General features: G+C 41.5%; 2 protein-coding genes and 1 long non-coding RNA gene across 4 annotated transcripts in view; 1 reads left to right on the forward strand and 2 right to left on the reverse strand.

Moving 5' to 3' along the window:
• Positions 1–21,855: 21,855 nt before the first annotated feature.
• GP5 (glycoprotein V platelet) lies at positions 21,856–26,285 on the reverse strand. Its single transcript, XM_025377701.1, has 2 exons — positions 26,263–26,285; positions 21,856–25,293 (listed from the first exon to the last, which is right to left on the reverse strand). The coding sequence occupies exon 2, from the start codon at positions 25,289–25,291 to the stop codon at positions 23,609–23,611; it is 1,683 nt and encodes a 560-aa protein (XP_025233486.1). The 5' UTR covers positions 25,292–25,293; positions 26,263–26,285; the 3' UTR covers positions 21,856–23,608.
• Positions 26,286–28,926: 2,641 nt separating this feature from the next.
• ATP13A3 (ATPase 13A3) lies at positions 28,927–114,387 on the reverse strand. 2 transcript variants are annotated; one of them, XM_025375643.1, is made up of 33 exons: positions 113,943–114,387; positions 113,182–113,223; positions 88,128–88,225; positions 86,688–86,861; positions 85,821–86,003; positions 85,503–85,573; positions 83,136–83,216; positions 81,987–82,056; positions 80,338–80,472; positions 79,787–79,859; positions 76,189–76,320; positions 74,513–74,692; positions 73,892–74,049; positions 72,987–73,175; positions 70,456–70,517; positions 67,032–67,182; positions 64,555–64,671; positions 63,272–63,289; positions 63,027–63,180; positions 62,811–62,931; positions 59,562–59,686; positions 57,846–58,021; positions 57,236–57,358; positions 57,073–57,152; positions 56,394–56,436; positions 56,193–56,302; positions 55,805–55,901; positions 54,974–55,046; positions 53,226–53,403; positions 51,464–51,651; positions 45,948–46,036; positions 39,978–40,058; positions 28,927–32,387 (listed from the first exon to the last, which is right to left on the reverse strand). In XM_025375643.1, exons 3-33 carry the CDS (start codon positions 88,176–88,178, stop codon positions 32,190–32,192), a joined length of 3,681 nt encoding a protein of 1,226 aa, XP_025231428.1. In that variant the 5' UTR covers positions 88,179–88,225; positions 113,182–113,223; positions 113,943–114,387; the 3' UTR covers positions 28,927–32,189. The 2 variants fall into 2 exon arrangements, with proteins under 2 accessions (XP_025231428.1, XP_025231429.1); XM_025375644.1 differs by lacking the exons at positions 113,182–113,223; positions 113,943–114,387 and adding an exon at positions 94,162–94,512.
• Positions 114,388–143,283: 28,896 nt separating this feature from the next.
• Positions 143,284–144,179, forward strand: part of LOC112619258 — a 2,514-nt gene continuing 1,618 nt past the window's right edge. Inside the window, exons 1-2 of the long non-coding RNA XR_003118200.1 lie at positions 143,284–143,922; positions 144,097–144,179. The exon at positions 144,097–144,179 is cut by the window's right edge and continues 1,618 nt beyond it. This is a non-coding gene — a long non-coding RNA (uncharacterized LOC112619258). The remainder of the gene's footprint in view (positions 143,923–144,096) is intronic.

The raw sequence follows: 144,179 nt of genomic DNA on the forward strand, positions 1-144,179 counted from the left end.
CCCCAGGGCTTCAGGGAACTCTGCTGTCTCCCGCCCTCAAGTGTGTCTCTATTGTAGTTAACAAACACAGAATCGGGCACTGGAGGCCATGAGACCCAGCCTCACCTCGGTGGGGCAGACCCCTCCGCAGCACCCTCCACAGCTGGCATTATGAGCCCTGCTCACTTCCCCTCAGGGGTGAGGACGCTGTGGCCACACCGTTACGTCCCCTGGCAGAATAAAAAACATGGAGAATGCCTCGGGCTGGTAAGGATGATGGCAGTCTCACACTCTGCTGATGGGAATATAAACTGGTCGACCAATAGCTATCAAAATTCAAAAACCCAGGCATGGTGGCTCACGCCTGTAATCCCAGTGACTGGGGAGGCTGAGGCGAGAGGATCCCTTGAAGCCAGGAGTTTGAGACCAGGCTGGACAGCAGAGTGAGACCCCATCTCTACCAAAAAAAAAAAAAAAAAAGAAACTCAAAATGTGTAAACCCTCACATACACAGACACGACGGTGCATGTGCACAAAGCGATACGTTCAAGCATGCTCCAGGCAGCACGGCTGGTAGCCACAGATCACCGTGAACAACTCAGATGTGTGGCTGCAGGACAGTGACTGCGCGCATCAGGAAAATCCATACCAAACAGCCAGTTTTAAAAGATGAGACAGATACAGCTTTAATTGCAGAAGAAATACATATCAGATGTATGAAGCATAAAAGCAAGTCACAGATTAATATATATAATACAATTGCACTTACTGGCTTAAGAAAAAAAGACGTAAATGTAAAACTCCTCAGTTATACCTTAACACATGGGAGAGTTGGGAGAACAATCTTTCTATCTGTCAATCATGATCACACAAAAAGCCAGAAGATGGTACGAAACATCAGCTTTCCCACTGAATGGCCCTCGGTGCCCTCAGAGTCAGCCTCAGATGGCCATCCAGGGCTCTCTTCTCCGCCTGGTTCCCTCCCACCTCTCTCCTGCCCGGGTGCCCCTCCACCTGCTCTCCCTTCAGGAGGCAGAAAAGGCCATGAGAGCCCCAAGGTGCCAAGGGGCAGCCAGTGGTCCCCAGCTCATTCCCAGGGTCCTGGCTGTTCTCTGAAGGAGGAATTTTAGGTTGTTCCTCAGAGCAGCGCATCTCAAAGACACACAGGGATCGCTTTTGGCACGCAGACAGCCTCTCGTAACAGGACTGTGTTGGAGCATTCGGCCACCTGAGTCTCTGTGGATATATTCAGTTTCATAGAAAGCTTTCCCTGACAGCTTAAGAGGAACAAGAAAGAACAATGCGGGTGACAGTAACTTCACCCAGCTATATGGTGTGTGTCTGTCCGTGTGTGTTTGTATCACACATACATACACACACATACGGTGTCTTTTTCTGTATCTATATATAAATGCATAGAGAAAGATCTAGAAGGACACATACAAAATTGTCACAGCAGTGGGGGCAGGGAGCAGTGATAAACAAGGGTGTTTGTAACTATGTGTTGTTTTATGTTTCATTAAAACAAACATGCATTGCTGAATTACATCCGGTAAGTAATTAGAACAGCTATTTGAAATATAAAAACAAGGTTCTTTTTTTTTTTGAGATGGACTCTTGCTTTATCTCCCAGGCTGGAGTGCAGTGGCGCAATCTAGGCTCACTGCAGCCTCTGCCTCCTGGGCTCAAGCGAGTCTCCTGCCTCATCCGAGTAGCTGGGATTACAGGCACACACCACCAGGCCTAGTTAACTTTTTTGTATTTTTAGTAGAGACGGGGTTTGGCCATGTTGCCCAGGCTGGTCTCGATAAGGCTCTATTTTTTACATCCTTTTCTTAAACTGAAACCTGCCTCCCTGGGCCCTCCACACTGGGCTCTCCTCCACCCTTTGAGCCCCACGGTGCCTGCCCTTGCCCATGTGAGGCCCGTCCATTCCAAAGCCTTCTCCTCTCCTGCACCCTTGGAACTGCCCCACACAGGCCCTCCCCACAACCTTCCTGATGGGTCCCCAGGGAGCCCCGCATTCACTCAATAACAGCATCCAGTAAGCGGCAGGCCCTGAGCCAGCTGCTGGTGTACAGAAGTGAACCCACTCTGAGGGGCTCAAACACATGAACCATCAGCCTCCAGCGTAAGGCCCGTGTGGGATTGGTGCTGTCATTCGATGAGCTTTGGCAAGTGTGTAATGACATGTATCCACCATCATATATCATACGGAGGATGTACACCACACAGAACTTTTTAATGGTAAAGAATGAAGCATGTTTATAGACTGAGTGACATGTCTAGTGGAGTCAACGTCTAGTGGAGAAGGAGGAAAAGAAAAGGTGAGAAGAGAGGAGGGGAGGGGTGGGGGAGGGGTGGTGAGGGAGGGAAGGGAAGGGGAGGGGAGGGGTGGTGAGGGGAGAGGAGGGGAGGGAAGGGGAGAGGAGAGGTGGGGGGAAGAGACTGGAGAGGAGAGGAGGGGAGGGGGAGCAGAAGGGTAGGAGAGGGGAGGGGAGGGGAAGAGAGAGGAGGGGAGAGGAGGGGAGGGGGGAAGAGACAGGAGAGGAAACAAGGGGAGGGGGAGGGGAGGGAAAGGGAGAGGAGAGGAAGAGATGGGAGGGGAGGGGGAGGAGAGAGGAGTGAGGGGAGGGGAGGCTATTTCTTCTTGAAACAGGCCCCTAATGCCTGCCTAGCGCTCAGCAGGAGCAAAAGGGCTTTTCCTGTCACAGAAGGAGCTCAGGTTCCCTGATGGTTTCCAAATCCCAGCCCTGTCCATCCCTGACCTGCCACTCTGAGCCTCCCTGTCCCCATGTGTGAGCTCTCAGAAAACAACCTGCCGCACTTGACTGATGAAAGGATTAGAAGGAGAATCGTGTGTGAAATGCCCAGCTCAGGGCTTGATCACGGCGGATGCCCTGTAAGTGGGAATGCCACTCCCACTCCCATCTTTCCCTGTTTACAGGGTTATTGCCGCTTTGTAAGCAGGAAAAAAGCAGTCTTTGAGGAAATGACTTATTCCTACTTATCCCAAAGGGGTAACATTTGGTTTCTATAAAGTACTACACACCATCCTCATACAGGAAGAATGAAGCCAGAAACACTAAAAATATATAGAATAATAATCATGGGACAAAGAAGCAAACAGTCACCTTCTTAAAATCCCCAGTGACAACTCCCAGACTCACGTCCTGCCATACCCGGTAATTAGTGGTGTTTCTCCAAAGGCAAGTTTCGTAAGACGGCACTTGGCCCCCAGCATCCCTTCCTCAAGACGATGATGTGTTCGGAGTCATGAGTATCCCGAGGAGGCTGTTTGGTCACAGTGTCGAGCCTGGGAGCAGGGGTGGGGGAGAGAGGAGTTCACACATGAAGAAGCAACCCTCTGACCAACAGCCGCTTTTAAAACTGGGCCAAGGATCTGAACAGACATTTCTCCAGAGAAGATATACAAATGGCCGCTGAGCACACGCAAAGATGCTCAACATCACAGTCATTTGGGCTGCTGCACAAAAAACAGACAATAACATGTGTGGCCAAGGATGTGGAACACTGGGACCCTTGTGCGCTGTGGGCGGGGGTGTAAAATGGTACAGCCACTGTGAAAAACAGCGTGGCAGCTCATTGAAAAGTTAACCATAGATGACCACGCGATCCCATCATTCCACTTCTGGGCATGTACGCCAAAGAACTGAAAGGAGGGACTCGAACAGATATGTGTACATCTGTGTTCACAGCAGTACTATCCACAATAGCTAAAAGGTAGAAGCAGCCCCGTGTCCACCGGCAGAGGCATACGGATAAGCACAATGCGGTTCAGCCATACAACAGAATATTATTCAACTTCAACAAAGAAGGAAAGGCCAGGCGTGGTGGCTCACGCCTGCAATCCCAGCACTTTGGGAGGCCAAAGTGGGTGGATCACCTGAGGTCAGGAGATCGAGACCAGCCTGGTCAAGATGGTGAAACCCCGTCTCTACTAAAAATACAAAAATATGAGCCAAGTGTGGTGGCAGGAGCCTGTAATCCCAGCTACTCGGGAGGCTGAGGCACGAGAATCGCTTGAACCCGGGAGGCAGAGGTTGCAGTGAGCCGAGATCGCACCACTGCACTCCAGCCTGGTGACAGAGTGAGACCCTGTCTTAAAAAAAATAAAAATAAAAAGGAAGAACATTCTTCCTTAGACATTGTGCTAAGTTAAATAAGAGAGCCACAAAAGGACAACACTTTATGATTCCTTTGATAAGAAGTACATAAAATAGTGAGACAGAAACTAGAATGGTGGTTTCCAGGAGCTGGGAGAGGAGTCGGGGATGGGGAGTTAGTGTTTAATTAGGGACAGAGTTTCAGTTTGGAAAGATAAAAAAGTTTTGAAGACAGATAGTGATGGTTGCACAAAATTTGACTTACTAATGCCATGGAACTGTGCACTGAAAATGATTAAAATAGTAAGTTTGGCCAGGCACAGTGGCTCATACCTGTAATCCCAGCACTTTGGGAGGCTGAGGCAGGTGGATTACCTGAGGTCAGGAGTTTGAGATCAGCCTTGCAACATGGTGAAACCCCATCTCTACTAAAAATACAAAAATTAGGCAGGACTGGTGGCACGTGCCTATAATCCCAGCTACTCAGGAGGCTGAGGCAGGAGAATTGCTTGAGCCCGGGAGGCGGAGGTTGCAGTGAGTGGAGATCATGCCACTGCACTCCAGCCTGGCCGATAGAGCAAGACTCTGTCTAAAAAGAAAAGAAAAAAAAAAAAAAAGATAATTTGATGTGTATTTTACCACAATAAAAATTTGGAAAAATTGATTCATTTTATGTTTTGTAGATTTTACCACACACACACAAATCAAGCATCAAATGAAATCATGCTGGAGAAAGTTGAGGACCACCATTTTGCTGGTGAAATGTTCTATGACATTAAAAATTAGTCCTTTCTGAAAACATTGTATATTTTTTAAAAAGACTACAGAAACCCAATCTAAGCAAGCTGGTCCCTGGTTCAGTGTGGACAGAACAGGTCACGTAGCCCACCTCGCTGCTCTGGGATGAACTCAGCTCTCCTCACCCTGCAGGCATGTGCTGGTGCTGAGGTGACAGGAATATGAGCCATCTTTCCTTCCTTCCTCTATAATTTTGTCTTTTTTTCACATTTTTCTGCAGCTGACAAGTTTTATAATGGAAAAAACATTCCTTGGATTCTCTCTATTTTATTTTATTTTGTTTTATTTTATTTTATTTTTGACACAGAGTTTTGCGCTTGTTGCCCAGGCTGGAGTGCAGTGGCGCAATCTCAGTTCACGGCAACCTCCATCTCCCAGGTGCAAGCAATTCTCCTGCCTCAGCCTCCCAGATAGCTGATATTACAGGCACCCACCACCATGCCCGGCTAATTTTTGTTATTTTTTTTGTTTTTTTGTTTTGTTTTGTTTTGTTTTGTTTTGTTTTGTTTGAGACGGAGTCTTGCTGTGTCGCCCAGGCTGGAGTGCAGTGGCGCGATCTCGGCTCACTGCAAGCTCCGCCTCCCGGGTTTACGCCATTCTCCTGCCTCAGTCTCCCGAGTAGCTGGGACTACAGGCGCCCGCCACCTCGCCCGGCTAGTTTTTTGTATTTTTAGTAGAGACGGGGTTTCACCGTGTTAGCCAGGATGGTCTCGATCTCCTGACCTTGTGATCCGCCCGCCTCGGCCTCCCAAAGTGCTGGGATTACAGGCTTGAGCCACCGCGCCCGGCCAATTTTTGTTATTTTTAGTAGAGACAGCGTTTCACCGTGTTGGCCAGGCTGGTCTCGAACTCCTGACCTCAAATGATCTGCCTACCTCGGCCTCCCAAAGTGCTGGGATTACAGGTGTGAGCCACCGCACCCAGCCAAATTCTATGTTAAAGACCTTATCCTCCATGCCAGCCCCTGCAGTGTCTCCCAAGAGGAGCCTCCACTGCCTGGAATTAGCCCCCTAGTGATGTGCTCTTTTCAGCCATGGGGTCAGCCATTTTTGCTGGTAGGACCCCAGGGACGGGCTAGACTCACAGTCTAGAGGGAGCAAAGTCCCAGCAGATCTTGCTGGCCATTGGCTGGACTCCAGGTGGGCACTCCACTCGAGGTCTGCAGAGATAACAGGAACCAGCTTCAGCCTCCTCCCCCAGAGCCCAGTCATGGGGTACTAAGACACACAAGGAGCATAAAGCACCCCAAAGTAAAGCCTGTCCTCAAAAAATTAAACATAGAGTTAAGCAACGTGTCCTGAAGCGCCAGAGGAGGGAAAGATTTGCCCGCCAGGATTGACTAAACAGAGGGGCAGGGCGTAGGTGCAGAGCTTTGGAGGGTGAATGGGATTCTGAAAGGGCCGAAGGGGTGGGTGGGCCGTCCAGCTGCAGAGCAGGGCTCAGCAAAGGCCTGGAGGCAGGAAGGGAGGCTGTGGCGGGAGACTGAGCTTTCGCAGGGAGCTGCTCACCAGGCCCTCGCATGCTGGGTGAGCCACGTGGACCTTCTTTCAACGGCTGACTGGGAGTCAGCAAGGGGAGTGAGTGCGAGGGTTCGTTTATTTTATCAAGAGACCAGGGCCAGGGGCTGCGGCTCACCCCTGTAATCCCAGCATTTTGGGAGGCCACTGTGGGTGGATCACCTGAGGTCAAGAGTTCGAGACCAGCCTGGTCAACATGCTGAAACATCTTCTCTTCTAAAAATACAAAAATCAGCCGGGTGTGGTGGCACACACCAATAGTCCCAGCTATTTGGGAGGCTGAGGCAGGAGAATCTCTTGAACCTGGGAGTCGGAGGTTGCACTGAGCCAGGATCACACCACTGCACTCCAACCTGGGCGAAAGAGCAAGACCCCATCTCAAAAAAGAAAAAAGAGACCAGCCCGCCTGGCCTCACAGATCTGAGAAGCCGCCAGTGCTTCTCACTCAAAGCTGTGATTTGAATGCTCTGCGTGACTGAAGATTACACAGAAACACAGGGGTGCGCGGGCTCAGTCCAGCCTCGAGGGCAACCTGAGCCCAACCCATAAGCTTGCCACCTGTCTTTCTAAGGTTGTTTTTCAAAGAACCCCCTCATTCCTCCCTTTCAGAGAGGTTCAGAGAGCTTGAAAGCAGGCAGCTAACAGGTGGGGGTGGCAGGGGGACAGAGCTGGGTGCGGGAAGCAGAAGGGAAAAGTTCTCTTTGGCCTAAAGCAATTTATTCAAGTCACATTTAATTGTACATTTTAATAAGAGACTTCCAAATTTTATGCCACAATAAAGCAGAGTAGCCTTTGAAATGATAAAACTAACAACCTCACAGTCCTCATGGCTGGAGCAGCTGCCAGCGCGTCACCACGTGTAATTAAAGGTCGGGAGCTGTAAGAGCAATTGTGTTTTCCTTGATTATTACATGAAGGAACAGCTCTGTTTTGAATGCCCTGCGTGACTGAAGGTTACACAGAAACACAGGGGCACGTGGACTCAATCCAGGGAGCCCCATTCCTCCACCTCATTGAGTAACTTGCTTTCCTCGTCACCTCCCCCATCCCAGATTCCTCTCAGGGAGCAATCCAAGAAGGAACAGAGAAGTGCCAATAGCCCGATGAACAGGTTCAAGAAAGACATGGAAGGCTAGAGACCCAGAACATGGACCTTAGCAAGTCCCGTCCATACAGTGGGGACATCACGTGAGAAAGTCACTTCTGCCTTTGGGAATCGGCGTCCCATCCATACACCAGGGACATCACGTGAGATAACCACTTACAACAGCTATCAGTCTATGAAAAAAATACATCTTTTTACCCCATCTCATCTGGTAAAGAAGGACAAGAAGGAAGGAGGGAGGGAGGAAAGAAGGAAAAGAAGGAAGGAGAGAAGAGAGGACGTGAGGAAAGGAGATGGCCAGGCAACACTTGTTCCCAGTTCATGCTTGCATCCTCCTTGGCTCATTTCCGACCCTCTTGTTGCACTGCCCACCACACGTATGTCAATATAGCACTGATGTGCCCAGCCCCGACAGCCGCCCAACCAATGCTAACGAGCCTAGGTTCCGCTGTCGGAGCCGCCACCTGAGTCCTTGGAATGACAGACCTTGTTCTCCCCAGCACAAGCCATTTCCTTCCTGGCAAATTAAGGGAAAGACGAGCTTGCTCCTCACAGCAGAGGACTCTGAAGACAGGAGCATTATGGCTGTACTTCTTAAAACCGAGCAAATGGAATGAACAAGTGGCTGGCAGTGTGGATGCAGACCTGATGACAGGTGATAAGGAGGTGCGAGCTGGTGTCCAGGCTGATGTGGACGATCCCCCAGGCTTACCCTGCTCTGACCAGCCCATCTCATCTCTCGGAGACCTTTCCTCCTGTCTGGAACGGAGCTGTGGTCCTCAGGACTGGGGACTGTCCGAATCAGCTTCCTGGTCATGTCAGAGTACAATGGATTCACCCATCCACTCGTTCACCTATTTGTGAATTTATTCTTACCCCTCCCGACTGCAGAAAGGATTTAAGACAATTTAAAACATAATAATAACAAGATAGAATAAATTAAAAGTAGGAAGCGGCCGGGCGCAGTGGCTCATGTCTGTAATCCCAACACTTTGGGAGGCTGACCCGGGTGGATCACTTGAGGTCAGGAGTTTGAGACCAGCCTGACCAACATGGTGAAACCCCATCTCTACTGAAAATACCAATTAGCTTGATAACAGTGGCACACGCCTGTAGTTCCAGCTACTCCAGAGGCTGAGGCAGGAGAATCGCTTGAACCCGGGAGGTGGAAGTTGCAGTGAGCCAAGATCGCGCCACTGCACTCCAGATCCGCCACTGCGCTCCAGCCCGGGCGACACAATGAGACTCTGTCTCAAAAATAGATAAATAAATAAATAAAATATAAAAGTAGGAAGCAAAGAAGGAAGAAAGGCAATAGTGAGAGACTAAAAGGGAGTCAGGGAAGAGGCTAAAAGCGAACAGCTCAAAATTCATTTTGTGATCCTGCAGCCAGCAGCACACGTGATTTATGCACTTGTCTATATGGATGCTAGGCAATAAAAATATTCACTTACTATTTTTTTAAAGGGATAGAGTTGGCTAGCATGCAGTTTTGTCCGACTCTTCTCCCTGCCTGGAATGCAGAGGTGGGAGGAGCTGCAGCCGTGGGGACAAATGCCACAGGCCACAGATGGTAGACGCCGTGGAGGCGCTACACCGCCCTGGACGGTCTGCCTCTACACTCGCTCGTGGGTAGGTACATGAGCACAGCCATCCCCAACTAGGCTAGGCCAGCGTCTACGGCGAGTCTGTTCCTCGCAGCCAATCAGGATGCTGATCCAGAAGGCAACTGAAGCAATGGCCAGCGGGAAACTGCCCAGACTAGCAGAGATTCAGAAGGAGGGTGGGGCAGAGGTTTCGGGCTCTCCGTGTTTAAAGGCTGGGAGAAGAGGTCGAGCCTGCAGGAGAAACCGAGGTGAGACAGCCAGAGATGGAGGCATGGGGAGGGGAACTCACCAAAGTGGGCCACACCTTGGCCTCTAAGCTTTCCAGCAGGCAGTGGGGAAAAGGAGATACCAAACATTTACATGGCCAGGTGCAGGGGCAAGGGGCGGGAGAGGGGTGGGGTAACCCTGGGATGGGGCCAGAGGAGCATTTCTCCTCAGGGTCCTTGCACAGTGGACGCTTTGTCACTTGGTCCAAATGTCCCCAGCGACAGGTAACCTAACAACCGAGCCGTGAGCTCCACGGGGTCGCCTCAGATTTTATCCACCATGTGACCCCAGCCCCCACATCCAGCTTGGTTGAGGACGTATTTTAGGCCATCAGGAGGAGTGGATGAGCTGCGTGTCTCTTTCCAGGATCTCTCCCTGAATAGTATTCGTCTCACCTGAGCTTTTAAACATCAGGTGGCCGTTTGAGTCCGACCCTGCCCTTTTAGCCAAGCGTTGAGGGGCAGGGCTTTCCCTCTCCAGAACACACAGACTCAGCACACTGCAGCTGACCTCCTCTCACGAAATCACGCCACCTAAAAAGAGAGTCTTTAAATGCCCGACAAAGGAAACACTTGGTTCATCTGAGCAAAAGCAGGAATTCCTCAGGAAGAAAGGAAGAGACAGAGACAGACGGGTTCCAGCTGGGTATTTAAGTGACTTCTTACAACGCAATCTATAAACTGAGTCCAGAGTGCCGGGCTGTGTTGGTGAGGAGGACACCCTCGGGACGCTGTGTGGCCTGGTTTCCTGTGATGAGCCCCACTTCTCCTGCAGGCCCCTCCTCGTTAAGGGAGGTCCGGGGAGCAATCGAGGCAGGGGCATCTGTTGCTTCATTGGCCCTCACACCCAGTCTCTGAGCTGCCCGGGGGGCTCTGGTCTCCCTGCGGCCACAGCCTCAGGACAACCCAAGAGCTGAGTGGTCCAGGGGCCCCAGGGAAGCAGAGAAGGTTCTTGAGTTCACGGAGTGGTAGTAAAAGGGACACATGGATGTCAACGGCCTGGAAATGAACCTTTTTTCTTTGCAGTTGAGGGAACTGACTTTGGAGAGAACTTGGCCGGGGTCAGGCTGTGAGAAGCAACTGGGGGGTCCTCATTCATCCTGTCTCCCCAGCTTTGTGGGTGCCACGTTCTTGCCCGCACTGGGAAGGCACATTCTCTGGCACCTCCTCACAGAATCTCACTTTTCCTAGCACAACAATGGGAGGTCCCTGGGTTATTGCAACCCCACTCTTGCCCTTGTGGATGGCCAGGATTAGGTGCTCTCGGAACAATCAGAGTGAGAAAGTGCTTTGTGACTTGTAAAGCTCTGCGTGACGAAGGTCCACTGGGCACCCATAAGGCACTGCGAGGCAGACTATCCCAGGACTTGGTCTCTCCCTGTAGCATTTAGGGTTACACATGAGGTCAGCAGGTGCTATTGTACCTGAGGTCAGAGCTCCTCCAACGGAGCCATGAGAACAACCAGCCAAGGTGCGTTTCTGCAAAATGTGGTGAGGGCAGTGGGGACGCTCATGGAGACAGGGATGCTGGGGCGGACCCTTGCACCCTCTTCCACCCGCTCCGGGAAAGGGCCCTTTCCACAGCTGTTTGAGTGTTAGGAGGGAGATTAGCAGGGCCAACCGTTCAGATGCAGCCTGGGGGAGGGCAAAGGGACAGGTGACAAACGAGGTATGTCTTTGAAAGGATGGAGGCGGACTGGACAGGGAAGGAAAGTGAGGAGTAGGGAGAGACGCAACTCTGGGTATCGGAGTGTCAGAGTCGGAAGGGTCCTCTGGTCCAGACCCTCATTTTAGATGGGGACACTAAGGCCCAAGAGGGGAAAGGACTCCCTCAAAGTCACACGGCTGGTCAGTAGCAGAGGGATGATCTGAACCCCGCTTTCAAACATGACAGGATTTTCATCTTGAAATGCTTCCCACTTTTCCATCTTCCCTAATCCTGTATCTGAAGCCTGAATATGGCCAGTGTGACCTGTGAGGTCCCTCCTTCTCCACTGTGGAGGACCAGGTGACCCGGCACAGCATTATCAACCTCTCAGAGGAGAGTCACCTCGCAGGGCCCTCCAATGGGCCACCTCTCAGGGAAGGAACGGGCGCCGGAGCTGTCAAGTTGCAATAAAGGAAGGGCAGGAAGGAGGGAGAGGCCAGAAGGCCTGGAGGGGATGCCCTGGGAAGGGGGAGGTGTGGGTGTCCAGAGGAAGAGGAAGGAAGGGGTGGACCAGACACACACTTGGGACCCGTCAGGTGGGCAGGGACCAGCCCTCCTGTAAGGACTATTAGTGAAACTATAACCGAGCTTTTCCAAAGACAGCTGGGAAAATAAAACCCGAAGAAGCACCTGTGGGCCAGGGAGAGGCCCCTCCCCTGGAGGAACAAGCCTGCTGCCAGGGTGACTGGCATTACACGTTTGTTTGAGGACTCGGACTGACCCCAGGGCGTTCAGCACCCACCCAACTCAATGCCTGCAGATGGTTCTTCCTCCCAGGGCAGCTCAGCTCCACAAGGCCACGGCCAGTGTGACCAATGCCTGGGCAGCAGGTTACACCCACACCCACCCAGCGCAATCCAGGGCAGGGGTGACCGACCGCAGACCGTGTGAGGTAGAAGGAGCATTTTCCAGCCTCATGCCTGTCTCCATCAAAAGCTGGAACTCCTTCTGGCTGTGGTTGCTCGGTCTCGGCCTGAGCTCCTCCCCAGGTGGTGGCCACTCCGACCCTGGAGGGTGCTGACCAAGGTCGTCCTCGGACACAGACAAAATCTAACCCCCTGTATTTCCTACCAATTTGTCCTCATTTTGTCCTTTGAAACCACATAGGACAAAGTCTCCTCCCTCGTCCTTGTGTCACCCCTTTAACTGGTTCAACACTGTAACCAGCAACCCTGAATCCTCTCTTTTTCAGACTGGACACCCCTGGGTATTTTATCCAGTTTCCATGTGGCTGGGTTCTAGTTCTTCGCCCCAGCACCTCTCTTTCTGCCCTCTACCCTAGTTATTTTCTACTAAACTCTCTCCGCTTGCTTAATGGTGGCTCCCAGCATTGAACAGAACATTTGAGTTGAAGGCAGTATTTTATTTTATTATCGTTATTTTTTTTTTGAGATGGAGTCTTACTATGTTGCTCAGGCTGGAGTGTAGTGGCGTGATCTCGGCTCACTGCAACCCCCGCCTCCTGCATTCAAGCGATTCTCCTGCCTCATCCTCCTGAGTAGCTGGGACCACAGGCGTGCGCACCACACCCGGCTAATTTTTGTATTTTTAGTAGAGACAGGGTTTCACCATGTTGGCCAGGCTGGTCTCAAACTCCTGACCTCAGGTGATCCACCCACCTCGGCCTCCCAAAGTGCTGGGATTACAGGCGTGAGCCACTGCACCTGGTCAAGACAGTGTTTTAAATCTTCCCAGCTCTAGGGACCTAAGGAGGTGGCTTCTCTCCATGCCCCTTCTCCTTCCTGTTAGCCCATGTCTTGTAGCCTGTGTCTTGACTCCCTGGCCCAAGCTTCAAGGACCCAGACAGGAAAGCCACGCTTGCTCAGAGACAAAAAATTATGAACACCTGTGGCTCATAATAATTAAATATGTGAGACAAATCCTGATTTTCGAAAACCTTTATAATAAGAAAGATGAATACTGAGCTCTCTGAAGAGTAGTGGGGTCCAAAGGGGGATGCTCCGCAGTACCACAGCAGGTGTTGAAGGGGCCGTGGGCCGGGTTGTTGTCTAGGTGCCGGCTCCTGCGTGACATGTTGGCCCCGTTGGGAGAGCGTTCACCCCGAGCACCTCCTCCATGCCCAGTTCTGTGCCAGCACCACGGGAGAAAGACTAATTAATACACAGCTCTTACCCCAGGGAACCCAGTTAGGAAATCAGCGCATAGAGAATTACAGTGGAATGTGCTAGAGGCGGTGATGGAGACACCAAAATCTCGAAGGTTCATTTCCTATTGTGGCCGAAATGAGGGATCACAAACCCGAAACAGACGTCACCGGGCTAACGTCCAGGTGTCAGCAGGGCTGCGTTCCTGCCGGCGCCTCTCAGGGTGAACACTTTCCTTGCCTTTTCCAGCTTCTGGAATCTGCACACTCCTTAGCTTACAGGCCTCTTTGTCTTTCCTCACAGCCAGCAGCGTCCCATCTTCAAATCCGACTCTACCCTCCCGCCTCCTTCTGTCCCTTATCTAGGATCAGCTTCTGTCTCAAGATCCTTAACCTAATCACTCCTAACAAAGCCTCTTTTGCCATCTGAGGTAACATATTCACAGGTTCTCTGAGATTCGAAAGGGGACATTTTGGGGGCCATTATTCTGCTCACCCAGGGAACAGCTAACTCTGCCTGTGGGAATGACCACATTTGAAAGGATCCTTTAAAGGCTTTGCAGGAGGTTTCTGCAGAAACAAAAAGGAAAAGGAGATTTATAAAGAAGAATACACTTGCCCAGAGCATCAAGACAAGAAAACAGGTCTTGCGTTTTTGGTTTTGTTTTTTGTTTGGTTTTTTTTTTCATTGTTTGCTTTTCTTTGTTTACTTTTCCACAAAGAGCCAGCATCTCCCTGATTGCCTCTACTGCTGAGAGGCTCACGACTTTTCTTGAAACCCATCTTCTCTTTTCAGTCCTGTTGACAGCTCTGAACTGAGGATCTTCCTTAAATGGAGCCCTGATGTTTTCATAATCAGTGGAAATGTTGGTAAACCTCACAGTGCCCAGGAGTGACTTTAGCTGGACACAGTAAAGCACCGTGCAGTGGGAGGATCTTGGTGTGCAGGGGGTCTGCTGTATCCAAGAGGTTCTCAGAGGCTCATCCTTGGATAGACTGTGTTCTTAAAGGCACCTGGGCAGGTGGCCAGGCCAATGACTTAGCAGAGCAATACCATTCTCAAAGCTGGGTGGTCTGTGGAATTTCACTGACGCCATCTCCTCTACTCCTTCGCTACAAATCAACTAAAAATAATTTGAACTGCGAATGAATTTGAACATGAGCTTGAAGCGACAAAAACCTTAGAAATACTGACAGTTTCCATTTCTCTTTTGATGTCACTGGGAACATAAACTGCTAGGGGCTTAGAGCTGAGGAGAAGGCCCAACCCTCTGCCTTCTTGCTGAGAGCAAGCTGGGGTGCTGGCCCACCTCAGATGGGCCCTGCAGTGGAGGTCAGGTAGAGAGGGTAGGAGCCCTGGGCTGTGGGGCCTGTGAGGCAAGCTTGCCTGGGGCAGACCCCTGCCTTCCTGGTGGACCAGTGCCAGGAAAGCTTCCCTGCTCGGACGCACCTCCAGTTCATAATGAACTTTTACATGTATTGCCTTCTTTGGCCCTCAGAACACCCTGGTGTGAATGGGGAAACTGAGTCAGTGGCAGAGCTGAGACCAATTCTGCAGTTCCCAGCATACAAGGATGCCTCCTGTGGGCTATGGATGGTCCCTGTTGGGTCCGGGCTGGGCCTGCAGTGACTGAGAGTCATGGCTTGCACCTGCATTTCTATCTCCTTTCTCTCACTTCCTTCTGTCCCATCTATGTCTCTCTCCACCCATTTTTCTCCCATATTCCTCTCTATTCTCACTGCTTTTCTCCGTCTCGTCATCCAAGACCTCCAAAAATAATGCTTAACTCTCAGGGAGCCCTCACTAGGCTTAAAGGACTAGAACCCCTGTGAGGTCGTGATGGTCTATGACCATGAACATGAGTGTCCTCCTGGCACTCGCATCCCCCTGACCAGCAGGACCTGGGTTGGGCAGCTGATCCAGTCCATGCCAGGAGAAACAGTGGGCAGTGAGGGCAGGGGTGAGGAGCTCTAGGCCAGAAGGCAGAAGACGAGCTCATGTGACAGCTCTGCCAGTCATAACCTCAGATGTGTCACTGCCCCTTCATGGACCTCAGTGTTGTCATCTGTAATAATAATGCCAACTCCCCCGGGGGTTGGAAGGGTTAAGAAAACTGACTTCGTGATGCCAGGTATGTATTAGATGTTTAACAAAGGTTCATGGCTGGGTGTGGTGGCTCATACCTGTAATCCTGGCACTTTGGGAGGCCCAGGTGGGCAGATTTCTTGAGCTCAGAAGTTTGAGACCAGCCTGAGCAACATGGGGAGACCCCATTTCTACAAAAAATAAAACTATAGCTGCATGTAGTGGTACACGCCTGTATTCCTAGCTACTCCGGAGCCTCAGGTGGGAAAGTGCTTGAGCCTAGGAGGTTGAGTCTGTAGTGAGATGTGATCACGCCACTGCACTCCAGCCTGGGTAGTAGAGCCTTGTCTCGAAAAATAAAAACAGCTGGCTCTAGTGGCTCACACCTATAATCCCAGCACTTTGAGAGGCCGAGCCGGGCAGATCACTTGAGGCCAGGAGTTCGAGACCAGCCTGGCCAACATAGCAAAATCCCATCTCTACTAAAAATACAAAAATTAGCCGGGCGTGGTGGCATATACCTGTAGTCCCAGCTACTGGCGAGGTTGAGGTATAAGAACCACCTGAAGCCAAGAGGCGGAGGTTGCAGTGAGCCAAGATGGCGTCACTGCACTCCAGCCTGGGCAACAGAGTGGGACCCTGTCTAAAATAAAATAAAATAAAATAATAATAAAAGTAAAAATAGGCTGGGTGTGGTGGTTCACACCCACTTTGGGAGGCCGAGGTGGGCAGATCACAAGGTCAAGAGATTGAGACTATCTTGGCCATCATGGCGAAACCCCGTCTCCACTAAAAACACAAAAATTAGCCAGGTGTGGTGGTGGGCGCCTATAGTCCCAGCTACTCCGGAGGCTGAGGCAGGAGAATCACTTGAACCCGGGAGGTGGAGGTTGCAGTGAGGGGAGATCGCGCCACTGCACTTCAGTCTGGTGACAGAGTGAGACTCCATCTCAAAAAAATAAAAAAATAAGCTAATAAAAACAAAGGTTTCATTGAGTATGGCAGCAGCTGAAACAGAGCCTCCCCGACCCCAGAGATTGGACTTGGAAAGATCTATGCTGGGGTCATCAAAGTCAGGGAGCACTTGGAAGCGCTGACAGAGCGGTGGAAGGTGGGCAGGTGTCACGGCAAATGCTGCTCATTGTTTTCTTCCTCTAGGCCTCTCAGCCTCCAGTACTCTGGACCCACCCACTGAACTCAATGAATGTTTGTCTCTTTACGATGTTGATGGAATCATCCTGTAACATTCCAGCTGTCTAATGAGGGTGTGCACAGCTACTGGGCAGTGAGTCCTGGCATCTCCCTGCCTTTGGCACGCCCTGTAGTGATGGTGATTGTTTAAAAGCTGGGAAGGCCAGATTGACTTCTCCCAAAACAGACTCGGTCACTTCCGATGTCACCAGAGATTCAAAGCCCAACTTTTGCGATGTTCTCAGAAAGTGAAATCAATTACAGCATGCGGTGGGGGAAAGGGAGGAGACAGAGTGGTGAGGAACCAAGGGCAATGAGGACCCAACTCTGCCCAGGAGAAGTCAAGGAAACTTCTAGAGCTGGAACTCGGAGAACAGAAATAGTTGGACTTTCAGTTAAAAACAAACAAACTGATGAAACCCAGTTAGCTCTTCTCCCTCCAAAGACCTCACTTAGATGGCAGTAAAAGAAATTGAAATGGTATTAGCCTACAATGTCACAGGGAAAGGGAGAGGATCCGCAATGGACTGGAGAGTTCAGCAAGTTTACGGAACAGAGCAGTTAAGGTGTGATAGATGAGGAAGAGAAAGCCACAGCCAGTGGGAACAGAGAGATCTCGTCTGCTCAACGGAACCCCAGAGAGGCGTGAAGATGGATTATACCGGGTACGATGTAGAAGAGGCGTGATCTGTGGGAATAAAAGCCAGGGAGTTACTTAAAAGCTATTACAGTATAAGGAACAGTTGTGTCTGCTCCCATCCTTAGAGAAACAAACAAACAAAAAGTTAATGAAAGAAATTGCAAGATCCTACAGAAATAACCCTCCACAAACATTCCGGCTTGTAGAGGTTCCCAGTGTAACACTCAGCTTGCTCCCCCATACCCTAAAATGAAGTTGATAACCCCTGCCAGTGTGCACAATGATCCCAAAGTCAGTTGTTTTTATTGCCTTACTTTAAAAATATGAACCAACAACCAAGGGTTTAAGAGAAGCAAGCAAGCAAACAACAACAACAAAATGAAATACCAGAGAAAAAAGATATAGTTTAGAAAGTAAAGGGGAACTTTGAAAACTCAAAAATCTTAAACTCTAGTATTCTAAAACAAAAACAAAAACTGCCTCCATAAGACAAGAATAACAGTCTATTTTAAAAAATTAACAGTGATTGCAGAAATTAAAAATACAATTGCAGAAATTAACATTTTTATGTAAGTGTTGGAAGGAGTTGAAGAGTCTCTCGAGAGGTAGTAAAAGAAGGTAGAAAAAAGAGACTATAAAGATGAAGAAAAGAAAAAGCAAAAAAAGATGAAAGGAGAGGACAAAGGAATTATCCAAAAAAAGTATAATAGAATCTCACAGAACTTAAAAGACATGAGTCTCCAGAGGACCCTGCAAATACCCCTTTGTGTGAATGAAATAAAGAGCAATGTATGGCAAACATCAGATCAAAATCAGAACAGAGGACATAGAGAAGATCCTAAGGATGTCTGCCAAGAAAAAGAGCGGTCCCCTGTTAACAATGGCAACAAATCCCCACCAGCACCTTTGGTGCAAGACGATCATCTGAATTTAGAATTCTTTTACCAGCTAAACTAGCCATCAAGCACGAGAGAATAAAGAATATAGAAATTTGCTGGCAAGGACTCAGGAAAGGGGATATCCTTTGGATCCCTTTTCCTAAGAAGTTGGAAAATGAGGGAGTAGATGAGAAAGAAGACATGGAATTTGGGAAATTGTGGAAGCAACCAAGGAAAGCTGAAGATCAGTTCTAGGAAACAGCCGGGTAGGCGGCCGGAGTAATTTCTAGAAATGCTAGAAAAATGAAGGAAGTGCTAGAAAGGAAACGTAATGACAGTGGACTATTTGGCACTATAGTAAATAATATTTACAAAGAAAACATATGAAGTCTTTTTTATTTATTTTCAAGTTTTTCAACAATCACCAAAATTTTAGCTATAAGAGAATACAAAAGTGGTCAGTCTTGACTAAAGCTGGGAGGTGGAAGAGATAGACAAGCATGGGACAATAGGAACATAGGTGTCAGCGCATAGAGCAAGGCACTCATGGACACTGTCTGCAGTTGCTGCAACAAGAAAAAGGTGAACTTTAAAGTTACAAATGTAATCACTGGAAGAACTACATACAGTGCCAGAACTTTTAAGTTAAATCACACGAAACTTGTTTTTTGTTGTTTTTTGAGACAGTCTCGCTCTGTCGCCCAGGCTGGAGTGCAGTGGTGTGATCTCGGCTCACTGCAACCTCCACGTCCTGGGTTCAAGCAATTCTCCTGCCTCAGCCTCCTGAGTAGCTGGGACTACAGGTGTGTACCACCACGCCCAGCTCATTTTTTGTATTTTTAGTAGAGACAGGGTTTCACCATGCTGGCCTGGATGGTCTCGAACTTCTGAGTGATCCGCCTGTCTCGGCTTTTCAAGAAACTTGTTTTTTAGCTCAAAAATGGTTGAACATCAAAAATTTAATACAGTTCAATCTAACATATGAGTAGAAATGTATAATATCAGTAAATTAAACTATAAAACATTTTAAATCAAATCTTATTTTATTTTTTAATTTACTGAGAGATGGAGTCTCACTCTGCCACCCAGGTTGGAGTACAGTGGCATGATTACGGCTCACTGCAGCCTCAACATCCCGGGCTCAAACAATCCTCCTGCCTCAGCCTCCCAAGTGGCTGGGACTACAGGAGCACACCACTGTGCCCAGCTAATTTTGTATTTTTTGTAGAGCTGGGGATATCGCTATGTTGAGCAGGCTGGTGTCAAACTCCTGGGCTCAAGCAATCCACCCACCTTGGCCTCCCAAAGTTCTGGGATGACAAGCGTGAGCGACTATGCCTGGCCTGGACTGGCATTTTAGACATCCTCAGGGAATGGGAAGCTTCAGCAAAGCTCAGGTTATATTCTTACCAAAAGCATTAACTTATTTCTGTGTTTTATATAGCAGGTCCCTTCACTATTTAGAGAGTAGTAAATCTAGCTTCTGTGTACAACTTTTCTAAAGATTTCATCTTTTTACCGCACATTTGGGAGAAATTTCATGGATATATGTTGTCCGTTTTCTTATGCCTTCTAGCTCAAGCAACATAGAGATCAATGTTAATTTTTTCTCTTTTAGATCTTATGTTAAAAAAAAAAAACACAAAACCCACAATTCTTTGAAGAACGAAAGGGGGAAGCCAGCTGCCATGTCATGAGGACACTCAAGCATCCCTAAAGGGGTCCATATGGCAAGGACCCAAGGCTGCCTGCCGTGAGCCAGCAGGGAACTGCCAACAGTGTGAGCAGGATATATCGGAAGCAAATCCTCCAGCCACAGTCACAATGATTATAGCCCCAGCCAACATTTTGATGGCAACCTCATGACAGACCCTGAGCCACAGCCACTCAACTACTGCCAAATTCTTGACCCTCAGAAGCTGTGACATAATATATGTTATTGTTTTAAACCACCAAGATCTGGGGTATTGGTTATGCCAACAATAAATACCGAATACACGCATACAGTAAAACCAGGCCACGATGGTTTTCCAGGGGATTCTACAACATGTTCAAGGAAAAGATGATCCCAGTTTTTATGGACCATTCCAGAGAGAATGTCCCCACCCACTTTATGAGGCTGTATAACCTAATACCAAAACCAGTCAAGGATATTATTTTCAATGTATAAGCAAATCTCACTAATGAGCAGATAGTAAAAGTTCTAAACAAAACAGCAAGCTGAATTCAGCAATATATTTTAAAGACACACAGCGCGGCTTGGTTTACTTCGGGAATGCAAGAATGAATTTACTTTTCAAAAATCTATAAATTTATTCACCATTTTAACACAGTGAAGGAGAAAAACGATATGAGCACCTCAATAGTTAAGAAACAAATGGATAAAATCTAACTTTACTGATAATTTTAAAATATACTTAGCAAACTCAGACCAGAAATGTCACATTTATTGATAAAACATTAGATACCTACCCTTTGCAACCAAGATGATTCTAAGGATGCTCACTGTCCTGCTCAACATTATAGTGGAGGTTTTAGCCAGTGCAGGAAGATATTTTAAAATAGAAAAATAAATCAATAATGGGTATAAGGTTTTAATAGGAAGAAGCAAATTATCAGAATTATTGCTAGACATAAGATAATTATGTAAAATTAAATTACATTCCTATATATTGGTAATAAAAATGAGAAAATACAATTTTTTTGGTTTTTTTCTTTAGAAAATATAACTTCTTAAAAAGATACCATCTACAATAGCAATGACAAATCAAAACAGAGGAAGGATACCTAGGAATAAATCTAACAAAATCAGTGCAAGGTTTCTTTTATACATATGTGTGTGTGTGTGTGTATATATATATACACACCCACACTTTAAGTTCTAGGGTACACGTGCACAATGTGCAGGTTTGTTACATATGTACACATGTGCCATGTTGGTTTGCTACACCTATCAACTGGTCATTTACATTAGGTATTTCTCCTGATGCTATCCCTCCCCCATCCCCCACCCCCTGACAGGCTGCAATGTGTGATGTCCCCTGCCCTGTGTCTGAGTGTTCTCATTGTTCAGCTCCCGCCTGTGAGTGAGAACATGCAGTGTTTGGTTTTCTGTCCTCGTCATGAATGTTTTATAAAAAACATTCTAAAACATCACTGAAAGATTTAAAATGACGTAAATGAATGGGAAGACGGAACATGCTTGCTGGCAGGAACACTAGGTATTATAAAAAATACAAATTCTTCCCCCAAATTGTTTTACATTTACTGCAATTTTTTTTTTTTTTTTGAGATGGAGTCTTGCTCTGTCTCCCAGGCTAGAGTGCAGTGGCACGATCTCGGCTCACTGCAACCTCCGCCCCCCGGGTTCAAGTGATTCCCCCTTCTCAGTGTCCCGAGTAGCTGGAATTACAGGCACCTGCCACTGCACCCGGCTAATTTTTTTATTTTTAGTAGAGACGGGGTTTCACCATCTTGGCCAGGCTGGTCTCGAACTCCTGACCTCGTGATCCACTCGCCTCGGCCTCCCAAAGGGCTGGGATTACAGGGGTGAGACACCACACCCAGCTAATTTACTGCAATTTCTATTAAAATTCTCGATGGAGTTGACATGCTGACCCTGAAATACTCATAGAATTGCAAAGAGCCAAGAATAGAAGAACAATCAGGTGGAGAGATGACCCTATACCAAAAATGATTGAAGCTCCAATAATGAAGATGGTGAGTATGCTATGGGACTAGACAGACAGACCAATGGAGAACCCAGAAACCAACTCCCACATCTGCAGAACCCAAAAACAAATGTCAGGATCCAGCTTTCCTGCTCCACATCCACCGGGTGGTGTTGGAGGAGCCCCTGCTCTGGCCTGTGAACACAGAGCCTGGCCACACGGGGCCGAGGTCATCCGCAGGGGAGGACAGATCGATTTGAGTGTAACCTCCAGTATGAGAAAGTTTGGACTTCTTTCTACACAGAGGAAAAAACCGACTCAAAGCTCTTCTTTACAAATCATGATGCCAATAATAATTGCTCATCCTTTCGTAATAATAGCTAGCATTCATTAACATGTATTGTCTGCAGGCCACTGGGCCCAGTCATTACACGGTTTATTGCCTTTAATTCTCACAAAAACTCTACGAAGCAGGTGCTGTGTTATCCCTTTTTAAGGTTGAGGAAACCAAGGCTTAGAGAATGTAAGCAGGTGTCTTACCCAAAGTCCCATGCAGTTAGTAAGTGGTAGAGCTGGGATTTGAACCCATAGCTGTCACCTTGCCAGCCGCTGTTTTAACCACTGCCTCTCACAAGCACAGACATCCAATTAAAGCAACAAAGGTTTTACAGCTTTCAGTTGGAGGAACAAATGAGACTGTGACAGCAGCTGAACTAGAATCAAGCTTATCATTACGTGTATGAATACCAGTCACATGTAAGCTGCTCCATAAAAGCTTGTAAAATGAGGTGGCAGAGTTCCAGGAAATGAAAATCAATCCAGTTTCAAAATGACATGTTGCATGGATGTAAAGCAAGTGGAAACTCACAGGAGGCTCAGGAAACACGCTGGACATACACTGGGCACCTGGAGGGAAGGCTCTGTGTTTTCTTCCTCTCTCAGCCTCACAGAAGTCGCCTATCCTGACAATGCTCATGCACGAATGCAGTCCATTGCTCTCCCAAGTAGCCCATAGGTCAGAGAGACATCAAGTGAGAAAAATGGGGCAAGGGAAAAAATGGCAAGAGCTCCACTTGTCAAATAAAAGTCGATAAAGAGGGCCAGGTGTGGTGGCTCACACCTGTAATCCCAGCACTTTGGGAGGCCAAGGCAGGCAGATCACTTGTGGCCAGGAGTTCAGACCAGGTCAGCCAGGCCAATATGACGAAGCCCCGTCTCTACTTAAAACAATACAAAAATTAGCCGGGTGTGGTGGCACACACCTGTAATCCCAGCTACTCAGAAAGCTGAGGCATGAGAATCACCTGAACCTGGGAGGCGGAGGCTGCAGTGAGCCGAGACGGACCACTGCACTCCAGCCTGGGCGACAGAGCTAGACTCTGCCTCAAAAAAAAAAAAAAAAAAGTAGAGCAACAGCCTATCCTTTCCCTCCAGGAAAAGCCATCGTTACTTGGATGGCATGTGTTCCTTTATCCACGCATGGATTTCACAAACATTTACCGGCTTACTCTGCGCAGGAGACAGGCCCCGGCCTGAAGTTGTCCCCTTACTCAGTAGACACCGAAGAGGCCCCTCTCTCCACCAGACGCCAAGCCAGGCACAGCCGGGCAAGGATGGGCCCAACACAATCCGTACACCCGAGTGGGAGGGAGCTGGGGAGGGCAGACAACCACAGGTTACAAATGTAAAGCTTAGTTTCAAGGAGGGCGGGGTAGGGGAGGGGCGGACAGAGAGGAGGGGTTGCGGACCGTGAGAACGCAGAGCACCGAGCGGAGAAGGGGAGGAGGAGGGAAAGGAAGGCGTGGCAGTGGGAGAGAAGAGGAAGAAGAAAGAGTGGGGAGGGGAAGGAGAGCAAGCCAGCAGCAGCCCGTCTGGATTCCCCTCCGAGCCACATCTGGTCACGTTCTAAATAATTAGATTTTCCCATTGACTTAACCAAGAGCTCTCTCTCTGATTAATTTTCGAAAGAGCTGGCCAATTTTAATCATAGCAAACACGATGATCACGGTGATCAAGGCCTGAACAGCTAAAAGCAGAAAATAAAACCCCCAGAACGGGCCATGATCTTGATATTCGCCCGTGGCCACGGGCTGGGCCCACACCCAGGGTTCTGAGCTGTTGGGAGCCAAGGCTGGATGGACCGGGGCTTCCGAGGAGCTGTCCGCAGCGGGGTGGGGAGGCGGGCCCCGGGGGTCCGGGCACTCCGCGTCACCCCCCGGCAGGGCCCAGAGCGGCAGGCCCGCGAGCTTCCCAGGGCCTGCGCACCGCGGGGGCTCTTCCAGGCCCGCGAGGCCCGGGTGCTGCCGCAGCCACCCCAGGAAGGGCCCCAGGCCACAGTCGCAGCGCCAGGGGTTGTGCCCCAACAGGACCTCCTTCAGCCGGGGCAGAGCCCCAAACGCGTCGCCAGGCAGGGTCTCCAGCTGGTTGTGGTCGAGCTGGACGCTCTCCAGGCTGCTGAGATTGCGGAAGAGCGCGCGGGGCAGGGCGCGCAGCCTGTTGCGGCGCAGGGACACCTGGCGCAGCCTGCCGAGGCCCCGCAGCAAGCCGTCGGGGAGGGCGGTCAGGCCGTTGGAGTGCAGGGAGAGCACTCGGAGCTCGCCCAGGCCCTGGAAGGCGCCCTGCGGGAGCGCGCTCAGCCGCGGGCTCAGAGTCACCCCTAAGGACCGCAGGCGGCTCAGGTTTCGGAAGGCGGCAGCGGGCAGGGTGCGCAGCTGGGTGCGGTTCAGCCACAGCTCCTGCAGGCCCCCCATCTCCCCGAAGAGCACCCCCGGGAGCTCTGCCAGCGGGTTCTCGAACAGAGTCAACAGAGTCAAACTGTGCGAATGAAGAAAGAGCGCAGAGGGGAGAAACGCGAGGTGGTTTCTCGAAAGAGTCAAAGAACTCAGGTTTGGGAGCCGGTCGAAGGCCCCGGGTGTGATGGAACGGATGTGATTGCGGTGGAGCTGCAGTTCCGTCAGGGCGCCCAGGCTGTTCAACAGCCCCGAATCCAGAGACACAAGCCGGTTCGAGTGGAGCAGAAGCCTCTGGAGCTTAGCCTGTGCTCCAAGCAATCCCTTGGGCAGGTGGGTCAGGTTGTTTCCCGATAAATCCAACAACTTCAGGTTCCCCAGATTCGTGAAGAGACCGGCAGGAAGGAAATCGAGCTGATTCTGGTTCAGAGCGAGCTCCTGCAGGTTAACCAGTTTCTGAAACATGTTTTGGTCAATGCCCCTCAGCGCATTGTGGTCCAAAAACAGCTGCTCCAGGAGCCCCGTCTTATCCAGCAGCGCACCTGGAAGATGAGTGATTCTGTTGCGCGACAGCCTGAGGGTTTTCAGTTTTACCAGGTCATTGAAGGCGCCGGGGGCAACGGCGGAAATGTGGCTGTCGGAGAGCATGAGGCGCTGCAGGACGGTCATGCCACTGAAGCTGTGGTTCTGCAAGACGCCGCGGCCCATTCCGAAGAGCAGGATGTGCGTGAGGTTGGTGGGCAGACCCAGCGCGGCGATGCGCGCCACGTCGCCCCCCGAGCACTGCGCGGCGTCCCGGAAGACACACTTGCAGCCCGGCGGACAGGGGAAGGGCTGGGCGCGCAGAAGCCCGAGCACCGCGCACAGCAGAGTCCTCCTCAGCATGTCTGAAAAAGCAACAGTGGGAATGTGGTCAACACACGGGAGCGTTCGCGCCTGTTCTGAACCCCGGGATCCTGCACTTTGTGCAGAGGCACAATCCTTTCACCAGAATTCTCACTCCCTCTTTTCTTAGGACTACAGATTTCCCTACCTACGTAGGTGAAAAGACATTCATTCTACACACTGTGTGGTCTCATTCTTTCGCTTTATTGATTTTCTACTCTGTTTAAAGCATTGAGATTAAAGGGTTTTCAAGCTACCGAATAGCCAATACTTTAAAATCCTTACATAGAGAATTAATTAAAATAGTCATTCCCACATGCAAGCTCACAGACATCACAAAGCAGTGTCCATTGTGAAAACGGCTCTGCTCTTGACTTTGTAACTTACCCTGCATTGGCTAAAACCAACAGTCAAGAAGGGAACAGCAAAGTCTGCAGCCACCACCATCTGATTCTTTTGCTCACAATCTTGCTATTTCCACAGTACCAAGTTACTCTATTAAAACAAAGGACACCCCCAAAACAGCGAACACCTTCAGTCAACAGCCAACAAAAGCCTATAATAATGCCTATCACTTTACACCATGCATTGTTCTCAGCGCTTTATTTATACTATATGCATTTAATCCTTACAATAACCTTAGGAGGTAAGTAAATTATCCCTGATTCAAGGATGAAGGCACAAGGCACAGAAAGCTTCAATAGTATAACTAGGGTCATATAGAATTCGGGCGCAGTATTTCTGACTTAGCCATAAGTATAAACAGCTGCTATATCTAAGATGCTTAAAGGTAATACTCATGGCACTGAATTTTCTGTGAAATGCACACCATACTACTAATCTGCCAAAACAATGTTTCCCAAGTGAACTTTTCCATAAATTGCTTCTTGTGCAATTTTACTTCTCATGCACACACAGACTAATGGAACCCTCTAATTTCCTATACTAATGTTTAAAATATTTGGCCTTACCTGAAATGGTTCTGCACTCCAAAGCAACTGAAAGACTTAGCGCTTTGCATGTGATTCGACACTTTCCAAAGGAAGGGGGTGGTATCCTTGCATCCTGAGGATAAAGACTTTACCAGAATAGGTCAGGAAAGGACCCTATCTCAGAGCCCATGTTCTGGTTTTTAATGACAAATATCTTCAAACTGAGAGACCATATATACTACTGTCAAAGCCTACTGTCAAAGCCAAGAGCAGCGGGGAGAGTTTTTCAATAAATGGCACACTATAACTGTGATGCCAGGGAAGTGTAGTGATACAGCTGGATCACTGCAGTAGCCACACCCCTAGATGGGCCACACTTCCCTTGGGTCTTCCTTTTCATGCCACATGGCCCTAATTTTCCACCCAGGTTTTTTTTTTTTTTTTTTTTAATATGTGTTGTTTTTCTTTCCTCACTTAACAATAAAGCTAAGAACATTCTCAAATGCTCCATTTTTTTTTTTCCCTTTTGGGACTAAGGCTGAGAACATCTTTGAACATGTTCAATAGGTGGCAGGGTGCTCACCTGTTCCTTTTTTCGCGGGGAAGGGGGCTCTGTCGCCCAGGCTGGGGTGCAGTGTTGCGATCTCGGCTCACTGCAACCTCTGGCTCCCGGGTTCAAGCAATTCTCCTGCCTCAGCCTCCCAAGTAGCTGGGATTACAGGCAGACACCTCCACGCCCGGCTAATTTTTTGTATTTTAGTACAGACGGGGTTTCACCATGTTGCCCAGGCTGCTCTTAAAACTCCTGAGCTCAGGTGATCCGGCCGCCTCGGCCTCCCAAAGTGCTGGGATTACAGGTGTGAACCACCCCGCCCAGCTGCTCACATGTTCAGTTTAACTTGGGAACGTCAGACTGCTCTCCAAAGTGGTTGTATTGGTCTACAATGCCACCTACCATTTATGAGAATTCCTGTGCTTCCTCTCTGCCCACACTTGGTCCTTCCTAATTTTTGCCATTTCTAAGAAAGATATCGCAGCATGGTTTAACTTTTCCTTTCCCTGTTTAATGATGAACTTGAGCACCTTTGCACATAATTAAGGCCCACTTGCGCTTCATTTGAGAAGGCTGGGTTTCCTTTTGCCCATTTGTCTATAGGCAAAACGTGTCTATGTGTCTTTTGAGCTCTCTGATAACGCTGTCTGCATTAAGACTTCTATCCTTCAAGACACCATAAAAAAGGGGAAAAGATAAACCATGAACTAAAGATATTTGTAACACCTATAACTGAGAAAGGCTTAATATCAGAATACATAAGGAATGTCTGCATCGTGGGATCCAATCACCCTCTGACGTAGCCAAATACAGTCAGAGCCCAGTACATGCTGGGTTGACGGAAATTACCTTCAAAGTCATGCAGTCCTGGACCGCAGGAAAGAGCCACTGCCTCTGCCAAGTATTGCAGGTGGTCTTTCAGGTCTGATCAAGGAATGCAACTCCAGAACCCAGAGCTGCTACACTGGTGACCTGGTAAGTCTGTCATGCATAGGCACATCAAGTGAAAGCTCCCCCCCACCGCCCTTGCCCATGAAAATGCCAGGGAGCCAACATGACAGACTGGGAAGGCGAGCTGTGAAACAGAGTAAGATGCCACAGGCTCAAATTCTTGTGGCCCTTCTTTAGCCTATTTCCCCAGGAAAACCTCCAGTCAGAATGGCCTCTACGTTTTGTTCCTTAGGAAGACACTCTGACTGTCCAAGAAGGGAAAAGTACGTATGGAAGTTGCAGAGAGTGAGGGGAACAGTCTTAGTCCATCCACTGAGCAAGCTGATGAGATAATGAGAAGTATTTGGAGCAATGAAGTTGACAGCTCCAGTGCTTCTGGTCTCAAGATTCTGTGTCCATATCAGGTCAGAAGTCTGCTGTCAAACAGTGACCTGGCTTAAGGGGCTTGGCTATTCAAAAGCAGGTCTGCCTGGGTGAGATAAGCGCTTTCCTCTGAGGGAGACTCAGTGGGCAGGGCACAACAGGGAGCAACCGCACCCCAGCTTGGACCACAGACAGTCTCACTCAAGCCCCTAGGACTCCCTGTCCCTTCCTGCAATATACATTCAAAATAGAGCCATTGGCAGCAATATGGGGGAAGGAGAGACATGCAGAACTATGCCCACACCAACAGGCTGTGGGGACAAGATCACACATGCTGCACAAACCATAGCGACTGCTAAGAGCTTGAGGTAACAGCAGGCAGGCCCTCACCCCCCGAATTCATCACACCACAGCCAGCCACATTTCCCTAGCAGAGGCGCCATGTCTCCCGAAGCGGAGCTCCATGGAAACAACTCCCAGCCACAAACAAAGGTCCTGTCTTCTCTGGGATTTCTACAACCATTTTCTCCCTCCATGGAATTAGCTTCTGGTTTGATCCTCCCAACTATTAATAGATTTTAAGTCCCTACTCTTCTACTTCACCATTTCCCTCAGACCTCCTCGCGTTTAACATTTGGCTCCACACTACATCTGACTGAGCGGTTTCCCCAGGATGGTCACACACACGGTAGGATATGTGGAATGTTATTTCCTTTAAAAAAAAAAAAAAAAAAAGGAAATGGGGAAGTACTAATAGGCATGAAAATAAATCCGCAAAGGGCAGTATTCATGTGACTAAAAAGCAAACAAATGTATAAAGACACAGAAAAAAAGTGTTATTTCATCATTAAAATTTTTATTTTGAATAGCTTCAATCAAAAAAGGTTTCATCAGATTATTTACAGTGCTGAATGTACAATTGTGAATGTACAATTATGAATGTATTTTGCCTTTTTGACAAGAGGGTACCATTCTTGAGCAGCGATACAATTTTAAAAATATAAAGATGCAGTATCATTTCTGATATAAAGTTACTTAAAAAAATCCAAGGTCTTAGGGAATTCACAAATCATAACCAGAAGTAGCTATTTTATTAATTTAATGTACACATAATTACCAAATTTTAATACATTAAAAATGTGTAAATGCCCACAGACTGTACAAAAATTAACACCCCATTTTGTTGAAAGTTCCCAACCACCTCCCACCATAAATATACAAAAATCTATTTTTAGATATGTCAAAATTGCATGCATGAGTATTTTCTAAAGCTTGAATTTTGCTTTTCACTGGATAATGTTATCTATAGCTGTTTTTGTAACAGACTACATAAACATTGATATATTATTTACCATGCCTTTGAAACTGTGCAGGACTTTCACAAACATGGGGAACAAAATAAATAGAGTAAAAACTGCAACAGTTTTGTTTAGATGCAAGTGCAATTTGGAAAGCTTTCGAATTTAAGGATTACAAAACTACTATAAAAAGTATTTATTTTGTTGTTGGCTTAGCCACTTTTATTCAAGCATTATTTGCAGCATTGCTTTACAGCAGTTGGTGCTAGAAGATACAAAACATATAGTTACCACTATTTAAACTTGAGGGAGAAAAAAAACTTTAAACAACCCTGAGGGAGACACACATTAAAAATCTTGTTATTTATTTAAAAAGTTAAAAAGTTACATATCATTATTTAACAATTACTTTCCCAGACATTTCTGTCCTTTAAGTATGTGCATAAATAAAATTTAAATCAGCAATATTTATTCATCTTAATACATCAAAATAATATATGTACAGATTTTAAAATTTAGGTCTGTATAAACTCAAATAATTTAATGTGAAATTCAGAATCAAAATTACTATGTAATGGTGACCTACAAGAGAAGACTCAGTCTATCCATGGCACTGAGTAGAACCCACCCCTGGCTTCACAGGCGTTCTTCAAATAACATTCTCAACGTGAATAACCCACCTTGTCTATATTCAAATCTAACTTCCTACAAATGCTTTTCCACCTACCTAAACACCTCATTCCTTTGAAAACAATATGGACAGATGAAATATAAAACCCTTATTAACTCTAAATGTTAAAAAAGTGGGGCGGGGGGTGTCAAAAATAGCTCTTTATGATCATGCTCTTAAAGATGTTAAATACAATCTGATAATTGAATTTTTAAGCTGCTACTTAGCAATTACTTTCATTATATGCTTCAGTACTTAAACCAAAGAATAAAATGCACAATTGTGGAAATCACTGAAGAATAACATGAGCATATTTGAAATTAATATGGAAATTATAAAATGATCCAGAGAATAAGTAACTATAGAAAATAGTGCTAATTCACAGCTCAAGAGGTCTAAGATGCATAGCTTCATAGAATCATTCATGGAACAACTGTCATCATCTAATGTGTATTAATAGCATATTATACATTTGATGGAAAACTTCGATTATATTTTTGCAGGAATCATCAGTGGCAATAGCAGTAACAGTGATCCTGAGTGTAACTTCTATTTTTCTATAGTTACCAAACATCATCCAGGTCTTTGCAGCATAAAGAGTGAGAACCATTTGGTCCTAAAATTCTAGGTAAAATTTGGTAAATTTGTAAATATATGTTGGGAAAAGAATGATCGCTAGAAGTAGAAAGCACGAGCAAGCATGTTACTGGCAATGGAAGAACAGAGAACAATGTCACACTGTTTTAATAGTTTAGTGTCCATTTTACAGCACTATCAGTTTTCTGTGTTACGATAACTGTGGGCATTGCCAAACTGCTGGATCCTACCTACAAAAGGCATTTTTTTAAAGTTACCTTAATTTTGGCATGAATTTAAATGTTAATCAGGCCAAACAGAAGGGTGAAAAATGCTTCTCCACATTTCTTTTGGCTCAATGAATATCAATTTTTTAACTTTATTTCCTCAATTTTTTTGTCTCCCAGAAATTTCCGCATCAAATATGCTTATTTGTAACAATCCAATTCAAAACAGACATGCTCTGACCTCTGGCGCCACCAAATGGCATAAAACAAACTCATCAAATTCGTATTGCTTTGAAAAAATGGCAGCCATTCAAATCCAGTATTTTTTAAGCCTCATTATTGAAAAGACAGAGACACACATCAAACCTCAAAAAAATCTTATGAGGTAAAATTCTAACTTAAAAAAACTATTATCCTATGTCTTTAGGTAATTGAAAACACAGAAGAAAATTTAAAAAACCATTTAAAATAACACAAAGCCTGACAGAAACACATTTGAAGAAACAGTAAAAGATGAATCTTCATCTACTGCCAAAAGAAATGAATCTTATTTCCTAGTGAAAAAGGTTCTACAACATTTAACAGAAGCAAATTAGACTACTGACACCACACATAGCACAGGAGCCATTTAATAGCTTTGAGAGGCGTCTCAAGAAGGCAGTGAAGCACCTTGCTGATTAGAAAAATAAAACCCAGGCAGTTTGTACAGAAAATATAAAACCAGAAATGGAAATTACCTGAGTTGTTCTATAAGAAACACCATAAAAACTCATTCCTAACTCTAAACCATCTTAGGGAATTGGCATATGTTTATATAGAATTCTTTGGAAGAAATATTGGAATCAAATGAAAATAGGCTTTCAATATATTTTCACTGGAGGCTAATTAACACTCACTTTCCTTTAATCAATCACAAATTTAGAGCCTGTATATAAATACAGACTTTTCTAATAAGGGGGTTGTGAGCATAAATGTGAAGAGGTAAACTGGTCTCAAAAACTATTGTTGAAAAACCTACCAAACTTCTCCTGTACCCAATATAAAGAATATCACTGAGAGTAACAACCAAGAAAATTCTGGAAATGTATGTAATATTTTGGTTACTGAATGAAGATACAGGACTTTATGGATTGACTGTTAATTGAACTATTAGGACGATATCTTTTTCTGTTTTCATGTTTAAGAAAGAGCAAAGCTCTCAAATAAGCTACTATATCAGAAGGGACATAAACTGAAATAGTGCCATTCTGACACACAGGATCAGAAACTCCTAATATCATGTATTCCTGAATACTGTTACCAGCGATACCACTGAGACTGATTCACTGCTATGTTATGGTGATGATTTGACATGATCCATTCTCCTTAACTAAACCTTTAGCTTCTGTGGTTGTCTGAGGTTTTGGTGGCCATTCTGGATCAACCAAGAGCTCCTGCGCCAGATACATGTACTTTGCCTTTGGTATCTTCTTTCCACAGCTTAGGGCCCAGGGTAAGCAGCATTTTCCCCACCGATCCACTGACTCCTGAGGAAATAAGAGAAAAAAAAAAAAACCACCCCAGTTGATTAAAGGCTTGTTGTTTTAAACAGGTTTGTTAGAGCACACATTAGCAGAGGAAAATAAGAGGAGATGACTTCTGAGCACAACAAATGGGGGAAAAAATTCATGTTAAAAAAAAGGCAGCTTTGGCCGAGTGTGGTGGCTCATGCCCGAAATCCCAGCATTTTGGGAGGCTGAGGTGGGAGGATTGCTTGGGCCCAGGAGCTCAAGACCAACCTGGGCAACACAACGAAATGCGTGTTCTTTTGTTTTATTTTTTAAAGGTAGCTTTCAATTATTTAGGAACTGATTATTCTTTAGATTTTTTTCGGGGGTTATCAATATGATTTACTTCATTTAGTTTTATATACCTATACTCTTGTATACTAATACATTTTAAATACCTTGCAGATATGGATTCTTTAACAGAATATCTAGTGTATTAAGAAGAACTTTAAGCCATTCAGAAAGAGAAAACATTTTTAATTTTTAATTTGAAAATCTTCACATTCTGTCCCAAACCATCTTTCCATACTATTGCTCCTGGCAACTTAGCCACATGATCGTTTTTGGAAGAAAGCTGTGTACAAGTAGCCTCGTTACTGTTAATGTCATCTCTCAAAACATGAAGTAAATATCCTTTGGTCAAAATTAGGGCTTCAATCATGTTTAATGTCAATTACGTCTTTTAAAACCTCATCCTTACTAATATAAAAAGAATACTGTTTTATAACGATGGTTTCTGTTGGTGCTCCACGACTGGGAAGGGTTTGTATAAAACAAGTACTATTGCTTCGTATTATTTCATTGCAAAAAGCTCTGCTGTCACTGAAATCCTTCTGATCAATCCTGATGTTTTTAGTGAATGTGGCCTTAGATAAACGATCCTTGGAGAACAAGAAAGCAGAGTCCCTGGTTAATGCACAGAAACGTAAACTCAACAGAGGGCTGAAAAGGGCCCTCAGAATTTGTCTCAACTGAAATTTGAAATAAGTATCAATGACTATACCGGGACTCAATGAAGTAGTTGTATTTATCTCTAAAGAACAGCCAGTTCTTAATTATTTTGGCTGCTGCTTCTCCAAAATGAAATTTAAATTCCAGGTCATTTTGTTTTGCCAATCAACATATAACCCAGGCTACAACTAGCTCTAACTGAAGTAATCTCACAAAGTAGAGTATAACATAACTGAGATGCATATTCCAATGTTATCTAAAATGCCTCATGATTTAAAAAGGCAAGTTAGCTAGAGATGTATTTTGAAACATGTTTCTAAATTAGCCAATGGAGAAGAGCAAAAATACTTTAAAATTAAAGCTCTTAAAGTTTTTACATAGGTCACTTGATAGCTCTTCCTCATCCAAATGAAACCACCATCAGGAACCTACACTCTTCCCCTCTTCTCCCCGACCCGCTGAGAGCATGGTAAACAGTAACTCACCGCTCTCAATGTTAAAGGTCTGCTAGCTTAAGTTTGTCAACAAAACACAATAAGCGACACTGCTACCAAGAATTTAAAGGCAAAAACGGTGGACAAAAGCAAGCTACATCTGGGGTGGGGGCGGGGGAAGTCTAAAGACTACTCGCCTAGCAGCCTTTTCACTGTCATAACTAAAGAGAGTTATATTAGTATCACCTTTAAAAAAAGTCCACAGGAAAATATTCAGCATTAAGGTACAGAAGCCACTGTTGATAGGATTCTTCAGGTGATCCAAAATAACAGATAATGCCTCTCCGGTACAGGCACACAACAAACATAATATTTCATCTGAGACGATAATTTACTACTTAGATCTTACTTTTTCCCAAGGTGTCATTTGTCAATCTAATTGTGGAAAAAATCATTGTTCCTAAATCAATTCGAAAGCTGTCACTTTTTTTTTTTTTTTTTTTCAGATGGAGTCTTGCTCTGTCACCAGGTTGGAGTGCAGTGGTGCGATCTCAGCTCACGGCAACCACCGCCTCCCGAGTTCAAGTGATTCTCCTGCCTCAGCCTTCCAAGTAGCTGGGATTACAGGCACGCGCCACGGCGTCCAGCTAATTTTTTGTATTTTAGTAGAGACGGGGTTTCACCATGTTGGCCAAGATGGTCTCGATCTCCTGACCTTGTGATCTGCCTGCCTCAGCCTCCCAAAGTGCTGGGATTACAAGTATGGGCCACCGTGCTCAGCCGAAAGCTGTCACTTTTAAGTAGCACTGTTAGATTATCAGAGAAAATAAGCTCATGTTGACTGTTGACTTTTTTTAAAAAAGCAGAAACATAATAGGACTTGTCCGTCCAAAGAATCTGCCAGGTTGAAGGGCAATGTGTAGCAAGCTGAGTTAAGGAAAGCCAAACACACATATTTCAATTCATTGCTCCCTACTTGTGGAAAGTAAGTCAACCAATAAAATTAAAATTAATTTAATTGCAAATAGAACAACCGAATAGGATTCTTTTTATGCATTGAAAAAAAATCCTCACAACCCTATTACAAACAATGTACACTTGTCACAATTTTTAAAAAGTCATGAGGAACACTAAGGATCCCCCTACTGTACCATAATTGAAAACATTTTGTTCCTGTACCCTTACCTTCCCCAAGTATCATACACAGAAAGTACACTATATGCAAGCATAGGTTTGTTAGTTTACAAACACAAACATACCACACACATTCTCAAACACAATATAATTCAGTAGAAGAGAAAATAAAAGGTGCTACAGGCATGCTGGAATGAGAAATCAGCCAGCGGGGAGATGATGATGGTGCAGGGAGAAAGGCAAGCACTGTGTAACACAAAGGCCATGAAACAGGGCATCGGGCACAGAGTGAGCACGTGGGTCTCTCCAAAACACCTACAGCACAAGTCCCTAAAGCAGGACACAGTAGCTGTAGCAACTGGATCTTTCGGTTTGTTTCTGAAAGGAATGCTTAAGTGACGAAATTTATCCCCTCAGAGAAGGAAAGAGGCTATCATGCATAGTTTAGCAGAGAAACTAAAAAGAACTTCCAAAAATGTCAAGTTTACGCTTAGCAATGTCTTTCAGTAAATGTTTTCATGGGTAGTATATAAAACAGAATGCCAAGCCTGAAGGAAAAAATGTTACAACGGTGCTGTGGTTTTCATAAGTCTTCTTCCATACCAATTCTGAATATAAAACAAAACAGAAAATCAGAATAAACATTCTAGCTATGTAGCTCAAATAATATTCTAAGTGGCATAAAGACTACCACTACACCATAAAAACTACTTTTTTGGATTTTTCACCAAATAAGAAAACATGAATTGGGCACAAATCCCCAGGCACGATCAGATCACAGGTAGTAGGATCTAGTTCCACTACTAAGTACCCTCAGTTTACAGACACAAGGTGGGCACAAATGCTCCTAAAGAGAAGATGTGACACAGATCTCCTCAAACAGGGTAAAGCTTTATAGAAAACCACAGATGACGGGGGTCTCCACTGAAGATTTCCATCCAGTAGGGCAAGGGTGGAGTTCAAAGCATTTCTGATGAATAATCTTGCTTGAAAATCACCGGTATAAATTTTTTTTTTTTTTTTTTTGGTCAGAGAATAAGTATGAACACCTGGGGCTGCCAACTGTGACAACCAAAAGTGTCTCCAGACACTGGCAAATGTCCCCTGGGGGAAATCATCTCTGCCTGAGAACCTCGGCCTTACAGTAATATGATGAACTAATGACTGGCTCTCGAAGGGCCACAAACATCAACAGTGAAGCAACACTACACACAGAAGCAGCAGAGAGTGAAAGCATGCCACTTTGTGCTGGGAGGTTATAAGAACTCTCTTTCCTAAAGTCAGTAAGTTTTTTAAAAATGCACCTTAATCATGACCATAGAAACGGAAGACTTCAATTCTCGTCTATTTGATGATTTTCAGAATCAGCTGACACATAGGGTATGCTGGGGCCCACCTGCTCTGGACCACTCTCTACCTTCACTCTCCCATGAACACTTTAGAGGTAGAAACACAAACTCCTAAAAATTAGAAGGGCGGGCCGAGTGTGGTGGCTCACGCCTGTAATCCCAGCACTTTGGGAGGCCGAGGCAGGCAGATGGCTTGAGCCCAGGAGTTTGAGACCAGCCTGGGCAACATGGCAAAACCTCCTCTCTGGGGAAAAAAAAAAAAAAAAAATTGCTGGGCCTGGGATGGCATGCACCTGTAGCTCCATCTACCCAGCAACATGGTGAAACCCTATCTCTACAAAACAAACCAACAAAAATTGCCGGGCACAGTGGCTTGCACCTGTAATGCCAGCTACTCGGGAGGCTGAGATGGGAGGATAATCTGAGCCTGAGGAGCTTGAGGCTACAGTGAGCCATGATCACGCCACTGCACTGCAGCCTGGGTGACAGAGTGAGACCCAGGTCTCACAAAAAGAGAAGGGCAGATATTTATTAATAATTTTTTTAAAAAACAGAGACAAATAAAAGAATTTTCTGTCATTTAATTTTGGTTGAAAAGCAAGGAGAGACTCCCAATCCAAATATTTTTAAGGGGTCTTATGATACATACTTTCAACTAAACCAGGGTATTACTCCCCTCCAAAACATGCAATTTCTTGTTCAGATCAATAGTCAGAGATCTCTTTGGAGAATATAAAAATCTAAATGTTTTCCTAGGCCTAGGAATACAATACAAATATTTCACATGAGAATTGATGATATAAGCCAAAAATAACCTTCTGAAGTAATGCAGTGAGGTAACTATACATACAGGGGTGGGAGGGTTGGGTTGTTGGGGTGTGTGTGTGTGTGTGTGTGTGTGTGTGTGTGTATACACAGACAAGATTTTGCTAAAGGACTTGAGCCCCTTGTACAACCCTAGTCATACCCACTACAAGGGACAACTGGTATTACACTGCTTTCAGGGGAAAAAAAAAAAATTGAGGCTGACTCTAGATGCTGCTGCATTCCATCATTATCCACCATAAAGCATTATAAAATGGAATCAGTGCTCTGCAGGCCCTCTTTGAAAGCAATCCTGTGGCATTACACCAGGACATCAGGCCTGCTGGATTACCAAAATAAAGCTCAGGAAGTTACCACTTAGGTAAAAGTTGGCTAAAACGAAGTGCGTAACCCAACTCAAAAATGCCAAGGAGTCCTCTTCAACACCACCAGCTTCCTGTGGCTCAAGGCTGAGTAAAAGACTCAGAGCTCTTATCTGTAAAGCATATCACCCATCTCTAAAGAAAAATGGGTAAGGCAATGAAGGGGTGAGATTTTATCAAATTCTCTATGACCAAAAAGCTACCTCAAAGAGTTCTGACTCACAGCATGGGTTTAAAAAATAAGTCCAATCTGTATCTGTATCAAGAGCTCTACTTTAACATCCTAACACTAGGAAATGCGTTTTATTCTTCTGTGTCTCTTCTCTCTTTACCACAGAACTTGCGATACCTTTCAAATGATAGGCTATTTAACAGACCCAAAAAGTCAAATGTCCTAAAACATGGTTTGTATGAAAAAAGGCAAATCATCTTCTGAATGAAATGGTATATAATGCTGGAGAAAGCCAAAAAGGCACTCCAAATTAAGGGACAGTAACTGACAAGAAATCAGGAATAATTCTTCAAAATTCTGGCCTTTGGACTCTGATCCAAGAATAAACAATTTTCACTGCAAATTTTGTTTATATAAATCTCATTTAGCTTCTAAGGGGATTCATGAAAAACAAAAACAAAATTTATAGTAGACTGAAATGGAAAAATTAGCTCACCTCTGAGGACAAGACTTTTACACAAATAGAAGATCAGGATTGGAATGGAAAGGAGACTTACGAAATTTCTGATCTTGAAAAGCCTCTAACAAATGTTTGCCATGAATTTTCTAGGACTTGTTATAAGAAATGAAATGCCAAGCACAGGGAAAAAGGCTGAAGTAACACATAATAGAACAAGAACACGCCAGAGAATAACATGTAACAGAACAAGAACATGCTAGAAAATACAGCGTACGCAAGCAAAGAGCCTAGACAGACAGGAAGAACTGAGAATTGAAGTGCTGAGTTCCAACCTGTGGTGGCTGTGTGGTGCTGAACCGATACTCTCCTTGTTTGTCTCGATTGAATACAACTTTCCAAAGGACCATGTCAAGGAAGAAGTTCTGAGAGACAGTCCAGCGAGTTAAGAATTAACAATGACTAAGTCATTTTTTATTAATGTGCACCTTTTTAAAGAATCACACAATGCTGCATAATTGATGAAAAACATATTTTGATTTTCATATATGGAATTTCAGTTAACACTGCCAAAGGATCAAGAATGACAGGACTTTTGTAACAAATATAAATCATCATAACATTCTTGATAAAATGAGACTTCTAAATTTTCCATGAAATATGGCTTCTGTATAAAAAGGTCTTTCCCATATTAAAATGATGCTTATATAATTTGAAGTCTTTCTTCACAATGCTTATGTTCACTGAATATCTAGTATTAATTCTATATCCATATCTATAGATACATAATTTCATCAGCATTCCAACACAAACCATTCTTTAGATAGTAAGAATAAGTAACATTTCTGTGAAAAGATGAACTTATACTGTAGAAAAAGAAACATTTTAAGAATATATCTTACATGTGCTTCCTAGCACCCATAAAATAGAAAAAAAAAAATCACATTGCACTGCGCAACTTCCAAAGGTCAGTACCATAATATCCATGCTGCCCATCATATCTCAAATTTAAATACCAACTCATCTTTTAGGGGGTAATGAAATTAAGCGTAATTTCTAAGTCCAGAACTATGATCACTAAAATATATGGATATATATTTCTCAAAAAAATTACCTTTATTTTAATCCAAAAGCCTGTGCTACGAAACTCTTAACTTAAAAATCACAACTGTATCTCCCTCTTCCATTTCTTATAGTTACTGTAACAGTCAATTACCATAGTAGTTCTGAGAGCAGACAAAAGCCACCAATGAGAACTTGCTACCTCCTTTTAGAGACTAACCTAAAGGCAATTCTAACAGGAGGGTAACTACACAATATACAATGAATCAAACGGTACTTAAGACCTCTAGAGGCCACTCAAAAGCAAATATCAAGGAGGATGTTCCAGTAATCAATGCTGAAATTAGGTAAGTCCATAACGATAATTATTTTATACTTCATTAAACTCTCTTGCTATTAATATTCACTGTGTTTCCTGGAGCATGGCCCCCCGCCCCATTCTTTCCTTCCTTAAATGGGAGATTTTACTGTACATCACAAAACACAGGTGGCACATGCCAACTCTGATTTCACAATCACTGATTCATAAGTTCATGGGCCACCGAGGCCCCGAACTTCTCTCCTTTCTACTCATCATTACTTTTTATTGCCACATTGCTTATTTTCTCCTATCTGTGTGAGTGCAACTAAGTCACATCCCTTAATATGATCACTGTGAATTCATGGAGAAGTTTCACAAGAGAACGCTCAATGGATTTGCCTAAGATGAAACTGAGACTCTGTGGCTTTCCATTACATTACCTGTCCTCTTCTCCCATTTACCATCAAATCACCCAAGAATTCCAAAGCAACATGGTAGCCATTTGACTATGGAAGTGCTTACCTCCACTGTGATAGATACAAAGGCATTGACAAGAACAATGATGAGCATAGTTACACGCCACTGATATGGTACACACACTATCTGTAATGCAAAAACATTTTAAAGTTAAAATTGCTGTATGTCGTCAATATTATAGCACTATATCATAATTTCTAAATTTATTGAATTCCTACGATGTACCAAACACCTTCATATATCTTAATATATCTACTTAATCCTCAACACTGTCCCAGGGTATATATAATATTCACTGTCAGATGATAAAACTTAAAGTGTAAGTAACTCAAGGTTAAAGCAAATATTAAGTGACTGAGGTTAGAGTCAGTCAAATCCTGTTCACTGAGATTCAAAAGCCCATGCTCTACTAGATCATGAATGTCTAACAGTTTCTATTTTTAAAATAAAAGTCCATCTTTAAACAATGAGGTACCAGCCGGGCACAGTGGCTCACACCTGTGATCCCAACATCTTGGGAGGCAGAGGCGGGCAGATCACTTGAGGCTAGGAGTTTCAGACCAGCCTGGGTAACATGGCAAAACCTCGTCTCTACTAAAAATACAAAAATTAGCCAGGTGAGGTGGTTGTGTGCCTATAATCCCAGCTACTGAGAAGGCTGAGGCATGAGAATCACTTGAGCCTGGGAAGCGGAGGCTGCAGTGAGCCGAGATCCTGCCACTGTACTCCAGCGTGGGTGACAGAAGACTCTGCCTTAAAAAAAAAAAAAGAGGTACCAATCTAATAATGAAGTACTGGTCAAAACTTAATTATACAGACAAATTATAAAAGAACTATACAGATGAAGTTAAGAAAAAACAATCTAACTGTTCACTTTAAAATCTGATTAATTTCTAAGGCCTAAAAAAATGGGATAGTAGTAAAGACAGAAAGAGGTTTAGAATAAGAAAACTGAAAGAATCTAACAAATGGCTGGCTATGGAAGGAGGAAGAAAAGGCACGGATAAAGAGACACACACACATGTACACACGCATGCACACTTCTGACTTGGATAAATAGTGGTACTAAGAAACAGAGAAGAAATAGGGTTGAAGGAGAACATGATGAGCTTAGTTCTTAAAATGCTGAAATTGAGGGATCTGTTGGATGGAACACCCAAGTAATAGTCAATATATCAGTGTACATGCAGGTCTCCAGCTTAGTGAGTTAGGCGCAGGGTATAAAGGTTGGGAGCCTTTGGCATATAGATGGTAATTACAGGTGAAGCCATGACTCTAGGGGACATCACCAGAATGTACTGAGTGACCAGAGGAATAAGAACAGAAATGTAAGGAACTCTAACATTTAAGGAATGGGCAGAAGGAGTGGAACCACAGTAGAAAATGAGACTGAAGAGTCATAGAGGTAAGAAAAGGCCAAAAGACAGCAAAACATCACAACATTTCGGAAGAGAGTATCTTAAGAATGATGACATGGCTAACTCAACAAATACTGCTGGGGAGTCAAGTAAGACTGGAAAAAAATAAATTAAGGAGAAAAGTCTACTGGACATAACCAGTAAGAGGCAAATGGCCTTGCTAAGGGCAGTTTCAGTAGATTGGCAGGGGAAGATGCCGGACTAGCTGACAAATGTGTGGGAGGTAAGCTGAATGTGGTACTATTTCAAGAAAAAGTTGGTTGTAAAACCGAAGACATGTGCAGCAGAAGAGAAATAGAATGCATTTTGTTTTCTTCTTTTACTGTAAGTGCTTATCTAACCCCCTCAATGAAATATGCAGGGAAACAGACATACATTGATGGTAAGACTACAACCTGGAACACCTTCAAAGTTCAATAATGCAACATTTATGACAATTAAATTTATAAATACCCTCAGACCAAGCAATTCCACTTTTTGATATTTAGCCTATAAATATATACTTGTCTGTAACTGAAGTATGCAAGGATTTACAATACCACATTGTTTCTAATAGCAAAACACTGGAACCAACCTAAATATCCAGCAAAACAGGACTAAACAAATTACAAAAAAGTCCATGCAATGGAATACTCACTTCACAAACTTTGTAAGCTTAAGTTATATAACTTTAAGATCAAACCTGTCCATAACACACAAGAAAGGAAAATCAAATCTGATCTCATTTATGCAGAGGCAAAAATCCAAAACAAAATCACAGCAACCTAAATCCAAATTTCAAAGAGTGTGCATCATGACCAAACTGAATTTATTCTAGAATTGCAAAGTTAGTTCAATATTTGAATACTGATCAGCTATAATTCATCACATTCTTCAGGGAGAAAAACTGTGTGACCATTTCAATAGCTGCAGAAGAAGCATTAGATTGGCTGGGCATGGTGGCTCACACCGGCAATCCCAGCACTTTGGGAGGCCAAGGCGGGTGGATCACAAAGTCAGGAGTTCGATGCCAGTCTGGCCAGATGGTTAAATCCCGTCTCTACTAAGAATACAAAAAATTAGCCAGGCATGGTGGTGCATGCCTGTAATCCCAGCTACTTGGGAGGCTGAGGCAGGAGAATTGCTTGAACCTGGGAGGCGGAGGTTGCAGTGAGCCGAGATCATGCCACTGCACTCCAGTCTGGGCGACACAGCAAGACTCCATCTCAAAAAAAAAAAAAAACAGCATTAGATAAAAATTTAAAACCATTTATGTTAACAACACTGTACAACCAAGGAAGCTTCCTTAACCTGATAAAGACTATGTACTAGAAATACACAGCAAACAGTATATCTAACAGTGAACTATTAGGAACATTTCCTTTAGAGACAAGACTAAGACAAGGATATCACTATCACTGTAACCAATACATTAACACATGAAAAATACAAAGCATCTAAGGACTGTGAAATGTCAGAAACAAACAGCTTGTAATTACTTATATATGATGCCTCTCTAAACAGAAAATCCTAGACAATCTAAAATGTGTCTGAATAAAGTCTGACAAGGCTTCTGGGTACAAGATGAATATCTAAAACAATTGTATTGAATTCAACAACATAAAAAATTAGAAAATGTCACTTTAATTATAATTTATCAAGGGATCAAAAACTATATTACTCCAGGAATCTAACAAAAAATGTGCAAAAACCATTAAGGAGAAAACTATCTGACTTACTGAAAGACATTAGGTCAAGAAGACAGAAACAGAAAGAGATATTGTTTGTGGGAAGGAAAACTAATCAATTCACCCTCAAAATTTATTGATCAACTCAGTGTAATTCTAATAGTTCCAAGAGGGCTTTTCCTGGTATTTGACAAACTAAACTGAAAAGTTAAGAAGAAAAGCTTGGCTGGGCACAGTGGCTCACCAAGGCGGGGAGATCACCTGAGGACAGGAGTTCGAGACAAGCCTGGCCAACATGGTAAAACCCCATCTCTACTAAAAATAGAAAAAATCAGAGCCAGGCATGGTGGCAGGTGCCAGTTACTCGGGAGGCTGAGGCAGGAGAATCACTTGAATCCGAGAAACGAAGGTTGCAGTGGGCTGCACTCCAGCCTGGGCACCAGAGCCAGATTCTGTCACACACACACACACACAAAATAAAAATAAAAAAGGAAGAAGAAGAAGAAAACCTCAAGCACAGCCAAAAAGGTCATGATGAACAACAATGTATGTGGGGGTAGGAGTCCTACCCAACCATATATCAAGATTTCTTATAAAGTCATGGTCAACATGGACAATATAGTACTGGCACAAATAAAGAGAACTAAAGAACAAAATATGGAGTCCCTAAAACACTATTAGTTATATATATGCAAAACTGTGGCCAGACACCATGGCTCATGCCTATAATCTTAACACTTTCAGAGGCCGAGGCAGGAGGATCACTTAAGCCCAGGAGTTGGGGGCCAGACTGGGCAACACCGTGAAACCCCATTACAATTTTTATTACAAAAAATTTTAAAATCTGCTGGGTGTGGTGGCACACACCTGTGGTCCTAGCTACCCAGGAGGCTGCGGTGGGAGGACCACTTGAGCCCAGGAGGTTGAGGCCACAGTGAGCTGAGATCATATCACTGCACTCTAGCCTGGGTGAGGGAAGGAAGGCAGGAAGGCAGGAAGGCAGGAAGGCGGGAGGGAGGGAGGGAGGGAGGGAGGGAGGGAGGGAAGGAAGGAAGGAGATAAAGGACAAAGGTATCACTGAATATCAGTGGGAAAAGACAAACTTCAATAAGCAATTGCTGAAACAAATGGGTATGTGTGAGAGAAAAAAAGAAAAAGAAATATGATCCCTATTCAAAAGCTATACATAAAATTAATTCCAGATGGATTAAAGACCAAATGTGAGAGTATCTTTATAACTCTGAGATGGACAAGTCTGCCAAACTGAGACACAAGGAACAAATAAAGAAATTAATAAATTTGCCTTGTCAGATTATAAATTTGTTTTTTAAAAACAGATATTATAAACAAAGTAAAAAGACAAGCCACAAACTGGGAGAAGATATTTATCACTATACAGTCAAACATAATACATTAAGAACTCTGAAAACTAAGTTTAAAAAAAGGCAACATCCTAGTAGAAAATATTGGCCAAAGACATGAATAGGCAGTTCAGAGAGAAAATAAAAATGGCCATTAAACATATGAAAAAATGCTCAACTCCATTAGTAAAGTTAATTGGCAAAGTAAAACCATCATGATATAACATTTTACACCCACTAGACAAGACAAAGTGTTGGCAATGATATGAAACAACAGGATGTCAAACCCTGATGGATGACTGACACAATCACTTTGGAAAACAACTTGCCACATGGTAGCTGAAGAGCAGTACATGCTCATCATGATACCAGATTCACCAGAGGAAACTTCTGTCCCAAGTGGTTTGCCAGGGGTACTAGTGGAAGGAGTATACTACCACTGGAAGTGTTTGCAATTACCAGCACATGGCAATATTTAAAAAGCAGATGGACTTCTACTGGGCTTAATTACTTTTTCAAATTCTCTACAGCATCGCACCACTGTCTCACTGCTTGCACCTGGGATAAACCACTCCTACTCCACTCTGGTACACTATTACTTACCCCCATACACTGAAAGACATGTAAAAATATGTTCATAGCAGCAGTATGTTCAGTAAATATTTACCAACAGAGGATGAAGAAATGAATTTAACATATTCCTGCAACTGTATACTATAAAGCAGTGAAAATAAAATACACGTATCAACAAACAATGTTGATGGGAGAATGCAAGTCACAGAAAAAAGGGAACAAGTTAACATTTTCATAAAGTTCAAGAGCACACAAAACTATCTTTTATGGCTGCAAACATACACGGTAAGTATATAATGCAAACAGGGAATGAGAGGGAAAATCATCAAAACAGGTACATGAGAGTGCCTTATTGATTGGCAATGATACCTTTTTTTGTTTTCTTTTGTCACTGACTTGTGCTCAGGTAATATTCATTTCTTTAGGCTGGATGATACACTCAGGGTGTTATTTCTTTATCATTTTTTAATTATAGTTAACAACTTAAATATGTGCACATATTCTTTTGTATGAAAAACAAGTATTTCATTACTCAGAAAGTTTTTAATGAAAAGAATGAAGAACTAAATGGCCAAAAAACAAAAGGGAGCATGTGCAGACTACTCAAGAAGCAAACTGGTAGAGAAGAGAGGAGTAACAGGTACCAGGATCAACGCTTTTTTGTTTTTAAAGACCAAGGGCTATTTAATTTGTTTGCAGACAAATGAAAATGGAACCAGCAGCAGAGATTAAACAGGTATAGCTAATAAAAGCTGCTATTTTAATTAGGTTCTTTATTCTTTGTAGAGTATCTTTGAGTTAATATAACAGCATCTTTTTTTGAGACTCCATCTCAAAAAAAAAAAAAAAAAAAAAGGTGGGACTCATATTGTGTAAAAAGCAATTCTACTAGATATATACTTATAATAGAATATATAAAAAGAAGAGATCCTGGAAAAAAAGAAATGTATACAGGTTAGTCTTTTTCCCCAAACAAATGATGTGCTTAAGTCTTACCTGAAGAACCTGGTCAACAGAGGCAACTGGATACAACATGATGAATAATATAAAAACATATAAAAAAATCACAGAAAAAACAAAAAAATCTGGAAAAGAAAGTAAAAGTAAAACAAGTAAATTAGGAAATTCCTTTATATGAAAAGGTATCCAATAACAACTGGCATACTATCATTTCTAAATCTGGTTTTGAATACTTTCACTTCAGTTGATGAAATAAAGTATGTGCTCTGTTATTTCCTAGAGCACGAGACATTGTTCAGGGCACCCAAAAGATTCATATACACGATGTGATGTTATATTTAAACTCCATTAGCTTTAACCGTAAAAGTACTTCAGAAAATAATCAGCACTTAAAAAAATAAGACTCAGACCTTCATGGACATTTGCATGTTGCCCAAATGGATAGCTACTTTGTAAGATAGTAAAGTCAATATATAATGTACAAATAAGAGACTAAAGTATGTGTGGCAAAATGAGATTATCATTTAAAACATGTATTCAATGACAATTACTATTGATTGTAAAAACGCTGAATAACACTTATTTTCAGTATTAGGTATGTCTTAATCCTAAACAGAGGCATTCTAACCTAAATGTGAATATATTTCTAGTTAAGTGAATCCCATTTTTTCACTGATTTACACTGTGAAAATGTTTTCACAGAAAAAGCCAAAAGCCAAGAGACTGAGTTGATCTACTGTTTTTCAAAGTGGGCTGACCTTATGGCTTGCTATGGGAGCTGGGAACAGCAAATCCACCCAGTAGTACTTTGTCTCACTTTTCTAACTCAAAAACCAAACTGCTTGCTCATGGCCATTTTCTTAAGTGTGTACATACACACATATACATGCATGTATATAAGCATATACTTATATAATAATAAGCCATAAAAGTGGCTCCAAAATGTCCTAATTATATTGATAGCCCAAACTTTTTCCCGTTTTCCTTTGATCTGGACATTTATTTACAAGTTCCTATTTGAACTCCATTTCAGACTTAAACTTTCCTAAGACCACATACAAAAACTTTACCACGAAGCCTCCAGACTGGGTAAAGAAGTCACTCTCCTTCTACTGACTGGAAATGAAGGGTCTCAGTGCTACGTTTAAACGTGGAAGTTATTTGTAAATATAAACTTCGTCAATATCAATTCAAAACTACAGGTAAATATTTATCATTCTACGGAAACTATACTATATATTAATCATTTTTATGTTTATATATACCAGTGTGTAGGGGTATATATACATAGTTTTAGTAGCTTAAGCTGAAACTTACACGAACACTTATACCAAAAGTGGAGACACTTTTTTTACTATGAGCCACTGACCAAAAGGATTAAAAAAAACACAGGGCCGGGCATGGTGCTCACGCCTATAATCCCAGCACTTTGGGAGGCCGAGGCGGGCGGATCATGAGGTCAGAATATTGAGACCATCCTGGCTAACACGGTGAAACCCTGTCTCTACTAAAAATATAAAAAATTAGCTGGGCATGGTGGCGGGTGCCTGTAGTCCCAGCTACTTGGTAAGCTGAGGCAGGAGAATGGCATGAACACGGGAGGTGGAGCTGGCAGTGAGCCGAGATCACACCACTGTACTCTATCTAGCCTGGGTGACAGGGCGAGACTCCATCTCAAAAAAAAAAAAAAAAGGTGGAACTCATATTGTGTAAAAAGCAATTCCACTACACTGTAAATAGGAAATGTGACATCCTGTTTCACAAATGCAGCAACTAAAGTATCAAATAAGTTCTATGGTCACTTAAGTAGTTATGGTCAGATAAGGAAAAAGTGTTTAGAAAGTGGTGGTTGGAAGTATATACAAACAGAAAAGAAAAAAGACAAAATCAGAAAAAGTACAAAAAGCAATGGTCAGAATATAAACGGCAGAGAGAAACACAGAGACTAAAAAAGAATTTCAATGAAGTAATACCCATATTGCATGTTTTTCAAATCCGATTGCAGTTTTCAAACCACAGCAGATTTACACCTGGTTCTTGACATGTGCGTTGTTGGCAAAACAATAAAATAAAATAACTTACTCAAGCACAGAAGCGTCTTTACATCTACCTAAACAATGTTTGTTTCTCAAATTTTCATGTCTCTCCCACAGCCACCTCTTGGATCCCACCTCTAAAAATCTGCCAAGATTTCCATGTGAAAGAGAAAATAAGTAACTGAATCTATCTTTGTTTAGCCTGGAGGAAAAAAAAAAAAAAGGCACTATTCAAAAAAGACACCATGTGACAAGGGAGAAGGATGGCTGGTAGACATATAATCATACCAAATTTTAAAATCAATAAGGATTTCAACCAAGAATAGAAGAATTAGGTATTCACTTTAGAGAGGTATGAATTTCTTGTAGACTATGCTCTCAGCTCCTAGATTCTCCTAGCATTATAAGCAATGGCTTAGTAATTATACTAAAGTGTAAAATAAACATTCTTCACCAGAAGACAGATATCAAAACAAATTGTGTGTCACTGGTGACTGCAGGCCAGGGATTTAGATTGTTTTAGATTGACTCTTCCACAAAGCTATGTGAATCTGAACAAGTCATTTACAGTCAAATTATTTTATCTATAAAACGGGGATATAAGGATTCTGTAGGAAATAGTAGATTTTTAAGTATTCAAAGTATATAGCAACATTAAATTGAAGTTATTATGAAATATTTTTCAGCTTGTGGCAACATATGATGTGCTGTTCATGATCCCAGATCCCACCGAGGGACTATGGTATCAAAATAAGGTACCAGAAAGGATTTCCTTCATATTCTCCTTAGTGACTCTGAAATAAGGTAGACACACATACAATATTCATCCCTAATATATATCTCTTTGTTCCTTCCCCAAACAATAACTAGAACTAACCTACAGCCACAAATCTTAAGCCTTTTTATTCCTATCCCTCTCCCTTATCCAGTTATGTCTTTAAAAGGTCACCTTATTCTGTAGGGCCTCTAGGTATCTGAACTGCTTCAACCAATTTAGGCATGCTAGATGAATAGGAAAAAGATACACAAGCCCTGAATAGGAAAGATACTGGCAATTCAGTAGTAATGCCTTCATAGACAGACAAAGGGATTAGGTAGCACAAGCAATAAACTGTAGGGCTGATCCAACAAGAAACTGCTTTAAAAATTGAAGCCAAATCCAAGAAATCATGTCTAAAGGAGAGTGTTAAGAATTAAGTGCATATCACGACCCTTGAAATGAAAGCAGCGGAATGAGAAAACGTTAACTGTGAAGCTCAAGTTGAAAATAGGGAACCAAATAGACTGAAGTTAAGTTTAATTTAGATTGAAAGTGAACCAGTACAAGCAAGGAAAAAACTCAAAAGAGAGTTCCTTAAACGCCTAAGGATGAGATTAATTCTTAAAAATATAATTTCAAAATACATTTACTACATTACACACCATTTATAGAGAGCAACAACTGGCAGGTCCTAGCAAAGGACTCTGCATGGACTCCCGTGACAAACAGACAAGAGGTGAAAACTAGCAGAACGTCTGCATCTACTGTACTGCTCCTTTTGTGCTTTTCAGAAGGCATGTTTTATAACAGAAAGTGCTTCTGTTTACCCACTGAGAGAAGTACACAAGCTGGTAATAGGAAAGGCAATCAAGTTTTATGCTTGTATTTCTGCTAAATATAATAATACATTTCTAAATCATCCAGTGGCCAACAACAGTGTTATTTATTCTAGTAAATTGGAAATTAAACAAGAATACAAGATTTCTTAACCCTTTTTAAAAAAGTTTTCCAAACATATAGAAGATGCATTTTTAGAAACAGGCAACTAATATTCTGCCTTTCTCTTTTTTAATTGTAACAGTGTGGATAGGGTAGATCTCTAAAATTAACTTTCTTGATAGAGCTGTCTTGCTTGCAAACCAGTCTGAATACCAGTTTTCTTCAAATAAAAAAAAAAAGCAATGTTTTTTCATAGATGTTTTTAGCTACCCTTAAATGTGTTCAATATTTCCTTGAAATTTAAAAATGTTGAACTAAAAATAAAACGTATACCAATGTTAATGATTAAATTCACCTTGTAATAAGTTATCTGTAGTAAAAAATCCTTTTAGAAATACCATGGCAAATCTTCTATGGAAGGTTTTTCATCCCGTAGCATGGTTCTAATACGGTTCTTAGTAACATAGTTATTAGTATGGTTATACAGCAATATATAACTAATAAATAATAACAGTTATTTTTTAAATAGTTATTTTTTACAGTTCTTAGTAACAGTCATTAGTATAGTTATATAGCAATATATAACTAATAAATAAGTAATAATATAGTAATTTTTAAAATAAGAAACATAAGTTCCAAAAAGGGGGCAAATAAAGGAAAAATTACCAGTAAGATCAGATTTTAATCTTACCCGTCCAAAATATAAAGTAATAAAACTTGCCCTACAAACCAACAGGGTAGAAGTGACAAATAAGATAACGTATGAGAAAATGCCTTATAAAGGCTAATATGAGAGAGAGAGACGCTAACAGTTGTGACTCCTATGACATACCGATACCTGTGACCTGGCATCTTGCCAACTAGAACACTGCCACCTCGTCATAACTACAGCAAAAGAATAATTGCTATTCGCTCCAAGATACTGCAGAAGTCTAAAAGTTGTTCCATATATTAGTGTATTCTTAATTTTTTAATTGGCAATTTTTTTTTTTTTTTTTTTTTTTTTTGAGACGGAGTCTTGCTCTGCCGCCCAGGCTGGAGTGCAGTGGCCGGATCTCAGCTCACTGCAAGCTCCGCCTCCCGGGTTCACGCCATTCTCCTGCCTCAGCCTCCCGAGTAGCTGGGACTACAGGCGCCCGCCACCGCGCCCGGCTAGTTTTTTGTATTTTTTAGTAGAGACGGGGTTTCACCGTGTTAGCCAGGATGGAGATTGGCAATTTATATGTAGTAACTGATTTTTTCCATAAACTCTAATTTTGATCAATCAAAATGGTATATTCTACTGCCATAGACAAGTCCACAAGGGCACAGGCCCCCATTCAGCCTGTGCTGAATGGCCCTTTCTTCAATAGCATGCAAAGATACTAGAAATGAAGAATCCCAGAGGTGAACACAGGCCATACCAGTGTCGGAAATGAAGAAGATGGCCGATGCTGTGCAGACCGCCCCGGAGGGAAGTGTAATACCTACTGTTCCAACTGAGGAACCTCTGTCTCTGCTTCCTGCAATGGGTTGAGGAACCTCTGTCTCTGCTTCCAATCCTAACTCCCTCCGCAATGGGTTGCAGAAATAAAAGCTGCAGCCAGAGGCAGTAGGATGTGAAAAACAACAGTGTTTAACACTGGTGACTTTAACTTTAAATTTAGGGTGGCAACTACCAATGAAAGTAAAACAAAACAGTAAACATCTAAATCACTAAGTTCATTCCATCTGTGAAGATCTGGTTTACTGTGGAAAAGACAGTTATAATTATTCTCTTCTACATTAGTTTTAAAGGGGCAAGGCAGGGTGGAAATCACAATAAATGCCAAACTTACAATTTTTGTAGCAAGGTTGCCTGAAGGGTTTTCCTTTTGAAAAGGCAATTGCCACTATGAGGTACTGAAAACTGGAAATAAAAAACACTGTGGTATTTTCATAATTTTGTATATTATGTTCATCAAGTTCGGTTTCATTGTCTAAGTGTGAAGAATTCCAAAGCAGGCTTCCGGTTGCATTACAAGCACTAGAACACATGCAAAAAATGCTTGCATTAGTAAACAGAATACTCATTTCCCAAAAGAAACCAATCTTACCTTAATTGCCCTGAATCACTATCGTAACAAACAGAAATACGATGATATTTATAGCAAAAGGTCCAACAATATCAAAATAAGATATATAAAACAGGTACAATGAGTATGAAGGGTTTTCTCTTCAGTCAGACATCTCAATCACTTAAAAAATTAGAATCAAGTAAGAAATATTTAATAAGCCCCCTCAGTTTTTTAATTTTGGCAGGAATTTTAGCAGAGTAAAAGCAGACAGAAAATGGGCTTGACCCAAGCTCTATCACTTTTCAGGGCGAACTGAGGAAATAGTATTTACTCTCTCTGAGCCTACCTCCTCACTGGTCAATGTTGGTACCTACATCACAAGTTGACATGGGGACTAGCAGGATGACTTGTGCAAATGCCTAGCAAGCCCCCAGTGCTTGATGGCCCTCAGTATTCTCCAGCTGTGGCTCTCTCTCATTTCTACTTTCAGGTAGGCAGGACCATGAGGCACACAAACAACCAATTATGAGAAGTCCCCAACGATCATTACTGAAGCATTAACTACAAACGCAAGTAAGTGCTCACAAAATGTGATTAACATTAACAGATGATGCTGCAAGTGAACTACGGAAAGATTCTCAAGAAAATTCCACCTCTTTTCTTTTTTTCATGTGCAGTGTTTTTAGGCACACATAAAAAATGTAACGTTAAATCTCTTAAAATCTTCTAAAATGTTTAAAGATAATACCCTTCAATCAAGCAAACTAGAAATAAATGTTTACACCTGAAAATTTAATTCTACAAAATTAACACGTTTAATTAAAATGATGTTATAATTTGTGATCTACAGAGCACTCTACACTCTACAAATAGCAAATGCACCTAATTTATTTTTCCCCATAAGTTTCAAAATGCCATTTCCTAAACTGGGGGAAGAGAGATTAGAAGTACAAAACACTCTGGGTTTAGAAGAGGCCCCAGAGATTAATTCCAACTTTCTTATTTTACAGATAAGTAAGGCTCAACAGCAAATTAAGAAACTGATCTAAGATCCCCATCTTGATAGTGATTATTAGGTTTTTGCCTGAACACCTTCCCAAAGACAGGAGTGACCGTGATATACAGGCAAATACAGGCCACATTATGCAAGTGTTTAAAGCAGTCGGCATGCAAACTTTGTCTCAAAAAACCATCTCTTGGCTCACTGCAACCTCTGCCTCCCAGGTTCAAGTGATTCTCCTGCTTCAAGTCTCCCAAGTTGCTGGGATTACAGACAGGCACCACCATGCCCGGCTAATTTTTGTATTTTTAGTAGAGACGGGGTTTCGTCATGTTAACCACGCTGGTCTCGAACTCCTGGTCTCAACTGATCGAACTCCTGGTCTCAAGTGATCTACCTGCCTTGGCCTCCCCAAAGTACTGGGACTACAGGTGTGAGCCACCGCACCTGGCACAAACTTTTATATAAACTTCTAAACTCATTTTTATACCACACATGTTGCACATATTTTATATAGATTTTTACACAGATTGACCAACTTACTCTGATTTTGGATGCCACACTTCATACCAAGGTTGCTGCTTGACCCAAAAAAACCCCAAAGATTGAAATCCAATGCAGATGATAATCTGAGACAAAACGGAGAAGAGAAGGGCCCCAGATATAAGACCCGAAGGTGGTCTTTGTGCCACAAGTTCCTTCCAGGCAGGATTTAAACTCACTATATTGAAAAGAAAAAGAGGAAAGGTTTGTATCTACATTCATCTGTCACTACATAAGGCATAACTAGATTCATTTAGGAATTTTAAAAATTTGTTTTTGCCTAGCAATTCTTTAATATAAAAAATCTCCAAAAACCAAGTCACATATCGTACACATGTACATAATCTGTAAAAGTAAACAGTGTAGGCTTTTTGAAAAATGCCTCAGGAATAATTTTTACATTTCTATTGAAATTCAACAGTAATATTAACAAATAAAAGTAAAACTAGGCCAGGCATGGTGGCTCATGCTTGTAATCCCAGCAATTTGGGAGGCCATAGTGGGAGGATCACTTGAGCCCAGGAGTTTGAGACTAGCATGGGCAACATAGTGAAACCCCATTTCTATAAAATAAATAAATAAATAAATAATTTTAAATTAAAAAAATAGTAAAACTAAATATAAACACAATAACTACAAAGTTGATCATCTCATATATTTAAGAGATCATTATTTTCTGAATCTTTAATTGCAAAACTAGTTAAAATAATACATACTTCTTCCTCTTACGATATTAACAATGTTTGAAGCAATAAAAACATAGGAAAAACAGTTTTTAACAAGGCTTTCATTACTTATTAAGGTGGTATACAACACAAGTTTTCCACTATAAAGTTCCTATTTTTCAGCTGGGCACAGTGGCTCACGCCTGTAATCCCAGCCATTTGGTAGGCCGAGGTGGGCGGATCACTTGAGGTCAGGAGTTAGAGACTGGCCTGGCCAACATGGTGAAACCCCGATTCTACTAAAAATATAAAAATTAGCCGGGCATGGTGGTGCGCACCTGTAATCCCAGCTACTCAGGAGGCTGAGGCAGGAGAATCGCTGGGACTCGGGAGGCGGAGGTTGCAGTGAGCCGAGATCGTGCCACTGCACTCCAGCCTGGGTGACAGAGCCAGACTCTGTCTCAAAAAAAAAAAAAAAGAAATTTCTATTTTTCCCTTTGTAACTAGCACCTTGTGAAAAGATACGCTGAGACTGTGAAAATCCTGCTCCCTATCAAACTTTCACTAGTTTTATCACCTACTAAAGATAAGTGGTTCTCAATCAGAGGATTTTGCACCCCAAGGGAATATCTGGCAATGTCTGAAGATATATTTTGTTCTAATCTAGGAGACTACGGGAAAATAGGCATAAAGGACATTGTTGAGACAAATGACAAAACCTGAATATGGGTTTTGGACCAGATAATATTATATCAATGTTAAATTTCCTGATCTTCACAACTGTATTTAGTTATATAAAATAATGGTTTTGCTTTTAGAAAATATACACTAAAATTGTCAGAGGCAAAAGAGCATACTGACTCAAAACTTATTTTCAAGTATTTCAGGGAAAAAAAACAATAGAGACAGAACAATAAAAAAATGGGGCAAGATATAAACAACTGGTAATAAAATAATATATTTACAAGGAATCTGGAGAGGTGTGAGCTATGTTACAATTGTTGATGTAAATTTACAAAAATTTAATAAGTCACATCAGAATTTCATACACTTTAAAAATCAATAGCAAAGCAAAATACTCACTTGTAAATACCACTACCAAAATGATTGCCAGATCAATGAAGAGAAACTGGAAGTCTCCTAGGTTACTTAAGATCTATAGAAGTAATTTTAAAAACATTATTAGGTTTTTGGAATTATTTTTATAGTGTCCCCAGGTTTTATTAATAGTTTGGATTTTCCCAATAATGACAACTTAAAAATGACACTTGGACTTGCTTAAAAATTGAAATATATGTGTCTCTGAAATTAACTATAATATATATTTACAAATATTTGATTTAGTATATTAGTATAAAAGGCATCTCCTTAAAATTCGTTCAATAGGCCGGGCACCGTGACTCACACCTGTAATACCAGCATTTTGGGAGGCCAAGGCCGGCACATCACGAGGTCAAGAGACGAGACCATCCTGGCCAACATGGTTTTTTGGTGAAAAGAAAACACTAACATTTACTCAAAATATTCAACGTTGTAAATTGGTATCCTCATCTAATACCATCCCTTCTGATATTTTCTACAAATGGTAAAATGGGATAGTGTCACCATGAGTCTTTAGGATGTCAGAACACTTTGATTATAAAATCTGACAGGGTACCTGTGGCCATTGCTGTTTATACTTTTTCTCCAAAAGCAAACCATTCCCCAAATTCAACAAACCACTGTTGAAACATCTTTTCTCATTTTAACTTTTTCAATCTGCTACTCAAACTACAGTAAATTGAAGGTAAATTTATAGGTACTACTCCACATAAACAATTACTAATGGATGCACTCAAAATCAAACATATATACTCAACATTTAATTTACTGTGCACATTAAGTGTTACCTCTGCACACAAGGTTAATACTCACAGAATACAGGAGAGTCACACTGAAGTACTGGATAATGCTATACAATGCCATAAATTTAAACACACAGAAGGAAGTTATTAAAGCAGCACGGCCTTCCCTGTGAAAAGAAATCAAACACTGGCATATGAAGCATTTTAAACTCCTTTTCCAAACCACAACTTTATCTTGACACATGAACATCAACATTCAATGGCTACAACAAAGTGCTTATATCCACCAAAAGAACTAAACTAAATGAGGAGTAGAAATCAATCTGTTACTAATAAGTTATAGCTCAAATGTGCTAATCTGCTAATATTAAACAAATTCACATTACTTTTTGTAATTTTCTCTTCTGTATTATTAGAGCAAGAGAAAAAGGGATGAGAAAAATTTTAATTTGTACTACCTGATAAGGTTTGGCACACAGGAAATACTAGGAGTTTTAGAGGTAAAGGGAGATGCCACTGAAGCTTCGAGCTCTGATAAGGAAATGCCTCCGTGTGCCCTCTTCAAAGCCTAATAATTTTAAGACAACTGGTTAAGTTTTGTGAATATGATTTAGGCTACAGTAAGAACTACAAAAGTAAATCACAAAAACTATACTTACGCCACAATCATTTGCGCCATCACCACACATCCCAACAAAATAACTAAGAAACAAAACAATGTTAAGATTTTAATTAATTTCTTAAACTACAAAACATTTACCTTATTAAGATTTTTTTATTACAGTATTATAAAGAGCTAACACACCAGGATTCCCCCAGTGGAACTACTGAATCTTTTTACTATAATGGACACAGGTGTGCTGCTTTGCAAACAGCACCAGACCGCAAGTGAAATGAGCTGGGTTATTGTCCTATTTCTGTCACATTATTGGCAAATCATTTTGGTGTCTCAATTTCCTCATCTTTAGAGCAAAGTGCTTGTGCCTACAGTCTTTAGTATGGCTACTTTTAAAGTTATCAGTAAAAATTTGTCCCTTAATAACCTGAAACATAACTGTTTACTAAAATGATTAGCCACTTCTATCAAGATAGAACACCCGAAAGAATGAAGTCATAGGTAGCACCTGGAGAAAAAACTGTGGATATTGTACTTTAGCTAAATAAAAAGCATATGAGACTTTTTAAAGAGGCACTTAAAGTTCTCGTCTACCTTACAGATCACAATTATATAAATATGAAATATTAGTATAAGAAACATATATAAAAATTATTTTTCTGATGCTGAAATGAAACCATAGTTCATAAAAAACCAAAAACAAAAAAGACACCAATACTTACTCAACATTTTGCAATGCTTCTATCAACTGTGTCTTCTGATCAGGTGCCATACGAGCAAACACGGTGCCATGCAACATCAACTAGAAAAAAATCAAATAAATTTCTTAAAAATATTGTTCACGATGTAGTCATGTGAACACATACATACACCCAAATTACTTACCTTAGGAACAAGGTCTTGAAAATGCTCCAGTATCACTGAAAATGATTTTCCATTCATTGCAAAATGATAACGAGTCATTTGAAGATCCTCTAAGCTATCATGGACCAATTTAACTGGAATAGCCTGTGTATGAGACATTGGGAACAATATTTAGGCAGCCAAACCAAGTAAAACAATTCTATTTTAAACATATTTGTTCTAAAACTGAATTCTTTCATTTGATATGTTCCACAACACACTGAAAGCCTGACATTTATTCAAAGTAAAAAGAAACTCAATTAAATATCAGTTTCAATTTGAAACGATGCATGAACTGAGTATGATGGACCACCTGCATCATTTACCACTAGTTATTTGAAGAATATGATAAACATCTGGAATTCTTACACTTTAAAACTATGCTTCTCATCTCAGCTAAATATCAAAATTTGAACATTGAGATTCCTGGGTCTGCCCCAGTCCTAATGAAATATAATCTCTGAAAAAATAGCCCAGACTTCTGTTTTCATTTAGTTTTTGCTTTACTGTGTTTTAACGCACCACTTTTTTTTTTTCCCAGACTAAATTTAAACCAACAAACTTTAAAAGGGACAATCAAGTTTGACCTTACCTCTGAGGCAATTGCTGATGGATGACTGCACTGTGTGAGGGAGTCTGCATAATGCCAATTTATTTTGGCAACTTTCCCATCCTTTGGAGGTAATGCTTCAGCAATAATCACTTTATCCTGAGGTAGAATCATTCCACAGTCTCTGGCCACAGAGACAGCAGTCAACATATTGTCACCTAATTTTCAAAGTATTTTAAATGCATTAAAATTAAAATGGAAACGTGAACGTATCAAACAAGTACTTGCTGAGAATCTACTACAGTCTCCACGACTGGGCTGGCGGAATAACGATAACGTATGGTTCTTCCCCTTAGAGTTTAAAAATCACAAAATTGGACCGTACTTATCAAAAGAAGCCTCAAATAATGCAAGCTAAAGACAACATCTCATCCACAATTTTTAAAGCCAAATACAATTCTCAGTCTTTTCCAGTCATGCACTATTTGTATCTACACAATACCTGGCACAGTGCTACACACAGAGCAGGTGGCTCAATAAGTATTTACCGAAATAACTTTGTAGTGACTAGTGGTCTGTGCAAGAACACCAGCACTATGCCATAGGAAAGGATGAATTACAAAAGCAAGATTATACAAAACAAAAAGTTAACAAAGGTAATAAGAACAGATGTAAATGAGAAACAAGAGAGACAACTTCTCAGTCATGAGAAGAACAGAAGAGCAGCAAGGACAGGATCTTAAAGGAGAAGCAGGCAAAGGTTTGTGGATCCCACTGCTACCAAGAGCAAGATATTTCTTTCCTCAATTTCCACACATTATTTCCAAGAATATTTTCCTATGACTTTTGGTATACAAAGCCATATTCTGGCATGGGAAAAAAAAAATTAAAACAAATAAATAAAAGAGGAGGACGAGGAATGGGTGAAAAGTGCCTTGACAGAGAAGACACAAGAACTAAGAATTGCTGGGATGTTAACAGACTTAGTTATCTTGAGTTATACGGTAAAATTATGTTATTAGATAGATCTCAAGAGTCTAAAACACAAAAATGTATAGACTTTCTCCATACTAGTCTTACTGAACACGTAAGTGCCATTAAGTATCTTAAATCTGATTATCTGCTAAGGAAAAAAACAAAAACCAGCTACCACAATTTTACACAGCTAAGGAGTAACAGTTATCTAATATTATTAACAGTAGAGTAACATCAGGAGAATCCCTTAGATGTACTAGAAAAAAAACAAAAAACAAAAAGTAGGCTACTTCACTAGAATTCAAGCTAGGGTAATAAACAATATCTCACATATAAAAATTTCATGCTATCAAATATCTATTAATCATTTTCTATGTACTTGACAGTTCTAAAAATTGCAAAGGACCCCAACATGAGTAAAACATAATCCTAACCCTCAAGAATCTTATATTCTAGTAGAGAAAACAAATCTACAAATAACACAAGGTATAATAAGTGCTGTAAGAAATACATGAATAAACAGAGAAAACATAAAGAAGTTTAAATTTTTACAATGTACTTTTACTATTCTACTATATTTTCTATAAATAGGATTTGGTAGACCTCAAAAAGAATACGACGAAGTTATCTCGCACTTGGGAAAATATTCAGAGCTAAAAGAGAACTTAGGTTGAAACCACTAAAGAATATATAATATTATTTTATAACTGATTATTCCTCAATATTATATAACTTCAACTCTGTCACACTCCATTTTGTTCTGTGTTCTTGATAAAGTCTAACCTGTGACCATGACGGTGCGAATGTTGGCTTTATGCAAATCTTCAAGTACTGCAGGGGTTTCTTGCTTTAATTTGTTCTGCATTATAATTAATCCCATAAAATCCATGTTGTTCTCAATTGCATCTCTGCAGAAAAAGAAGTTTTAACACATAATGGTTTAGTCAAGTGAGTAAGCAACTTATGTACACAAACTTAAAATATCTAAGCAATTAAAAATGTCTGTAAGTTATAACACAGTTTAAAATATCTATAAATTAAAACATTTTATATGCTGAATAAACCATGTGTTCAGGAGTTCAATATCTCAATATAACAATCATTTGGAAATGTACGTCACTGTACACTAAACAATTCTAGTACTAAGGAATACTCATCTTGTATATTATCCAAAAATGTATAAGCATAAATATATTCTTTACTGCCCTCTACAACATATCCTAATTTAAATGTTCAGTGAAAAAGAAAAAACTGTGCCACAAGCACATTCAATAGTTTTCGTGGATTCATTATCAAGTCTGAGATCAACTCTATAAAACAATTACTGATCCTGAAAATGTGACACAAGAACCATTAGCAATCCAACAATGAGATCTACTTGGGACTCAGAGATAGGTCTTTTAAAATATTACTAATATAGTTATCAAGATGCTATTCTTTAAATAACTGAGTATCAAGAATGCACCAGGCACTATGCTAGTCACTGGGAGGTTAAAGACAAAAAGGGATGATCTCTACTCACAAGAAACTTGGGTGGGGAAACAGAAATGCAACCAAAGAGATGCACACAAAAATAGTATGTGCTTTAGCACTATAAATAATAGTGACGTTCTTAAGAAATCTCAGGTCAGGCATGGTAGCTCATGCCTGTAATCCCAGTACTTTGGGAGGCTGAAATAGGAGCACTGCCTGAACCCAGGAGTTTGAGGACAGCCTGGGCAGCATAGTGAGACCCCATCTCTACAAAAAAATGAAAAAACAATTAGCTGGGCATGGTGGCCTGTGCCTGCAGTCCCACTACAAGGAAGGGCTTGAGGAGCGAGGGTCATTTAAGGCCCAGGTGGTCAAGTCTGCAGTGAGACGGGTTTGTTCCACTGCACTCTAGCCTGAGCAACAGAGAGAGAGCCTATCTCAAAAGAAACAAACAAAGAAGGAAAACAAACAAAAAACACCTCAACTGACCTAAATTATATCATAGAAATTTTTTTCTCAATGGGGAAGGAGGAGGGTCTGAGGTCAAAGACTAGAATTTCAGACTTGGAATAACCAAACAATTTTTCTAACAAAATTCCAATAAAAGTTGCTTGAAGTATGTATCTATGAAATCTAAAATCTTTGAAACACCTAATTTCTAACAATGGATGGTAAAGACATTAGAGAATAGTTGAGAAAATTAATATAAATGAAACTGCTGGTGGTAACAGCCGGAAAAAGCCTTGAAACCTGAAACTGTATTTCAAAATGGAAAGCTGTATCAATGTGAAGACACTGTGTCAAAAGCACTAAGCCGTTTTCCTTCAGGCACTAGTTTCTGGCTTCAGCTCGTCTCCTAACTCTCTCATATCGTATGAATGATACAGGTCATGGAAATCTGACACTCTAGTTAGTGAACAGTCCAATATTCAAGATATAAAGGCTTAAGCTATAAGGGAAATGCTAAAACCCATTCCTACAAGGTAAAATGGAAACACAGAGGTCTCAGTGGAAGGGTAAAGAAGAAAGGGAGCAGAGAAAGAGAGGAAAGTTAACAAGGAGGGACAGAGTATCCTCAGCACAAGAAACAGTCTATCCGATGGCATGGAAGGATGTCTCAAGATGACATGCTCAAGAACTATAGGCGGCTGGACGCAGTGGCTCACACCTGTAATCCCAGCACTTTGGGAGGCCAAGGCGGGCAGATCACGAGGTCAGGAGTTCAAGGCCAGCCTGGCCAACATAGTGAAACCCCGTCTCTACCTAAAATACAAAAATTAGCCAGGCATGGTGGTGTGCACCTGTAGTTCCAGCTACTCAGGAAGGAGAATCACTTGAACCCAGGAGGCGGAGGTTGTGGTGAACTGACATCGTGCCACTACACTCCAGCCTGGGTAACAGAGCGAGATTTCATCTCAAAAGAAAAAAAAAACTGTAAGCAATTCAATAATTAGTGTTTATGGGGGAAAATGGCAAAGGCATCCATTTTCTTATCCCCTAGCACCCCTGCTAGTGTGAAGCTATAAACTAAGAAGAGACTAACGTGTCCTTAGTAGGAATTAGGATATAATATTGTATACATTTATGGTTCCCGACATGCATATGTATCACATAATTTGGGTACAGGTGTTTCTTTTTTTTTTTAAACTCATGCTTAGACCATCTCCCCCAAATAGGCAATTTAGCAGGACAGCCAAAGTGACAGTCCTTTCTGCTTACAAAAAACTAGGTACATCATGAAGTATTCCTAAACAAAAATGTTATCCTCAAAGGTAGGTCTGTATCAGTTACAGTCAAAGTGACAATACTTGAATATGACACTGTCATTTGATGGGGGGAATGGAGAGCACTGGGGATTAGGAAAGAAGTGGAGTAGAAGGAGCTTGGTCACTATGACTCATTATATTCTGACTGAATTAGTAGTTAGATCTAACCCCCGGGCAAAAGTGAGAAGATCAATTGGAGAAAATAAACTTCTATAAAATTACATTTACTGTTCTTGGAATGTGCCTGACACACAGTGGGTACACAATAATTAACAAATTGAAAATAGTTTCAAAGAGCTTTAAGAAAAAAACATATGATGTTACAATAACATAAGGAAACATAGGTCAACAGTCAATACTGAATGATCATTTAAGGCCAGGAGTTCGAGGCCAGCCTGGCCAACATGGTAAAAACCCCATCTCTATTAAAAATATAAAAATTAGTCAGGTGTGGTGGCACATGCCTATAATCCCAGCTACTTGGGAGGATGAGGCACAAGAATTGCTTGAACCTGGGAGGCAGAGGTTGCAGTGACCTGAGACAGCGCCACTACACTGTAGCCTGGGTACAGGGTGAGACTGTCTCTCAGGAAAAAAAAAAAAAAAAAAACAGAATGAAAGGAAATCAGGCAGTGGGGAAAATGTACTTTTACTTCACTCACCTAAAACAATATTGTATTAGATATCTTTTCATACATTCAACAAATACTCAATTACATGCGAATTACTGTGCATGAACGATATAAACATAAATGATGATGACTGGGAAACTAGGAAAGTCATTCAACCTCACCTGCTAATATTCTGTACTTTATGCCATGTCAGTTTTGACTCTAATTTTCTGTGTGCAAGAGCAATCACACGGAAGCCCTGTTTAGTGAAGTCTTCCAAAACGTTTTGAAAATCTACAGGAACTTTTTAAAAGAAAGAGTAAATGTCATTGTTAGAGTTGCTAATACAAGTTTACACAAATACCAGAATTTTGCCCAGAGCATAGATATTTCCTTACCTGTTTCAGGTTTACAAAGACTGGCAATGACCTCGGGTGCTCCTTTCATATAGGCATCCATTTTCTTATCCCCTAGCACCCTTGCAACCACACTCATACGTTGCAAAGCAGAAGAAAATGGAAACTGGCGAACAATTCCTATCTCATAAATAGCCTATATAATTTCAAAAGATGCACAAGCACTTATTATTCTTAAAAAATCAAAACAAATATACTTAGGTAACAAGTAAACATTCTTCACTTACTGGAAGTTCAAACAGCTCCTAAAAACGAAACAAAACAAGAAGAAATAGTACAGATTAACTCTATTAACATACTGAAGTTAGAAAAAGTTTACTAAGCATCCACAAAACATTATTTGGAAAAGAAACAAGCAACTGTTTTTCAAAGTCAGGATTCAAGATTCCTTCTATACTACTTCCCATTTTTAAAAAGTATGTTCTTAAATATTTTCAAATGTTCTGTTATCCTGAAAATATTAACATTCGAGTACTAAAATAAACAAGTGTACATACCAAAAAACAAAAAATAAAAATTAAAAAAATAATAAACTGGCCAGGCACAGTGACTCATGCCTGTAATCCCAGCACCTCGGGAGGCCAAGGTGGGTGGATCACTTGAGGGCAGGAGTTCGAGACGAGACTTATCAACATGATGAAACCCTGTCTTTACTAAAAATACAAAAATTAGCTGGGTGCGGTGGCGCGTGCCTGTAATCCCAGCTACTCAGGAGGCTGAGGTGGGAGAATCGCTTGAACCCGGGAGGTGGAGGTTGCAGTGAGCTGAGATCTCACCACTGCACTCCAGCTGGGGTGATAGAGCGAGACTCTGTCTCAAAAAATAGTAATAAACTCTGGAAAAAACAAATATAAACAGGAAGGAAAATGAATTACCCAGAATCCTGCCAACCAGTTAAACAAATAAGATAAAGTGGTGTTTAATTATTAGAATCTTGGTAAATTTCTTGGATATGTAATAGTTATACACGTAAAAAAATTTTCAGGTAACTTAAAAAACAATAATAAACTAAGGGGAATATATTTGAAAATTCACTGAAAGTAAAGCCTTTCATACATACTTTTTATTAAATTCTAGGAATACAGATGCAATTTAAGAGGATTAACCACCAGCTGTATAAATCACAAGGCACTAAGCTGCTCAGTAAACAGGAAGGAAAAGTGATAGGACTGCAAATTAAATCTCAACATAGAGGTGTAGTTTCTGAGAAATGCAGTTAAAATATTCCTATCTCTGCATAAGAGTTAAATAAAGGACTTGTGACTTCCTCTTCTAGCAACATTTTAAAATGAGAATTAAATGTAAGTAAGCAGGCTGGGGGCGGTGGCTCACACCTGTAATCCCAGCACCTGGGGAGGTCAAGGTGTGGGGATCACTTGAGCCCAGGAGTTTGAGACCAGCTTGGGCAACATAGCAAGACCTTGTCTCTATAAAAAATAAAAATTTAAAAATTTAAAAATAAATATAAGTAACCACCAACAGTTTTATTGAGCTTTAAGTGATTTCTCACCATTTCTTGGTTTCCTGCAGGGGTAGATTCAGGAAGCAGTTGTTTGGGAGGACGAACCACTGTGGGCATAATTCGATTATGAAGTGCTGTTTCTTCTTCAGTTGCTTCTTCCAGAATCTGAAAAAAAAAAAAAAACACCAACCATTCAAGCACTGCTTCATAAAATTGAATTCATGGTTCCATTTTTAAATGGAACATTATGGCCATTTTCAATAATTAAAAAAAAATCTATGTCCAAGGAACAAATGAGCACTACTGGATCACTAACATAAGTAAAAGAAAACGTGAACAAAGATGTTGAGTTAGACAGCTAGCAACCCATGGGAGAAGGGTTGCTTCATTCAGGGTTAGAAGCAGAATAAAGAAACAGAAACTTATCTCGCTTCACTCTTACAACTTGTTGGGTTTAGAGACTAGCTCTGCAAAAGACAAAAGGTCTTGCAGTCCCCAGAATTTTCAGTCTCATCCAGTGATTCCTTTCTGCTACCAAGAAAGGATTCAAAAGTACATAGAGCTCAGATATGGTTAGCAGAACCGCTGGGTCAAAAACGGGCTAAAGTACAAAGATATGGGTTTAGAGTTTTTCAGCTTGAATACTTCTAGTTAAGCTACTACTTTGAAGAACCTTTTTTCGGTGAAAAACGTTCAAAGAAAAACCTATATTAAACACACACTATAACTAGTGGGATCAATAAATGAAAAAATGATAGGGAACTGTGAAAAATTAGTCAATTTTGGACAATTCTAAGACACTTTTTTTGTATCTTAACATCTCTAAAATTGGGATGCATCTTGTATCATATGACATCAATCACATCAAGTCACAGTTGTGACTAGCTACGTGAAACCATTTCATTGATAAGTAAGCTCTGGTAGGATCAAGCATCAAAGCAACTCAAGGCCAATGAAATATGCCATTATACAAATCTTCTTAATCAATTTCTTTGAAGATCCACCAATACTGAACACTAAATCTACTGAAAATCTATTCAGTTGGAGAAAAGTTTAGAGAAGAAAGATAAATCAGCCCATTTTTGTTACTCTCTCTACAAATGAAGTGAGGCCTCCTTTTTGGAATTAAATGTCAAGAGTGTTTACCGTGGACTTTCAGTAGTTGGCAGATGGAGCACTTATCCAGTCACCCTCTCCCTCCCTCCCTTTCAAAATGTGGGGAGGGAGGGAGGGGCGTGAGGAGGCAGGGAAGAGGGAGGCAGGATCCGGTAAATGTAAACAGAAAACAAACCTGCAGGAAGGGATTTCAAATATGGAAACAAAGGGCAAACTGAAACCTATGGATGGATACAAAGGGGAACGAAACAGTAGACCAGAAAAAACACAAGATACCAGGTGAGGCAGGAACATTTATCAGCCAGAATAGCTGAGCTAAAGAAAGCCAAACAAAAAACTAGGGAGTCCTCCTCCAGAGACATAAACTGAATGTCTGACAGGAGCAAAGGCTTCTCACAGGAGGGTGAGGATTCCAGAGGACAAAGCTCCACATGTGCCAGCGTGGTGAGAATGGGTCAGGAAAGCCCCACATGTGCCAGCGTGGTGAGAATGGGTCAGGAAAGCATCAGAAAGGCTAACTCTGAAACTATTCCTTTGAAACTTTAAGAACCCCTGTCGATAAGACCCCACTAGACACACAGCAAGCACCATCCCCCACCCCCCAACAAGCCTTCCCGATCAGAGAGACACTTCTCAGAAACACTAACATACATATGGGCAAGGGTAAAAGTATAAGTAGCTCACTGCAGCTATGCAGAATTACCAAGTCAGATCTTCATTTTTATAGTAAAAAAGTGCCATCCAGATGTACAACAAAAACCAAAAGCATGAAGGAGAGACACCAAGCATGGGGTGGGGGCCAGAGGAGACCGTAACCCCAGAGAAAATAAATAAATAATTAAGAAGCCAGAACGGAACTCTAAAAATGAACTGTCTTTGTATTTATAAAAGAAGAACTGAATGCTGTAAAATGGTAACAACCAGAGAACATAAGCAGGCACTCAGAAATTAAAAGCACCAATGGCAAAAATAGAAGGAAGTTATAAACAAACACACACATGTGCATGTGTGTGGACACAGTAAACAAAAGACAGGTAAAAAAGAACAATGAAGACAGGACTTTATACTCCTTCGCCTGTGGCCAAGAAATTGTGTCAGTTAAGATCATCTTACTGGCTCTGCTCCACCGCCCCAAGTTGCTGGCCCCTGGTTTATCTCAAACACAAAGCAGGGGCCTCAGCTGGTCAACCTCTATTAAAGGAGTACTAAATGGGTTAACGAAAAGTTACTTTTGCACGATTTTAAAAATATTTCTCTAGTGATATAGCTTTAGAAATTACATAGTTCCTTTTAGGGTACAAGATGGACTGTCATTAAAACAAAAAGCAGAAATAATCCTTCCATGAGGTAATTTAATTTTTAATTATTATTTTCCTAAAGTTATTTGTATTTTAAAATATTTGACTTACCCATCCAATGGCCTCAAACATTTTCAAATCAAGTGGATCACCAGAAAGCACTCCTTCAATTTTTGTAAGTGAATGACAAGTAGCCAAACAAGCAACAAACTGGGATTTTACCAACATCTCATTGCACACATTTTCTTCTGGTGAAAGAAATCTAAGCAGAAGATACACTGAATTAGTTTCATAAATCCTAAGATTCAAGATAATATTCTAATAGGGCTTTTCTAGTTTTGTAATTTAAAATATATATATATTTTAAATCCCAAACTGAGCTTCTAAGAAAGAGAAACTGCCAAGTGCCAGAAATAGTGGGAAAAGAAAACCAGAGGGGTAACGAACTTGAGCTGATGCTATGGCTGCTGAGGGGATGAAGGCAGGAGGCCATCTCAGTAAACTAAGAACTTGGGATTTAATACCCACAAAAGGACAGGAAACCAAGTTTGGCCCCATGCAAAGTGGGAAGCTGGTACTGAAAGGATCCCTCCGACTCAGGAAAGTCTACTCTTGAAGAGCTACATACTCTTGGGAAAAGGGCTGACGAGAAAAAATTCACCCACAGACCTAAAGGCATTAATTATGAATAAGCTTGTCTATTTCCTCACCCAAAGTCCAAGAAAATAGCTAGTATCTGCATAATATTTACTATGAACCAGACATTATTCTAAGAACTTTAAATGTATTGACCCATTATCCTCACACTATACAAAGGTGTTTTATTACCCCCATTATAGATGAGAAAACTGAAGCAGGGTGTTTAAGTGACTTGTCCCAGGTTACACAGCCCATAAGTAGCACAGCAAGGATTGAAACACAGGAGGTCAGTTAAAGCCTGTATGACACCGTTGATTACCACTGGGGCTCTTAGCCAAGCAAAGTCAGAACTTCTCCAGAGGGGAGCTCAAAGAAAAATTCTGTTAAGAATGAGTCCATAATTTAAAGATGTGCTAGCAAGCAATTCACCACGAGTGTCAACAGATATAACAAAGACAGAATTAGAATCCTAATAAATTTGGCCAGGCGCAGTGGCTGATGCCTGTCATCCCAGCGTTTTGGGAGGCCGAGGCAGGAGGATCATTTGAGGTCAGGAGTTCAAAACCAGTCTGGGAAATATATCGAGACACCCATCCCTATTTTTAAAATAAAAAAATAAAGAATCCCATAAGTTTAAGATAACAGAATGGCAAATCTGAAACAATGCAAAAAGGGCATTTTAAAATTAGACTTAGAAAAAGAATAAGACACTGTAAATGCGAGAGTGGGGGTGGGAGCAGACTTGGAAAGAACCAAGTAAACTGTCTCGTCCAACACACGGTTAGGATTCCCAGAAGGAGAGAAAACAAAACACAAGGAAAAGGTCATAATGCCAGTAAAAAAGGCCTGAAAATTTTCCAGAATTTATGAAAAACATGAATGTGTGAAATCAAGAAGCTTCATGAATCCTGTACACACAAATAAAAAGATCATGGTGAATCTGCAGAAATTAAGGGTGAAGAAATATTCTTCAAGCAACCAGAGAGAAAAAAGATTACTAAAGAGACTAAGATTTATCAGTACCAATTAACAAAAGGTATCAAGAGAAATGAAATCACACGTTCAAAGTACTGAGAGAACACAAGTGTCAAACCTAGAAATCTGTACAGTTACACGATCACCCAAGAGTGACAGTAGGCTGCTCTGCCTATGGAGGAGCCATTCTTTATTCCTTCACTTTCTTAATAAACTCGCTTTCACTAAAAAAAAAAAAAAAAAGAAAAAAAAAAGTGACAGTGAAACAAAGCAAATGAATGTAGTTACAGAAGATGGCAATTTATACAAGATGCAATGGTTAAGATATTTGTATACCTAGGTAAATCTAAGCATGCAGAATGTGTAAGACCAAAATCATAATCAGAAAATATTATGCAACAAATACATATAGGAAGGGAGGAGAATAACCAAAAGTATTTTACAGTCCATAGGTTTGTTTTGGGGGACAAGGGGTTGGTTAAAAGGCAGTATTGACACCCATGAACTTTAAGTATAAATATTGATAATGTAAGAACAAGCAGTGTAAGATTAGGATGCATAAACTGAGAAAAGGAGAGAAAAAATGAGAATATGAAAATGTGTATGTAAATTGGGGGAGCAATGGTAGAAATAATTTCAAATATATCTGAATAAATGTGCACATCATGGCACAGGAAGACTGAAAAGTAAACAGGTGACAAAACACATACTAGGCAAACATCAGGCAAAAGAAAGCTGGTATAGAGCTACATAATCATAAGACAAAAGAGAATTGAAGGCAACATGCACTACTAGGGATAAGAAAGGTCGCAATGTGACACACTATTTTCCAAGACATAACAACTCTTGAAATTACATTAGCCAAACAATACTGTCTCTCAAGCTATATAAACCAAAATGTAGCAGACTTTTGGGGCGGAGGAAGACATAAACAAAACTACCGGAGTAAAACTTTTGAGCTTCAAAAAGCAACAGAAACAAAAGTAAAGAGATGAGCCAGAGACTAGTGGGATAATTTTCAATACACAGTATTGAAAAAGATTACTCTCCAGAAAATAAAAAAGACCGCTAACAAATGAATAAGATAGACTTCACATGAGGATATAAACACACAATACACAGAAGAATGCTAAGTGACCCTCCCTCCAAAAATGTGAAAAGATGCTCAATTTTATAAGAAACGAGAAGAATGTAAGTAAAACCACAATGTAATACTCATATCCATCCATCTGGCAAAAATTACAAGTCTGACAATATCAAGTTTGGCAAGAATGTGGAGCAAAAAGATCTTTCTCCACTGAAAGAGAAAGTAGAAGTAAGCTGAAGCTGTGCCCATGCTATGGCCCAGCATTTCCATTTACAGGGATCAAGCATACTGAAACTCAGCCACATGCCTTCCAGTTGTGTGTTTAAGAACTTTAATTGCAGCACCATTTGTAACAGTGCAGACAAAAAAGAAGAAAAAACAGAATTGTCCCTTAGTAGGTCAGACAAGGTTTAATCATACAATGGAATAAGACAGAGCCGTTAAAATTGATAAACTAGATCTGCACATATCAACATGGATAAATCCTGAAAACAACGTTTAGAGAGGGGAAAAAAGCAGCAAAACATATGTACAGTATATCATTCATGGATACTTATTTATAGATTTATACTTAGAAAAAATATAAAATACGCAAAAATAATTTCAGAATTGCAGTAAGAATTGGGGAAGGGATAGAGTGGGACTTTGGCAATTTCTATAATATTTTAATCTTTTAAAGGAAGAGATCTGAAGCAAATATGGCAACATGTCCACAGTTTAATCCTGGTGTGGGTACACAGTTGTCTGTTACATTACTTCCTTTATGTTTGAATGTTGCATATGATACAATATTAAAAATAAACTAATAAACTATCAAGTCTAACTAATATTTACCGTGCATTTTCCACTCGTTGAATCCCCCAAAGATCTAAACCATCTTCAGTTAGAGTTCCAGTCTAAAAAACAAAAAAGTACACATGCACACAGTATGGATGATGCCTCAAAAAAACCCAAAACAGAAAAATAAAAAACCACCACACAGCATTAGAAACTATGCTACACATAACATAATGGAGTTCTACAGAGTTAAAAAAAGAAACAGGTGAGATCCCTGATAGAGAACGGCTTCCAGGACATATGGCTAAAGTGGGAAAGGGGGTGCAAACAATGCTCACAAGTCTTCTATGTAAGGGGAGAGAGGGGTACATATTTCTGTGCTTATACTATCAACAAAAATCAATGGAAGGATGCATCAATTAACCTATCTTATCAATCAATAAAGGATGCCCATAAAGGAAGGAAGGATTACTGTACAGGGAGAGCCAAGAGGAACAGGTTAAAGTCTATCAGGAGGAAGCAATTGGCCAAATCCACAAGGTAAACGACCTGGTTTCTTCAACAAAATAATTGGAGATAAGGGGCAAGTAAAGGCAAATGTTACATGTTAATTGTAAGCAATGCAATCCCTATTTGGATTCTGACTGAAAAATCAATTAGTAAAAATTTGAGATTTGAGGAAATCTCAACTGGATATTAGAAAAACTAAAGAACTGCTAATTCTGTTCAACGTGATAGTGGTATTTTAAATATCTTATCCTCTAGACACATATTGAGGGAGTTACGGTTGAAATAATTTGTCTGATGTTGTCCCCTTCAAAATGAGCAGATAGATAAAATAAGATGAACAATGTGTTGATAACTGATAAAGCTGGGTAATGAGTAAATAAGGGTTTATTATACATGCATCTTTTCTCCACTTTTGTCTGTTTAAAAATTTTAGTGAAGTTTCCAAAAAAGACAAGCACAAGTGAAATTTTTTGAACAGATAAATATGAAATAATCATGGCAGTATGTGACATATTTTTTTCTAACAGAGCATGTTTCCCATTTTTTCTATAATAATGAAATGCACAAAAATCAAACTCGTATCACATCAGTTACCCAGAAAGTTTGATAGAAGATTTTTTTGGTCAAAGTTTAATTCTCAGAAAACTTTAAAGAAAATTCCAGGTCAGGAAAGGAGAAACCTTTCTTTTCTTTTTTTTTTTTTTTGAGACGGAGTCTCGCTCTGTCACCCAGGCTGGAGTGCAGTGGCGCGATCTCAGCTCACTGCAAGCTCTGCCTCCCAGGTTCACGCCATTCTCCTGCCTCAGCCTCCCAAGTAGCTGGGACTACAGGCGCCCACTACCTCGCCCGGCTAGTTTTTTGTATTTTTTAGTAGAGATGGGGTTTCACCATGTTAGCCAGGATGGTCTCAATCTCCTGACCTCGTGATCCGCCCGTCTCAGCCTCTCAAAGTGCTGGGATTACAGGCTTGAGCCACTGCGCCCAGCCGAAAGGAGAAACCTTTCTAAGAGGCAAGATATACTTCACACAGGTACATAATTTGTCATTTTCACATAAAATCAGTGACCTTCATAATTCTGAAACATATTCAATAAAATCGTACAGCAAACACTAAACATACACACTTACAAGCCAATAAAATCATAATAAATATATGTGTATGGAGCCTATTGTGTTAAATAAGAATTACTATCCAAAAAATTAAAGATCACATAATCTTTACTACTACTACTACTAATACTACTGGGCCTAATTCTGGATATAATCAAGTTAACTGCAGCTCTGAGCAAATAAGCAATATCCAAAGTATTAAAAATTGAGAAAATAAGAAATACAGCATGTCCTCAAATACTACTTTTTGTTCGTTTTTTATAACACGATGGGGGCCAGTGGTGGGGAGAGCTGAGGCCCAGCCGCGACCACTATCTACATGGAGTTTGCGTGTTCTCTCCCTGTTTACACGGGTTTCACTCCAGGTACTTCGGTTTCCTCCCACATTCAAAGCCATGCAAGTTAAGTGAACCAGCATATTTGAATGGTCCCCGTCTGAGCGAGTGGTAGTACACTCTGCGATACGATGGCATCCTGTCTAGGGCTGATTCCTGCCTTGTTCCACCAGTTGCTGAGATAGGCTCCCACTACCCATGAGCCTAAAATAAAACAACTGGGTAAATAATTACCTTACTTATTTTTATTTCTTTCTTAAATGAATGTATAGCTCATATTTATTTCAATGATTAGTATCACAAGTGTTTTAGATCCTTATTTAGAAGTTTGGTGATTTTCTGTTACCAAAATATGGCATAGGAACTGAAATCTCATTTGTATCAAGTAGCCTATGGTAAAACTGGTTTCATTTCATTGAAAGTTGCAGTTTCCAAGAACCTATCAGTAATGTTAAGTGACAACTTATGGTATAGAAATATGATGCATATACCAAGTAAGTTGAGGAAAAGGAAAATTAGAGGAACATGACAGAATGTGTGCAAATTTGTTGACAAAGAAAATAAAAAAACATTGATCTAAATATTTAAATGCTATAAAGTAACCTTTGAAAGTAACTATTAAACTGAACCAACCTTGTCAAAGCAAACAAGATTCAGCTGTCCACAAATATTTATTCTTTGGGGACTGATACAGAAAATACCGATTTTTTTCAGTCTTCTCTGAGCATACACAATACCAGCAGTCATTGCAGCGGGAAGTGCGGGGGGCACAGTGATTGTGATAATATCAAGAGACTCGATAATTATGACCCCAACTTGTACCTACAATTAACAAAAATAAATGTCAAACCCCCAATATTATTTGCTGATATAATATGGGTATTTCTTTAGTGAAAATCTGTAAGTCATTTTCAATTGTGAATTTCAATTTTATGTATGTGTGTGTATATATACATATCTATTAACCATTTATAATTTTTTCTTCAGATATTTCTGCAAAATAAAAAAGCTCAATGAATTATAGAATGACAACTACTTTCAAAAGAAACTTATCTCATTTTCACAGCGCTATATACTTCACACATAACACACTTCAAAGCCGGTCAACAAGCTTTATCAGATATTGACTCAGCATGCACACACCTTCCTGTGCCAGTCTCCGCTTCTGACAAGCGGCGCCTTCAATTAGATAATCAAAAATCATTTTAACACTGTATATTACATCTCAGAGGTAAAAAAGAGAAAATAAAGCTTTTGGTGAGTATGTGGGGTTTTTTTTTAAAGTCACAAGACCAAGTAAAAGACCATTAAACCAGAGCCATCCAAAAGAAGTGTCCTTTATAATGGAAATGTTCTATAGCTGGACTTTCTAATATCATAGCTACTAGTCTCACGACTGTGTTAGCATTAAATTAATTAAAATTAAATTAGTTTAAAATTTCAGTTCCTCATTCTCACTAGCCACATTTCAAATCCTCAATAGCCACATGTGATAAATAATTGAGGTTCAAACCGTATTAAGAGTCCCACATACCTACCTCATTTAAAATGCTATTAATAATAGTATAGATAAATCCAATGCCAGCAACTGCCACAAGACATAGTAGAAACAAGTAGGCATCTCTGTAGAGTTTAAAATCAGTTGGTTTGGGATACAATATGGAACGAACAAGCTGTCCTTTGGAAGTACTAAATCCTATCAAGAAAAGAAGAGAATTATTTATATTTTTATAAGAAAATGAGAATTCTCCCATAACAGAATCTCTTTTATTTATTTATTTATTTATTTATTTTTTTGAGACGGAGTCTCGCTCTGTCGCCCAGGCAGTGATGCAATCTCGGCAATCTCAACTCACTGCAAGCTCCGCCTCCCGGGTTCACGCCATTCTCCTGCCTCAGCCTCCCAAGTAGCTGGGACTACAGGCGCCCGCCACCTCGTCCGGCTAGTTTTTTGTATTTTTTAGTAGAGACGGGGTTTCACCAGGTTAGCCAGGATGGTCTCGATCTCCTGACCTCATGATCTGCCCATCTCGGCCTCCCAAAGTGCTGGGATTACAGGTGTGAGCCACCGCGCCCGGCCCAGAATCTCTTTTTAAACATTCAGTAGGTATCAAATATGCTGAAACATGCAAAAAGAGATTAATTAAGAGGTTTCCTACCTGTTCTAACAACTATGGCTTTGACGAGTTCTCCGGTGTAGAAACGAGTCTGAATAACAGTTGTCCCACAAAACAAAGTATGTCGTTTATGTGTTTCTGGATTATATAATTCATCTCCTATTCCTTTCACATCCACCGAAGGATTTGGCAAGTTAGTCTTTGTCACTGGAACACTTTCTCCTTTAAAAAAAAAAAAACAGTTTACAGATTATTAAACGAAAGCACAGGAATCAGTATCAAACACCAAAAAACATTGTTAAATATTTCAAATGCTACTATACTGTTTATAACAATCACTAAGAGTTGTATATGTGGATAACATGACTTAATTTTTTGTCTACCAATTTCCTCACAGAGAAATATCAAATATTATCTTCCACAATAATTCCAGAAAGTGATTTGTGGCTCAAAGGTAGTATTTGTTTATATTTAGAAACAGTTGTGTCGTTCAGTTTCAAATAATTTCAAAAAAGATTAAGTAGTTGCTACAGTCCATGCACCTGTTTTCTTATCTCTAAGAACTAATGGTAACAGTGGAAAGCACTGTACAAAAGAGATGTGAGTGTCTACCCCGACCCACCCCTACACACACATATACACACACAGACACACACACACACACACACACACACACACAGAGAACAGAAAAGACAGGCAAAAAAGAGATGTGAAAATGAGTAACATGGTGGTTCTCTCAAACAACCACAAACAGTCAAATTTTTTAAAATTAATTCTCTGTAGCATTCACATTTCTTGCTTCCAAGAAGGCATGTGTGTCAGATATGTAAAAGTTTGTGTGTGAGACATGTATGTGTTTGTGTGTTTTAAGACATGACTTAACAGTCTCAAAATGTATTACATATAAACATTTTCTAACCAGACTATGACAATTTAAAAAAAAACCTCACACGATTAAAATAAGATATTGGACAGGCACAGTGGCTCATGCCTGTAATCCCAACACTTTGGGAGGCCAAGGTGGATGGATCACTTGAGGCCAGGAGTTTGCAACCAGTCTGGCCAACATGGTAAAGCCCTGTCTCTACTAAAAATGCAAAAATTAGCCACGCATGGTGGCAAACACCTGTTAGTCCCAGCTACCTGGGAGGCTGAGGCATAAGATTTGCTTGAACCTGGTAGCAAAGGCTGCAGTGAGCCAAGATCGCACCACTGCTCTCCATCCTGGGTGACAGAAAAAGGCTCTGTCTCAAAAAAAAAAAAAAAAAAAAAAAAAAAAATCAAGCTCTATCTCAAAACCATGAATTTCCAAAGGGAAGTCATTTTAAAGTCTGTATCTCCCCAGTTCAAGAAAAATATAAAAATCTTTCTTTATTCCCACTTTTTACATTTCAAATGGGGAACCAAATACTGTAAGCCACATTCTCTGTGGGAAGAGGCCTTCTTTCCACTTCCCTAATCACAAACCATTTCCTAGGGTCCAAAGAGTAGCCAGAGTCAGGCCAAGAGATGTGACCAACACTATAGCACAGTATCTAGTATTGCAGCTGAGTATAATGCAGAATTTGGTCTACTCAGAATTTTAAATCTCTAATATCCAATATACTCATGAGTAAAGACACAAATGACATAGCTAATTTTGAAAAGGCTTAATCAGTAACTACTTAGTCATGATATATCATAAACAACTCACGTTGATATTTACTCATTTAGTTTACCTGTTAACATGCTTTCATTTACAATGCAGGTACCATTAATAAGTACAGCATCGCAAGGCATTATTGTCCCATTTAATGGAATGACCATGACATCTCCTGGCACAAGGTCAGTAGAAAAGATTTCTTCTATTTCTGAATTTAAAGAAAGAAAGAAAAATCTGAAAAAGATATTCTTTACTTTGGAAAAATACAGCAAATACTATTCAGAAGTCATCTGATCTCAATAAGAAGTTAATAATGTAATGGGGCAAAATAGAGAAATCCAATAAATGGCAAGTTTTAACAAATAAGATTATTAGGCTAACAAAAGCATGGTGTGTCAGCTAGTCTCCTGCTAGGATACCAACTGTGCACAGGTGATGCCAAGTACCCTCTGACGAAGCGAGTAAGTGTGTTTCAACATTCATGATAACTGTCCATGATAAATGCTGACTATTAGCCTAAGGAAGAGACACAATGAGTACACAAAGGAGATTTCTGTGAAACAGGTCACACTAACTCAGATTTCTATAATCCCCTGAAAACAGAAGGAAGCACTAGAAAACTTGGCATATTTTCTTTTCAACAGCGTATCTATATTCCTTTTCTCATTGCTACTATTTATAACTTTCAAGTCTCACTGCCTCCTCAATATTCCTAAATTACTTTTTTTAGATATTATTTTAAATATGGGTAAATTCATTAAATAAATTAAACACTGTATATTTTATCTAGTTCATTATTCCTTACAAATTTAAGTTAGTGAAACACTTTTTTAAAAGATCTTCCCTCTGATTGAATTGGTGTTTGAAAAAAAGAAAAATGAAAATGCAAAGATCTTCCAAAGGGTAAAAAGGTTTTCTTTAGAGTCACCTTATATATAGGTAGGTATTCTCTCTCTTTTCCTCTCATTCTCTAACACCCTCCCTCTCCCTGCCCAAGTTTAATACTGTGCTCAGAAGACAGTCACACTAGTTTATAAATGGAGATGGATGAGAAGAAATCTATTGTTTGTGATGTTAGCCTGGAAGACAAATACTCTCTTTCCTTCTTTTAAAAAAGGAAGTAATTTACTAAATTATGAGGGAAAAACTTTTAAAGAATGACATTTAGTACATAGTAGATATATCGATCTTCATTTAAAAACTAAGATCCCTTCTTTTAAAAATTCGGTTTTTCTTTAAAAAGAAAATAAACCATTCCTCAGACGGGAAGAAAAAAGTAAAAATTTGACTTTTCTTAAAGCTTTTAAATGCCACTTGGAAGTTCTACTCCTTTTAGGTGTACCAGAAAACAAGGTATCAATGAGATGTAAGACTATACAGAGTGGGTAAGGAAGATTCAAGTTGAACGGTATCTGCCCTAGCGTCCCCAGTATCTTCAGCAACAGCAGAATAAGAAGAGGAAAGGCATCAGTAAGCTACACATCTTAGACTTCAACTAAGGGAGGCAGATCTTCCCAGCTAGAGTAGCAGGTGGCCGGGAAGCACAGGGAAGGAAGCAATCTCTTGGGTGTAGTTTGAGTCAAGAAAATGGAGACTGATTTGGTGTTCTGAGTAAATCAAAGTGGCTTCTGCCTCCAAGGCCCATGATGCTGTGCTGCCTCCTTTACCTCTTCAACATTTTGCCAGACAAGTTACATGTCCAAAACATTACCCTTCTTACAAGTCTACTTCTCTTCTAGAGTTTCCTATTTAACTAAATAGCACCAACATCCATCCACCTAGCCAGACACCGCTCCATGGCCTCATATACAATGAGGTAAATCCTGTTCAACGGTCACATTTCAGTATCTTTCGAACTCATTTCTTTTAATCTCCACAATCTCTACCTTGATTCAGGCGGGGTGGGGGGGGGGGTCATGCCTTCAGTATTATTCTGGTTTAAACCAGTCTGAATGTGGACACTGACTTTTTTCCAAAGGGCACGTACTTGATCACTCCTCTGCGTAAAACCCTTCGATGGCAGCTATGCATAGTGGCTCATGCCTGTAATCCCAGCACTCTGGGAGGCCAAGGCGGGCAGATCACTTGAGGCCAGGAGTACCAGACCAGTCTGGCCAACATGGTAACACCATTTCCACTAAAAGCACAAAAATTAGCTGGGTGTGATGGTGTGCATGCCTGTAATCCCAGCACTTTGGAAGGCCGAGGCGGGTGGATCACTTGAGACCAGGAGTTCAAGACCAGCCTGGCCAACATGGTGACACCCTATTTTTACTAAAAATATAAATACTGGCTGGGCGTGGTGGCACATGCCTGTAATCCCAGCTACTCAGGAGGCTGAGGCACAAGAATTCCTTGAACCTGGGAGGCGGAGGATGCAGTGAGCCAAGACTGCCACTGCACTCCAGCCTGGGAGGGAGACTCTATCTAAAAAATAAAATAAAAATAAAAATAAAATAAAATATAAAATTAAATTAAATTAAAAAATAATAATACCATTCAATGGCTTTCCACTGTCTTTTGGACTGAGCCCAAATCCCTAACATGTCTCAGAGAGCTAGCCATCATTTATAGTTGCTATATTTGTCATACTAAATTTCTTCTTTCAGTTCTCACAATGTCCACACAATCTCTAATTTCTAGGCCTTTGGGTATTTAGAACACTCTTCTCTCCTTCTCTCAGCCTCCCCTTATCAACTTCTCACCTACCTCTTATTTGGCTAATTCAAATAATCACCACTGAAAAGCACTTAATCAAAGATGTCATCCCTGATACCTACAGTAAAAGAACTCCTCCTAATATATAAGTTGTCTAACTTCTCCTTATCATAGCATTTATCACACTTCACTGTTACTGTTACTATTGTTATCCCTACACCGAATCCCCAGAGCCCAGCACAGTGCCTGTTACATAGAAGAAAAATACAATTTTATATAAATAAATGAATTTGATACAAACTCAGGAACTGAAATATATACTTTTAGTTCTTAAAAAAATGAATGTATGTGCAAGGCAGAGTGGCTCAAGACTGTAATCTCAAGACTTTGGGAGTCTGAGGCAGGAGGATCTCTTGAGCCCATGAATTCAAGGCGAGTATGGGCAACACAGTGAGACCTCGCCTCTCTAAAAAAAAAAAAAAAATTTAGCCAGGCATGGTGGCACAAGCCTGCAGTCCCAGCTACTTGGGAAGCTGAGACAGGAGGGTAAGTTGAGCCACTGCACTCAGGCCTGGGCAACAGTGAAACCCCATCGACTTAAACAAAAAAAAAGGCCGGCTGCAGTGTGCAGTGGCTCAAACCCATAATCCCAAAACTTTGGGAGGCCCAGGTGGGTAGATCACTCAGCCCAGAAGTTTTGAGACCAGCCTGGGCAACATGGCAAAACCCTGTCTCTTAAAAAAAAAAAAAAAAAATTAGCTGGGCATGGTGGCATGCACCCGCAGTCCCAGCTACTCGGGAGACTAAAGTGGGAAGATTACTTGAGTCTGGGAGGTCAAGGCTGCAGTAAGCTGAGATTGCACCTTTGCACTGCAGCCTGAGTGACAGAGACACTGACTCAATCGATTGATCAATCAAAGAATATATATGTATTAAACTTTGGGCTTACTTCACACATTATGCCTAACAGGTATCTTTTTTGATTTATTCTTCCAACATTCACTTCAATTACTTACCTTCATTTACTCTACAAACTGAAACTCTTACAGTACTATGAGTTGCCACCATGTCATGCAACATAACATATTGCTGAAAGAGGAAAAAGAAGTTAAGAACTAGCCAATATGAACCCACTCAAGAAAAAAGCCAGAGTGCTAAGAAATAAGTTAATTCAATAAATGTATATCACTCCATCATTATAAAATGTCGAGTCAGAAATTCAAATTATTCATTGTTGTAGTTCAAGACAAAACAAGAAGCACTTTTAACAGGATAGCCCTGAAAACAGTACCTTCCAGTATTCCAGTCTGTGATCAGCAACCACAGATCCCTATGGCCTCTAGACAGTCAAGTGGTAGAGTCGTGACTCTAAAAAGCACCTGCCATCCCCAACCTCCTACCCCGCAAAACAAACAAAAAAGGGAGGGGGAGAAGGAACACATATTCATGCAACTAAAATAATGACTGCATTGAGAATTTACGTTGTGCCCAGTACTATTCTACACACTTCAGATGTTATTACAAAATACAAACAGAGTTGTGAAACCCATAATAAACTTGAACTTACCTTTCTAATGGAATACAGTGAGCTTACGATTGATACTATGGACATAACCACAATAGCTAGAGCATAGTAATAGTATTCATCAGTGCTCCACAGTATAACACTGAACAGCTGGAAAATGTAAAATGGGTTGAGAACCTAAAAAACAAGATTTTAAAGTCAAACTGAATGAGATATTAATGACTATACAGATTGTCCACCTTTTCATTTGACAATTAACCAAAAAGATACAAATACGTACAGGATAAGTTCCATAGTATTTTACAGCAAAATGTACTTCCCTAAAAAGTAGGGCACGCTGGGTGCAGTGGCTCACGCCTGTAATCCCAGCACTTTGGGCGGCCGAGGCGGGTGGATCATGAGGTCAGGAGATGGAACCATCCTGGCTAACATGGTAAAACCCTGTCTCTACTAAAAAAATACAAAAAAATTAGCCGGGCATGGAGGCGGGCACCTGTAGTCCCAGCTACTCAGGAGGCTGAGGCAGGAGAATGGCATGAACCCGGGAGGTGGAGCTTGCAGTGAGCCTAGATCGTGCCACTGCACTCCAGCCTGGGGGACAGAGTGAGACTCCATCTCAAAAAAAAAAAGTAGGGCAATGTGCTATCATACTCTTATTATTATTAAACTACTATAATTTGGCTAAATAAGGTTAATTTAAATTACTGGCATCCATTTAGATTCATACCATCCAAATACAGACTCGGCTAGAAAAGGCTAGTAAGTGTATGATTTTAGCTATTCTGCAATCTGCTTTGGCAATAAAGTACATTTATTTCCAACTCCTGTGCTCTGGGCTAATAGAATACAAAACTTTTAATGAAACTGAACAAATGTTTGCTTATTATAAACTCAAAACACAAATTTACTTATATGTCAAAAGTTCACTGGAGGCCAAAGGAAAGACAAATGTGAGTTAATGAGTTATGTAACTTTGCTTTCTCTAAGATAATAAGTATTAATTCCTGAATGAAAAAGAGATAAAGGGAGCTCTTGGCAATGAACTTCATCTACCCAAATGTCATGGTATTTTATCAATTTCATTAACCACCCCCTACCAATGTCTTAAAATTGATGCTTCTGTACTTTTCAAAGCACTTTCATATAGATATAGTTAGATATAGTCTCATTTTACCTGGAAACCAAATGAGATAATTAGAAAACACTTATCCCAAGTTAATAGCTAAAGGAGCAACAGAGAGAATGTACTAAAGATCAGAGCTAGTTACTGATAGAACCACATTACCAATCAGGCTTTCCAATTCCTAATCACTACACTATGCTATGCTCATAAGCAACATTACACGTCCACTCTCGGGAACTGATGAAAAACCATCTTCCTTCTACCACTAAAAGTGTTCACCTAACACAACTAATTCTTGAGCTTTAGCCAAACACCAGAATGAGATTGGTGAACCTAACTCTGCTAGACATTCAACAGGTAATAAAAGCAAAACTAGACAAAATTTTAAGAATATATGCCCCAGATTCTTTCTCTATCAGAGTAAATTTCTTCGTCTTTACCTTCCAAGTAAAAATACGCAAAAAGAGGTTAGGAAAAAGAAAACCAAGAATATCTTAATCACGACTCTTTCCAAATTGACAAATCCATTGATCATGACTGTTGAGTTATATACAATAAATAGTCTTACCTCTTTAATTAGAAGCTTAAAAACAGAAGGCACTTTTACAGCAATTTCATTTACTCCATAAAGCAGTTTTCTATAACAGGAAAATACATTAATACTATTACATTATATAATAGTAGCATAATTTATGAAAGGCATTGTATTAGGTAAGGCTTAAACCACAGACTGTTCTTATTCATGTCTCCAAACACTTATCTTCTATAATTCAAACTGTCTGCCTACAGAATTTAAAACAAAGAAGTCAATAGTAGATACCTATACTGGTAGCATTTAACTTCATTTTGTCTCACATCTTTATGTGTGACAAGTATCTTTCCCACTAATCTATAATACCTTGTGAGCAAAAGGTTCTCTTTTGCATCCTTGAACACACTGGATCTTAACAATTTTGAATTACAATTAACTTTTGCAAGAAACCAAATAAATTGGAGGGATCTTATTTTTTTAATACTGCACTAACAGTGTTTAGTTCAACACATTGTACATTTGACTTTAAAAGAAAATGCTTTTAAAGTTTAAATGTTTCCACTTAATTCCTTATGTTACAGTAGTATTTTCTATATGATAGAGTAATTCTTGACTTTTATGAAGTGTAAGTCTAAATGAGTGAATTTTATGTTCTACCCCTTTGAAAGAACATGCTACAGAACTGTAAGAAAATTTCTTATGGAATTTCAAAATGGCATTTATCTTTAACATATGCAATACACTGGTGTATTTTTCTGATTTAACAAGGAGTAACACTATGAAGAAGATTACTTCTCCCAATTTACAATTTTTCATTACGGTGAATTTGAACTATCAATTGTAAGGCATACCATTATTATATGATCAAGAATGACACTTCACCAACTCTGTGACACATCCCAATTTCAGAGATGTCAAAAGGTAGAAAAATGTGCACCTGGGAACTGATGAAATACGGTATAATTTCAGGGATACCAATTTCAAAATATCAGCTTTCACATTTTTATAATTCTTAAACTGACAAGACAGTCTTACCCAAATAAAATATCAATAAATTCTCAACTACTATGTCTGTAATATTTAAGTATCTGTTAATATGTACAACTATATGGTAAAGGGTTGACTATGTATACTACTGCTTTCAGGAATTTTGAGAAGATCTAACTTTAGTTGGATAAAAATTACCTGTAGGCATGCATCCCCTTTGTCAGTCCTGCACTATGCTTTTCATAAATTGACGTACAAGAAACACCTTCATCCAGTCCCCTAAATAAATCCAAAGTTTTTACTTTAAACAAAGTTTAAAATATCCAAATTTCTTAACGCCTCATTTTTCTATATGCCTGATTTTATAAAGGTGTGACTTCCTTACAAATGCTTAGAAACCCTTAACAAAAATTGAGATAACAAATGAGAATTTTTAAATCTCAAATTCTTAAGATAAACAATGACAAATCTAAGTCTCAAACCCAACTTCAAAACTATTCAATGTATTTATTGCAGGATAGATGAGATGGCTCTAAATACTCAAGTTTATATAATAATATCATTATCCTTAAGACTGTGCCAAAGGTGTAATAACTAAAATTAAACTTTAAAATTTTAAGATAAAGTATAACTTGAGAATTCTAAACCAAAGATGAAAAAATTTTACTTTTTAGCTACATAGTTTCTCCTTTTCAATTTTAGAGTCAAACTAAGAATTTCTATTCATTGTCTTCCATCTCCATAAAAGCATCAGTTCAAACCCTTCCCTAATGCATACCTGGTTTGAAGTGCAGAATTTACGAGTCACAGACAATGCCTAAAATCTGTAGTAATTACAAATGGGATTCAACTAACATATCTACTTTTTCCCAAAATATCTTAATTATGCTTTTTTTTTTTTTTTGAGATGGAGTCTTGCTTTGCCGCCAGGCTGGAGTGCAGTGGCACGATCTCAGCTCACTGCAACCTCCGCCTCCTGGGTTCAAGCGATTCTCCTGCCTCAGCCTCCTGAGTAGCTAGGACCACAGGCACATGCCACCACGCCCAGCTAATTTTTGTATTTTTAGTAGAGAAGGGGTTTCACCATGTTGGCCAGAATGGTCTCGATCTCTTGATCTCAGGTGATCCACTCGCCTCGGCCTCCCAAAGTGCTGGGATCACAGGCGTGAGCCACCACCCCATGCCTTAATTATGCTTATTTTAACTGAGATACCAACTATAAAACTCTAAAGCAAAGAGAGTCTTACATATACTTAATTTCAATCCTTTTTCACATTTTCCACATTGGAAAGCTAAGCTTCAAAATTCACTGCAATCAGTGGAATAAGTTTAAATTTTTAAGTTTCTATGGCTGGCAAAAGACACACAGTAAATATGTTTGACATTTCTTCCCACTGAATTTGATGACTTCTCCAGAAGGCAGCAAGGGCCAGTGCCAAGTAAAAAAAAAAAAAAAAAAAATTTTTTTTTTAAACAAAATGACAGCCCATTGGCAATTTTCTTTGTTTTTTTGAAACGCAGTTTTGCTCTTCTGCCCAGGCTGGAGCAGAGTGGTGCAGTATCGGCTCACTGCAACCTCCGGCCCCCCGGGTTTGAGCGATTCTCCTGCCTCAGCCTCCCAAGTATTTGGGATTATAGCCATCCGTCACCAGGCCTGGCTAATTATTTTTTGTATTTTTAGTAGGGATGGGGTTTCACCATGTTGGCCAGGCTGGTCTTGAACTTCTCACCTCAGGTGATCCACCGACCTTGGCCTCTTAAAGTGCTAGAATTACAGGCATGAGACACTGCTTCTGGCCCAATTTTCTTTAAGGTAATAGTTCTTAATCAGGAATGGTTTTTAGAACTAGGCATGTAAAAATGCCCATGCCCATTCCAGAATGTTCCAATTCTTTAGTGTATCTGAGTAAAAAATCCAGGCATGAATATTTTATTTTTTACTTCCAATAGAAACTTACAGGTATGAATATTTTAGATGTTCATAACATGATTTTCTTTTTACCGCTAAAATTAAGAATTCCTTTGGCACTCTAAAGCAACGATATTAATGAGTATTTATAATAATCATTCTAAGAGCAATAAAATAGAATCTTAATTTGTACTTATATAACTTGAATCCTCAATTAAAAATAAAGGAATTACTACAGCTTGCCCCATTCTTTATCTACATAGTAAAATTAATTTCTATTTGCCTATTACTCTACTCCTCAAGTACCACAGGTTCCAAGTGTCAGTAAACAGGTAATGATTCAGATACTCTAAGTTAAGATACAGGCTATGAGGTATACTCAAAGTCACTTTGAGGTGCAACAGGTAAGAACTCAGACTCAGTAGACTTTGGCATCATACTGATTCTAAGTTTCATGTAAACGCTGCCATGGTGCAAGCTGCGGTGGGACTTATTTTAAAATGGTAATGAGCCTTCAAACAGCAACAAGGTGCTGTTAATACGTGAATAGAAATTTAAAACCTCAGCAATTTTATAAGTACTAGAATGGACTCTTTTCTACCTAGAATGTTTTCAGGATATTCAAAGTATAATCCAAACAAAAGGAAGATACTTACTTTAAGAAATCAAAATTGTGAATGGTATCATTCCAGAAATATTTTACACTATGATGGGTGAAATAACGAATCTGTGGAACACAAATAAATGTTACACCAAAAAGCATACTATCACTTGTGACAAGTAATCTGTTACTTCTATTAAAAGCTATATATAGGATTATATATAGCATTATATATAGTAATATGTAATATTTTATATGCATTTAAATTTATCTCAAGCATTAACTGCAAACACAAAATTATAGAATATACACGATAGCATAAAATGTAACAATTCTGATTTTTACAGAAACTTTGACGTTAAGATCACAATACCTGTTGTGATTCAGCCTGTGAATATTTACTGATCCCGTGCCTATTTTCTCCAGTGGGATTCTCAGTTAAACAAACTGCATGGCCATTTGAAAGCTTATTAGACAGAGATTTTGGACTTGAAACTGGGTAAGTTTCCAAAGAAAGAACGCGAATTTTTGCACAAAACCACATTTTGAATTCATCCTTAAAGAGAAAGGGATAAGGGTAAGGAGTCAATTTTATATAAAACTGCCTGTATTTTCATTTAATTTCCATTCTTCACAAGACATTATTTCCTCATCTCTAATTGAGGAAACATCATTCCTACTCACTAAATATTAAACCATTTCATGAGAATGCTTAAATTCAAATATAAAGTGCTTTCCATTGCTCATGGTTTTTATGACATATTTTACCGACAAGTACATCAATACTTCATAAAATAACACGAATAATTCCTTAATTAGCCTATATATTTAGACTAGATTTAAAACCTCTTAAAATATGCTTCCAGTTAGGATTTTTAAAAAAGAAAAAAGGCTGAGATGTATCAGCATCACACAGCAGACAGGCAGCTGGCCTAGTGACTGAGATCTGGACTACAGTCCTAATGGACCAGTAGCCTTAACAGACAAGTATCTAATCTCTCAGGGCAATAAGAGATATGAAAGGAAGGGGGTGAATTTGATCACCTTTAAGATTCCTTTAAACTCTAATCACTATAATAATAGTTAATTCAAATACAAATCCTCTAGAAATACTAGAATTAGCATTCCTCATTTTATCCAGGCAGCGATGTTCCCTTCAGCTATTATTCTGAATCAAGTATACACAGAGACATTGTTTTACTCCTTAAATAACCAGCTACAAGTAAATACATAAACTTACAGTAGTCCTCAGCAGCACTACGTCACAGTCTTTAATTGCAGCTCTGACACAGGTCGCTTTCACCCGCCACTCAGGCATCCAATAGAGGAGGAGGAGGAGAAACCCACCAGTGCAAATCACTCCTAAAGAAACTATGGCAAGCTTCCAGCGACTCAAATTGTAACCATAAATCTCCTGCATGGACACAGCAATCACATGATTAATTATCAAACGATATGGCAGATAAATATATTCCAAAGTTCTTTGTTTCCCAGATAGGTATTATCGTCTTGTCACATAAACTATATTTTCCCAATCCATAATTTACCTTTAAATTTTGTTTCTGACCAGTTTACTGTAATATTTTAAGTAAATTTGTTGGTATTTATACTTTGTTTTTATATTTAATTTATGCCTAATACATTCTTTTCCACTGATATAGTAAATTCATATTTGGTACACTTTCCTAGAATGTTTGCAATTTCATTTTTACGTATCTTTTTAATTCTTCTTGAATTTATCTTGTTATGAGGTGGGCTTTTTTTTAAAATAAAATTTGATTTTGAGATAAATTTTAGATTTATAGAAAAGTTGCAAAAATATTATGAAGTTCCTGACATCCTTTGTGCAGTTTCCACTAATGCTAACATTTCCTGGTACATTTGTTAAAAATCAATAGATTAACACTGCTGTATTACTATTAACTAAACTCTGTTTTAGGATTTCACTAGTTTTCCACTAACATGTTATTTCTGTTGCACGATATAATTGAGAGTATCACAGTACATCTGGATGAATAGATTTTAATTTACTGTTTCCCAAATGATTTACTAATTGTCCCAATACCACTGCAAATGATCAATTTGATCCACTGACAAATTGTCTCATAGTTTCAGGTTAGCTCCCCCAACAAGCATTGCCAGATTTAACAAATGAAAATGCAGGGGCCCACTTAAATTAAAATTTCAAATAAATAATAATCCTTTTGTCTCTCCTATGCAACATTTGGACATATTTATGCTAAAAATTTCTCCCTTGATTATATGATTTTTACATTTAACAGGGCATCTTATACTTTACCTGACATCTTTCTGGCTCCCACCAACAAAAAGTAGAGAAAGCTGATTTTAGAAAATTTTTGTAAGTCAAAATGAGAAATCTTTATTTGGTATTATACTTAAATCTTTTATTTAGGATTACATTAGCCAATGTTACCTCTTAAATCACCAAATGCAAAAACATACTTCTAAGTTTTAACAGACCACACGTAAAAAAAGAATTATACTAAAAGCAACTAATAGACATACTACACAATCCCAATTCAAAAGCACAGGATGAAGAAAGAAGCCCACTGAGTTAGCTGCTGCTGCTGCTGTTCATTGTCTTTTTCTAGTCCCTAAAATAATAAATTGCAGAGAGAAAGTCTTCATACTTCACAAGTAAATTAGAACAGCTGGTTACCATTTCATCTTCTTGACCCTGATTGATGATCTTCCTTTCCTCCTTGTCCATACCTACAGTGGTTTAAAGGTCTTGTGCTTCAAAACAATGGAAGATCACTGAGGGAAAAAAGGGAACAAATGTTAGTGAATTATATCTCAGCAGACGATACAACTTCATTCCATCAATTGTCTATTATACAAGGGGTCCCTAACCCCTTGGTCACGGACCTGTTAGGAACAGGGCCACACAGTAGGAGGTGAGTGACAGGCAAGCAAGCATTACTGCCCCAGCTCTACCTGCCATCAGATCAACAGCGGCATTAGATTCTCATAGGAGCACGAACCCTACTGTGAACCACGCATGGCAAGGGATCTAGGGTGCACGCTCCTTATGAGAATCTAATGCCTCAGGATCTGAGACGGAACAGTTTCATCCCGAAACCATCCCTCCCCACCCGTAACTGTCTTCCATGAAACCAGTCCCTGGTGCCAAAAAGGTTGGGGACCGCTGTTTTATACCATTGAAGTGTTCTTTTAATATTTAATAAAATTTTGTTTAAATATGAATTCTTCCAAAGCAGTGATGTATTCATCACTTGCTCATGGGATGTATCAAACTTTAGATGACACATAAGTAGTTTCTAAAGTGCTAGCTGGTTCTAATGACATTTTCAATGGGATACCAGTGCTTCAACCTGCATTACTTAACTACCACAAAACATGGCATATTTCATTAATTCGTTCAGACTAGCAACAACTTTGATACAGAACAATTTATATTCTGAGAGGAACTACTAACAGAGTCTTCCTTTTTCATTCCACAGATTCAGAAGTAGTCTAGTTTAAGCATCTTGAGCTAAAAGTACTTCACACAACTCAAATTTATGCCCTGTAGCATAGTAAAGAGCTACAACACTAGCAGTGAAACCAACCCAAAAACTTCTCAGAGATTATTAATCATCCAATAAATAATGACTGAGCACCAATTACACAAATGGCAATCCCTGGCCAAGAGCCAATTGCTATGGCAGGTTACTCCTACTGCAGAGCACTCGGCTGACTCCAGCATTCAATTCCAAGTCCACCGGGCAACCTTCTGATTGCTTCTGACTACCTAGAAAGTTTGTCCAGGGAAAAAATTCATTGAGCCCACTGACAAATTTTTCCTTTTTTTTTTTTTTTTTGTATTTCAAATATTAAACATTCAGCTACACATTAAAGAAATTTGCAAGATGTAAAACCATGCCAGTTTTCTAACTTTTTGTTTTTTCAGAAAATATCTTCTAAAAATGTTACTTAAAATGTAATTATTTTATTTTTTTAATAAATATTTAAAATATCAGTTTTAATTCATATATGGTATCAATAGCTATAGTCCACATAAATAAAAGCACTTTAGCATCCACAAAAATTTTCAAGAAGGCAAATGGGTTTCAGCCCCCCGAGTTTGATAACCACTGCTTTAGATGAGGCTGATCTCACGATGGGAATATTACTGCCTTCGTTTCAGATCCCATACTCTACTCATCCACCCAGTGCACAGCAGGCTTGACACACGGTACGCGCTCAAAAATGCTTACTGAATAAACGACCTGATTTTTTTTTTTTTTTTTTTTGAGACGGAGTCTCGCTCTGTCGCCCAGGCTGGAGTGCGGTGGCCGGATCTCAGCTCACTGCAAGCTCCGCCTCCTGGGCTCACACCATTCTCCTGCCTCAGCCTCCCAAGTAGCTGGGACTACAGGCACCCGCCACCTCGCCCGGCTAGTTTTTTGTATTGTTTAGTAGAGACAGGGTTTCACCATGTTAGCCAGGATGGTCTTGATCTCCTGACCTCGTGATCCGCCCGTCTCAGCCTGCCAAAGTGCTGTGATTACAGGCTTGAGCCACCGCACCCGGCCAATGACCTGATTTTAAAAATGTGCACTAAGTAACAATACCTATTTATTTTAAGATGATATAAATTAACAGCCAAGTAAAAACCAAATGCAGAATTTTAAAGTAACCCCATACATAACATTGTTGAAACTTCCTGATGTTCTATCATAAAGTAACCAAAAAGAGGGGTCTAGCTGCCGAGCTTGGTGGCTCACGCCTGTAATCCCAGCACTCTGGGAGGCCAAGGCAGGCAGATCACCTGAGGTCAGGAGTTCAAGACCAGAACGGCCAACATGGTGAAAAACCACATCTTTACAAAAATACAAAAATTAGCCGGGCATAATGGTGGGTGCCTGTAATCCCAGCTACTCAGGAAGCTGAGGCGGGAGAATTGCTTGAACCCAGGAGGCAGAGGTTGTAGTGAGCTGAGATCACATCACTGTACTCCAGCCTGGGCCACAGAGAAAGACTTCATCTCAAAAAAGAGACGGGTCTGTCTATACAGTTACTTATGTCGTTTTAATAATTTCACTCCTAACTATGACATTCTTATCAAATATGTGAATACATAAACATTGGTGCAATAATAAATAACCAGCAAGATAATGAACTCGGTGCCACTGTGGAAAAGGAGAAACCTTACACACTATCGGGTCCAACTTCCTCTAAACAAGCCGTATGACCATACGAAATCTTTTGGGCATGGTAACAAGGTCTTCTCCACCTAGGGCAGTGTAATGGTCCTAGAGCATATTACCAGAGTTAGTCTACCATAATAATGTTCCATAAAATCAAACACTTTTGGGTGTCAGTTATTCTCAAGGGCTGCGCCTGTTACTAGAGACTATGATGAGAGTAAGCCCAGCCTCTTTCCCTGTAGAGAAGATCAGCCATCATCACCTGAATGTGTAAACTAATAATACCGTACAGGCCTACTATCAAAGGATAAACCAAAGACCTTTTGCTGTGACACTGTCCCGGCTAAACAATACTAGTCTGAGGTTAACCTTTAGTCTGTGATTCTTCTTAAGGCTCAAAAGTGAATCTTGCAGTCATCACTCAGCAGTCACCAGGGTCAGTTTGGGTTTGGGTTTGTTTGTTTTCTTTAAATAGAGACAAGGTCTCACTATGTTGCTCAGGCTGGTTTAGAACTCCTGGGCTCAGGCAATCCTCCCACCTCAGCCTCCCAAAATGCTGAGATTGCAGGAATGAGGCACCACATCCCATGGGGTCGTTTTTGATAACCAATTCTGATCTCCAGTTCCAATCACCACCACCTAAAATTGCTTCCTCAGGGAAGGGCTTACTTCCCATTCTCATATGGAGACTTCTGCTTCCAACCAAGTTGAAACAAAAGGGATCATCCTTGCCCTCCTGCCCTAAAGCAACAACAAATCATGTAATCGTTTTCGAGGAATTGTACATCAGGCAATGAAGAAAACTGATAACTGAGACATCAAAAAACAAACTAGGCAAGCCCTACAACCGTCCTACTTTACTGACGGAAAACACTTCACGGGTCACACAAAGAGGGAGGACAGGTCGCTCCAAGGGAGCCCAGCAGTTTCTCTGAGTCTGGGAGACGAAACCGGAAGTCTGGGCAGCACCAAAGCAATGAGGTTTGCTGATGAGATCACCAGAAGAGAGTCTGGCCCACTAGGAAGACAACTGATCTGCAAGACGGACTCCCTCAAGCCTTCAGCTGCGCACTGCTCAGCACTTGTGTGTGAAGAAACTACCGAAGGCCAGGGAGAGAACCACCCAAAATGATTCAGGGGATTAAACCACCAGGGCTCACAAAAGGCTGGGAATCATATCCATTTTTACCAACCACAGTGGAAAACCCCATTAGCCACAAGGAATCAGGAAGGGTATTCAGATTTTTGCTTTAGTTAGTGGGATAAATTTTGCCTCAAATAAAAACTGCTCTGGTACTGCCTAACAAAGCGTAAACCTAAGACCTGAAATAATACAACTGTTTTCAAGTAAATAAGGCTAAGCGCAGGCTCATATCCGTAATCCCATCTCTTTGGGAGGCTGGGGCAGGCAGATCACCTGAGGCCAAAAGTTCGAGACCAGCCTGGCCAACATGGTGAAACCTCATCTCTACTAAAAATACAACAACAACAAAAAAACAACTAGCCAGGCATGGTGGTGCACGCCTGTAGTCCCAGCTACTCGGGAGGGTGAGGCAGAAGAATTGCCTGAATCCCAGAGGAGGAGGCTGTAGTGAGCCAAGATCGCGCCACTGCACTCCAGCCTGGGCAACACAGTGACGCTCCGTCTCAAAAAAAAAAATTACAAACTTTTAAAACACCAATGGGTCAAAGTCGTCAAAGTGGAAAATACAAAGTATTCTGAACTGAATAAAAATGATATACTGAAATGTGTAAGATGCCACAAAAACAGTACTTAGAAAAAAATTTACAGCACTAAATTCCAGTCTCTGAGAGAAGAAAGGTCATGACCTCAGCTTCCACCTTAAGAAAAGCAGAGAAAGAATAGCAAATTACTCCCAGAATAACTGCTATAGGGAAATAAAATTCAGAGAAAAAAGTAAATAAAATAAAAAAACAGAAAGATAGAGGAAATGTCACTGAAACCAAAAAGGCTGGTTCTCTGAAATCCATAAAATTGTTAACTGCTACCTAGACTCATCAAAATGAAAGAAAATGGGGAGGGAGAGGTGCAAATTACCAATATCAGTAATAAGCAGATATACCACAGCAGACTATGCAAGTATTAGAAGGCTAATCAAGGAACTTAAGAAGCAACCTGACACTGATACACCAACTTTTTTGTAGGTTTAAAGTTACTTCAAAATTAAAAATTGTTAAATTAAAAAACCCATCTTTATTGACCAGGGGATGGCCATGAGTTTGATAACTGCTAAAGCTAAGTTAAAAGCTGAGTGAATGGGTACATGGGAGTCCATTATACTAGTCTTTCTACTTTTTAATGTGTAGAAATTGTTGATAATAGAAAAGCTTTTCAAAAAATAAATTAAACAGCTGGGTGCAGTGGTGTATGCCTATAGTCTCAACTACTCAGGAGGCTGAAATGAGAGAACCACTTGAGCCCAAGAGTTTGAGTCCAGCCTGGGCAGAACAGTGAGACTCCATTGCTAAAAAAATTAAAAATTTAAAAATTAATATCCACCCATCTGAAGCTTTTAGATAGAAGAAAATTTTCAGAAGACATTTATTTCTGGCAGAGAGGGCCACAAATATTGAGGACTCTGCCTCTAGGGGTCCAAAGTCCACTGACTCAGTCTACTGTGTACCAGGTATTAACCATAAACTCAATTCACCAAACTTCTGTCGGTTTTTGAATCTTACTCTTCTCCACCCTTGTCTATCAATTTCCCACAAACCTATAGACTTCCCACTCCTGTAAATCCAAATTTTTCAATGTAGAATGTACGCATAAATAGATGAATAAGCATGTTTTATAACTTTAGAAAGGAACTGCTGTTAAAATCCAACGTTTTCACTAAGCCCATGTACTTAAATTTAAAATTTTTTCTCCAAATATCTATAGAAAGAGTTCGTTCACCTTAGTTCAGCATAATTATATTTTTCACTTCATCTTCTACAGTTAGACCACAGAAAGAACTATTCCAATTAGTTTTAAATGGGCTTATTATTGATAGTTCGCTGCCTGTAGCAACCTATTTTCATACTTTTAAAAATACAATTTTTTAACCATATTACATCATTACTCTTTTTATGAGTGTAATTTCTCTAAAATGTAGTTGGTTTTTAAAGCAAATTAAGTCTTAGCAAATTTTACCAAAGTGCTAAAAATAAATAATTCAAATAAAAAGTTGCTCTAAAAACCTCCAATTAATATATTCACTTTGAGTACATTATATACTTCAAAGGAAATTACCCAAGAATTCACTTTTCACATAAACTTTTAGTCAACTCTAATGTGCCAATTCCAACAGCTCTTACATTTATAACATATGTATGTTATAAACATATTTAAATTTTAAATGTACATAAGTAAAAGCCCTGATTATTTCAATGACTCCAAGAGGATAAAAAAACCACATAAACATATTTAAAATACACTGCTTATCAAGATAAAAATATATATTAAATACAATTCTATATATCTAATTAGACATTTGAAGCACGAATACCAAACTGATAAACCCACACTGATACACTTACAGAAGTGTAACTTCTGCGGACTGCTGGAGCCATGGTTTTAATCAAGTCAAATTCTACGTCAGAGAAAAAAAACTGAAGGATTTTCTCACCAATAGCACTGTGTCGTCACTCTTCCCAATTCCTGACATTAGGCGGCTTTCAGAAGCTGGCTCTTAAGAATAAAAATAAAACTAAGCACAAAAATTTACAATTTTATGCCAAATATTTCTGTTTTGGTTCTGTTTGAACTGCTTTCAGAATGATGAAGATATTAAAATTTAGAATTCTGTAATTCACCAATTTTTAGTAAGTTTTCAGAAGATGTGCCCTTCTGCCATCTGTCACGGGTCGAGCTCCTATTATTTGAATGAATCCTAGCTAGTTAGCTCACCGAAGTTCCCATTCCACAGTGCATGCCTGAGTCTTGATGTTATCTGAATAGCAAGGAGCTTATAGGCTATTGTGCTTAACCAAACCCTTCCTTGAATTTATAATAAACTTGATTTGCTGTGCGAGTCTTAAAAAAAAAAAAAAAAAAAAAAAAAAAAAAAAAAGCAGTATGGGACAAAGTGAAGCTACTGGAAAAAAATCTCACTAAATTAAATACGTTAATTTTTGAAAGTTTACTTATTTTTTCACATTATGTAATTACTACAAACAATTAAAGTATAATATTTATCCTATACTATGCCAAAAGTTAGTCAGATTTCTTTCCTTAAAACAAGATGAGTTGTTTTCAGACACAGAAATCTCCAAATCTCAAAGACATCTTTGCTTCAAACCTGAGTTTCTCATGAGCTGTAACAATATTATAATAGTGAGGGTGGACAGTGTTGAATTTTTTTAAGGATAGTCTATGTATGTGCTTACAATTCCAAAGTAGGTAATTTCACAAAGTGATTTAAAGAATGACCTGTAATCAAGTAAAAGTTCAAGCAAAGCAATTCTGAGTAACACATTTTTAACTTAATTTTTTCCTTCAGTCAGTATTTGCCATCTTCAGCAGTACTGAAGTAAAAAACTAAAATTAAAAACGCATTATTCACCCAGGCGGGCGGAATGCCTGAGGTCAGGAGTTTGAGACCAGCGTGGCCAACGTGGTGAAACCCCATCTCTACTAAAAATACAAAAATAAGCCAGGCAAGGTAGCTCAGGAGGCTGAGGCAGGAGAACTGTCTGAACCTGGAAGGTGGAGGTTGCAGTGAGCCAAGACTGCACCACTACACTCCAGCCAGCATGACAGGGCAAGACTCCATCACACACACACACACCAAAAAAATGCATTATTCAAAATTCACAGCTGGGTGCAGTGGCTCACGCCTATAATCCCAGCACTTTGAGAGGCCAAGGCAGGAGGATCACATGAGGCCAGAAGTTCGAGACCAGTCTGGTCAACATAGTGAAACCCATGTCTACTAAAAATAAAAAAATCAGCCAGGTGTGGTGGTGCACATCTGTAATCCTAGTTCTTAGGGAGGCCGAGGCAAAAGAACTGCTTGAACCTGGGAGGCGGAGGGTTGCAATGAGCAGAGATCACACCACTGCACTCCAGCCTGGGGAACAGAGTGAGACTCTGTCTCAAAAAAAAAAAAAAAATCACAAAAATAAGTATAAAAGAAATTCAAGTAACTGACTTTCTCAATGGTGTTTAAGTTTATAACATATATAATTCTGGAGTTTTAAAAATTAAAACTTCACTGAGACTTCTGTGACACCTTGTACTGCTGAATGAGAGAAGGAATTATCCTGCTTTGTTTTGTAGTCCTAGATCTTTTTTCTGAGAATTAAACATACCTACCAATGTTAAATAAAGATTTGATAAACCCATCTTTAAAGACCACACAAGCCAAGAGTGCTTTAATGATCTTGAAATATAAACAGCACAGCTAGCATTCTAAATATTATTTTATTTTCAAACTTGTAAAATTTATAGCAACTGAGAAGATAACCTTGTACAGTTCAAAATCAGTTCTACTTTTTGCTGTTGAAATAAAATATGCCCCAATACGTTTAAAGCCCTAACTCTACTCACTAAACAATTTCAATTTTAATACCTATACAAATATATATAAAAAGAATTTTTCAAAAATCAGAATCATCCAACTATAAAACCAAATTGTAACAATTCTTTATGAGGGCAAAACTTAAAACTTCAAGTCAGCTCCTAAAAATAAGAATGACATAATCTAATTTAATGAATACGTGGAAATTTTACAAGGATACCAGCTAAATTTTAACAAAGCTCTACTCAATACCCACTTTATCACTTCCCATCTTGGACTTTCTCTTATAATATGCTTTTGTTTCTGTGTTTAGGCTTAAGGAAGACCATTGTATCCAATATACACCAAACCAAGACTGTATTTACATTTGTAAAGTGGAGTCTTTGTATAATTATACTTTTTTGTATGTTACAAAACAATGTGATAGCTATAACAAAATAAGTTATAATTAGGAAAGATAACCTAATTACCTATACTAGGATCAATACAAAGAAGAGTTTAGCCTACACTATACCATTCATTCCAAGATAGGTACTTTATTACTTCTTTATATACACTATTTAAAAAACAAAATCAACTCTTTCATTCAGAGAAATCCCACAGAGTTTTGTCTAATTGTATAATATTTGGCAAAAAGGGGGAAGTTACCTTTGGACTGACAAATGATACGTGCATTTTACTCTCTTTATAAAATAAGAAAATATGCAAAATATCATTTATATGCAATGTAATAAAACAGTTTGCATTCTCAAAATGTCCACTTACATCATTGAGAGATTTTCTATTTCAATTATTCAAGCTACTACTGTGTTCTTAAAACTTTCATACTTTCCCCTAAATTGTTCTCAAGTCTGTAACTTTAAAATTCCATATTCAAGGTTAAGAATTATAAGACTCTTATGATTGCTAGATAGATTTCAAAACATTACTACTATCTATGATGAAAAATGCTGCAGCAGGCAATAGGAAACAGTGATAAGTCCTAGACTGAATATTCAAAACTGGCAGAAGCAAAATGGCTTAGAGAGAAAACTGGCACCTACCCCTGAGATAATCAAAAAGGCGAATACATCAATAAATTGGTAACAATAGCTACCTCTGGGCTGGGTGGGAGTGAGGAAGAGACATCAGTGCCTTTTGAATGCCTTCTAGAAGGAAAACTGAATAGTTGATTGAATTAATTAGATTTAGTTCTACCTCCTCTACATTTTGGCCCAGCTGAAAAAGCATGTGCCCATAATACAGCGTTTAAGTAACAGCAAATTAAAAAACAAAAACAAAAAAAACTTGAGACAGCATCTTGCTCTGTCTCCCAGGCTGGAATGCAGTGGCACAGCCTTAGCTGACTGCAACTCCGCCTTCCGGGCTCAAGCAATCCCATTGCCTCAGCCTCCTGAGCAGCTGGGACCACAGGTGTGTACCATCATGCCCAGCCAATTTGTTGTGTTTTTATAGAGATGGGATTTCACTATGTTGCCCAGGATGGTCTCAAACTCCTGGACTCAAGCAATCTGCCCACCTCGGCCTCCCAAAGTGCTGGGATTACAGGCGTGAGCCACCACACCCAGCCCTCAATTATTTTTATCAAACTAATTCCCCTAAGAATTAAGTGTGCATCTTGTGCCAGGTTCTTTACTACATTATAACAGCAGGATTTACAACTTCATCCCCAAAACAAACAAAAATAAATGAAAAGAGCACAAAACAAGGGTCAACTTTAGATTCAGTGGCTGGCTTCGTCGAGCAACAGTGGCAGTGACTTGCAATTTGCAGTATCTCTGAATTCACTAACAGGTCAAAATGCAAATCTTTGTGAAGACCCTGACCATCACCCTGGAGGAGGAGCCCAGTGACACCACTGAGAATGTAAAGGCCAAGATTCAGGGTACAGAAAGTATGCCCCTGACCAGAAGAGGCGCATTTCTGCAGGCAACCAGCTGGAAGATCACACTCTTTCTGATTACAACATCCAGAGTCAACTCTGCACCTGGACTCCACCTGAGGCATGGCTGTCAGTTCTTCAGTCTCCTATTCGCAGTGTCCAATAACGGCATTAACTCTGCACCGTAGCCATTTGTCCCAATTTAAATTTAGAAATGACCAGTTTCAGTGATAGCTGAACCTGCTCAAAATGTTAATAAAAGTTTTGTTGCACAGTAGCCAAAAAAAAAACAACAACAAAAACAAAAAAAACAAAAAAAACCACACAACCTTAACTTTTCCTTAAATAACAATTAACTCAACATGAACTATGAACTATGATGCAAGTTCCTTCACGCTGGTCTCAACTTCTTCAGTAAAACAAGGCAGGTGGAATAATTTCTACAATAAATATCAACCAAAAAGGTTTTGAGCTACATAAGCATAGCCTTTGTATATGGCCTGCTGGTACACTCTTTCACCACTAGGGGATGTTCCAACATTAGGAAGGAAAAAAGGCTGAGTTACAAGACTTAATAACAGAACTGTTGCAGTTATCCGAAGTGATCAAGAATGATTAAAGATGAGAAATTATCTCAAAGAACTAAAAATAGAACTACTATTCGACCCAGCAATCCCATTACTAGGTATATATCCAAAGGAAAATAAATCGTTCTACAAAAGACACATGCACTCGTATGTTCATCACAGCACTATTCACAATAGCAAAAACATGGAATCAACCTAGGTGTTCATCAACAGTGAATTGCCTAAAGAAAATGTGGCACATATACACTATGGAATAGTATGCAGCCATAAAAAAAAAATAAAATTATGTCCTTTGCAGCAACATGGGTGCAGCTGGAGGCCATTATCTTAAGCATTCGAATTAATGCAGAAACACAAAACCAAATACTACATGTTCTCACTTATAAGTGGGATCTAAACATTGGATATACATGGACATAAAGATGGGGAAGAATGGACACTGGTGACGACTAGATAAAGGAAGGGGTGGGGCTAGGGTGCCTATTGGGTACTCTGCTTACTACCTGGTTGATGGGATTAATGATACCCCAAACCTTGGCATCACACAATATCATCCATGTAACAAACCTGCACAGGTATTCCCTGAATTTAAAATGAAAGTTGAAATTTTAATGAGAATTTTTTAATTTTAGTACCAGCGGAGATCATGGCTGGAAAGCAGGAACTGCCTTTGTAAAAGATGCCCTGCATTCACGTGTCTCAACAAAAAATTAAGATACGCAAGAAAACACAAAACAAATGATAATGGGGAGGACAGAGGCAGCTATATTAACACTCCCTTTACATTCTAGTCTAAAAAAATTAGAATTTAGGGATCTTTCCTAAAGTTGTAAAGCAAGGGAGAAAACAGTAACAAAGAGCAAATGAACCTATTACAGAACAAGACAATGTATTTAAAGTGCAAAATTAAGTTGTAAGACATTATTTGCCCATTAAACCGGTGGGGGGGGGGGGGGGGAAACCTGACAAGGAGCAACCTTATATATTGGTCTTAGGAGTGAATCTGTACTATCTTTTTAAAAAACCAATTGACAAGACATTTAAATTTTGTCTACGGCCATATCACTCTGAACGTGCCAGTCTCATCTGATCTCAGAAGATATTTAAATTTAAAACCTATATACTTTGATCCAACAATCCCAGTTTTTAAAATCTATGACATATATATATAGGTACATAGGTACAAAACATATATACTGCACACTGTTTGCAGTAGGTGGAAAAAACCTAGAACCTACCTGAACGTCCATGAATAGAAGAACAGATGAATAATTTATGGAATTAAGGAGAATGAGTTAAATCTATGTGTAGAGACCAAGATAGATCTACATAATATATAAAAACAGGAAAAAAGGAGTATGTCTAATACACTATTTTTATAGCAACCAAATAACTCTGTGGATATGTGTTTTTAAAAGACCAAAGAGAAAGGTGTAAGATATACACCAAATTGTTAACATCATCTCATATTGCAAGGCAGAGGGTACCATTAACAGTTTCTTCAAATTCCTCTGCATCTTTAGACTTACGAAGTAGAGTATAAAAGTTTTGTGCTTTCTTTCCTTTAGGGGGTGATAGTACATATTTAAAGCAAACACACTAGAACAAATAAAAGAGTTTTTTGGGTTTTAAGAGATGGGGTCTCACTCTGTCACCCAGGTTGGAAGACAGTGGCACCGTTACAGCTGACCACAACCTCGACTCCTGAGCTCAAGGGATGTTCCCTTGAGCAGGAAGGGGCTGCGGGCCTAATTAATTCCCCCAATTCCCCCATAAAGATGAGGTCTCTTCATCTTGCCAGGCTGGTCTCCAACACCTGGGCTCAAGGGATCCTCCCACCTTGGCCTCCTAAGCAGCTGGAAATCGGAGTATGTTAAAATAAGCAGAAAAGAAATTGTGTGACATGGGTATTTAATATAATAGGAACTGACAAATCAAGAGTTTCATTAACAGCTTGTGTAAACAAACCAAATGGATAAATGAGCCTAATTCCCCCAAACTAAAAATTATACTTTTAAGTTCAGAGTTAAGGTAAAGGGTTTTGTTGAGTAATATGTAAATTTATGTATGTATTCCATTATAATGCAAATTAACAATTATTCATTTGAAACTGTAATGCTATTAATGAAAATCTCAAGTAACTGTTGACATTTCAGTCATCAATTTAAAGACGGTCTTTGAAATTTAAACATTCATGAATTCTCATTTTACCATATAGCTGAAATCAAGACACTGCTGAGATGAAAGCTTACAGCTGCTGCCAGGGAGTGACTGCTGTGATGCAGTGCTCACTGTACAGTCATGCTTCAAACTGGCCACACTGCTCAGACTGTGACCACTTCAGCTAAGTAATGTGCACTGTTGCTAAGACTATGTTGAGTTTAAATTACTAATGAAAGTATTTGAAAAGATTACACTGTAGTTGCAGAATAAAACAAAAAGTAACATTCCGCATAGAAAGATGCTGATGCAGCACAGTGGAGAGGAAAAGATAGGATGAGAAAAAGGGGAGGCTAGGGAATAGTATAGGAATAGGGAAGAGTAGAGAAGAAAAAAGAAGAGTAGAAGAAAATTTTCCAGAGGTTATACTTCCAAGTCTTCAGTGTGTTAAAGAGATACATATAAACCTCAGAAAAGTTTGTTTTTTCTTATTAATAGCAAATCCAAAAATAATTTTTTTCATTACTTCTGTATGGTTCACTTCAGAATTACTCTACAATTTGAAACAAAGCAAAATTAGTTTTCCTCATGATCTACACTACGGAATGACTCATATTTCACTCTTCCAGATTCTGATTTGAAAATCCAACCACAAAGAAGCACAAAATCACTAGGAAGTTATTCTGTACAAAAAGTACAATCCTGCAAATCTATAACTGTAACTCATAGGTACTTGGGTCAACTTTAAGTTACACGAATTTGGGTTTTTCTACTTGAGTCCTTTGTCTAATCTGAAACCCATGCTAGCTCAGCACAGACAATACAAAGCCCATAACATTTACATCGAACAAATATTTCAAAAATACACTAATATAAGTTACTATTGAAGAAGTTAATTACCTTATTCATGGTACAACCATCAGAAAAATGTTAACTTTCTAACCTCTTATAATCGTCCTGTATGCCACTATTCAGGATTTAAAACACATAGACATACACACACACACCCCCCCCACAATCAATGTATTTAGGTACTATAACAACCATAATAGTGACATCTGTACGGGAATATTTAGTTTACACAACACTTTTATGGGCATTATGTATCTACTTACCGGAATACTGTCTTTCAAAACCAGGAAAAAATCATCTTTACTTAATCAAGATTAGTATTTTTCATTTTCCCCAGAAAGTCAAGCATGGGGTGACTTTACATGAAAAAGCCTCACCAACAAATCAACGAATGACATGTAGGCAGCACTATCTTTCAAAGGACAAAATTCATTTAAAAACCAATTCTTGCTCCAAATGTACTTGAAATACATTTCTCCATAAGGAAAATAGTGTCTAGGTTCCTAAGACAGCCCACAAATGCCCATTTTACCTCCTACAACTCTGCTGTGCTGCAGTTCACATTACACTAGCCTGGGTTGCTGGGCGGGTAGCCAGGTTACCAAGCCTCCATCTCCTCTGCCCACTTCTTAATTATTAATATTCCTCAGGCTCTTCTCTCTGTAACAATCTCATCGAGGCGGCACTACTGGACCATCTCGATGGCAACTACCAATTCACATTTTCAGCACTGATCTCTCATGTGCTTCAGACCCACAGATTCAACTACATGTTAGCAGACAGCTCAAATTCCAAAGGTTCATTTTCTCTTTCTTCCAAAAAATCTGCCCCACCACCCAGCCACCACCAATTCCCCCTACTCCTTTAATAAGCATGATTTGCCTAAAAAGCCAAGCCAGGAATTTAGAAGTCACCTTTGAACTCTTCCTATCTCACACCTTCTATATCCAACTGGCCACTCATCTTATCATGACTACCCTTCTCAAATCCACCTCACCATGCCTATCTCCATCGGCTTTGCCTTGATTCAGGTCCTGAGCCCTCATCTCCCTCATTCAAGTCTGTATGCAGCCAGATACAACCATTTCTCTCTCTCCGTAAAATTTCAGTAGCTTCCCATTGTCTGTAGTAGCAATTCCCAAACTGCTAAAAGAGTACCTTTAAACTAAGTTTTTTTGTTTGTTCAAAAAAATTAAGTTGAACTAGATTAAACAATATTAAGCAGGCCTCTCACTAGTAAGGTTTTGAAGTCTTACAACACACAACATGATGTATTTCCCTACCATGAGGAACTGGGGTGGAAGGGAGACCCAACTGGGTTTCAAGGTCAAAGTCAAAACTGATTGCAAGACATGTAGGATCCTACAGACTCTGGCCCTGCCTAGTTGTCAACACCATCTGCCATTCATCAATGGTTATCATTCGCCCCTTACAAACCTTACATGTCATTCATTTAGAACACAATCTGTAATTCTTCAAAGAGCCCTACTGTTCCCTGACTCCAATTCTTTATATAGAATATTCCTTCTGCCAAGAATGCCCTTCTCTTAGTCTGGCTAAAGAGCTCCTACTTGCTCTTCCAGGACCAGCTCAGGCTACTAAGCTTTGATTGTCCCTTCCACCTCCTAGCAGAGGACTGCCCCCACCTTTCTCCCACCTCTGCAGGTAATCAGAGCACTTGTCCAACAATATTGAACTTACAGACTAAAAACCTCAAAGGCTGGGAACCAGGCAAGCATCCAGCAGTGCCGCTGAATAAAGGAGACAGGGCAAGACTGGGCGAAGTAGGGGTGGAATCCCTCTTCTTTTTCCAGGCAAAATTTGACAACAAAGTAATTTTGTCTTTGGCATGCTCCCACATCTCATCCCTATTCCCCTTTCCCAGTTCTCCCAATATCCTGTGTTCCCAGGTCCCTTACTGATCTCATGGAACTCTACACAACCTCCACCACAGCACTATGTTCTTCAGATCAACCCTCTTAACCAGGATCCTTCTGTTCAGAAGTTAATACATAAATTAGTGACAGCTTCTCATAGCTGTTAACCTAAGACGGATCGCTAAGAAACAAAATTTTACAAGAAGTATGCAGAGAATATGGGGAGTGGACACTCTATCGCACAGAAAGGCTGGCCCAGAAGAGTCTAGGAGTCTCTTCCTGACTGGGCCTCCCAGAAGGGTTTCCACTTCACTTCATTCATTCCTGCAGATTCGCTGCAGTGAGCGCCACAGGTAGAGACAGAGCTGGGCCAGCGCTACAATCCTACACATCATCCATTTTCTTGGGTTGAATACCTCTGTGTATTTGTTTTAGTTTGAGACCACTTATGGTTAATTCCTCAGCAGACAGAAAGTTCTCACCAACATGTTCACCAATGAACTTAAAACAGTGTCTTCACTCTAGCCAAGCAGTTCCCTGAAATCTAACGCCAACAACTGCTTGACTAGAAAATGGTAAATGAAATGAGAAAACCAAGATGTTGTCAAGTATCCCAATATTTCAAATAACTCTGTAAATATCAAATTAGCATTTCTAGCAATAATCATTCTGGTTTATTGCCAATTTGATTTCATAAAAGTCACTTGTTAGAACGGTATCGCCTTCCATGTACCAACTAGGGGTCTAAATGCTGGAGGTTACAAGATTAAATTTCCAACCTTAAGGAATCACATCTAGTAGGCTAGACAAATAAGTAAGCAAACAAATATCAAACAAAATGGTGAGCAATGGCAGCAGGGAGAAAGAGAGGAGAACCAAGAACAGAAAAGACTTCAGAAAAAAACTATCCCTTGATCTACGACCTGAAGGATGTAAAGCTGATCAAGCAAACAAGCAGTAAGAGGAAAAATATGAGGGAAAAACATAGAGAGATGAAACCCCAGCAGGGGAACTGCCATATGCAGAAGTACAATAGTGAGAGACCCTAAAAAATGCCAGGAACACAAGTTATTTAAACTGACTGGTGCACAGGGTGATGGCCTTTGAGGAATAATTACAAATGGAAGTTTAGAAAGACAGGACAGGATCGGATTATAATGAAGGGTCTTGTTAGACATGATAAACAATAGAGATTATCTTGTAGGTGATGGAGATTCTGAACTTTTCTCACCTGAAAGAGATCCTAGGCCAGGCCAAGGAGCCACATTCCTAAAGAATACAACATGAATGGTATCCTCTGGACTTGTGCAGTGCAACAGCACAGTGTTCGCCTGCTGGAGTGTGTATGTGTGACAGAGCAAACTCATTCACCGATGTCTCCCCAGCATCCAGCCCTGTGTTTGACATGTACAGGAACTAAAACACTATTGAATAGTTAGATGTACCAACTCAGTCCTAAGGGCGTAACCAAGAGGCCCTAACCAAGCCCCATTCCTTGCTACCTATAAAATCACAACTCTTATGCAGTACAATAACTTATCATTGCCACAACTATTTAGGGAACATGAAGAATGGTGATTCACTATGGGCTGCACCAGAGATGAGAAAGGATTGGGGGAGGGGGTACTCTTTAAGATGCTTCTGAATCTGACTAAATTAAGGAGCTTATTCTATTCTTTTCACCAAACACTGAACAGAAAACCATGGGTTAGCTTAAAATTATTCTTCAACTAACTCTAAGGCAGTGCTGACAACTATGAAAAGTACATTTTCATATCAAAAAGACCCATTAAATATTTCAACTAAGAGTTTGCTAGGTTAGTCTAGTCTTTCAAATAAGTAAGTGCTACAGACAAAATTATGTCATTTGCCTGTTGTACTTTACATTTTACTTAGTATACTAATCTACTTATTATAATTAGCATTCAGTAGGTTTCTATCTTTTGTGCTTAGGAAAATAAGAAACATAAACATTAAAAAAAGGAGAAACAAGGAAACTACAGGTGAAAACTGTAAATGAGCTTAGAAAACTGGTGGCTTAAGAAGCTAAGGCATGATCTAGACATGAATGAAAAATCTTCATATAAGGAACAAGTGACTAGGATTCCATGTTTAAAGAAATCTAAAGGTCACAAAATTGAAATATAATTCAGTCTTCTTTAAAAAAAGGTAGAAATATTTGACTAATCAGAATTTGTAAATGAAAATAAGGCATATAAAGTCCTATAAAATAAACATAATTACAGATAGATTTAAATGTTATAATGTGGTCAGAGATAGAGACATCGGGTAATAGTAACATAGAAGACGGGAGAGAAAGCAGACTGCAAACACACCAGAGACACAAAGTGAAAAACTAAAATATACATAAAATGTGTATCGGAGATACATGAGGTTAACATCTTGAGCTTTTGAGGATGCTGCGACTAAAGATACAAAATCACGGAGTGTTTCGACATAAAAAGCCTGAATACGACACTATTGTCTGCTGTTCCAGTTAACAAAAAACCAAAAAGCAATCATCAATCACATCCCCCACACACATCTGACTTGTTTTGAATATCTTCAATGTTACTAAGCTAACAAATAATAAGTTACCCTTCACTCAGACTCGTATCCTTACAATTCTCTAAGGTACCCTTTATCACCTCTATCTGGCAAATAAAAAAGCTCACAGAGGTTCAGTGACTTACTTAATCCGGACTACAAGACTGGTATGTGACAGAGCTGTAATTCAAAATCACTACGGCTCTGAAGCCCACATTTTTATCCAATACACCATGCCCTCTCCCAGGACATAGGACTGTTCAGTTTTTAGCCACCATCATGTTTTTACACACTCATATTTTCTTACTGTGCTATCCCCAGAGTAATATTTAAGTTCAGATACTTTAAATTTTGTGGAATCCATTAATAATTTATATAGCTCTTTTAAAACAATGCAGATCTTGCTAGCAGTAAGGAATAAATTTATTCTTTAAAAAAACAAAACAAAAACACTCAAAGTAGTTGAGTATCCCCTCAGAATGATAGAGAAAGTACCAATAATCTCCTAATATTCTCAACTTTATTACCTAGCCTTTTAATTATACTAGATCTTTTTGTGGCATAACCTTAGGGAGATAGCAGACGTTCATAAATACCTAAGTTATTTCTCCATTATTCACACTGTGGAGTCCTATCATATATGCACTTAATTAAACCAATTCAACTACTTATACTCTGGGGAGAAGCAACAGAGAAAAATAATTTAAATAATGATGATAGTATGCCTGCCTTTACATCCCTGTCCTAGAGTGAGCATGAAATGAAGACTATAAATCTGCTATGCTCAGTCAATCTAAAGACCCATTCACCTGTCAAAACAGGTCTCACATAGTTGATAAGGATTCCAGCTCACCAAAAAGGGACCTCTCTAAAACTACAGGAAAACTGGCAGCTGGAATCGAAAGACAGACTCTCAGTTTCCAACCAGTTTTCAAACTGGTGCCTTTTTAAAAGACTTTTTCCAAGAGTAATTTTGACTTCATAGGATTTTTATCTGAGAATTTAGGCCCAAAGGCCCCATGAACGGTGGTTTCACTTTATACAGCTCTTTAGATCAATCAGAAAAAAATCAGGACCTAAAACACTTGTCTTTTATATCAAAATAAATAACTAAAATATATTTCATCCTCTTTCACAAAAGGGGGGGAAAAAAAACAGCAACAGAGATGCTATAAAGAATATAAAGAAGCCACCCTTAGACACATATGTGGGAGCAAATTCCATGACTCATTTTAAACAAACTAAATATAGTTTGTTTTAAGAAGTCTGTCAAGCAAGCAAAGGCAACCCTTAAAAGTTGGCTCTCACTGGAAAAAAAAAAATACATGAGTTTTGAGATGTGCCATTACTACAGAGTACAAAATTAAAGCAAGGGTGAAAGGAATACCCAAGGTAGAGAAAGGATCTGAGGTTCTAACCCTACATCCTTTACGCTGTCACTTACTTCACTTTCCTCTTCTGTAAAAAGGAACTAATCTAAATAATCCATGATCTCTCCGCATTATTTTCCAGTCTCACCTCTTTATTTCAATGTTCAACTCCTTTGTGAAAAAAATAAGAAAAATTCACTGAGCTAGAACCATCTTTCACCCTACCATCCAACATCAGTTACAAGTATTTTTACTTAAAACTTGAGAAAGATTCTATAGACATCAGCAATTTCCAGACCACGTAATTAGGAAATTCTACTTTACATAGTTAACTCACTTTTTCTGGAAATTTAATTTCTTATCTAACTAGTCTCTGAGTGTCAATTGATCATTTAAAACCAAGATCCACAGGGAGTAAGTGTAAGAATTAACAAAAAAGACAAAATTCTGATTAACAGATTAATTTCGTGGTCTTGACGTTTACTATTCGAGTTAATGTTCTACCCTCTCAGACTCCAGCAAAGGCTCCAATACGGCCCTGTGGGTCTAAGATGTTAACAGATATGGTATTGGCATAGTTCCCTCTAGAGAATCGTTTTATGAAAACTTTTCAGCAATCCCCATCCTCAAACAACTTTCCTCAGTGTCAGAAATTTATTTGGACAGTTCTCTCCTTTATTCCATTTTTCTCCCTTCTTCTTTTTTTTTTTTTTTTTTTTTTGAGATGGAGTCTTGCTCTGTGGCCCAGGCTAGAGTGCAGTGGCGTGATCTAGGCTCACTGCAAGCTCCGCCTCCCGGGTTCACGCCATTCTCCTACCTCAGCCTCCTGAGTAGCTGGGACTACAGGCACCCGCCAACATGCCCAGCTAATTTTTTGTATTTTTAGTAGAGACGGGGTTTCACCGTGGTCTCGATCTCCTGACCTTGTGACCGCCCGCCTCGGCCTCCCAAAGTGCTGGGATTACAGGCGTGAGCCACTGCGCCCGGCCCATTAAGTCATTTTATAAACTATCATAACAGTGATCATTTTTTCCAATTACCATTTACTCATGTCATCTCATCTTACCTCTATTTTTTACCTTACTAATACAAATTATTTTTGGTTCTGTTTTAAGACAAAGTCTCGCTTTGTCACTCAGGCTGGTCTCAAACTCCTGCCCTCAAGCCATCCTCCTGCCTTGGCCTCCCAAAGCACTGGGACGAGTCACTGTGCATCACCTACTAACACAAATGGTTTTAACTCCTTTTACAATCACTAGTTATCTAGTGATAACTGATTAACTTCAGGACCTTCTTCTACCTTACAAATATCTACTTTTCTACAGATTAGTTTGAGCCCAGAACTTTTTCATTTTTTTAAACCTAAATCTTAATCAAAATTATGCGCCAGAAATCTGAATCTCTCTTTATTTCTCTACTCTCAAAATATGATGATCGACAAAACTCAAACAAGAACCTAACAATCTCCTTGCTTCTTGCATGCTATCTGAACATAAGAGGTTAATTAGAACATGGTTTTGGCTGGGCAAGGTGCCTCATGTCTGTAAGTCCAACACTTTGGGAGGCTGAGGCATGAGGATCGCTTGAGGCCAGGAGTTCTGAGACAAGCTTGGGCAACAAACTGAGATACTCATCTCTACAAAAAAATTTTAAAGGCCGGGCGTGGTGGCTCACGCCTGTAATCCCAGCACTCTGGAAGGCTGAGGCAGGCAGATCACAAGGTCAGGAGTTCAAGACCAGATTGGCCAACATGGTGAAACCCTGTCTCCACTAAAGATACAAAAAATTAGCCAGGCATGGTAGTGGGCACCTGTAATCCCAGCTACTCGGGAAGCTGAGGCAGCAGAATCGCTTGAACCCGGGAGGTGGAGGTTGCAGTGAGCAGAGATCTTGCCACTGCACTCCAGCCTGAATGACAGTACGAGGCTCTGTCTAAAAAAAAAAAAAAAAATTTTTTTAAATTAGCCAGACACGATGGCACACACCTGTTGTCCCAGCAGGTGGGTCGCCTGAGGCCAGGAAGTTGAGGCTGCAGTGCGCCATGATCGTGCCACTACACTCTAGCCTGAGTGACAGAGTGAGACTCTTTCACTAGGAAAAAAAAAAAAAAAAGGATGGGTTGCAGTGATTAATGCCTGTAACCCTAACACTCTGGGAGGCCAAGGCAGGCGGACTGCTTGAGTTGAGGAGTTTGAGACCAGCCTGGGCAATGTGGTGAAAACCCACCTCTACAAAAAAAAAAAAAAAAGCTAGGTGTGCTGGTGCACACCTGTGGTCCCAGCTACCCTGGAAGCTGAGGCGGGAGGAATGCTTGAGCCCAGAAGGTCAAGGCTGCAGTGAGCCATGACAGAACCACTGCACTCCAGCCTGGGAGACAGAGTAAGACCCTATCTCAAAAAAAACTCAATATGGTTTTGACGACTACAGATTTACTCTCTCCATAGGCAAATTAGCTTCATTTTCACAAAAACTATGTTCCAAAACCAAGGCTAAATCCCATCAGCTACCTCTTGGATCCAGATGAGATATGGTATATTCAGAATACATTTCATCACTAAGATTCTGGTGATGTATCAGAAATGACATTTTAACAGGTATCAGACACTAGATCACGTTCTTTTAGCACACAACTGTGAACTGTTTTAACTGTTTTCTTTGATAGGCGATAAGCTGCCAACTCCTATTCCATTTATCATCCATTCAAATATAAGGTCTCCCACTTGATTCTTACATAACATAGTTAGTTTAGGTCACCAAATATACAGCACACAGAATCCACTTTGGATAAACCACATTATCAAGCTCATTTTGAAATCCTATTTCTGTCTTCAAGATTTTCGAAATTATAAACCACTTTGCTGTCATTCACAAGTATGAAGTTCTTATTTCCACCATCACTCAGACTGAGAAAAAAAGACAGAATAAAGACAAAGTTCCACAGGGTGTCCCCATCACTGCTCATTGTCATGAGTTTGACCACTGGGTAGGTTGTGTATCTATAGTAATATGATCTAGTGCCTATCTCCTAAGATTACTATTTATCTTAGGAATAACGCATATTCATATTCTAAAACCTCATATTCACAGTAGTTACAAAACCACCACGTTATGCAAGCAGAGTCTGATTCAGTATATGGAACGGAAGAAGGAAAGAAACCATTATGTGCCAGGAAGCGTGCTTCTTTCTTTACACATGGTCTCAACTAATCCTCAACACTTTCAGGTATCAGTATTCTTCTTTGTTAATAAAAAAAAAAAATGAAAGAAGTTAAGCAACTTACAGTATAAGCGACTTTGAAGACAGACAGAAACCTAGCTCTATGTTAATGTGCTTAACATAAAGGTTTCTGTCTCTGGGTTTATGAGGTTAGTTGTAGGTGACTAGGCAACATAACATCTCTGAACCTCAGTTTCCTCATCTATAAAATGGAGCTGAAGTGAAATAATTCATGTAAGGTGTTTAATTCAGAGCCTACTATATAGTAAGCTCACTCAATAACTATTAGCATTGGTCAAACTCGAACTGCTAGTTCAGAAAATCAGAAGTCAAACTCCGGTCTGATTTCCAAGTCCATGCTCTTTCCACTACAACATGCTATAGTTGCCAATACACACTTCTTATCCACACAAGAATCCACCCTTAACATATGACATAGATGGGAAACTGCTATTACCTAAATGAGGTAACTATCAAGATCTAATATAACCAGGCCAGGCGCGGTGGCTCACACCTGTAATTCCAGCACTTTGGGAGGCCGAGGTGGGTGAATCACCTGAGGTCAGGAGTTCAAGGCCAGCCTGGCCAATATGGTAAAACCCTGTCTCTACTAAAAATACAAAAATTAGCCGGGCAGGATAGTGGGTGCCTGTAATCCCAGCTACTCGGGAGGCTGAGGCATGAGAATCGCTTGTACCCGGGAGGCGGGGGGTACTGTGAGCTGAGATCACGCCATTGCACTACAGCCTGGGTGACAGAGCAAGACTCCATCTCCAGAAAAAAAAAAAAAAGATCTAACGAAACCAGCAGAAGTATTTTAGCTCTAATATCTCATAAGATACCATCTAGAAAACTCCTCATAAGATACCGTTTAGACCTTCAGGTATACAGAGTTTTGTTCCAAATTCCATGAAACTAGTTTCCTACCTATGTAGGAATTTATCCTATTTATCTCAAACCAGTTGTAAATCAGAATTTTAATTACCAAAGGTCCCTCTAAAAAGCTTAGGTGACCTGAACAAAATGTCCCCTAGGGCAGGTACGGTGGCTCATGCCTATAATCTCAGCACTTTAGGAGGCCAAGACGGGAGAATCACTTGAGACTAAGAGCTCAACATCAGCCCCAGCAGCAAAGAGAGAACCCATCTCCACAAAAAATTTAAAAAACGAGTTGGGCATGGTGGCTTGCACTTGTAGTGCCACCTACTTGGGAGGCTGGCAGGAGGATCACTTGAGCCTGAGAGGTAAGGCTGCAGTGAGCCAGGATCGTACCACTGCACTCAAGCCTGGGTAACAGAGTGAGACCCCATCAGAAAAAAGGAAAGAAAGAGACAGAGAGAAAAAAACGAAAAGGAAAGAAAGGAAGCAAAAGAAAAGAGAAGAAGAGGGGAGGGAAGGAAGGAGAAATGGGCCTTCCTACAACAATCTGAACACTGCATCAACTTGAAGCTTGCCAATTTTACTTTCAAGATCAACTGCTACTTAATATTTTGTATTTAACTGTACCACTTTTAAATTAAAGCAACCGCCAAGCTCGGTGGCTCACGCCTGTAATACCAGCACTTTGGGAGGCCTAGGCAGGAGGATCACCGGAAGTCAGTAGTTCGAGACCAGCCTGGCCAACATGGTGAAACCCTGTTTCTACTAAAAAGACAAAAAATTAGCTGGGTGTGGTGGCACATACCTGTAATCCCAGCTACTTAGGAGGCTGTGGCAGGAGAATCACTTGAACCCAGGAGGCAGAGGTTACAGTGAGCTGAGTTCACACCACTGCACTCCAGCCTGGGTAACAGAGCAAGATGCCATCTCAAAAAAAAAAATTTAAAGCAACCAAATAGTGTCACTTTTACCACCCAATCCTCTGACAAAAGCCAGGCATTGTTGTTCTAACAAGGCTCAAAAATCTCACTTAACTATTTCACTCTCTGCCTGATCTAATGGTAGGATAACGCAAATCAAAGATAGTAGCAAAAGTTATGTTCTACAACAATCATTAATAATAGGTTTACTATTTCAAACAACTTCCAAGCACTGATTTGCCTTAAAGGGGGTTGAAAACCAGGATGAGATGCCCATACACACTGATTTTTGGCAACTGTAGTCTATTCAGCAAAGCAACAAACCTCTAGCGAAAAGAATGCCACATATATTCCAGTGAAACAAAATTAATACACGTGCCTTGGTAAAGAGGCTGAGTTCTAAGCAAAGATAGAGCACTGTTCATGATGTACTCACCCTTCAAAGGAATCAAATCGAAACACTTTCATTTTAGCAAGGAAACTTTTAAAAGGCTTTATTTTGCAATAATTTTTCAAGTCCCTGCATTTCTTAGATTCTTTAAATTCTAACTTCCTGCCTCATAGATCTAAAATAGTCATGACATACCTAGGTATGCGCTACTCATTTAGTTAGAATACTGCAGAGGAACACAAGTCTGTTTCTAGGGGTACGACTCCATACCCATTCATTTTGCACTAATATAACCACTAAATATAGCTCTAAGACACTGATGATTAAAAGCGGTTAATTATGTGAGTGATTCATACCTTCTATGTCCAAACACCAAGATTCAGGGATGTCTGTCAGATCTATGGGAAGAGGGGACAATAAACACCTGTCACAAAGCTTTTTTCCAAACCGGGAAGCCCCCAGCTGAGTTCCTGCCAATCCCAACCCGATTCCCTCCCCTTCATCCCTACCCCTCACCTCCCCAAAAAAGCTAGAGGTCACACTTCCACCAGAACCTGACTTTGTGAAGGGAATGGAGAGACAGGCCATAACGAGAGCACTGCTAGGGGAAAGGGCCCTGGGTTCTTCTAGTCCGCACTGCCAGGGAGTCCGAATGGGAGGCCTCAGGCAAGTCCGAATGGGAGGCCTCAGGCAAGTCCGAAGGCACTTTTCCCCCACGGGACTCACTCATTTTATCTGTAAAATGCGGAGATGGCAAGCGGCTCCATACTCCACGGCTGAGGACGAGCTGGGGTCCCGCACAGACCCATCGAGGGCCCTGCCAGCACCCCACCGCCTCTGCCCGCAGGACCTCCAGCTCCCCCAGGACTTTCCGAAGGGCCGACTACCAACCACCCCGCGCCCGGCCCCCACGCTCGCCCCCCGCCCCGGCCTTCGCCCACCGCGTGGGCTCCCGCCCTGGCCTCACCTGTCCCCGACACTCCAAGTCCCCGCGATGCCCAACTCCGGCCCGAGAAGGCTGGCCGCGACCTCGCCCGGTACCCGCCGCCCCGACACCACCATTCGCCTCCTCGACCTCCCCCGTGGCCGCCGCCCACCCGCCCCTCGCCCCGCTCACCGGGGCAGCTCACTGGCCGCCGCCGCGCCGCCTCCTCCGCGGCCTCCCTTGCGACCGGACCAGCCCCAGGGGCCGCGGGGGGACCCGGCCGCCGCTGTCGTCGCCGCCGCCGCCTCGCCTCAGCCCAGCCCCATCGCCCTCAGCCGGCGCCGCGCGCTGCGGCTCAGGGTGAGGGAAGGAGGCGCCGCGGCGGGGCCGGGCCGGCCCTGGGACCTCCGCGCTCTCCTCCTCCTCCGCGCCCGCGGCGGCGGCGTGCAGCCGGGCAGGCGAGAACAAGGGAGGGCGGCGGGAGGTGGGCAGGGGAGGGGGGCGGTCTGCACTCCGAAACGGCCCCCCGCCGCCAGCGACGTAGCGAACCCCCCTCCCCTCCGCGGCGGCGCCCGATCACGCTGCGGGGAGAGCCGGCGGGCAGGCGGGGGAGCGCGCGCGGGCTCAGGACTCCCGCGCCGGATGTGAGGTCACGTGGTGGCTTCATCCCCGCGCGGAGGGCGGAGGGCGGAGGGGCGCGGGCGACGTCAGGAGGCGGGAGGGGGCGGGGCGACTCCTAGGCCCCGCCCACCCATCGCCTTTGCCACCCTCCAGCGGGCACAAGAAAGAGGCAGGTAAGGGGAGGCCGTCCAAAAACGCCGGGTGTCAGGCCAGGGTGGCTAATGGAGGGCGGCTTTTCTGGTGAGATGAAACGGGACGGCAAAACCCACTTCATCCCCTTTGGGCTATGACAACACCATAGTCCAAACTCCCATTTTATAAAGAAGGAAACTGAGGCTCACTGACTAGACGTTGCCCAGAGTCATGCATGGAGGAAGCTTGTGCTGGAATGGTGGCGAGGAAACCAGAGCCCAGCTCCCAATGCAAGGCGCTTTCATTCCTTTAGCCACCCCCGCCCCCGCCAAAACAAACAAAACACTGTCATTCGCGTATGACCACGGACTCTGCGCGCCGGCCGCAGGCGGAGGACGGGGAGGAGCGCGCACGAGGAAGCTCCCACGCGCCCGCGGCTCGCCTCCGACGGGAAGGCGCCTCTTCCGACCGTCCTGGATGCAAATTAAATACTTCCCTCCGCAGAAGACTTATCTCGGGGTAGGGCCGCAGCCGGATTTCCAAATCGCGGGTTTGATTTTCGTGGCATCCACTCCGCGACGCGCGCAGGGAGCGCGCCCGGCCACCTGCAGCCTCGGGCTGCGGCCATCTTTCCGCCTGGGGCCACCGGGCCTGAGCCCTTGGTGCCCGGCCCGCTCCGTGACTGTTCTTCTTGCCGCTACTTACAGAACTCAGCCGCCTCAGCGTCTTAGAGTAGGGGACGGCATGCACGCGGGCCCTGCCCACCACACCTGCAGAGCAGGGAGCACTCACCCCTGGACACTTACCGGGGCCGCCACCCCTGGTCCACGCACGTGATGACATCTCACCTGGGGCAGCACACCGCCCCGAGTCTGCGACACTGATAACACCTCCCGGGGGCAGGAAAGCGCCACAGCCACCCCTGGTCCCCTAGATTATGTGAGGCTGGCATTTCTGCACGCCTCTTGGCGTGGACAGCACGCTGGACCGAGATGGAGCCACAGCTTTCTCTTCCCAATCCCTGGCCTCACCGTTTTGTTTCATACCTCACCGTTTGTTTCAAACCTCATGGTTTGAAATGATTAAATGAGATAAGGGGTGTGGTAGTGTTGGGCAAAGCGCAAGAAAGCGGTCTAGGTGGGGTCAGGCCCTAAAATCCTCCTCCCCCACCTCCCCGGCCTCCTTGCCTGGCTGTTCCCTCTCAGCCTTTAAACAGGCTGGCCTCTCCAAGTCCTAAAAACAAAATTATCAAGCCAACCTCCTCCTGTAGTGCCCCCTCGAACTAGCTTCCAAGTGTTGCATGCGGACCTCAAACAGTGGTCTTCCCTGGCTGCCTCTGCTTCCTCATTTCTCAACGCTTGGCATTCTGGCTTCTCCTCCCCGACTCTGACCCTTCTTTACCCTGCTCAGGCAAGAGTAACTCATGACTTTCATTTTGCCAAACCTTGCAGGCATTCCTCAGGCCTTATCTCTCTGGTTCTTTCTGCTACATATGACACCTTGCGATGGCTCTCACCTTCTGGAATCTCTCTACTACCTTGGTTTCAGGAGAGTGAACCCTCTCAATTATCACATGAAGGTAAGTAAAGCCTCTGCCTCCCTTGGTAGCATCCACTTGTGAATCTGCATCTTAAATTCAGGATTCCACTCTAAGCCAACAGCTTTTCTCACTTCACTCATTCTTCTGGGATAGCCTGCATCCTCATGGATGCAGCTCCCAAATTAGCAATTTCCAACCCAGACTCCTTCCACAAAATTTAGAACCAAATATCCAACTGCCTACCAGGCAGTTCTAGCTAGATACCACAGAGACACCCCAAACTGGACATTTCCAAAACTGAACTCATTCTCTGCTTTCATAGCTGCCCCTCCCTCAGTTGTTGGCACCACCATCTCCACAGTCATCAGAATTAGAAAGCTGGGAATGAGTCATTCTTAATTCAGCCTTCTGCCTTACCCAATCACCAAGTTCTATCTATTTCACCTCCTTAATAAGCCTCAAATTCCTACGGTGGGCCGGGCGCAGTGGCTCATGCCTGTAATCCCAGCACTTTGGGAGGCCGAGGCTGGTGGATCACAAGGTTAGGAGTTCAAGACCAGCCCGACCAACATGGTGAAACCTCATTTCTACTAACAATACAAAATTAGCTGGGCATGGTGGCACATGCCTGTAATCCCAGCTACTTGGGAGGCTGAGGCAGGAGAATCGCTTGAACCTGGGAGATGGAGGTTGCAGAGGGCTGAGATCGTGCCATTGCACTCCAGCCTGGCAACGAGCAAAACTGCATCTAAAAAAAAAAAAAACATTCCTACGGTGGTTCCCACTGGCATCCACCCTTTCCAGCCTGAACTGTTAGACGAATTCAGCCTTCAGAATGAACTACAGTACACTCCGTTTAAAATCCTCAGAGTTCCCCCTAGGCTTCTGGCTGCAGTGTATACCTCCTAGCTACCCAGCATGAACCTGTCAACTCATTCGGGCTTTTAAAAAATCACAGAGAGCCCCAGAATTCGAGGTGCAGCCAAAGTGAGACAACGTGCAGCCAGGCAAGGGAAAGCTCTAGGAAAAAGAGAAGAGCAGTTGAATATTCCAAAACCTTTTCTGTTACAGATGTTCTGAGAATGGTGAAAAAAGAATTTGGACACTGGCTTTAGAGGAAGTGCTGAGTCACCAGGAAAGGCTTGAGCATGTTTACAGGTTGAAGGAAAAGAAGGTGCCAAAAAAAAAAGAAGAAACTCAAGATAGGGGAGAGAAAGGCAGTGGAACAGTCTAGGGAAGTTGTGGAAGGCTTGCTGGTTCTCAAGTCATGATGATTCTGGGTCCAAGTCCACTGCTTCCTTCCTCTGATCCTACTCACTGTAAGGGCCAACCCTGATTGCAGCTGCATGGAGATAACAGTCATGCTAGTAAGGTCTGACTTCACTTCTCACAAAGGCTATGTCGCATCTCCTCCATCCTCAAAACCCCCATCTTTGCGTGCCCTTCCCTCCCACTATCCCCTTACCTCCTATTTCACTAAGAAAACCTACACCATCAAGAGGCAACATCCTCAACTTCATGCCCGTAAATCTGCCCATCATCCTACCTCGGCCCCAGGGTCTCTTTTCCCACTCCAGAGGGGCAAAGCCTCCTCCTAACAGAGCTGGCTCTCCACAGAAACGACCATTGTTAGGCCAACTCCCGGGGCTAGGCCTCCCCAGAATATTACTGTTGCCAACTCCGGAGGACACTTTGCAGGCCTTGTCTTTCTAGTTCTCTCAGCAGCATGCGTCTCCTACTCTTGAGACACTCTGCTGTTAGTTTTGATAACATACCTGTTTTGGAATTCCTCCTCCCTGTTTCTCTCTGTCCACTCTGTCTCAACCTCCCCAGGTGCTTCCTGTGTCCTGCTTCTAAATGTTGCTGTTCCCCAGGGCTTAACCTAGGACCCATTCCTGTGTCTACACAAGGTTTGTTGTTTCTTTGTTTGTTTGTTTTTAATTTGACATCTCTTGACCATACAAGAGTTGTGGACAGGCTTCAGAAGGATCTATAAGCTCCTTAAACTTGGATGCAAATACTTTTAAAGGAAGAAGTGGAGCTTTTAGCAGCTTCCCAGAGGTGTCTGGGTCCCCCAAAAAAGATAAGAGGACTAAACCACATGCTCTCCCCTGGTGGCCTCATCTACCATGGCTATAGCTGTCATCTGCGTATACATTAATAACTGTCAACTGAGGCTGGGCGTAGTGGCTCACACCTTTAATCCCAGCACCTTGGGAGGCCAAGGCGGGTGGATCACCTGAGGTCGGGAGTTTGAGACCAGCCTGGCCAACATGGTGAAACCCCATCTCCACTAAACATACAAAAATTAGCTGGACGTGGTGTTGTGCACCTGTAATCCCAGCTACTTGGGAGGCTGAGGCAGGAGAATCACTTGAACCCAGGAGGCGGAGGCTACAGTGAGCTGAGATGGTACCATTGCACTCCAGCCTTGTTGACAGAGCAAGACTCTGTCTCAAAAACAAAAACAAAAAACAAAATTGTCAACCATATGCCTGTAGCCCAGGCCTCTCCTCAGAGTCCCGTGGCCATTCCTCCCTATCGTTTTCACACGGTGTTTCACCGGCGCCAGATAAGTTCACTTATCCCAAACTCAACTCCTGCCTTTCTTCCCCAAACCAGCTCCTCTCCTGGGCCTCCTGACCTTAGCAAAGATGCTCTCTCCCAAACAACTGCTGAAGCCCAAAACCTGGGAGTCATTCTTTACACCTCCTTCTCCTTCCCCACCCCATCCAATCCAACACCAAGTCCATTTCAAATCCTTCCGCATCACTCCGTCTTCACTGCCACTAGAATAATGCATGCCCCCTCCATCTCTCACCTGGCCTGCCCCCTCCCTCTCTCACCTTGCCTGCCCCCTCCCTCTCTCACCTGGCCTGCCCCCTCCATCTCTCACCTGGCCTGCCCCCTCCATCTCTCACCTGGCCTGCCCCCTCCATCTCTCACCTGGCACTAGTGCATTCGCTCGCAGCGGGTTCCTCTGCTTTTACTCTTGCCCACCTTCAGTGTATTCTTGCACAGCAGCCAGAGTATTAGTTTATGTGACTTCAAGCAGAGCTACTGATAAAAGCGTTCACTTGCTTCCCATCTCACTTAGAATACTAGATGAACTTCTTGGGTCCACAAAGTCCAGTGCAGGATGTGACCTGCCCACCACTTCCCCCTTCACTGGCACTCCTCTGCCCTCCCTGTCTTCTCATCACAGACCCCTTCCCCAAGTTACTCCAACTCCACTAGGCCTTCTTTCAATTCCTCAGGTGCAACAACCTCTTTCCTGCCTCAGGGTCTTTGTACCATCTGTTCTTTCCCTTCTCTTTTTTTTCTTGCCTGACTAACTTATAAGTTCAACTTGGGGCTTAAATCCACATACAGTTGTCCCTCGATATCCACAGGGAATTGGTTTCAGAACCTCTGTGGTTACCAAAATCCAAAAATACTCAAGTTTCTTGGATTAAAGGGTACAGTATTTGCTTTTAACCTATATACATCCTCCCGTGTACTTTTTTTTTTTTTTTTTTTTTTGAGACAGAGTCTTGTTCGGTCACACAGGCTGGAGTGCAATGGCACGATCTCGGCTCAGGGCAACCTCCGCCTCCCGGGTTCAAGCATTTCTCCTGCTTCAGCCTCCTGAGTAGCTGGGATTACAGGTGCCCGCCACCACGCCCGGCTAATTTTTTGTATTTTTAGTAGAGACAGGGTTTCACCATGTTGGCCAAGCTGGTCTTAAACTACTGACCTCAGGTAATCCACCTGTTTCAGCCTCCCAAACTGCTGGGATTACTGGCATGAGCCATGACAACCCATCATCTATACTTTAAATCATCACTCGATTACTTATAATACAATGTAAATGCTATGCAAATACATTTTTATTTATAGTATTTTTATTGTGTTGTTACTGTATTTATCTCAAGGCTGTGATTGCATGATACTCATGTAAGATTGAAAAAATAACGGTTGTTTATTTTTGTAAATATGAGAAGGACTTTTGGGATTATGGGAAAGGGGTGCATAAACTATCCTTCTCACCTGGGCACAGTGGCAGGTGCCTGTAGTCCCAGCTACTTGGGAGGCTGAGGTGGGAGGATTTCTAGGATTGCCTAAGCCCAGAAGTTTGAGTCTACAGTGAGCTATGATTGTGGCACTGCACTCCAGCCTGGGCCACATAGTGAGATCTCAGCTCTCAGGAAAAAAAAAAAAGAAATCCCCCATCCCCACCCAAACCATCTCTTTGTGATGCTTCTGGTAAGGAATAAGTCAGTTTGGTTTATCACTATAGACCCAGCACTAGATGAAGCCTGGCATGTGATAGACACTCGAATGTTTGCACCTCATGGATGACTGAATGAATGAATTTACAATCTCAGATATCATCTCTAAATGCCTTCCCTGACTCCCAGGCTAAGAATCCCTCTTTAGCTGAGTGTGGCAGCTCACCGCTGTAATCCCAACACTTTGGGAGGCCGAGGCAGGTGGATCTGTTGAGGTCAGGAGTTTAGACCAGCCTGACCAACATGATGAAACCCTGTTTTTACCAAAAATACAAAAATTAGGCCGGGCGCGGTGGCTCAAGCCTGTAATCCCAGCACTTTGGGAGGCCGAGACGGGCGGATCACGAGGTCAGGAGATCGAGACCATCCTGGCTAACACAGTGAAACCCCGTCTCTACTAAAAATACAAAAAATTAGCCGGGCGTGGTGGCGTCACCTGTAGTCCCAGCTACTCGGGAGGCTGAGGCAGGAGAATGGCGTCAACCCGGGAGGCGGAGCTTGCAGTGAGCCGAGATCGCGCCACTGCACTCCAGCCTGGGTGACAGAGCGAGACTCCGCCTCAAAAAAAAAAAAAAAAAAAAAAAAATTAGCCAGGCGTGGTGGCAGGCACCTACAATCCCAGCCACTCAGGAGGCTGAGGTGGGAGAATCGCTTGAACGCAGAGGTGGAGGTTTGCAGTGAGCCGAGATCGTGCCACTGCACTCCAGCCTGGCAATAGAGCAAGACTCCATCTCAAAAAATAAAACAAAAAGAATCCCTCTTTAGCGCATATTTGTCTCACTGCATTTACAACCTTGAATAAATACCTATTTAGTGTTTGTGTTTTCCGTGAGTCTACCTTATTCGTGTTTTTTTCCTAAGGTTCTAAATACTTTCATGTGTTCTCTCATTTAATCATCACAACAATGCCAACACTAAAAATAGTAGTTACTATTCATTTTTATAGATGAAGAAACAGAAGAAACTACATATATTATCTCATTTAATCTTTGTAACAATTCTAGGAAGGAGGTACTATTATTATTTCTGCTTACAGATGAAATTGAGGAAAGCTTAAAAATCCCATTTTACAGAATGGAAAAAGATATGTTCAATAACTCACCCAAAAGCACAGCCAGGATTCAAACCCAGACACGTTGCTCCAGAGCCAAACTCTTGACCAGTATAACCAAATGAAGCCAGAGTGATTCACCACCTCACATCCAAACTCTGGATTATCTGTTTAAGCACCCAGGCTTCCACCTCCTCGTGAGCCGGGACCTTCCTCAGCCACGTCTGGATCCTCAGCCCCTCACAGCACACAGCGGTAGTCAGAAAGTATGCTGAGTAAGTGGAGAACAAGATAGCATGGATTTTCACAACCACGATGTCAGACTAGCAATGGAATTGTTTTGATTCTCCTTTTATAGAGAAGAAAAATGAGATTCACAACTTCACACGAGGGAGTGTCTTGTCTAACAATCTCTGACTGAGTTCAGCCCTTGTTTGTATTCCCTCTGCTGCTTCCACAAAAGGGTAGAAGTCACATGGTTAGATTATGAAGACCTTACCTTAAGAAATGGCAAAACAAGCAAACAAAACAAACACAGAACTCATTGCCTTTCCTAGAAAAACTGTCCACTAAAAGTACTTTGAGGCTAGGCACAGTGGCTCCTGCCTGTAATTTCAGCACTTTGGGAGGCCAAGGAGGGTGGATCACCCGCCTGGCCAACATGGCGAAACCGATCCCTTCTAAGCATACAAAAATTAGCCAGGTGTGGTGGCATGCGCCTGTAGTACCAGCTACCTGGGAGGCCGAGGCAGGGGAATTGCTTGAACCTGGGAGGTGGAGGTTGCAGTGGGCCGAAATCGTGCCACTGCACTCCAGCCTGGGCAACAGAGGGAGACTTTGTCTCAAAAAAAGAAAATAAAGTACTTTGATTATGATTATGACGTTTGCCCAACAAGCTCTATCTCTCTTTCTTTTAGTGCCTCCTACGCCATTCAGTTCCTATTTAGCTTGACCTACGCAGGCCAGTGTGTGTGTGCATGTGCGCGCATGCATATGTGTGTGTGTGTACTGGAATGGGAACAGAGAGCAGGACTGTTTAGTCAGATGTCTACAAATCAGAGTCCAGGGCCATCACTGACTTGTTTCTGTCTCTAAACAAAGCATGTAAAAGCTGTTTGCCTCTGCCATGAGGCAAAAGCGTGTGCCTGGCATTTTTCTGAGGTCATGGTGCCCTAGGATGTGATGGTTCACATGACACTGAATATTGTTTACCAACTAGTTATTTAGGATACGGGGTCCCTCCTGGAGGAGTGCTTACTGCTGGCATAGGGCCAGTGTGCTGATAACCTGGTTCTCCAAGAGATTGAAAGCCCTGACTGTGTGACACCTGCCAATTTAATGGTGTAAATGCTCCCACCACAGGCAGTTTCAAGCTACCAAGAGTTTCCCTACTGCTTCACAAAATTCCTGAAAATATTTATTTATTTATTTATTTTATTGTTTTTGAAATGGAGTTTTGCTCTCATTGCCCAGGCTGGAGTAAAATGGCACCATCTTGGCTCACTGCAACCTCCGCCTCCCGGGTTCAAGTGATTCTCCTGCCTCAGCCTCCCGAGTAACTGGTATGACAGGTGCCCGGCACCACACCTGACTAATTTTTGTGTTTTTAGTAGAGACGGGGCTTCACCATGTTGGCCAGGCTGGTCTTGAACTCCTGACCTCATGAGATCCTCCCACCTTGGCCTCCCAAAGTGCTGGGATTACAGGTGTGAGCCACCACGCCTGGCCCAAATTCCTGAAAATTTAACAGTCAGCACTAGTGAGCCAATGCACACCAGCCCCAGCATGCCGCTGTGTATAATAATTCCTTGTGTGGGTGGGAAGAGAAGAAATACAAGTAGTCCTTTAAGATTTTGGCTTGGCCAGGTGCAGTGGCTTACACCTGTAATCCCAGCACTTTGGGAGGCCGAGTCAGGTGGGATCACAAGGTCAGGAGTTCGAGACCAGCCTGGCCAATGTGGTGAAACTCCATCTCTACTAAAAATACAAAAAATTAGCTGGGCATAGGGGTGGGCGCCTGTAATCCCAGCCACTCGGGAGGCTGAGGCAGAATAATCACTTGAACCCCAGAGGCAGACATTGCAGTGAACCGAGATCATGTCACTGCACTCCAGCCTGGGCAAGAAAGTGAGACTCCATCTCAAAACAAAAAAAAGATTTTGGCTTTAGAGGCCAAGGCCTGACTCATAGTCTGTCATGGGGAATTTCCCTGCATTTTGATGTAATGATTTGTTCTCTGATGAGAAAAGTGCAATCTCTGATATTAATATTAGAGATGGGGAAACTGAGTTCAAGTCGTAGCCTTCTTCTAAGTCATGTATTTCTTTCTTTGAATCTAAATCGTAATGGAAATAATATTGCCCATGGCAGAGGTTGTTTAATTATGTAACACACTGTGCTATAGCACTTAACTACCTGGTAGGCACTGTTTAAGTACTTAACTCATTAATCTTAACTCATTTAATCTTTATAACAGCACTGTTAGATAAGTACTATCACTAATTTAGAGATGAAAAGACCAAAATACACAGAAGATAATGAAGTTCTTTGAGGTTGGAGCTAGAAGGTGAGAAAGCTAGGATTTGAACCTGGCTTCAAAGTCCACGCTCTCAAAGTCCAAGCCAAAGCCGGCTGCCTGTTTTTGTGGTTTTCCTGGAACACAGCCCTGCTCATTCATTTACATATTGCCTGGCTGCTTTTTTGTTACAACAGAGAGTTGAATCGTTGCGACAGAGACCATATGGCCCACAAGGCCCAAAATATTTACTATCTGGCCCTTTACAGAAAATGTTTGCTGACCCTGGCTCCATAGTATCCTGTCTGTTTGTTTGGAGTGAGACATTGGTTATTATGTGGAGCCTGATAGTCCCCAACGTCAAGCTGGTTGCTGGGCCAATAAGATAAGCAAAAAATAGTATCCAGATTGTAACTATACTCTCTTATTTATACTATAACAATTGTGTCTGTGAAATAGCATTCTCAAGCATAAGGCATAAACTTCAGTAACAAATGATCCATGCAAATGTGTATTAATAGGAATATGTATCTGGACTTAAGTATCACCTGCCTTGGTGATACTTAAGCCAGCAGTAAAGCAAGGATTGAGGCCGGGCATGGTGGCTCACACCTGTAATCCCAGCACTTTGGGAGGCCAAGGTGGGCAGATCACCTGAGGCCAAGAGTTAAAGACCAGCCTGGCCAACATAGTGAAGCCTCATCTCTGTTAAAAATACAAAAAGTAGCCAGGCATGGTGGCAGGCACCTGTAATCTCAGCTACTCAGGAGGCTGAAGCTGAGAATTGCTTGAACCCAGGAGGCAGAGGTTGTGGTAAGCCGAGATCACATCGCTGCACTCCAGTTTGGGCGACAGAGCAAGACTCCATCTCAAACAAAGAAAAAAGAAATATGTCTGTGACTTCATAGGATCGCAACATCTCAAGGTTGAAATTAATTCAGAGATGACTTATCCCAACCTTAACTCCTCTTGGGAATATTGCATCGAATTTCTAAAGTTAACGCTGTAGATTCCTCTTAATCATTCCTTGGGTCCTGCAAGATGATTCCTCTGTATAGAAACGGCCTTTTTGCCATCCTGGCCAACGTGACAAAACCCCATCTCTACTAAAATACAAAAATTGGCCAGGTGTGGTGGCGGGTGCCTGTAATCTCAGCTACTTGGGAGCTGAGGCAGGAGAATCGCTTGAACCCAGGAGACAGAGCTTGCAGTGAGCCGAGATCACACCACTGCACTCCAGCCTGAGGGACAGAGCAAGACTCCCTCTCAAAAAAAGAAAAAGAAAAAAAGAAAGAAATGGTTTTTTTGCAAAGGTATCTGTTTTATGGGACTGAGGAATCAGGCTCACATCACCACAGCTGTCATTCTGTCTCCAAGGCAGCTCCTCCACGTGCCTGTTTCAGATGCCAAGAAGAGAAGCTCCTCAAAGCCTGTCATTCACTGGCCTGTATAGTCGTTAAAAACTTTCCCTGACCTTTGCAGCTACTTCCTGTGAGCAGCCCAGGGACGGCCTGTCACTTGTGACCTATTTTCAGAGCTGGCAGTTCTGACTTCTAGAACAAACTCGGAGCAAGCCCATCTGTAGCTGGTTGACTGAGTTTCCTTTGGGCTCCTGGCACCAGAAAGAATTGCTCCCTGGAAGGATCACAGGTGGCACTCCCGTCTCATTGCCCACTCAAGTAGGCAGATTTTCATTGCCCTATAAACCGCAGTCAACATCTCAAGATCTCCAGAAGGATGTTTATGATCTTCTATTTGCTAAAGACAGTTGCTTCCTTATGGTAATTTCTTTAAAAGGTGGGGCACAGTGGCTCACATGGGACCTCGTCTCCACAAAACTAAAAAAAATTGCCAGGTGTGGTGGCGTGCATCTGTAGTCCCATCCCAGCTACTCGGGAGGCTGAGGCAGAAGGATCGCTTGAGCCCAGGAGATCAAGGCTACGGTGAGCTATGATGATGTCACTGCATTCCAGCCCGGTGATAGAGCAAGACCCTGTCTCTAAAACAACAAAACAAAACAGAACCATTAGCTCTTCTATTTGGTATTGTTTTGTTTTGTTTTGCTTTCCTCAGAGCAGAGATGCCTCACTGCAATAGGTAAATTAAGGTGATCCTGATTGCCAGCTCCAGTGTGGAAGTCCCAAGGCCAAGGAATTTCTTTCATAAACATTTCAAAAGTGAGTCGATCCAAAATACACCTCCACCATGAGATTACCTGTAATCTAATTCAACCTAGAAGATGGAGTCCAAACAGCTTGAAGTTCTGCAAATTTCACAACAGCAGCAACCACAAAATGCAAATGAACAAGGCTTTGGCTGGGCACGTTGGCTCATGCCTGTAATCCCAGCACTTTGGGAGGCCAAGGCGGGCGAATCACTTGAAGTCAGGAGTGCGAGACCAGCCTGACCAACATGGAGAAACCCCATCTCTACTAAAAATACAGAAGTAGCCAGGCGTGGTGGCACATTCCTGTAATCCCAGCAGCTACTCGGGAGGCTGAACCAGGAGAATCGCTTGAACCCAGGAGGCAGAGGTTGCGGTGAGCTGAGATCACGCCATTGCACTCCAGCCTGGGCAACAAGAACAAAACTCCATCTGAAAAAAAAAAGAAAAGAAAAAAAGAAAGTGAACAAGGCTTTAAGGTGGAGCCCACTAGAAACATCTTCCTAATTCCACGTGTCTCTTTGTCACTACACTCCTTAAATACACTTAAATAGCTCATATTACCAGCAGAGACAACCAACGTGAAACCTCTTGGGGCTTTATAAAAAGTTTCCTAACGTTAATGCTGTAGATTCCTCACGATCATTTCAAAACTAATGTGATTTCTTTAGGGTACCTTTAGTTACACTTATGACTTTGGTTTCATTTTTAAAAATATACATACATTTAAAGAAGACTGAGAACCCTAAGGATCTCAGATATCCCTTCAAGGGGTACCTAATAGCTATTTTCGATTCCTGAGATACTTGGTTTTATCTCTCCTTTAGAAACAAAAATTATGCTCAGCTCTACCCTCGTCCAGCTCTACCAGCTCTACCAGCTCAGATATTCACAGGCTGATTTCAAGCTCCAAGAGAAAAGGCAGAGTCACATTTACTTTTTTATCCCCGACAACATGTAGCCATGTTCCCTCCTCAGTTCTGCATCCTCGGATTCAACCAACCAGGTATCAAAAATATTTAAGAAAAATAAATAAATAAAACAATAAAAAATACAGTTGACCCTTAAACAATGTGGGTGTTGAGGGAGCAGCCCCCATGCATTAAAAACTCTGAGTGTAAGTTTTAACACTCAGACCTGGCGCGGTGGCTCACACCTGTAATCACAGCACTTTTGAAGGCCAAGGCAGACAGATCACCTGAGGTCAGGAGTTTGAGACTAGCCTGGCCAACATGATGAAACCCCATCTCTACTAAAAATACAAAAACTAGCCAGGGACCTGTAATCCCAGCTACTCTGGAGGCTGAGGCAAGAGAATTGCTTGAACCTGGGAGGCAGAAGTTGCAGTGAGCTGAGATGGTGCCACTGCACTCCACACTGGACGACAGAGTGAGACTCTGTCTCAAAATAAATTAATTAATTAATAATAAATAAAATGTACAAAAAATTAGCTGAGTGTGGTGGCGTGCACCTGTGGTACCAACTACTCGGTAGGCTAAGGTGAGAGGGTGCTTGAGCCCAGGAGATCAAGGTTGCATTGAGTAGAGATCGAACCATTACACTGGCCTCAGCCACAGAGTGAGGCGGCCCTGTCTCAAAAAAAAAAAAAAGTTGACTCCTCAAAAACATAACTACGAATAGTCTACTGTTGACTAGAAGCTTTACCAATAACATAGTCAAATAACACATAGACTAGTATCTACATATATTTTACGCATTCAAGCCATACCTAACATTTTCTTAATTTTTGCCATATTTCTAGTCTATGTGGTTCACCCGCAGGTTTTTTCAAATTGTTACCAATTTGAAAAAGGAAAAAAAAAAAGACCATCACATTCCTGAAATACCTATGTTGGAACTTTGGAGGTGGTTTCTTACATATGTGTATTCATTTTCTTTCCCTATTTTTCACAGAAAGGAACTAATAGAAAATATTTCTTTATGTATTGAGTTTATTTAGAATAGTTCACATCCTCTACCCTAGATATTTCAGTGATAGAAAGCAGTCCTAATTATAACATAACCTAGATGCCCAAGAACAAATTACCATTCCCACATTACAGATGAAGAAATCCAAACACAAACAACTTGTCCAAAGTCACATAGCTGGGTAAACTGAAGGACATGGTGTTGCTCCAAAGCCATTTCTACTAACTACTACCCTATACAAAAATCTAAAACAGAAAATTCTGCTTACATGGAGATGTTTACACATATATATTTCTTTTCTTTTTAGAGATGCGGTTTCTCCATGTTGCCCAGGCTGGTCTCAAACTCCTGAGCTCAAGTGATCCATCTGCCTTGGCCTCCCAAAGTGCTGGGATTACAGGCATGAGCCTGGCCAATATCATTAATAATGGGAAAAAAAAATGGAGGTGGGGGTATCTAAAGCTCTAAAATATCAGCAGATATTCAGAAATATCTAAAATATTCAGCAAAACTGGGATATTATTTATAACACATCCAAATGATGGGGATACTATGCAAACATTTAATAGCATATTTACGAGGGAAGGAAATAATAAAGATAAGAATAGATATAAATTAGAGTATTAAAAAAAGCACCAGAGAAAATCAGTGTAACCAAACCCTGATTCTTGGAAAATATCAACAAAATTGACAGACATTTAACTAAACTGACCAAAAATTAGAAGACTCAAATTACTAACATCAAAAATGAAAGAGACCTCAGATGTTTTTGAGTGACAAAGAAAGGAAGGAGGGAAAAAATAAAAAGGTATTGGTGACCGGGCGTGGTGGCTCACACCTGTAATCCCAGCACTTTGGGAGGCTAAGGCTGGCGGATCACAAGGTCAGGAGTTGGAGACCAGCCTGAACAACATGGTGAAACCCCATCTCTACTAAAAATACAAAAAGTAGCCAGGCGTGGTGTAATCCCAGCTACTCAAGAGGCTGAGGAAGGAGAATCACTTGAACCCAGGAGGCGTACGTTGCAGTGAGCCAAGATCATGCCACTGCATCCAGCCTCGGTGACAGAGTGAGACTTCATCTCAAAAAAAAAAAAAAACAAAACAGGTTTTGGTGGTACAGGCCTGTAGTCCCAGCCACTTGGGAGGGTGGGCATGGTCATATGGGCAGTCCCAGCCACTTGGGAGGGTGGGCATGGTCATATGGGCAGTCCCAGCCACTTGGGAGGCCAAGGCAGGAGGATTACTTGAACCCAGGAGTTCAAAACCAGGCTGAGCAACATAGTGAGATTCTCTCTCTAATAAAAAAAAAAAAAAAATTAAAGAGAGGAATTATTGACTTTATAGAAAAGAATGATAAAGAAATATTATAAGTAGTGGTTTGCAAACAAATTAGATAACTAAAATGGATACATTTCTAGAAAGGTACAAACTATCAAAACTGACTCAAGAAGAAATAGAAAATCTAAATTGATCTAAACAAGTAAGGTGATGAAATTAGTAATCAAAAAACTTCCCACAAAGAAAAACCCAGGACCAGATGACCACGGATGAATGGACACAATTTTAAGGAAAATTGGTACCAATTCTTCACAAACTGTTACAAAAAAAAAGAGGAGGAAGTACTTCCCAACTGATTCTATAAGGCCAGAACTAACCTGATACCAAACGCCTTGAAAAGACATTGCAAAAAAAGAAAACTAAAATTCATCTGCAGATACAAGGGAGCAGAAACAGCTAAAACAATTGCTTTTGTTTCGTTTTGTTTTTGAGACAGAGCCTCGCTCTGTCACCCAGGCGGAGTGCAGTGGCACAATCTCAGCTCACTGCAACCTCTGCCTCCCAGCATCAAGCGATTTTCCTGTCTCAGCCTCCCTAGCAGCTGAGACTACAGGCACATGCCACCATGCCCAGCTAACTTGTATATTTAGTAGACATGGGGTTTCACCATATTGACCAGGGTGGTCTCGAACTCCTGACCTCAGGTCATCCACCCCCGCCGCCCACACCTTGGCCTCCCAAAGTGCTGGCATTACAGGCATAAGCCACCGTGCCCAGCCTAAAACAATTATTTAAACAAAGACAAAATTTACAGGACTCACTTCCAAATTTAAAACTTACTACAGAACTGCAGTAATCAAGACAGTGTGGTACTGGCATAAATTGGCATGTAGATCAATGGAATAGAATTGAAGATCCAGAAATAAACCCTTACATTTCTGGTGAACTGATTTTCAACAGGGGTGCGAAGACAATTCAATGGGAAAAAGAATAATCTTTTTAACAAATGATGTTGAAACAACTGGATATCCATATGCAAAAGAATGAATTGGACTCATTCCTCATACCATACACAGAACTTAAAATGGACATGATCCCAGAAACACGGGAAAGGGGTAAATAGGCAGTGACTACTAATGGATACAGGGTTTCTTTTGGGAGCAATGAAAATATTCTGAAATTAGATAGTGGTGATGGTTGCACAACTCAGTGAATATACCATAAACTGACTTTGAAAGGCTTATTTTTTAGGATGCATGACTAATATCTCAAAAATATCATTATTTAAAAAACAGTATATTTACAAAGGGTTCAAAATAACATAATAAAGGCTCTAGGTCATGATTCAGTTGTGCCTTTACTTAAACTTTATACTCCCCCAGGGTACCATAATTTAGAATTATCAAATTAGACCGTGAGAAGGCTCCATGTGGAATCCTATTAATACAGTCCCTCAATGAATCACCTTAACAAAATTTCATCTGAATATTTCCCTTATAGCTTTAATCAAAATTACTTTAGTAAATACCTATATGGAACGAACGTCTACATTTTTGCACAAATACTGAAAACATTGTCCCTCCCATCAACATATCACTCATTGTTCCCCATATTATAAAAAAACTTTATTATGAAAATTTAGCTACAATTTATTTTGGGAAAAGCGATTCTCCTTAGGAATTATCTTTTCTGATCATCAAAACTACAATTGATTCTGATTTCTTTTTAGCCATAGAGGAAACTCATTTGAACCATAGCAATTATGTTAATTGAAATAATTAACATATTCATTTCTTCATTTTTTTTCTGTTTTTCTACTTCAATTCCTAATATGTAAATTTTTTTGAGACAGAGTCTCACTCTGTTGCCCAGGCTGGAGTGCAGTAGCCTCGACCTCCTGGGCTTAAGCCATCCTTGCATCTCAGCCTTTCAAGTAGCTGGGACTATAGGCACACGCCACCATGCCTGGCTAATTTTTTGACCTTTTGTTGAGACAGGGTCTCACTACATGGCCCAGGATGGATATAATTTGCAATTTTATTGCATGGAATTTTGGTGTATGTTACCTCAAACCCTGATTTTCAAAGGATTTGTCAAGGAGTCTTGTCTAAGGTTCAGTATTTAATTGAGCCTCTCATTAAATCAAGGTTTCTCTAACTAGGCACCATTGACATTTTGAGCGACATGATTCTTTGTTGTGGGGCTAGGGCTGTCCTGTGCACTGTAGGGTGTTTAGCAGCATCCTTGGCTTCTACCCACTAGATAGCAGTAGCAGCTCCTTAGTTATAACGACTAAAAATGTGATCAGACAGTGCCAATGTCCCTGGAGGGCAAAATTACCCCCAGCTAAGAACTACTGCATTAAATCGACATTGAAAAACTGACCCCCACCACTATTTCAGTAACTCTTGAGAAGTTCATCATGAGGCCAGGTACGGTGGCTCACACCTGTGATCCTAACACTCTGGGAGGCCAAGGCAGGTGGATCATCTGAGGTTGGGAGTTCGAGACCAACCTGGACAACACAGTGAAACCCTGTCTCAACTAAAAGTAGAAAAATTAGCCAGACGTGGTGGTAGGCGCCTGTAATCCCAGCTAATCGGGAGGCAAAGACAGGAGATTTGCTTGAATCCGGAAGGTGAAGGTTGCAGTGAGCTGAGATCGTGCCACTGCACTCCAGCCTGGGCAACAGAGCAAAATTCTGTCTCCAAAAAAAAAAGAAGTTCATCGTGATAGATAATGGATAGATAGCTAGGTAGATAGATACATAGATAGATATTCACACTTGGTTCACTTACATGAGATGAATTGAAGATATGTCTGCACTTAGTATCAATTCCTAAAGCAGAGTCACTTCTAGCTTAGTTTACATAGAAAGAATTTTCTAGGGATGGGCTGGTGGCTCATGCCTATAATCCCAGCACTTTGGGAAGCCAAGGCAGGCAGATGGCTTGAGCCCAGGAGTTCAAGAGCTGCCTGGGCACATTGAAAAAACCCTGTCTCTACAAAAAACACAAAAATTAGGCAGGCATGGTGGCACACACCTGTAGTCCCAGCTACTTGGGGGGCTGAGGCAGGAGGATCACCTGAGCACAGAAGGTTGAAGCTGCAGTGAGATGTGATTGTGATGCTGTACTCCAGGCTGGGCGACAGAGTGAGAGACCCTGTCTCAAAAAAAAAAAAAAAAAGATTTGCCAAGAACTACAGAACTTCTTTAGAGAGAAATGGAGAGCTACAAAAATAATAATAATAATAATAATAATCTGTTACTTCATTTGAGCCCAATAATCTATCAAAAATTAAATTATTATTATTTCATTTTTTAGATGAGGAAACTGAAGTCCAGAGAATAAAAATGGTCAACTTCCACACTAAATTCCAAATTCAGTGTTGATCCTTTCACAGCTAGGGAAAATGTGTCTCTTTCTCTCCCTGTCCCTGTCTCTATATAACCACAAATCCCTTCCTAGGTGATCCTCCCTGGAGAAGGAGTCCTAGGAAGCCAAGGACAGTCTTCTAAAGAGCCAACAGCCTAAAATGGCATTTAATCCAGCCAACATCTAGAAAATGGATTACTACTTCCCAGATTATGTTGTAACTTAATTAAAACTCACAAATTACTTTTAGATCTAGTTTCTCCTTTGCAAGGAATGTGGGGGATAGAGGAACAAGTTAGGGAACACTAGCAGGGGACAACCAGTCAAATCCAGAAGCAGGACGTGGTCTTTACAGAAGAAGCAGGATTGAAAAAAAAGACAAATGGTCTGAACTCTTCTGAAGAGTCATTATCATGAAAATAAACAATCAAAAACAAAACCCTGGAGAGATGGTTTCAGAATAAAATAGACTAGCAAAATGTAATAATCAAATGTAATATGTGAACCTTGACTGGATCCTCGTAATGTGTAAAAGGAATTGTGTTGAAGGAATTCTTAGAATGAAGGGAATTTGAATGTGGCTGGATATGAGCATGGAGTCAGTTTGTTAAAGTTGTAAGAATCAAAATGGAGTCACTTGTGTTTAAAAACAAAACAAAACGAAAAACTGACAAATAGAGCCAGAGAAGGCTATGAAGAGAGAGTTCTCACACATAAGTGCCTGAAAACAAAAATAAAAACTATCGCAAAAGACTGCAAAAATTGCAACCTGCATACAGGTCATCAGGGCCTCACACAAAAAATACTTCTGCCAGGACATCTGCCAAAACAACTGGCTGTTCAACCTCAGACTGGCGCCACCCTTGTTACTGATCTTCGTTGCCAAGGACAGTTATCTCAAAACAATTATATACTCCTCAGTTTTCCTTTAAAAACCTTTGTCTGCTTTAACCTTTACATAGTTCACTATGGCATGCATATTCCCCTTGCAATGATACATACCCAGATGAATATTTTTTTTTAAAAAGAGTGCCTCTCTCTATTTGATATTTAGGCCAACTAGTGTTAGTTTTGTGGTATAACAGGAAACTGTTATTCTTAAAAGATACAGGCTGAAAGTATTTTGGGATAAAGTGTCATGATAGCTGTAACTTTCAAATGGGTCAACAACAATGAAATAATGATAGGTGAAGTATTATATAGAGAGAAAATATTAACATTTTTAAAAATTTAAATGAAAGATGTATGGGAGTGTGCTGTACTGGTCTTCAGTTTCTCTGAATGTATGAAACATTTCCATAATAGAAAGTTGTGGGGAGCCAGGCATGCTGGCTCACACCTGCAATCCCAGCACTTTGGGAGGCCAAGGCAAGCGGATCACCTGAGGTCAGGAGTTTGAGACCAGCCTGGTCAACATAGTGAAACCCCTGTCTCTACTGAAAAATACAAAAATTAGCCAGGCGTGGTGGCAGGCACCTGTAATCCCAGCTACTCGGGGAGACTGAGGCAAGAGAATTGCTTGAACCTGGGAGATGGAGGTTGCAGTGAGCCGAGATTATGGCATTGTACTCCAGCTCTGTCTCCTTTTGAGACGGAGCAAGACTCCGTCTCAAAAAAGAAAAAAAAGAAAGTTGGGGGAATGACCAAGCCTTCTTAATGCAGGGATTCTGAGTGAGCAGCTCATGGCTCACCTAGCAGGGAGCCCCATGGTTGTGCTTTGAGGACGCTGTGGACTCCCTACAATGTCAGCAACTGCTGTGTGCACATGGAGCTCTCCATTTCTCTCCAGAGAAGTCCTGTAGTTCTTGGCAAATCTTTTTCAAAGGGGTCCCATGACTCCAGAAACATTGAAGTCTTGAGGCTTGCCTGGAGATTTGGGGTCTGGTGGCTGCAGATGCAGAATGAGATTTTTTGGACTGCAAGATATTTCTCTACTGTTCAAATCACGCGTTGGAGACGACTCCCTAAAGTCATAGGATCTCAAAACTGAAAGGAGCCTCAGGAATAACCTAGTTTTCAACACTGAAGAGAAGTTCTCAAGACTTTGTCAAAGGTCAGGCAATTAACTTAATGGCCACAGGAAAAGCAAAGTCCAGGTCTCCCCTCTGCTTCTTCAAAGAACCAGTTCTGTTGGTCCAATCACTTGAGTTCCTACATGAACCCCAAAAAACCAGTGAACATCCTTCTGCAGGCTACAAAGCACTACGATCTGCTTCCCTCCCTCCCTCCTTCTCCTGACATCCCCTCCTCCTGTCCTGCTGTGGTTCACTCCTCGCCCACCACGTGGTCTGCTTAGGGCTCCGACACAGCAAGCATGTGCCACCTTGGGCCTGCACCCTGGCTGCTCCCTCTCCTTGCTGCTCTTCCTCCCAGTACTTGTTTGGTTACTGCCCCATCTTCGTCAAGCCGCCCATGTGATTTACCCTGACTGCCCTGTTTAACACTGTAACTGCCTCCGCCCCCACCCCCTACCCCACCACCAACACTCGGTTCCATAGCTTATTTTTCCCATATCATGTGTCACCTTCTAATACCCTATACAATGTGTCGGTTTTCTGCATTTGAATATAAGCTCCACCAGGGCAGAGCTCTTTCTCATTTGCCAATATATCCCAAGAGCCTAGAGCAGGGCCTGGCCCAGAGAAGGTGCTCAATACTGAAAACTTTTTTTTTTTAGGCAGAGTCTCACTCTGTCACCTAGGCTGGGGTGCAGTGGCACAATCTCGGCTCAGTGCAACCTCAGTCTCCCAGGTTCAAGCGTTTCTCCTGCCTCAGCCTCCTGCGTAGCTGGAACCATAGGCGTGCGCTGCCACATCCAGCTAATCTTTTTCTATTTTTATTAGAGATGGGGTTTCACCATGTTGGCCAGGCTGGTCTTGAACTCCTGACCTTAAGTGATCAGCCTGCCTTGGCCTCCCAAAGTGCTGGGATTGCACCATGCCCAGCCACAGTACTGAAAACTTGCTGAATGAATGAATGAATGAACGTTCTGTCTCTGAAAAGCAGGACGTGATTCCAATGTAAGTCTCGATAAAGGGAACCACAAAGAGGCAAAAGAATTAGGCAGGAAAGGTTGGGGTAGTGGTTATACTAGATGCTTTACAGTTATTTATGTGGCAGGAATTAAACTCTTGGTTTGATAAAATACATGAAGGAGCATGTAACTGGTAGCTCAGCTCTGTTTTGCAAAGTGTCAGCCAGCACTTCTCTGTACACAAAACAGATTAGTAACATCTCTTTCTGCCAGAGGGCTTACACGTTGCAATTCTCTTGTAAAAAGTTTCTGAATATTTAATAGTTGAAGTTGAATGACTTCCTAATAGGGTGTTGATTGACTACATCACAGACATAATTAAGAGGCATCCATTCAGGTCTGTTGGGATTAAGTTTAAAGCCCCAAAGCTAAGCTTTCCGAGCCAAGCAAATCAGAAAACAACAAGCACGGGATGCAGAGGAACATTCACACGCCAGTTGAAGCCTGCAGCTGTGTTTTCCCAAGATTCCCACCTTTGCTGCAGGCCCAGTGGGTGTCACCTTGTTCTGAGTGCGGGAGTGAAGCTAAGGTGAACCCACAGCGTTAAGCCCACGGTGGGGGACCCTGTGGTGGGGGGTCCCACAAACAGTCACCCTGAAGTTTTAAGCTTGGGAAGGGAACGCTGACCTAGTATTTATGGCGGTGGTCTATTCTGATCTGCGAGTGTGGGTGTGGGTATTCATTACTAAATTTCACTGTAAACTGCCAGGAAGAAAATGTCAGCCTGTGGCAGTGAAACAGTCCATGTGTTTCCCTAGTAAAGACTTTCTCTCTTCTTTTTTTTTTTTTTTCCTGAGACAGGGTCTTGCTCTGTCGCCCAGGCTGGAGTGCAATGGCATAATCTTGGCTCACTGCAGCCTCCACCTCCAAGGCTCAAGTGATCCTCCCACCTCAGCCTCTTGAGTAGCTGGGCCTACAGACGTGTGCCACCACACACAGCTAATTTTTGTATTTTTTGTAGAAAGAGGGTTTTGCCATGTTGCCTAGGCTGGTGTCGAACTCTTAGACTCAAAGATCTGCCCACCTCGGCCACCCAAAGTGCTAAGATTACACGTATGAGCCGCCACTTCACCCGGCCTTTTTTTTTTTCTTGAAACAGAGTCTTGCTCTGTTGCCCAGGCTGGAGTGCAGTGGTGCAGTCGTGGCTCACTGCAACCTCGACCTCCTGGGCTCCAGCGATCCTCCCACCTGAGCCTCCAGAGTAGCTGGGACTACAGGTGCACGACACCACACCTGGCTAATTTTTTGTACATATATATACACACACACACAGTATATATATATAATATGTATATACACAGTATATATATATAAAATATGTATATACACAGTATATGTGTATATATACACTATATATATATATATATATTTTTTTTTTTCTGTAGAGAAGGGGTTTCACCATGTTGCCCAGGCTGGTCTCAAACTCCTGGGCTCAAGCAGTCTGCCTGCCTCGGCCTCCCAAAGTGCTGGGATTACAGGTGCAAGCCACACACCTGGCCTCACTAGTGACTTTGCATTGCAAGTGTGCGTGCACCAGGCACACTCCCACCTCAGCGCCTTTGCACTTGCTGTGCCCTCTGCCTCTACCAGTAGCCCTACGGCTTGCTTCCTTACCTTTTTCAGGTCTTTGTTTAAACATCCCCTCCTCACTGAGGCCTACAGTTGAAATCCCTTCCCCTTGGTACCGTTATCCCCTTGTCCTGATCTGTTTTTTTTTTTCCATAGCATGAATCACCATCTGCCGTATTATAGATGGTAGTTTATTTATTGTCTAGCTCCGCCTCCCCAGTAGAATGTAATGTCTACAAGGGCATTTTGCCCACTGTTCTCCATGTCTAGAACTTTACCGGCATATAGAATATACTCGAAAGATGTTTATCATTGAACGAACGACTCTTGCTCCACTCACAAAGTGTAAATGTGTCTCCCAACCTGTCCTGGCCCTGCTTAACACTCGCCCTGATTATCCCTCATGGCGACAGCTTGCCTTCGTGGACTCCTGCCTGCTCCCTGTGGCACGATCCTGTGACATGAAACAGAATAGGTGCTTCATAAATGGGAGTGACACTAGGCGTGGTGGTATGCATCTGGAGTCCTAGCTACTCGGGAGGCTGAGGCAGGAGGATTGCCTGAGCCCAGGAGTTGGAGCTGTAGTGCACTTGGATAGCACCTATGGATAGCCACTGCCCTCCTCCAACCTGGGCAACATAGTGAGCCCTTGTCACTAAAAAAAAAAAAAAAAAAAAGGTAGAAGAGAATAATTTGAATATCTCTAGCACAAAGAAAAGACAAATATTTAAGATAATGGATATCCCAACTACACAGATTTGATCTTTACAAATTATATGAATGTATTAAATTATCACAGCTGGTTGCAGTGGCTCACACCTGTAATCCCAGAGCTTTGGGAGGCCGAGGTGGGTGGATCATCTGCCGTCACGAGTTCTAGACCAGCCTGGCAAACATGGTGAAACCCCATCTCTACTAAAAATACAACAAATTAGCCGGGCGTGGTGGCGGCGCCTGTAATCCCAGCTTCTCAGGAGCTGAGGTGGGAGAACTGCTGGAACCTGGGAGGCAGAGGTTGCAGTGAGCCGAGACCGCACCACTGCTCTGTAGCCTGGGCAACAGAGTGAGACGCCATCTCAAAAAACTAATAATAATAAAACTATCGCATGTAACTCCCAAATATGTGCATCATTATGTATCAATAAAAATAAATAATATTAAATAAATAAATAAATGTGAATAAATGACCGAGAGTAAGAATGATGCCCTCCCTCCGGCACCCTTGCACTGTGGTTCTCCAGCACCTGCTGCTTAGGTTCCTTCAGATGCCACCTGCTCTGGGAGCTATGCCGTGTTTCAGGATCTCAGTCACTGCCTTCAGCAGCCCACTATCTGATCCAAGCAGCCAAGGATTCTCTTCTGTCCCCAGTCACTCCTGTGCCCTCTTCCCTTTTAGGTTTTGCTACTGTCTTCAAACTTGCTTTGAAGATTTGAGCTCCTGTGTCACCAGGTCACCCTCAGAGGCATCAGGATATGCCCTTCAAGTAAAGTCCAAATGAGTGATTAAACACTCTGGGCTTAATTTCTCAGTGTCCTGTCTCAAGAGCTAGACTATTACTTGCATTTCTCATCTCCTTGAATCATCAGCGCCTAGTGCTATCATTTAAAATAGGGAAAGTTATGAACTGGGTTAAATATTATTATTATTATTATTATTATTATTATTATTATTATTGAGACAGAGTGTCACTTAGTGCCTAGGCTGGAGTGCAGTGGCACAGTCTTGGCTCACTGCAACCTCTGCCTCCCGAGTTCAAGCAATTCTCGTGCCTCAGCCTCCCAAGTAGCTGGGATTACAGGTGTTCACCACCATGCCTGTCTAGTTTTTGTGTTTTTAGTAGAGACGGGGTTTCACCATGTTGGCCAGGCTGGTCTTGAACTTAGGACCCCAAGTGATCCGCCTGCCTTGGCCTCCCAAAGTGCTGGGACTACAGGCATTAGCCACCACACCCGGCCTCAAAAAAATTTTTATAAAGAAAAAAGAAAGAAACAAAGACAAATAAAATAGGGAAAGATTGGTAAGTCTTTTCCTTCCCAGGGCCTTAGTTTCCCTACCTGTAAAATATAGAGCATGATATTTTTGGAGTCTGTGAATCCACCAAGCACATTATCATCTTTGCATGGTGCTTTAAAGTATATGAAACATTTTTGACAAACAAGATCTTATTTAACACAAAAATGCCCAATAAATGTTTGCTAACAGGACCGATAATGATGATTCTGTGTGAGCTGAAAGAAGCCTGTTGAAGGTCAATGTGTCCTCTGTCATTAAGTCTAAGGACCAATTCAAGTTAAAACGAGTATGAGTCACTATATGTTAGAATTAATTTTGAATCCCTTAGTTTAATTCTTCCATGTTGTCAATGCCTGAGGGAAATGATCTAGCCACAGGTGCCAGCTCATAAGAAAGGGGAAGACCAGGCATGATGGCTTACACCTGCCATCCCATCATTTTGGGAGGCCGAGGCCAGCAGATTGCTTGAGGCCAAGAGTTTGAGACCAGCCTGTGCAACGTAGGGAGACCCCCATCTCTACCAAAAAGTAATTAGCCAGGCACGGTGGTGTGCACCTGTAGTCCCAGCTATTTGAGAGACTGAGGCAGGAGGATCATGTGAGCTTAGAAGTTCGAGGCTGCAGTGAGCTATGAATGCACCACTGCACTCCAGCCTGAGCAACAGAGTGAGACCTTGCCTCAAAAATTAAAAAATAAAATAAATATAAAGAGAGAGAGAGGACACCATCTCTGTGGTGCTGTTTAGCTGTGTTACATAACTGGTATTTTATTTGGAAAAAAAAACCAAAACTCCTGCAAGGGGCTCATTTCCGGATCAAATGTGTTCCAGGTGTTGGTGTGCATTCGGCACGCGCATTCTTCAGCCCCGGTTGTTCTGCTTTATTTTATGTAAAACTCCATTTCAAAATGCAGGTCTTCCCAGAAGAGTGTGTGCCCATTCTCCTTCAGGCTGTGCTGAGTGGAAGGTGCTAAACACCTGCCTGAGGCCAGGTGCAGGCCACACACCTGGGCAGGTGCCACTCCACCGCCTACCCCCAAGTGCACTCTCTGGGTAAACATAAGCTCTGCTGGGCCCCAGCCACCACCAAGGGTCTGGTTTCACTGTTGCTAAGGATAGTGAACTTTTTAAAACAACCTTCCCTTTCTTCTCTAATCTGGTAGAAAAACAAAAGCCCAGTCAGGAACCAATCAAGTGGAAGAGAGTGCGGCTAAATAAAATAAACATTGCACTTGACTTTCTCTGACACCAGTTCCCAGAATCTCTTGAGTCACCCGTGGGAGGATCCATGCAGAGGTTGTTTTGGAGAGCCTCGCCAAGGGGTCTCTTGCAGGGCCTGAGGTCCAACATTTAAGGAAGCAGGAAGAAAGAAGAAGGAGGTTTCCTCTTCTCATATTGCTTCCTCTTCACATCACCTCCCCCTGAACCTCAAGAACAGGGCTGGGTACGATGGCTCGTGTTTGTAATCCCAGTGCGTTGGGAGGCTGAGGCAGGAGGATCACTTGAGGCCAGGAGTTTAAGACTAGCCTGGGCAACATAGTGAAACCCCTCCTTTTCTACTTTAAATTTTTTTTTTACAGGCGAGGTGCGGTGACTCACGCCTGTAATCCCAACACTTTGGGAGGCCAAGGTGGGCAGTTCACTTGAGCTCAGGAGTTTGAGACCAACCTGGGCAACATGGCAAAATCCCATCTCTACAAAAAATACAAAAATTAGCCAGGCATGGTGGTACACACCTGTAGTCCCAGGTACTTGGAGGCTGAGGTGGGAGGATCACCTGAGCCTGGAAGGCAGAGATTGCAGTGAGCCAAGATTGTATCACTGCACTCCAGCCTGAGTGACAGTGAGACTCTGTCTCAAAAAAGGAAAAAAGAAAAGAAATTAAAATTAAATAAATTTTTAAAATATTTTTTTCTTTTTCTTTGTTTCTTTTTTCTTTTTCTTTTTCTTTTTTTTTTTCTTTTTACTAAGAAGGCTCCTAAGAGCCAGGCTATTAGCACCATCATCCCTTTCAAGTGTTATATAGTGATCAGGTGAAACTGGAGAACGTCTGAGTTGGGAGAGAATTCTAAGATCTCAAGTGTAAAAGCTTAATCTCACTGACTGAAAACTGAAGTCCAGAAAAGGAAAGAGGTTTTTGGCAAGGGACACAGCCAACTGGTGGCAGAGCTGACAATAGAACCCAGGATCCTTTTGACACCCCCCACCCCACATACACACACCCTCCCAAAGTGTGATCTCGCTCCAAAAAACTAGCTTCTCTCCGAGTTTTCGCGTTTCTATCAGAAGCCCCCTCATCCTTTTTTTTCCTTCCCCCTTTATGGCTATCTATATTCTACAGGAAGGACAGAAGCCCTTTTCTTCTCAGGGAATAAGATTGGGAATCTTGGCCAGGTGCAGTGGCTCACGCCTGTAATCCCAACACTTTGGGAGCCAAGGTGGGCAGATCCCCTGAGGTCAGGAGTTCGAGACCAGCCTGGCCAACATGATGAAACCTCATCTCTACTAAAAATACCAAACTAGCCGGGCGTGGTGGCGCATGCCTGTAATCCCAACTACTCAGTAGGCTGAGGCAGGAGAATTGCTTGAACCTGGGAGGCGGAGGTTGCAGTGAGCCGAGATTCTGCCACTGCACTCCAGCCTGGGCCATAAGAGTGAAGCTCTGTCTCAAGATAATAATAATAATAATAAATAAAAAGATTGGGAATCTTGAGAGACTAAAAGAAAAGGGCAAATAAGTAAAGAAAAAAGAAGAGATTGGGAATCTGAGAGTCATTCTTAAGTGTTTTTCTTCTCCCATGTGTGCAAGTAATGAATCCTGTTGAGGCTTACTTTAAAATATCTTACTCTCTATTCCACCCTAGCCTTCAGTCCGTGCCTCCTGCTATCCCCTACCTCTGACCTCTCTCCAGGCCACCTGGTAGATAGCTTACATTGATGATAACTTACAGTTGCCATACACGTACATGGCATCACTGTACTGTGTTCTACATGTGTTATTTTATTCCCTTAAAAGACCCCATAAGCTGGATGCTTTTATTACCCCCATTTTATAGATGAAGAAACTGAGGCTCAGTGCAGTTAAATAATATTTGTAAGATCTCACAGCAAGCAAGGAGCAGAACTGTGATTTTATTTATTTATTTATTATTTTTTTGAGACAGAGTCTTGCTCTGTCACCCAGGCTGGAATGCAGTGGTGCGATCTCACCTCACTGCAGCCTCCGCCTCCCAGGTTCAAGCAATTCTCCTGCCTCAGCCCTCAAGTAGCTGAGATTACAGGTGCCTGCCACCATGCCCGGCTAATTTTTGTATTTTTAGTAGAGACAGGGTTTTGCCATGTTAGCCTCGAACTCCCAACCTCAGGTGATCTACCCACTTCAGCCTCCCAAAGTGCTGGGATTAAAGGGGTGAGCCACTGTGCCTGGCCAGAACTGGGATTTTAGAAGAACCAAGTGGTCTGGTGCCAAAATCCAAACTCCCAACTACTATACCATATTGCATTTCTCTGAAGCACCAATATGACCATGTCACTCCTGTGCTCAAGTCTCTTCAGTGGCTCCCTTCTGACTGTGGTTGCTCAAATTCCTAGTTGGGCATTAATGGCTCTTCTGTGGTTTGCCTCTCCCTCTCCTGCAGGTAAGTTAATGAACTTTGCTGTGCCTCAGATTCCTCATCTACCACTTGAGTTGTGATAACACCCTCTTATGAGGCTGTCATGAGGATGAAAGGAGGTCACTCAGCACAAAGTGACACAATTGGTGTTAGTGATCATTTAGTCACCTTTGTACTGTTTCTCACAACTTACTTAGAGGACCCCTCTGGGCAGAATGTTGCTGCAAATAAACAGTGCTTGTTGCTACACTGAATGCGAATGTAATTTTTCCCTTCTTAGAAATGTTCCCCACTCCCATATGCCAACATCTCCAAATCCTTCCAAACCCAACCATCCTCCAATCACTCTACTTCAGTACCCCCGCCCCCCGCCCCAGCCACCGCCTTCTACTAATTGAAACTCCCGGGACACTTACTCTTTTTTTTTGAGGCAGAGTCTTGCTCTTTCACCTAAGCTGGAGTGCAGTGGCGCCATCTCAGCTCACTGCAACCTCCACCTCCCAGGTTCAAGTGATTCTCCTGCCTCAGCCTCCCGAGTAGCTGGGACTAGAGGCTCGCACCACCATGCCCAGCTAATTTTTGTATTTTTAGTAGAGATGAGGTTTCATCATTTTGGCCAGGCTGGTCTCGAGCTCCTGACCTGAAGCGATCTGTCCACCTCAGTCTCCCAAAGTGCTGAGAGTACAGGCGTGAGCCACCAACTCCTGGCCTCGGGGACATTTATTCTCATCATCCTTTTTTGTCCACACCACTATTTATTTGCTCATGTGTTAAACATTTATCCAGTGCTTACTCTGATAATAACAATACCTGCACAGACAGTCCCCGAGTTAATGGTGATTGACTTAATGATATTTTCAGTTGACGATGGGTTTACAGGGATGTAACCCCATCTTACACTTGCTTGGTTATTTTTTCTTTCTTTTTTTTTTTTTTTTTTTTTTTTTTCCTTTTTGTGGAGAACAGGGTCTTGCTGTATTGCCCAGGCAGGTCTCGAACTCCTGGGCTCAAGCTATCCTCCCGCCTTCTCCTCCCTAAGAGCCAGGATTACAGGTGTGAGCCTGTATTTTCAGAAGCCCCCTCATCCTTTTTCTTCCCCCTTTATGGCTATCTTCCACAGGAAGGACAGAAGCCCTTTTCCTCTCAGTGAATAAGATTGGGAATACTTGGCCGGCCCCAGCGGCTCACACCTGTAATCCCAGCACTTTGGGAGGCTCAGGTGGGCAGATGCCCTGAGGTCTGGTGGATGTAACCCCACCTTAAGTCAAGGAGCATCTGTATTTGACTTGATACTTTACGAAGCGCTCCATACCACAGCTC

This window comes from Theropithecus gelada, chromosome 2, assembly GCF_003255815.1.
Source record: "Theropithecus gelada isolate Dixy chromosome 2, Tgel_1.0, whole genome shotgun sequence".
NCBI lineage: Eukaryota > Metazoa > Chordata > Mammalia > Primates > Cercopithecidae > Theropithecus > Theropithecus gelada.

What these genes read in the sequence shown, in the direction of transcription:
- GP5 (XM_025377701.1), bottom strand. Translation starts at nt 25,291, where the DNA reads ATGCTGAGGAGGACTCTGCTGTGCGCGGTGCTCGGGCTTCTGCGCGCC.
- ATP13A3 (XM_025375643.1), bottom strand. Translation starts at nt 88,178, where the DNA reads ATGGACAAGGAGGAAAGGAAGATCATCAATCAGGGTCAAGAAGATGAA. An exon ending in AGGGTCAAGAAGATGAAATG is followed by an intron (nt 86,862 to 88,127) that starts GTAACCAGCTGT and finishes GTGTCCATGCAG; the next exon opens with GAGATTTATGGTTACAATTT. An exon ending in CTGTTGACCAGGTTCTTCAG is followed by an intron (nt 40,059 to 45,947) that starts GTAAGACTTAAG and finishes TTTGCATTACAG; the next exon opens with ATAGTGTGTGTACCATATCA.